This window comes from Elephas maximus, chromosome X (assembly GCF_024166365.1).
Source record: "Elephas maximus indicus isolate mEleMax1 chromosome X, mEleMax1 primary haplotype, whole genome shotgun sequence".
Taxonomy (NCBI): domain Eukaryota; kingdom Metazoa; phylum Chordata; class Mammalia; order Proboscidea; family Elephantidae; genus Elephas; species Elephas maximus.
This window is the reverse complement of record NC_064846.1, coordinates 83,958,977-84,103,155: the sequence shown is the minus strand read 5'-3', so window position 1 is coordinate 84,103,155 and position 144,179 is coordinate 83,958,977.

Below are 144,179 nucleotides of genomic sequence, written 5' to 3'. Positions count from 1 at the left end.
TGTTGTGCTTTGTGTGTGTGTGTGTGGTGCTGATGTTTTCTTTGATCTTATCACTTTCCTATGCTGAGTTCCTTTTGCTTGTGGATTTCCTTTTCTATTGTTATTATAAAAAAAAAAAACATTATAGGTTTTCTGTTTACTGAGTATGTTTTTCTTCATTTATTTTGATGTGTAGGTTTGTTAATTTTCTTTAGAGCTACCTTAAAATTTATCCTTTTCTTTTTCTGTTTGAACCAGTCTTTTATTAGTTGATATCGTCCTGAATTCCTCTCCATTTGAAAGTCCTATAACTACACCATTTAGTCCCCCTTTTATTGTTTTGGAAACCCTGGTGGCATAGTAGTTAAGAACTGGAACTGCTAACTGAAAGGTCGGCAGTTTGAATTCACCAGGTGCTCTTTGGAAACTCTGTAGGGCAGTTTTACTCTTTTTTATAGCAACACTATGAGTTGGAATTGATTTGATGGCAACAATTTTTTTGTTTGTTTGTTTTAATGTTGTCGTCATTTACAGATTGACATATCTGTTTCCTTGTTTTAAGTCTTTTAGCTTAGTTTTATTATTGAAAGTTGTTTACCTAGGTTGGTGTCTGACTGATGCTGTTCTGTATCTTAGACTCAAGTTGCTGTCTGATGTTGTTGTTTCCATAACTAAAGGACCCCTTTTAAAATTGTTTTTCATTTTGGTTTGGTTTTTACAAATTCCTTTAGTTTCTGTTTATATGGAAATGTCCTAATTTCACCATTGCATTTGAAGGAGAATTTTGCAGGATATATTATTCTTGGATAACTTTTTTTTTTCTTTCAAGGCTTTATATGTCATCGCATTGTCTTCTTCCTGCATGGTTTCTACCAAACAATCAGAGCTTAGCATTATTTCTTCCTCTTTGTAAGTGATTTTTCATTTTTCTCAAGCTGCTGTCAGGATTCTTTCTTTGTCTTTAGTTTTGGCAAGTATGATTATCGTATGTCTTGGTGACTTTCTTTTGGGGTTTATCCTTTATGGGTTTCATTGCACTTCCTGCATGATCAGCTTTTCTTCTTTCCTGATATTTGGAAAGTTTTCTGCCAGCAAATTTTAACAGGTGTTGTATGTGGCTAAGTGTAAAGCAGAAAGAAAAAGAAAAAAATAATAAAATAAATGGCACTGTGTGGCTGGTGGGTGGGGGTGACAGGAGGGTGGCATGGCAGGAGTTGGGATGATGTGGAGTATTGGGCTAGGTGGGAGGGAGAAAGGATAATAAAAAAGGAAAAAAAGAGAAAAAAATGGCAACACAGAGGGAGCTGGGTCAGCAAACCCAGGTTGGGAGCAGACTGGTGATTCTCTACCTGTGATAGTCCTGCCCATTAACATAACTGCCGCTAATTCTAGCTATTAACATCATAGAGGTAGAATTTATAACACCTAGGAAAACAAAATCAGGTGGACAATCACACAATACTGGGAATCATGTACTAGCCAAATTGACACACATATTTTGGGGGGACACAATTCAATCCATAACAGGTATCTAGTTGCTGTTTTTGTTTGATTTGTAATTGTTTATTTTGACATTTGTTGTTATGTTATTTTTCTGAATTCTGTTTTCCTTGATTTTGACTGTTTTTGTTGGTTTTTCCGTTTTTCATAATTTCTTCTATATATTCCTGTGTTTTGTCTGTGTTTTCCTTGATACCTTTCCTAATCTCTTGGAGAGTCCTAAATATTTGTCTTTTGGAATCCATATCAGGTAGTTCCTCTGCCTTTTTTTCCGACCAGAAGGTCATCTGATTCTTTATTTTGGTCACTTACTGGAGCCATCTTGTCCTGTTTTTTTATATGTTTTGATTTTCTCTGCTGTCTATGGTACGCTAAGTATTGTTTTCGTTATTTATTGAGTGCATGTTCAATTGTTTCATCTTTTTTTTGTTTGTTTGTTTTGATACGTCAGGGAGGATGAGCCAGATATGCTTTGCTGCTTCCTCATGTGGGCACTATAGCTCTCACCACCCTGTCTGGGTGGGCAGGGCAGCAGCAGGCAGGGTGAGCCCACTTCTCTGTACTCCCTGGTGCTCTGTCTCCTGTTGGGACCTCCATGAATTTGCCTTCCTGTACTCCCTGTCTAGGGTCTTTGCTGGATGTGTTCAAACATAGTCGCTATATGCCATTTTAACTGGCAGGGGACCTCCACTCCATATCTCTCCTTTTTTTTTTTATTCTGTCAGTTTCTTCTTATATTGAACGTTTGACCTAGTTCCTTATCCTTCCATTTGATGCTTAGGCTTCCAGGATTGATGTTTGTATCTTTTTTACTTAGTCTTTTGGGTCTGCATGGTGGTTTTATTCTTCAGTACCATGTTGGCTCCACCTACCAGAGGCCCCCTTCTGAGGGTCACTCTTCCATTGAAGATTTTAGGTTCATTGAAGGCAGTAAAGTGATGTTAAACTGTTTTTCTAATTCACCACAGCAACTAGAACAATACTAACTTATTGCTCTTGAGTCAATTCTGACTCATAATGACCCTAACCAAATCAAAACCAAACCCATTGCCATCAAGTCCATTCCAACCCATAATGACCCTATAGGACAGAGTAAAATTGCCCCGTAAGTTTCAAAGGCTGTTCATCTTTACAGAAGCAGACTGCCATGTCTTTCTCCCACAGAGCTCCTGATGGGTTTGAACAGCCAACCTTTTGGTTAGAAGCTGAGCACTTTAACCACGGTGCCACCAGGTCTCCTCGTAGTGACCCTGGTAAGTGTTAGTTAATAGTTCTTCATGGATGCTGTAGAATTGAAATTCATTTGCAGTATATAATTAACTCTGTATTAAATGCCTACACCATGCCAAATATTATGGTTACAGAAATGAATAACAGGATTGTTGAGATTCTAGATTTCACAATCTAGTAGGAAAAACAGTCTTAAAACAACACGATGAATCCTGATAAAGACATGTATAAAATGCTGCAGGAGGCCTGTCAGTGGAGGAACGTGTTGGGGAGTTAGGGAAACCTTCCCAGAAATAATAAAGAGACATTTGAAAAATTAGTACAAATTCCAGAAGATGCAGAAAAGGAGATGGACATCCTTAATGGAGAGGAAGAGCATAGACATATGAAAGTGTCATGAAACAAATGGTATTTACTGCAATAATTTGATCAGAAGTAATACGACACAACTAGATTGTACCTGCAGGAATAGAGATTAGTAGGAGTAGAGAAGCTAAGCAATGACCAAAATCTAGAGGGTCTTATATCCCAGGCTAAAGTATTTGGGATTTTATTTTGTAAAAGCTCGATGCCGTGAATTGAGTCGTGTCTCCCAAAATTATGTGTCAACTTGGTTAGGCCATGATTCCTGCTATTCTGTGATTGTCCACCATTTTGTCATCTGATGTGATTTTCCTATCTGTTGTAAATTCTGCTTCTATGATGTTAATGAGGGGGGATGGGCGGCAGTTGTGTTAGTGAGGCAGGACTTAATCTACAAGATTGGATTGTGTCTTCAGACAATTTTCTTCTGAGATATAAAAGAGACATGGGGACTTCATACCACCAAGAAAGCAGTGCCTGGAGCAGAGCGCGTCCTTTGGATCTAGGGTCCCTGCGTGGAGAAGCTCCTACTCTGGGGGAAGATTGAGGAGACAGCCGACAAGGAGAGAAAGCCTACCCCTGGATTTCTAGCCTACTAAACTGTGAGAAAATAAATTTCTCTTCGTTAAAGCCATCCGCTTGTGGTATTTCTGTTATAGCACCATTTTTTAGGTACTGGGGATCCATACTATGATTGTGGGCAGGTATAAAATAATTTTAACAACAGTCCTGTTGACCAGAGACTGTCCTGGTTTTAGCACGGAATGTCTCATGTCCTGGCAGATCTCTCAGTCCCAGGAAAATGGGGACAGTTGGTAACCCATTATGAGAGTACCAAAGTTGTATTTTAGAAAGATAGTTTACTACAGCATTAAAGATAGCCTGGGTATGGAGGAGTGAAAAAGAGACTAGAGGCAAGATTAATACAGATACAACTGCATTTTTATTGTGGTAAAATTTTATATAGTAAAACATTTTCTATATCAATGTGTATTACATATGCAACTCAGTGACATTAATTGCATTCTTCATGTTGTGTAACCATCACCACTATTTGTTTCCAATTTTTTCCATCATCCTTACCAGGAACTCAGTCCCTCTTAAGCAATGACTCCCGCTTCCCCCTTCCTTCCAAGTTTAGTAACCGCCAGTAAACTTTGGTGTCTATACATTTGCCTATTCTAGATATTTCAAATAAGTTGGATTATACATAATTGACTTTTTAGGCCAACTTGTTTCACTCAACATAATGTTTTCAAGGTCCAACTATGTTGGAGCATGTATCAAGACTTAGTTTCTCTTTATGGCTGTGTAATATTTCATTGTATGTATGTATCACAATATATTTAGCCATTCATCTGTTGATGAGCATTTAGGTTGTTTCCGTCTTTTGCCTATTGTGAATAGTGCTGCAATGAACACTGGTATACAAATATCTGTGTTCCTGCTTTCAATTCTTCTAGGTATATAACTAGGAGTGGAATTACTGGGTTAAATGGTAATTGTATGTTTAACTTTCTGAGGAACTGCCAACCTGTTTTCCACAGAGGTTGCACCATTTTACAATTAGGCTAGCAATGGATGAAGGCTCCAATTTCTCCAAATTGTTGCCAATGCTTGTTTTCCATGTTTTTTTTTTTTTTTTTTTTTAACATAACCATCCTAGTGAAGGTGAAATGGTATTTCATTGTGGTTTTGGTTTACAATTTCCTAATTAATAATGACGTTGACTATTTTTCCATGTGCTTGTTGGACATTTGTATATCTTCTTTGAAGAAAAGTCTATTTAAGTCATTTACATATTTTCTTGATTGAGTTGTCTTTTTGCTGCTAAGTTCCAGGGGTACTTTATATATTCTGGTTATTAAACCCTTATCTGATATGTGGTTCACCAAAATTTTCTCCCAACTCGTAGGTTGTTTCTTCATTTTGTTGATAATATCATTTGACATGCAAAAGTGTTTAATTTTGATGCAGTCAAATTTATCTATTTTGATGTTTTATTTAATTTCTACATATTTTTCAGTTTTCCTACTCTTATTAACTTCTAGTTTCATTTTCTCGTGGACTGAGAAGATTCTTCGTATGACTTTAAACTTACTGAGTCTTACTTTGTGACCTAACATATGATCTATCCAGAGAAAGATCCATGTGCACTGGAGAAGAATGTATATTGTGCTGTTATTGGGTAAAAAACGCAGAACCAAAAAAACCAACCAAAAGGTGTTCTATATATGTCTTTTAGATCTAGTTGGTTTATGAAGTTGTTCAAATCCTCTATTTTTAATTGACCTTCTTTCTAGATTGTCTATCCATTATTGAAAGTGATGCATTGAAGTTTCCAACTATTATTGTAGAACTATCTGTTTCTCTCTTCAATTGTGTCAGTGTTTGCTTTATATATTTTGGGACTCTGGTATTAGGTGCATATATATTTCAATTCTTATATCTTCTTGATGAATTGGCCCTCTTATCATTATGCAATGTCTTTTTTGTCTCTTAGACAGATTTTGACTTAAAGTCTAGCTTGTCACATACCAATATAATGTCTCCAGCTTTCTTGGTTACTTTTACATGGAATATTTTTTCCATCCTTTCACTTTTGACCCATTTGTGTCTTTAGGCAAAAAATGTGCCTCTTCTAGATGACATATAGTTGGATCATGTTCTTTTTATCCATTCTGTTACTCTCTGTTTTTCAATTAGAGCATTTTATTCATTTATATTCATGGTAATTACCCATTAGGAAGGACTTCTGCCATATTTAAAACTTTTGTGTATGTGTCTTATGCCTTCTTTTTTTCTCATTTCCCCTTATACTTTCAACATTAGTGTTTTGTTGATTTTTTAAAACCATTTTGATTCCTTTCTTTCTGTATATACTTTTTAGATATTTTCTTTGTGGATATCATGAGGAATATATTTTATACTTACTTTATAACAACCTAGTTTAAATTGATACCAACTTAGCTTCAGTAACACAAAAAAAGCTTTATCCCTATACGGCTCCTTCTCCCCTTCAGTTTGTGCTGTTTTCATCAGCAATTACATCTTTATATTTATAAATTTATACTTATATTTGGAACCCTGGTGGCATAGTGGTTAAGAGCTCAGCTGCTAACCAAAAAGTCATCAGTTCAAATCCACCAACCCTTCCTTGTAAACCCTATAGGCAGTTTTACTCTGTCCTATAGGGTCTCTATAAGGCGGAACACACTTGAAGGCACCTAACAACAACGACATACTTACATTTATGCATTTATCATTGTAAAGCATGTAAGACATAACATCTAGAAGTACCAACTAAAATTATCATAAAAACCCAAACCAAACCAAACCCATTGCTGTCGAGTTGATTCCAACTCATAGCGACCCTATAGGACAGAGTAGAACTGCCCCATAGAGTTTCCAAGGAGAGCCTGGTGGATTTGAACCGCCAACCTTTTCAGGCTAGCAGCCATAGCACTTAACCACTATGCCACATAAAGCTGGCCTTATATTTGCCTGTAAAATTACTTTTAAGGGCGATAATTTTTTTTTTTTTTTTTTTTTTACCGTAAGGCTTCAAATCACTAGCGTCATTTCTTTTTCAGCTGAAGGGTTCCCTTTAGCATTTATTGTAGGGAAGGTCTAGTGATAATGAACTCCCTTAGCTTTTGTTTCTCTTGGAATTGTTTTAATTCCACCCTCATCTTGAAGGACAGTTGTACCAGACACAGTATTCATTGACAGTTATTTTCTTCCAGGATTTTAAACATGTCATCTTGCTGCCTTCTGCCTCCAAAGTTTGTGAAGAAATTGGCACTTAACCTTATTGGGACTCCTTTGTATTTGGCAATTTGCTTTCCTTTCACTGCTTTCAGGTCCTCTGTTTTTAATTTTGGGAGCTTGATTATAATGTGTTTCAGTGTGAGTCTCTTTGATTTTATCCTACTTTGAGTTCATTGAGCTTTTTGGAATTGTAGATTCATATTGTCAGCTTTGGAAAGTTTCCTGGCATTATTTCCTCAAATATTCTCTTTGTTCTTTTTCTTTCTCTTGTCCTTCTGGTGTTCCCATAATGTGTATGTTAGTTTGCTTGATAGTGTCCCACATTTCCATTATTCTATGCTCTTGATTCTTCTCTCTTGTTGCTCTTCAGCTTCCATTATTTCAATTACCTTATCCTCTGGTTTGCTGAATCTTTCTCCTGCCAGCTCAAATATGCTGTTGGGTTCTTCCAATGAGTTCTTAATTTCAATTACGGTATATTTTAGTTACAGTATTTCTGCTTGTTTTCTTTTTAAGTTGTCTATCTCTTTATTCATATTCTTGTTCATGCGTTCTTTTCCTGATTGCCTTTTAGTTTTTGAGAATATTTAATATTTTTTTATTATATTATTTTAATCTCTTCATTATCCAGGCTTCCAGAAAGACAATTTCTCTTCCTTTGTTTTGTTATTTTGAATGGCCATCATTTTCAGTTTCCTTGTTTGCCTTGTGGTTTTTTTTTTTAAGGTAGAATATTAGAATATGTGTTAGCTTTCTCAGTTTCACTGCATACATAGTGCTTTGTTATTGTCATTGTGTATTAATGAGTTAATTCTAACTGATAGTGACCCTACATGATAGAGTAGAACTGCCCTATAAGGTTTCCTAGGTTGTGAATCTTTTTTGTAGCGTATTGCCAGGCCTTTTATGCCACAGATATGCTGGTGGGTTCAAACTGCTGACTTTTGGTTAGCAACTGAGTGCTTAACCATTGTACCACCAAGGCTTCTTCACAGTGCTCTAGAAAGGGCTGAATTCTGCAAGAAACTCTTAGATAGGCATAACCTTCAGTCTTTGCTCACTGCTCCCTCCTATGCTCTGTGAAAGCTACTATTTAACCCATATCTAATTTTCAGTCCTTTAGGGAGTTCCCAGGCTAATGCAAACAGACACACTAATCAATCTTCAGCCTTTGTTCACAGCTCCCTGTACTTCTCTGTGACCTCAAATTCAGTACAGACCAAAGTTTTAGTCCTTCCAGCACTTGTAAGACCTAACAGAAAAGACACCTTATTAGTTTGATCACAGGGAGGAACAGCCTTCTATCTTTGTTCAACACTCCCTAACTCTGGGAGAACTCTGATTTAGGGGCTACACTGAGGTTTCAGTCCCTTAGACCACTCTCAGTCTTGTCAGAATATATTTTCTGAACAGTCTGTCAGCAAGGTAGTCCTATTTATTTGGAGCCAGAGATCAGGGTAAAACAAAAATAAGGTAGACATTCTTGTTCCAAAAGAGGTAAATTAGAGGGAAAAAGGGGTCACAGGTACCAAGAAAATTCAAAGTCCAGCAGAGAAAATTGTATTAGCTCTTAGACTAGAAAATAATCCTCTGTTTTCTGGGCATATCTGTCAATGGCTCTGCCCTCCAGACTCTAGATATTGGCTATGCTTTCTGAATTCTGGGTGGAGGTCCCTCAGCCCTGGGCATCATCCCTGCTTACCTGAGCCAGTTGCATAGCAACCCTGCTCCTTTGGCTTTGGGTGGTCTCATTCTCCTACTCCACTTGAGTGGTGACCCCGTGCCCTCAGCCCCAGCTGGCTCTGTTTTCCTGGCCCACAGACATTTCAGCCCTGTCCTCTCATCATTGGGCAGTGTCTTAGTTATCTAGAGCTGCTATAACAGAAATACCACAAATGGATATCTTTAACAAAGAGAAATTTATTTTCTCACAATCTAGTAAGCTAGAAGTTCAAATTCATGGCATTAGCTCCAGTGGAAGGCATTCTCTCTCTGTCAGTTCTGGAGGAAAGTCCTTCTCATCAATCTTCCCCTGAACTAGGAGCTTCTCAGTGCAGAAACCTCGAATCCAAAGGATGTGCTCTGCTACCGGTGCTGCTTTCTTGGTGGTATGAGGTTCCCCTGTCTCTCTGCTCACTTCTCTCCATTATATCTCAACATAGATTGCCTCAAGACAAAATCCAATCTTGTAGATTGAGCCCTGCCTCACTAACACAACTGCTGCCCATCCTCCCTCATTAACATCACACAGGTAGGATTTACAACACATAGGAAAATCACTTCAGATGAAAAAATGGTGGACAATCACATGATACTGGGAATCATACCTTAGCCAAATTGGTACACGCATTTTGAGGGCCACAGTTAAATCCATGTCAGGCAGTAACTCCATTCTTCTGGAACCTTGGGCATGGAAACCCTGTCCCCTCCATTTGGGCAGCAGCCCCATTCTCCTGGTCCAAGAGTATGGTAGCTCCACCCCCTCAACTTTGGGTGATGGCACCATTCTCTTGGCCCACATGAAAGGCAGCCTCATCCTCTGAAACTAAGGGGGTGGAGACTGAACTCTGAAATCTTGGAGACAGTCGTTCCATCCTTTGAAACAGGAATCTGTGGACTCACTCTCTGAAACCTAGTAGCTGGTGGTTCCACCCTTCGAAACTGAGGCAGCCCCATCCCTTGAGCTCTTTTGACAGTTCTGTTGATTTCTGAACTGCTCCCAGGATGGTATATTTCTTTCTTTTTATGTTTAATAATATTTTATTGTGTTTTCAGTGAAAGTTTACACAGCAGTTTAGGTTCCCATTCAACAACTTCTACACAAGATTTTTAGCGATATTGGTTACTGTTATGGATTGAATTATGTCCTCCAAGAATATGTGTCAACTTAGGCTATGATTCCCAGTATTGTGTGGTTGTCCTCCATTTTGTGATTGATGCGATTTCCCTATGTGTTGTAAACCCTAATATCTGGCTGTGGCTAATGAGGCAAGACTGGGCTATGTTAAAGATGATTAGGGTGGGATGAAACACCCTTACTCAGGTCACATCCCTGATCCAAAGTAAGGAACTTTTCCTGGGGAGTGGCCTGCATCACCTTTTATCTTATAAGAGATGAATGGAAAGATAAGTGAGCAGAAAGTTGGGGACCTCATACTACCAAGAAAGCAGTGCTGGGAGCAGAACGCATTCTTTAGACCCAGGGTTCCTGCATGGAGAAGCTCCTAGTCCAGGGAAAGATTGATGAGAAGGAGCTTCCTCCAGAGCGAACAGAGCCAGAAAGCCTTCCCCTGGAGCTGACACCCTGTATTTGGACTTCTAACCTACTAGACTGTAAGAAAATACATTTCTCCTTGTTAATGCCATTCACTTGTGGTGTTTCTGTTATAGCAGCACTAGATAACTAAGAGAGATATATTCTTCACAATGTGTGAACATTCTCATTATTTCCGTTCTAGTTGTTCCATTTGGTGCATTCCTTTTCTTGGAGGATAGCAGATACATGCAACTATGTAGCTCCATTTGCTGATTTCCTGGCTGTGGAATTTCAAGAGGTAGACAGCTTTCTTATGTTAATCCCTTCTCTGTCCCTTTCAGTCTAAGCAGACAAAATTTCTGCTGCAGTCATTGATTAGATCCATCAGTCACAGGCTTAATCTGTTTACCAAAGATTGTGTATCCAAGCCCTTGGTGAAAGTTCTAAGGCATGTTTCTATAGTTTGTGCCACAGAGTTTTCTGTATCTTTAAGTCCTGGTTTCATTTTGCACAGTTCATTTTTAAGTCTATCTCTTTCCTCTTGCATTTTACTATAAGCAGCAAGGAAAAACAATGTGGCCCCTTTAAGATCTTAGTAATCTCCTCAGTCAAACATCCAATTTCATCATTTACAAGTTCTACCTTCCACAAAGCATTCAAACATAATTCTGCCAAGTTCTTTATCATATATAAAAAGGATTACCCTTACTCCAGTGTCCAATAACATGTCCAAGATTTCCTTTTAATGTTTCAGTAGAAGCACATTGCGTATTCACATTTCTGGCAACACTCTGCTTATCATGATAGAAGCTTTCTTCACAGATCATAATTCTTTCTGAGCCCTCATCAAAATCATCCTCAATGTCCATAATTCTACCAACAATCTCTTCAAGGCAATCTAGGCTTCTACTATGAAACACATCAAAATTCCTCCAGCCTTCATCCACTACCCAATTCCAAAAACACTTTCACATTTTTGGTATTTGTTAAAGTAGCACCCCCGGTTCTTGGTACAAATTAGTTTCCTATTGCAGCTGTAACAGAAATACCACAAGTCGGTGGCTTTTAAGACCAGAAATTTATTTTCTCACAATTCAGGAGGATAGAAGTCTGAATTCAGAGCACCGGCTCTAGGGGAAGGCTCTCTCTCTGTTGGCTCTTGGAGAAGGTCCTTGTCTCTTTCAGCTTCTATAGTTCCAGTGTTCCTTGGTTTCTTAGCAATCTTTGGATGGCATCTATCTTTCCCCATTTGTGCTCACATTTCTCAGTGTCTATGATGGTCTTTATATCACTCAGAAATGATTAGGTTGAGGACACACCCTACACTGATGTGGCCTCAAGACAGAAAAGAAACCCTTATTTCCTAATAAGATTTCATTCACAAGTATAAGGGTCAGGACTCCAACATTTATTTTGGGAGGACATCAATTTTATCCACTATACTTATGTGTATATGTGTATTTGAACAAACTTATGCAAAACCCTTTTGCATTTGAGTCTTTTCCAACTCATAGCCACTCTCTATAGGACAAAGTAGAACAGTCCCATAGAGTTTCCAGGACTGTAATCCTTTTAGAAGTAGACTGCCATGTCTTTCTCCCATGGAGTAGCTGATGGGTTGGACCACTGACCTTTCTGTTAACAACCAAGCGCTTAACCATTGTGCCACCAGGGATCCTGAATAAACTTATAAGGAAGAGTATTTCATAAATAGGGGAAGACAATTCAGTGTGTTTGCATGTAATATTTCATATGAAAAGGCTTTTGCTGGGCTTGATTTTTCACTTTCAGCTGGGATACTTTTTTTTTAAATAAAGTCAGAGTATGTGTAACGATAGAAAAACTAATGTATTTTAAAGTTAAAGGGAAAAAGTTGAGACAGAGTAAGCTGTAATTTGGGAATGTGGTTTAGTTGTTTTTGCAAGGAAGAAAAATTATCCAGCAGCTTCATTTGACAGTGTAGCCTTTATAAGGTCCGTGGAGAGTTAAGCATATTAGCTACAGTTTACAAGAAGACTGAAGGAGTCTTTCATATGCCCCACATATTTTTAGTGATTTTTTAAAACTATAATGTAATTCATGCACATGATTAAAAAATCATACTGTTAAGAGTGGCGTATAAATAAAAGTAAAATTCACCTCTAACACAGTCCTACACTCCAGGGAAAGCCACTATAGCTTTCCTTAATTTTTGCTTTCTCCATACAAGCATATCTATGCATATCCTTTTATATACGGGGAATTCTATTATACACACTATTCTGCATATGGGAGCTTCTTCTAGCATTCTAGTTAAAACCAGAGCCCGTTTGACATTTGTCCCACATGTATTAAGTTTCACAGACTGAATATTTAACAAGCTTAGACTATGAATAGACAGGGTCACCAAATCAGTTATTTTGCACTTGAAATTGCTGTTTTCCTTCTTCTAACCTTACTGCCTGATCCCTAAGCAGTCAATTGAACCAGCTGCACAATCAATCCACATTAGCCAAAAAGACATTTAAAAATTATTTTGGCTTCCTTTTAGTCTGGCATTTTTTATTACATAACAATGATCACAATCACAGCATTAATTCTTTAGCAGATATTTATGAAGTACCTACTATGTGCCAGGTACTGTCTTAGATGCTGAAGAAAACATAATAATCATAATGATAATATAAGACATAAATAATTATTTTTACCATCATTTCCATTATTATTGTCACATGAATATTTTTAGGCTTCATTTCCATTCTAAATAACAAAATTTTCTTTTTTGGCATAAGAATTCAGTTTAAATTCATATTTCTTTAGAGTCTACATTTCCTCTGAGATCTAATGTCTTTTCCATATTATTATCAACTGACAGTTTCGTAAAGAGGATTTATGCCACATTGCAACCAGCAGAAATCATAACTCACAACACAATCATGCCACAATCAATCAAGAGAGTAAAGATTATATCAGTTGACATTGTAAGTAACCGTATTTCATCTGTGACTGTTGTTTTATTGAATCGTTGTCAAGTAACAGCCCTGGTAATTGTCATTATCATATGCCATGCTCTAAATCTACCCCTATCTAACCCCCCAAAAAAAACCCTATCTATTACTTTTAAATTTTATTAAAATGACATCTGTATTTAAAAACCATTTGGTAAAGACTTCATAACATTTTTGCCTAAGGAGAATAACAAGTGTAAATATATCCAAGTGTTTTCTGTTTGAATGTTTGGATTTTTTTAATGAAATATCACTATTCTTAATCCTACCCATTTAATTGAGTAGCCCAGAGAAGAGAGGCAAGGACTGAGGGAAGAAGAGAGAGGGAAAGGAAGAGAAATATAGGGTGAGAGAGAAAGAGAGCACCAATTCTGATTATGTGAATAATAGGTAGTATCCACACAAACTAGCTAGAAATTGTATCAGGTTTAAAAATACAACTTGATCACCAATTCATTCATTCAATAGACATTTGTCAAGCATCTAATGTGTGCTAGTTTTCAGGGATATAGAAATAAATCTCTCACTAAAAACACAGAAGTATGTTAATGCTATAGTGATAAAACAATAGCCACAATGACCTTGCTTCTATGGTAGTGAGGTCACAGTATTAGCTGCCATAAAAGAGTGTTATTGGTAACATAGGAAGAATATCACTGCCTTAACTGTGAAATGCAAATTATACTAAAGTAGAATATTATCATGTTTTCTATAAAAAGAAATGCCATTCATATATGGCAGCATGAAATGCTTTGTTACTGCATGCTTAAAATGTTGTCATCCTCCTTTAAAATCATTTAGTGAAGAACAGATACATAAGCAAAGTTATAATGTATTTAGCATTAATTATGTGGCACAATCACAATGGAATACTGACAGAATTGTCACTTGTCCCTGTCAGTGTTGCTGAGTGGTGTGTAGCTCCACAAACTGACATGACATGTTATGCAATATCACAGCATCATGAGGCTGGTAGGCTTTGGCAGATAGGTTGCCACAGTAGGCTGCTGAAATCTTATCAATCTGAAGATATTACATAAACAATGTTATTGTGGAATCATTTAGCATATGTTTGGGTTTAGAAGAAGGTGAGATTAACTGCAAGCCATCAGTTCAACAATCTGAGCATGCAACCACTGCACAGATGGAGCAAAGGGCATTTTCCCTGCCAACCCAGTGTTGTAAGCACAGTTGATAAAGATGCCTTGGAAAGCCGGAATGCAAGATAGTTTATATGTTACAGGGAACAGTGCCACAATGATAGCTGGTTTGTTGACTTTTAAAGAACAAGAGTTCCACTAAACTATTAACAGTGTAAGTATACTCTTTATAGCAACATATATAGAGAATTAAGGATGAACTTCTGTAATTTGGACAATATCACAGCTAGTCTGAATATTCTGCATAGTGTACCTGGGGAATATTTAGAAAAAAAAAGTGAGTTAATTCTTTAAAATATGTTTTCTACATAATAACTAATCCTAGGTCAAGTGACTCTTTATAAATGCTTGGACAGCACCTAAAGGTTTTAATAAATGGAAAAGATCGAGACACATAACGTCATTGATGTCCAGGAGATTAAATGGCTTTCTCAAAGTCACACTATTATTTTTAGTAGCTATTCCAGGCTAGAATTCAGCCTTCTTGACTCCTAGGCCAGTTTAATTGTTACCACCTATTACTGAATTGGGAGCTCTAGTGGCGCAGTGGTTAAGAGATTAAGCTGCTGACCAAAAGGTTGGCCGTTCAAACCCTCCATCCACTCCTTGGAAACCTTATGGGGCAGTTCTACTCTGCCCTACAGGGTTGCTATGAGTCGGAATCAACTCAATGGCAACAAACTTTTTTGGTTTTGTTAATACCGAATTGAAGTTTTGAGCAAAGAGATCACAACAAATATATTTTCATATTCTCTACCTGTTAGAATTCACCACCTATCTGTCTATCTGTCACACTGTGGTGGTTTGAGTGTTACTGTGATGCTATAAGCAATGCCGCTGGTATTTCAATAACACCAGAGTCACCCATGGTGTACAGGTTTGAGCTGAGCTTCCAGACTTAGGGTAGGAAGAAAGGGCCAGCAATCTACTAACGAAAATTAACCAGTGAAAACCTTATGGATCACAAGGGAACATTGTCTGACTCACTTGATTTGAACATATCATCAGGGATCAATTGCTAAAGGAAAACATTATGTTTGGTGAAGTAGAGGGTCAATGAGGATGAAGGAAACCCTCAGTGAGATGGATTGGCACAGTAGCCACAACGATGAACTAGAACATGCTGGCAATCTTGAGGATGATGCAGGATTGGGTAGCATTTGATTCTGTTGTACATGGGGTTGCCATGAGTCAGAGTTGGCTCAGCATACGATATCTATCTATCTATTTGTAAGTAAAAGACTACCCAACTGAACAACGAATAAACAATAGAGGGATGTAATCTTACATAACAAGAAGTGTAGAGGAAAGTAGTTCTATATTGATTAATTCAAGAGGTCAACTGTATCAGGGTTTTTATTCCTTTTCTGCGATTATCTTAACTTTCTCCTCAAGGGAAAAAGCTAGTTGCTTTAGTAGGAAATATTATGTCCTCTTATAATAATGCCAAAAAGTAAGAAGAAGCAACGCTATATTTTGGCTCTACTTTAAAATCAAAGAAAATTTCCCAGAGCAACTCTAACAGATACCTCTTTATGTCTCACATGCCCATAAACTAATCATTGGCCATGGCTTAGACTAATAAAATATATTCCCTATGGAGATCCTCATGATGCACAAATGACCCAGTACCTGAAAGAAATTTGGTTTCTCTTAACAAAGAAAATAAGATATGAGAGTGATAAATGTGTATTGGGTAGATAACCAAAGGCGTCAAAACTTTGCCACAGGACTAAGTAAGCTTTTTTTCCCCACTCGGTGAAGTCAATTTTGGATGCAGAGATTTTGGCAACTTGTCAAAATTGATAAAAATTGGGAGGCAGTGAAGAGGTTTTTAATATGGCCCAAGCTAGTGGCAGAAGATCCCTCTCTCTCTTGCTTCACTTTGGCATTATTAAATATGTTTCTCTCCTGTGTTGACATACACCACATATTTTCCCTTCTATACTTTGAGAAAACAAAACCAAACAAGACAACACACAGTCTATAAAAGTTAAAACTTATATCCAATCTCTACCTTTTATGGCTCGTTTATCCAGTTCATCATAAGGCTATTTACCCTCTTACTATGCCTATTCCCCAACATCAATCATTTATGTTTAAATTGGACTTTTTCCTTAGAAAATTACATGTATATATGCACTCGGTGCTTCTGTTTATGTTCTTAAACTGCTTATTTAAATAGTGCTCTCCCCACAATATTGACTAAGTAAGCTAAATTGCCTATTGCCCATTTGGACTTCAACTGCATTCTTTTGATAACTTGAAACACTCATACTCTGTCTTTCCAAACCCATACCGTTTGCTTATTATCGATTTTTAGGTTAAAAAAAAAAGACAAGTTTTTAAAAAATATAATTCTGAATAACAGGCTCCAGTTGAGGTCTCTGTGCTAAATACTCATGGATTTTGAGAACAGAAAATTATTTCATTTTTGAGAGCATCACATAATGTGGTGCCCTTAGAGAACATAATTGTAATATTTTTTTTTTATTATAGGCTATCCTATGTTGATTTTTTTGGCTTCTCAAAACATTTGAATGAAGTATTCGGTAGTCTTCTAAATTAATAGAACTTTGAAAAATCAGTGCATTATTGCTTGTCGACCTACATTTCCTATAAGGCAACTGAGAATGTGAAGAAGGAAAATTCTTACTTCATAACTACTGCCTCAACTGTCCTCCTCAACGAACACATAACGACTTGCAAAGTGAACGCAAGAGTAAGCATTCTGAATCCCAAATTATAGATAAAGTGAGATATTTGTGCATCTTAAAAAAATGCACACACAATACTGGATATACTCTTGGAAATATCTGTTCCATTAAGTAAAACCTAGCCGATTCAATCAGATTTTTTTTACTTCCCCATCACATCCTGCTCTCACCCCCATCCCAGTGAATTGGTTATTGGTTTTGGTGTTGTGCGGATGCAACTTTTAAGAATATAAGATCTTTCCCCAATGTATTTGGATAACAAACAGTACAAAAACCAAACCCGTTGCCGTCGAATCGATTCTGACTTATAGGGCACCGTAGGACAGAACAGAACTGCCCCCATAAGGTTTCCAAGGAGTGGCTGGTGGATTCGAGCTGCTGACCTTTTGTTTAACAGCCCTAGCTCTTAAACAGTGCTCCACAGGGCTCAACCAACAGTAAGAGAAGAAAAATAGAAATTTGTATCTTATATTTATTTAAATTTATGATCAAGGTTAACACTTAATAGTGCAACTGTTACAGAACTGCTTCAATTACAACTTTTTACCAAACATCCAAAATTGTCTACCTTTATGGTGGTGATTAGGCAAAAACCCAGAAATACTCTTTAATTGAGCTACCCACCAGAAGTGTGTGAAATTCAATTCTAAACATCTGAATATCTTTAGGCTGCCATACAAGTTAGTGTGGTGCACAGGGAAAAGGAAATGCTGGAAGTCAGTCAAATCTGGATTCCACACATAGTCCCACCACTTACTAGTTGTCTTAGTTATCTAGTGCTGCTATAACAGAAATAACACAAGTGGATGGCTTTATCAAACAGAAGTTTATTCTCTCACAGCCTAAGAGGCAAAAGTCCAAACCCAGGGTGCCAGCTCCATGGGAAGGCTTTCTCTCTCTGTAGGCTCTGGAGGAAGGTCCTTGTCATTAATCTTCCTCTGGCCTGGGAGCTTCTCAGCACAAGAACCTTAGGTCCAAAGGTTGTGCTCTGCTCCTGGCACTGCCTTCTTGGTGGTATGAGGCCCCCATGTCTCTCTGCTTGCTTCTCTGTTTTATATTACCAAAAAGAGATTCTCCTTAGACCAAACCTAATCTTGTAGATTGAGTCCTGCCTTATTAACAAAACTGCCACTAATTCCACCTCATTAACATCATAGAGGTAGGACTTACAACATGTAGGAAAATCACATCAGATGACAAAATGGTGGATACTCACATGATACCAGGAATCATGGTCTAGCCAAATTGGTACACATATATTTCGGGGACACAATTCAATCGAAGACCCTAGCTTTGCAACATTTAGCTATTATTTAAAATTAGATTTCATCATCTGTAATGTAAGGATGATGACACCTCTTAACGTTGTTGTTGTTAGGTGCCGTTGAGTCGGTTCCAACTCACAACGACCCTATGCACAACAGAAAGAAACACTGCCCAGCCCTGCACCATCCTTACAATCATTGTTATGCTTGAGCTCATTGTTGCAGCCACTGTGTCTGTCCACCTCGTTGAGGGTCTTCCTCTTTTCCACTGACCCTGTACTCTGCCAAGTATGATGTCCTTCTCCGGGGACTGATCCCTCCTGACAACATGTCCAAAGTATGTAAGACGCAGTCTCGCCATCCTTGCCTCTAAGGAGCATTCTGGCTGCACTTCTTCCAAGACAGATTTGTTTGTTCTTTTGGCAGTCCATGGTATATTCAATATTCTTCACCAACACCACAATTCAAAGGCATCAACTCTTCTTCGGTCTTCCTTATTTGTTGTCCAGCTTTCACATGCATATAATGTGATCGAAAATACCATGGCTTGGATCAGGCCCACCTTAGTCTTCAAGGTGACATCTTTGCTCTTCAACACTTTGAAGAGGTCCTTTGCAGCAGATTTGCCCAATGCAAGGAGTCTCTTGATTTCTTGCCTGCTTTTTTACTTCTATGGCTGTTGAGTGTGGAACCAAGTAAAACGAAATCCTTGACAACTGCAATCTTTTCTCCATTTATTATTATGTTGCTCATTGGTCCAGTTGTGAGGATTTTTGTTTTCTTTATGTTGAGGTGTAATCCATACTGAAGGCTGTGGTCTTTGATCTTCATTAGTAAGTGCTTCAAGTCCTCTTCACTTTCAGCAAGCAAGGTTGTGCCATCTGCATAACGCAGGTTGTTAATAAGTCTTCCTCCAATCCTGATGCTCCATTCTTCTTCATATAGTCCAGCTTCTCAGATTATTTGTTCAGCACACAGATTAAATAGGTATGGTGAAAGAATACAACCCTGATGCACTCCTTTCCTGACTTGAAACCAATCAGTATCCCCTTGTTCTGTCTGAACAACTGCCTCTTGATCTATGTAAAGGTTCCTCATGAGCACAATTAAGTGTTCTGGAATTCCCATTCTTTGCAGTGTTATCCATAGTTGGTTATGATCCACACAGTCGAATGCCTTTGCATAGTCAATAAAACACAGGTAAACATCCTTCTGGTATTCTCTGCTTTCAGCCAGGATCCATCTGACATCAGCAATGATATCCCTGGTTCCACATCCTCTTCTGAAACTGGCCTGAATTTCTGCAGCCACTTTTGAATGATTTTCAGCAAAATTTTGCTTGTGTGTGATATTAATGATATTGTTCTATAATTTCCACATTCAGTTGGATCACCTTTCTTGGGAATAGATATAAATATGGATCTCTTCCTGTCAGTTGGCCAGGAAGCTGTCTTCCATATTTCTTGGCATAGATGAGTGAGCACCTCCAGTGTTGCATCTGTTTGTTGAAACATCTCAATTGATGTTCCATCAATTCCTGGAATCTTGTTTTTTTGCCAATGCCTTCAGAACAGCTTGGACTTCTTCCTTCAGTACCATCAGTTCCTGATCATATGCCACCTCTTGAAATGGTTGAATAGCGACTAATTCTTTCTGGTATAATGACTCTGTATTCCTTCCATCTTCTTTTGATGCTTCCTGCGTCATTTAATATTTTTCCCATGGAATCCTTCACTATTGCAACTCGAGGCTTGAATTTTTTCTTCAGTTCTTTCAGCTTGAGAAACGCCAAGCGTGTTCTTTCCTTTTGGTTTTCCGTCTCCAGCTCTTTGCACATGTCATTATAATACTTTACTTTGTCTTCTCGAGAGGCCCTTTGAAATCTTCTCTTCAGTTCTTTTACTTCATCAATTCTTCCTTTCTCTTTAGCTGCTTGACGCTCAAGGGCAAGTTTCAGAGTCTCCTCTGACATCCATCTTGGTCTTTTCTTTCTTTTCAGTGACCTCTTGCTTTCTTCATGGATGATGTCCTTGATGTCATTCCACAACTCGTCTGGTCTTCGGTCACTAGTGTTCAATGCATCAAATCTATTCTTGAGGTGGTCTCTAAATTCAGGCGGGATATACTCAAGGTCATATTTTGGCTCTCATGGACTTGCTCTAATTTTCTTCAGTTTCAGCTTGAACTTGCATACGAGCAATTGATGGTCTGTTCCACTGTCGGCCCCTGGCCTTGTTCTGACTGATGATATTGAGCTTTTCCATTGTTTCTTTCCATAGGTGTAGCCAATTATATCAGACAATGTTTCGCTGCTATTCATAAGGTTTTCACTGGCTAATTTTTAAAATTTTTTTTCAGAAGTAGACTGCTGGGTCCTTCTTCCTAGTCTGTCTTAATCTGGAAGCTCAGCTGAAACCTTTCATCCATGGATGACCCTACTGGTATCTTAATACCGGCGGCATAGCTTCCAGCATCACAGCAACACACAAGCCCCCACAGTACCACAAACTGAAAGACACATGGGGGACCTCTTAATAAACTCTCAAAATAATTAGGGCAGTCCATTGAGATAGTTTGTATGTAAGTGATTTGTGAACTGTAATGCATTTATGATAATTCAAGTCATCAAACTGAAATTGCTATGAATTACCTTTGTGAAATTGGACATATTGTTCAATAATGTCTCAGCTTATTCTTCTGTGTATAGTAACTTACTTTTGCAAGCATCTCTCCAGTTCGTATGGTAGTTTTATGACTGAATAAGATAATAGATGTGAGAGTAATTTAAAAAGCAAATAGGGATTTAGAAAGCACTTTTGTGTTATTAGAATAGTGAGATAATAAAAGACAAAGGAAGCAATATTTTTTTGTTTGAGTAACCTGAAGATAAACAGTATAGATATATTCTTTAAAGCATGAATACAAACACAGACATAAAGAGAAAGCAGAATATAGGGACATAGGACACACTAGATTTTTTTTTCCTCAAAGTAAGATATTCCTGAGCTTTAACACTAGTGAATGACTTTGGGCAGATTGTTTAATATCTGAACCTCAATATCCTTATCTACAGAACGATTATACAATAAACCCTGCCCTGTCAATTTTTTTTTGTCAATGTCAGTGGATTAAAGTGAGGCTAGAGACAATGAAATAAAAATGAATAGTAAACTATAAATCCTGTACCATTTATAATTTTAAGATAATGGCATATCTTATATGCATGCTCATGTACATGGAAACCAATACAAATATAAAAATAGCCTAGCACATTTATTTATGTAGAATAAAATTTATCACAACTAATTGTTTTCTTTGTGTTAATGGTTGGAGGAGGACTGAGGGAGAGCAAGATACAGACAAATGGTTAATTTCACATAACATACACATAAAAATTATGTCCAATCTCACACATTAAATAACTCTTGAGCATTTTGAGGGCAATAGAATTTCTGTTAGAATAGAATATAGAGTTCCTTCCAAGTAGATCTTTTTATATACGTCTAACTCTGTAGACATTGTACTAGTCTCAGTAGACATTGTGTTATACAAATTCGTAGTTTGCCTGTTTTCATTGAGAGACGGTACTGTTTATTTGATTTAGAAATTGCGTATTTAACTTGACTGTTACTTCTATTTTGTATCTTTTTATTGTATTTTAGATGAAGGTTTACAGAAAAAACTAGTTTCTCATTGAAGAGTTAGCACATATATTTTTTTATGACATTGGTTAACAACCCCATGACATGTCAACACTCTCTCTTCTCAACCTTGAGCTCCCTATTACCAGGTTTCCTGTCCCCTCCTGCTTTGACCTTGGGCTGTTGTGCCCCATTAGTCTCATTTTTTTTAATAGGCGTGTCTAATCTTTGGCAGAAGGGTGAACCTCGGGAGTGATTTCATTACTGAGCTGAAAGGGTGTCCAGGGGCCATACTCTCAGGGTTTCTCCAGTCTTTGTCAGGCCAGTAAGTATGGTCTTTTTTCGTAAGTTAGAATTTTCTTCTACATTTTTCTCCAGCTCTGTCTGGGACCCTCTATTGTGATCCCTGTCAGAGCAGTCAGTGTTGGTAGCCAGGCAACATATAGTTGTATTGGGCTCAGTCTGGTGAAAGCTGTGGTAGATGTGGTCCATTAGTCCTTTGGACTAATCTTTTCCTTGCATGTTTTCTTCATACTTCCTAGGTCTCGAAGGGGTGAGACCAGTGGAGTATCCTAGATGGCAGCTCACAGGTTTTTAATACCCCAGACACTACTCACCAAAGTAAAATGCAGAACATTTTCTTTATAAATTATGTTATGTCAATTGAGCTAGATGTTCACCGAGACCATGGTCCCCACAGCCCTCAGCCCAGCAGTTCAATCCCTTCGGGGGTTTGGATGTGTCTATGGACTTTCCATGACCTCACCTAGTACAAGTTGTGCTGGGTTCCCCAGTATTGTGTATGGTGTTATGCTTCACCAAACTTACCACTTATCTATTTTCTATTTAGTGTATTTCCATCTTAACCCCTCCTCTCTGTTGTAACCATCAAAAATTGTTTCTTTTTGTGTGTAAACTTTTTCAGGAGTTTTTACAGTTGTGTTCTCATACAATATTTCTCCTTTTGTGATTGATTTATTTCATTCAGCATAATGCCTTCCAGATTCATCCATGTTATGTGATGCTTCACAGATTCATCATTGTTCTTTGTCTTTGCTTAGTCCTCCATTGTATGTATGTACCATAGATTGTTTATCCATTCATCTGTTGAAGGACATCTGAGTTGCTTCCATGTTTTTACTCTTGTGAACAATGCTGCAATGAACATGGATGTGCATATGTCTATTCATGTGATGGCTCTTATTTCTCTAGGATGTATTCCTAGGAGTGGGATTGCTGGATCACATGGTATTTCTATTTCTAGCTTTCTAAGGAAGCTCCGTATCATTTTCCAAAATGGTTGTATCATTTTGCATTCACACCAGCAGTGCATAAGAGTTTCCCTTTCCCCACAGTCTCTCCAACACTTGTTTCCTTTTTTTTTTTTTTTGATTCATGCCATTAATGCATTGTCATTTTGATTGGCACTTCTCTAATGTCTGGTGATTATGAGCATTTCCTCATGTGTCTGTTGGCAGCTTTAGTATCTTCTTTGGTGAAGTGTCTGTTCATTTCCTTTGCCCATTTTTTAATTGGATTATTTGTCTTTTTGTTGTAGAGGTGTTGGATTTTCCTGTAGATTTTAGAGATTAGAACGTTGTTGTATTTGTAACAGCCAAATTTTTTCCCCAGTCTATAGGTTCTCTTTTTACTCTTTTGGTGAAGTCTTTTGATGAACCTAAGTGTTTAATTTTTAGAAGATCCCAGTTATCTAGCTTATTTTCTGAACTTCGTGTGTTGGTTATGGTTTGTATCCCGTTAATGCCTTATATTAGCGCCTCTAGCATTGATCCTATTTCTTCTTCTATGATCTTCATAGTTTTAGACTTTAGGTCTTTGATCCATTTTGAATTGGTTTTTGTGTATGGTGTGATGTATGGGTACTGTTTCTTTTTTTTTTTTTTTGCACATGGACATCCAGTTTTGCTAGTCCCATTTGTTAAAAAGGCTGTCTTTCCCACTTTTGATGGACTTTGGGCCCTTGTCAGAGATCAGGTGATCCTAGGAGGATGGATTTACATATGGTTTCTCAATTCTGTTCCATTGGTCAATGTATCTGTCATTGTACTAGTACCAGTACCAGGCTGTTTTGAATACTGTAGATGTATAGTAGGTTCTGAGGTCAGGTAGTGTGAGTCCTCCTACTTTATTCTTCTTCTTCAATAGTGCTTCACTTATCCAGGGCTTTTTCCCTTTCCATATAAATTTAATGATTAGTTTTTACATCTCTTTAAAGAATGCTTTTGGTATTTGAATCGGGATTGCATTGTATTTGTAAATTGCTTTGGGTAGAATTGTCATTTTCACAATGTTGGCTCTGCAGAAGCGTGGTATATTTTTTCCATTTATGTAGATCTCTTTTGGTTTCTTGCAGTAGTGTTTTGTAGTTTTCTTTGCATAGGCCTTTTACATCCCTGGTTAGATTTATTCCTAAGAATTTTTTTAAGGGAAATTATAAATGGTATTGTTTTCCTGATTTTTTCATCATTCTCTTTATTGGAATATAGGAATTCAACTCATTTTTTATGTTTATCTTGTATCCTGCTATTCTGCTGAATCTTTCTATTGGTTTCAGTAGTTTTCTCATGAGTCTTATGAGTTTTCTAGATATAGTGTCATATCATCTGCAAATACAGACAGTTTAAATTCTTCATTACCAATCTGGATGGCCTTTATCTCTTTTTCTGGCCTTATTAGTCAAGCTAGAACTCCCAAGACAATGTTAAATAGGAGTGGTGATAAACAGCATCCTTTTCTTGTTCCTGTTCTCAAGGGGAATGTTTTCTGCCTCTCTGTGTTAAGAACGATGTTGGCTGTTTGTTTTGTATAAATTCCCTTTAGTATATTGAGAAATTTCCCTTCTATACCTAATTTATTGAGAGTTTTTAACAGGAATGTTTGTTGGACTTCATCAAATGCTTTTTCTGTATCAATTGAGATGATCACGTGATCCTTTCCTTTCATTTATGTGGCGGATTACATTGATTTGTTTTCTAATGTTGAACCATCTTTGCATACCTGGTACTAATCCTACCTGGTCCTGGTGTATTTTTTTTAATGATGCTGAATTTTATTGGCTAGAATTTTTGCATCTATATTCATGAGAGATATTGTTCTGTAATTTTCTTTTCGTGTGGTGTCTCTGCCTGGTTTTGGTATCAGGGTTATGCTGGCTTCATAGAACGAATTCAGAAGCACTACTTCCTTTTCTATGTTTTAAAATAGTTTGAGTAGTGCTATTGTAAGTTCTCTGACTGGTAGAATTTGCCAGTGAAGCCATCTGGGCCAGGGCTTTTTTTTTTTGTTGGGAGTTTTTCTTTTCTTTTTTTTTTTTTTACCTTTTCAATTTCTTCTCTTGTTATGGATTTGTTCAGATTTTCTACACCATTTTGTGTTAGTTTCGGTAGGTAGTGTTTCTAGAAATTTTCCATTTCCTCTTGATTTTCAAATTTGTTGGAGTATAGTTTTCTATAATACTCTATTATGATCCTTTTATTTCAGTTGTGTTTGTTGTAATGTCCCCGATTTCGTTTCTTATTTCTCTTATTTGCATTCTCTCCTGTTTTTCTTCTGTGAATTTGACCAGTGGTTTGTTGATTTTGTTGATCCTATCAAAGAACCAACTTTTGGTTTTGTTGATTCTTTTGTTTTTCTATTTAATTTATTTCTGCTCTGATCTTTATTATTTCCTTTCTTCTGGTGGCTATGGACTTTTTTTCCTGTTCTCTATTTGTTCGAGTTGTGTAGATAATTCTTTGATTTCATCCCTTTCTTCATTTTTTATGTGTGCACCTATTGCTATAAATTCATCTCTGAGGGCTGCCTTTGGGGTGTCCCAAAGGTTTTGGTATGATGTGTTTTCATTCTCATTTTGTTCTAGGAATTTTTTAATTCCATCTCTGATTTCTTCTATTATCCAGTGGTTTTTCTTTTTTTTCCCTTGCTCTTCCTGTTGTTAATTTCTACCTTGATGGCATTGTGGTCAGAGAAGATACTTTGTATTATCTCAATGTCTTGGATTTTGTTGAGGTTTGCTCTGTGGCCTAAGATGTAGTCTATTCCGGCAAACGTTCCACGTGAATTGGAAAACAATGCATATTTTGTAGCTGTTGGGTGGCATGTTCTATATATGTCTATGAGGTCAGGTTGGCTGATTGTGCCCTTTAGCTCTTCTGCATCTTTGTTGAATTTCTTTCTAGATGTTCTGTCCATTACCGAGACTGGTGTGTTGAAGTCTCCTACTATTATTGCAGAACTGTCAGTTTCTCTTTTCAGTGCTGTTAGAGTTTGTTTTATGTATTTTGGACCCTGTTATTGGGTGTGTAGATGTTTATTATGCTTATGTCTTCATGATGGATAATCCTTTTAATGATTATATAGTGCCCTTCTTTGTTTTTTATGCTGGATTTTGTTTTAAATTTTATTTTATCTGAGATTAGTGTTGCCACTTCTGCTCTTTTTTGGTAGCTGTTTGCTTGATATATTTTTTTCCATCCTTTGATTTTTAATAAATTTACATCTTTGTTTCTAAGGTGTGTCTGTTGTAGTCAGCATATTCTTAGATCCTGGATTTTTTAAATCCATTCTATCACTCTCTGTCACTTTATGGGTGCATTTAGGCCAATTGCATTCAATGTAATTATTGACAGGTGTGAGTTTATTGCTATCATTTTCTAGTGCTTTTTCTTTGTAGTGCTGATGTTTTCTTTCTTCCTCTTATTCTCCTGTGCTGAATTCCTTTTGTTTGTGGATTTTTTTTCATTTCATTTGTTTTAGTAGATTTTGTTTTATTGAGACTTTACATTTTTCTTCTTTATTTTGGTGAGTAGGTTTGTTAACTTCTTTGTGGTTACCTTGAAATTTACTTTCATCTTCCTAGGTTTGAACCAGTCTATTATTACTTGGTATCATCTTGCCTTTCTCTCCATTAGAAAGTTCTATACCTACACCATTTATTCACTCTTTTATTGTTCTGACTTTGTTGTCATTTACAGATTAAGCTCTCTGGTTCCTTGTTGTAAATCTTTTGGTTTTGAATAGTACTTAAGAGTTCATTTCCTAGGTTGGTATTTGGCTGGCACGATTTTGCATACTAGATACAGGCTGTCATCTGATGTTGTTTGTTCTCAAACCAAGGGACTCCTTTTAATAATTCTTGCAAGTTTTGTTTGTTTTTACATAGTCCCTTAATTTCTGTTTGTCTGGAAGTGTCTTAATTTCACCATTGTATTTGAACTAGAGTTTTACAGTATATATTATTCTTGGTTGGCAACTTTTTTCTTTAAAGGTTTTATTTATGTCATACCATTGACTTCTTGCATGCATGGTTTCTGCCAAGTAATCAGAGCATAGTCTTGTTGTTTCCCCTCCATATGTGACTTTTTGTTTTTATTGAGGTGCTTTCAGCATTCTTTCTTTGTCCTTGGTCTCAGTGAGTGCTTATGATATGCCTTGGTGATTTTCCTTCTGTGTCTTTCCTACATGGGGTTCGTTGAGCTTCTTGGGTGGTTAGTTTTTCATCTTTCATGATACTGAGGAAGTTTTCTGTCAGCAATACTTCAATGATCCTCTCTGTGTTTTCCGTTTTCTCCTCCTGTTCTGGAAATCCATTCACTGACATATTTTTGCTTTTGATTGTATCACATATTATTCTCAGGTTCTCTTCCTTTTTCTTCATTCTTTTTTCTGATTTTTCATCAAATAAATTTGTGTCCGAGTGTTTGTCTTCAATTTCACTTATCCTGTCTTTCACTGTTTGTTTGAAACCTGCTCCTCGACCTTTCTATGACACTGTCCATTTCTGAAATTTTGTTTATCTTTTGGATTTCTAATTGTTGTTTTTGTATGATTTCTTGTTATGAATTTATTTTGGCATTTTGTTCCTGTATTATTTTTTCTGAATCCTTCCTTTTTTTCCTCTATTTTCCATGAATTTTTTGGCCTTTTGCATGAATTTGTCTATTTTTCCTCATTTTTGTCTGCTTTTTGCTTCAACTCTTGGATAGCTCTGAATATTAGAGATTTGAATTCCCAATCAGGTAGTTCTAGTGCCTTTTCTTCTACTGGAAAGTCATCTGGTGTTTTATTTTGGATGTCTATTGGAACCATACTGCCCTTTTTTTTTTTTAATATGTTTTGATATTGTCTGCTGTCTTTGTGACATCAGTAATTATTTTCCTTGTTTATTGATTGTAGATTTGTTTCATCCTACTTTTTTTGTTTTATTTGGTTATGTGTGAGCAGGTGGGCTGTGCATTCTTTGTAGTTTGCTCATCTGTGGGTATGATGCTTTTCACCTCCTTGTGCAATGGGCAGGGCCAGTCACTCAGCTATTGCATAGCAGGGCAGGTCCAGCAGGTGCTCTGTCTCCCTGCTGGGAGCTTCTTGAAGCTGTTTTCTCATACTCCCTATCTGTCAAACTTCTATGTGGGCTGGTCTAATCCAAGCATCATGGACTCTGTTCTCTCCAGCCAGCAGAGATATCACAGCCAGCTAGGAAGTGGCGGAGGACAAGCAGTAGGGGGGAGAAGAATGAGGGGATGGGAAAGTGTATGTCACTGGTTACCAGGTGTTCTGTCTCTTGCTGAGAGCTCCGTGAACATACTTTCCCATACTCCATGTCTGCCGATCTCCCATAGGATTCCAACATGGCAAATCCATGCTTTGTTACATGATAGGGGACTTCTGAATGTACCTCTACTAGCTCTCTGTTCTCTGTCAGTTTCTTATTTCATTCAGTGCATGGCTGAGTTCTTTAACTTTTCTTTTGGCCCTTAGGGTTCCCAGATTGATGTTTGTACCTGTTTTACTTAGTTTTTTAGGTCTTTGCTGTGGAGGGATGGTGTGGTGTTTCTATCTACAGTGCCTCCTTGGATCCACCTCCAAACTTGACTATTACTTTTATGAAATGAATATAACTATGGAAATTTTTTTCAGAAGTTATTGCTCAAATACCATGAGAGAGATAAGGAACACGCAATTTCGAGCAGATACACAAAATGTATTTCCTGAGTATCAACCATCCTGTTGTTGTTGTTGTCAGTTGCTGTCGAGTCAGTTCTGACTCATAGAGACCCTATGTAAAGCAGAACAGAACAGTACCCTGCCCTGCGCCATCCTCAAAATCATTGTCATGCTTGAGCCCATTGTTGTAGCCACTGTGTCAATCCATCTCGTTGAGGGTCTTCCTCTCCTTCACTTACCCTCTACCAAGCATGATGTCCTTCTCCAGGGACTGCTCTCTTCTTATAACATGTCCAATGTATGTAAGAAGAAGTCTCAATATAGCCAGAATGCTCATTAGAAACAAGGATGGTGATGCTTCATCTCACATACTTGTATATGTCAACCTTGTTTCTAATGAGCATTCTGGCTGTACTTCTTCCAAGACAGATTTATTCATTCTTTTGGCAGTCCATGGCATATTCAATATACTTTGCCAACACCATAATTCAATGGCATCAATTCTTTGGTCTTCTTTGTTCGTTGCATAGCTTTCACATGCATATGAGAGAACTGAAAACAGCATGGCTTGGATCAGGGGCACTTTAGTCCTTAAAGTGACATCTTTGATTTTTAACACTTTAAAAAGATCTTTTGCAGCAGATTTGCCTAATGCAATGAGTGATTCATTTGATTTCTTGACTGCTGCTTCCCTGGGCATTGATTGTGGATCCAAGGAAAATGAAATCCTTGACAATTTCACTATTTGTTCCTTTTATCATGGTGTTGCTTATTGGTCCTATTGTGAAGATGTTTGTTTTCTTCAGGTTGAGATGTAATCCATACTGAAGGCAATGGTCTTTGATCTTTATCAGTAAGTGCTTCAAGCCTTCACATTCAGCAAGCAAGGCTGTGCATTTGCATATCTCAGGTTGATAAAGTGTTTTCTTCCAATCCTGATTCTCTGTTCTTCTTCATATACTCCAGCTTTCCAAATTATTTCCTCAGCATACAGACTGAATAAGTACGGTGAAATGATACATTCCCGGTGAACACCTTTCTTGACCTTAAACCACCCCAAAACCCATTGCCATTGTGTTGATTCCGACTCATAACGACCCCATAGGACAGAGTAGAGCTGCCCCATAGGGTTTCCAAGGAGCACCTGTGGATCTGAACTGCCAGCATTTTGGTTAGCAGCTGAACTCTTAACAACTATGCCACCAGGGTTTCCCTGGGGGGAGAGGTTAAACCACCCAGTAACCCCTTATTGTGTTCAAAGGACTCCCTATTGGTCTAAGTACAGTTTTCTCATGAGAACAATGAAGTTTTCGGGAATTCCCATCCTTCACAATATTGTCCATACTTTGTTATGATCCACACAGTCAAATGTCACTGCATCATCGATAATCATATATAAACATCTTTCTGGTATTCTCTGCTTTCAGACATGATCCATCTTGACATCAGCAGTAATATTCCTTGTTCCACATCCTCTTCTGAATCTGGCTTGAATTTCCGGCAGTTCTCTGTCAGTGTCCTGCTGCAAATACTTTTGAACAATCTTCAGCAAAATTTTACTGGTGTGTGATAGTAATGACATTGTTTGATAATTTCCTCATTATGTTTGATCACCTTTCTTTGGAATGGGTACAGATGTGGATATCTTCCAGTTGGTTGGCCAGGCAGCTGTCTTCCAAAGTTCTTGGCATAGACCAGTGAGCACTTCCAGTGCTGCATCCATTTGTTGAAACATCTTAGTTGGGATTCCGTCAATACCTGGAGCCTTGTGTTTTTTTTTTTGCCAATGCCTTCAGTGAAGCTTGGAACTCTTCCTTCTGTACCATCAGATCTTGATAATATGGTACCTCCGGAAATGTCTGAATGTTGACCAATTCTTTTTGGTACAGTGACTGTATTTCTTCCATCTTCTTTTGATGCTTCCTGTGTTGTTCATTATTTTGTCCACAGAATCCTTCAATATTGCAACTTGAGGCTTGGGTTTTTTCTTCAGCTCTTTCAGCTTGAGAAATGCCATGTGTTCTTCCCTTTTGGTTTTCTATCTCCATGTTTTTGCACATTTCATTATAATACTTTAATTTGTCTTCTTGAGCCACCCTTTGAAATCTTCTGTTCAGCTCTTTTACTTCATGATTTCTTCCTTTCCCTTTAGCTACTCTACATTCAAATGCAACTTTCAGATTTTCTTCTGATATCCACTTTGGTCTTTTCTTTCTATCCTGTCCTTGTAATAACTTCTTGCTTTCTTCATGTATGATGTCTTTGATATCATTATACATGCTGTCTGGTCTTCCATCAGGTGGGATATACTCAAGGTGGTACTTTGGCTCTTGTGGAATTGTTCTAATTTTCTTCGACTTCGACTTGAACTTGCATATGAGTGATTGATGATCTGTTCCACAGTCAGCACCTGGCCTTTTCCTAACTGATAATATTGAAGTTTTCTATCATCGCTTTCCACAGATATAGCAGATTTCATTCCTATGTATTCCATCTGACTAGGTCCACATATATAGTCTCCATTTATGTTGTTTAAAAAAGTTATTTCCAATGAAGAAATCATTGGTTTTGCAAAATTCTATCATGCAATCTCTGGCATCATTTCTATCACCAAGGCCATGTTTTCCAGCTACAAATCCTTCCTCTTAGTTTCCACCTTTGGCATTCTAATTGCCAGTAATTATCAATGTATCTTGATTGCATGTTTCATCAATTTCAGACGGCAGAAGTTGGTAAAAATCTTCAATTTCTTCATCTTTGGCCTTAGTGGTTGGTGTGTAAATTTGAATAATAGTCATATTAACTGGCCTTCCTTGTAGATGTATGGATATTATCCTATCACTGTCAGGGTTGCACTTAAGGATATATCTTGAAATGTTCTTTTCGATGATGAATTTGATGTCATTCCTGTTCAGTTTGTCATTCCCAGCATAGTAGAACATACGATTTTTTGATTCAAAATGGCCAATACCAGTCCATTTCAGCTCATTAATGCCTAGGATATTGATGTTTATGTGTTCCATTTCATTTTTGAAAACTTCCAATTTTCCTAAATTCATCCTTCATACATTTCACGTTCCAATTATTTACAGATGTTTGCAGCTGTTTCTTCTCGATTTGAGTTATACTGCATCAGCAAATGAAGGTCCTGAAATCTTGACTCTATCCAAGTCATTAAGGTCAACGCTACTTTGTGGATGCAGCTCTTCTCCAGTTGTATTTTGAGTGTCTTCCAATCTGAGTGGCTCATTTTCCAGCACTATATCAGACAATATTCCTCTGCTATTCATAAGGTTTTCACAGGTCATTTTGTTTAGAAGTAGACTGTCAGGCCCTTCTTCCTAGTGTGTCTTGGTTTTCACAGGTCATTTTTTTTAGAAGTAGACTGCCAGGCCCTTCTTCCTAGTGTGTCTTAGTCTGAAAGCTCCTTTGAAACCTCTCCACCAAGGGTGACACTGCTGATATTTGAAATACAGATGGCAAAGCTTCCAGTATCACAGCAACACGCAAGCCACCACAGTATGACAAACTGACAGGTAGTGGATCAACCATGTGGTCCCTATAAAATTATGATTCAGCACTTAACTACTCTGTTAACAAATACCATATCTGTAGTATTGGGAAGCATCTCATTAGTAGACAGGGATGGGTTTTTCATGTGCAAACTAGGAAGGGCAATGGATTTTTTACTGAATTTAGACTATGTGCCATCTTCACCACCACTCAAATGGTTTCATAACCTATTCAAGGTTATTAGAAACTTGCAGAGTTAGCTTTTAAACACATATCTGTCTTACACTGAAGACTGTGCTCATTTCATTACAAAGAGCCATGACAGAAGAAGATTAAAGAAAACAAGAAGTAACTTCAGATTTTATTTACAAAATGTAAAAGCTTGGAAGTGGTCATTCTCATACTAGAAATGAGAAAAAGATGGATAAACTGAAAAACAAAGTCTTTTCTTGGACCCACCAGAGGACTGAAGTTGCAGGGCAAACCACCATGCTGAAATCTAGAAAGACAGATATATCCAGAAAAGTACTTCAAAAGAGACCTGTGTAACTGGAGTAAAAACCACTGAAGCCATACAATGATATAAATTCTGAAATGATAATTTTGTTAAATTTCTTGGGCTTGAGTGTGGACTAGCATCAGAGTGAAAAATTCTTAGAGGTCTCAAGTCTTAGGGGGACTCCATGCTTTCATGGGTTTTGCCTCTACAAACTGCCTCAAGATCTCAGTTGAGAATATGAGAAAGATTCCTTCAGGCTCTGGCATGGGGGATGGGATAGTAACCATTATGAAATATACCTTATCCCAAGCACTTTTCTGAAATCTTATCCCAACTAGAGCAAGAGAGTTACTCCCCTTTGCAACTGCCTGCAGCATTCCAGTTTCCCACTTAAGTGGGAAAATGTCATCAATATGAGTCAGGGATTCATGGAAATACATTGGGAAAGCATCAGCCTGGGAAGAGAGTGGAGGGGAGGGGGCAGCAGGAAAATGCAATACTACTGGAGAAACACTCACGGTGGTCTCAGCCCTGAAGCAAAGCCCCACTAAAACACTGAAATTAATTTAAAATTTTAGAATACTTTTCCTCTGCAATGTGTTACTACCACATCAACAAGGCTTTAATATAATAATAGTGAATTTTAGATGAATGAAATGCAAGATACAGACATTGAGAAGAAACAATTAGGGAAGCATGAAATCAAGAGAGGAGACAAAAAAAAAAGACACAAGAAAAATTTAAAGCTCTATCATTTATAGCTACAGCAAACATTAAACAAAGTTCAAATCCCAGCCAAATTAAGATAAATCCTCACCCTATAGGCCTATTTACCTTAGTTTCTATTACTTGATACACCATGTAAAGTTTTCAACAAAAAATTACAAGACATGACAAAAGGCAAGAAAAGAGTTTGAAGAGTTTGAAGAGACAAGCATAAATACGAAGTGCAGATTTTGTAATTAACAAATAGGGAATATAAAATAACTATGATTAATATACTGAGGGCTGTAATAAAATAAGTGGACCATTTTATATGATTATATTGCCATTTCAACTTTCAGCTTTCTTATGTCTGTTGTTTGCATGATATATTTTTTCCCATCATTTTTCTTTAAATCTATTTGTATCTTTGAATCTAGGTTTGTCTCCTGTAGACAGGATATAGCTGAATCTTGTTTTTGTTTGTTTGTTTTTAATACAATTTAACAATACCATCCTTTTGATTAGATTAAGTTTTTCCATATTTAATGTTATTAATTATATGGTTGGTTCTATAACTGCCATAGTGCTTTTTGTATTTTTGTCTCATTTGTTTTTTGTTCTTCTATATCTACTCGACAGCAGTGGTTTTTAGTGAAGTGGATATCTACTTTATGACTGGTAAAGTAGAGGGTCAACAAAAACAAGGGAAGTCCTTAGTAAGGTCCATTGACACAATAGCCAAAACAAAGGACTCAGAAATACTAATGATCCCTAAGATGGCACAGGATAGAGCAATGTTTCATTCCGTTATACATAACGTCAGTAGGAGCTGGAGATTACTTGATGGTACCTGAAAACAACACTTCTCCTTTATTGCCTTCTTTTGTAATCACTGGGTATTTTGTTAGGTAACATTTTAATTCCTTTAATTAATTTAATTATATTTTTAAAAACTATATCTTAGTGTTTGCTCTAGGGCTTAAATATGCATCTTAATGCATCAAAGTCTACTTCTGCTTTACGTTGATTTAGTACCAGTGTAATATAGAAATGTTACACCTATAAAGCTTTGTTCTCTCCCTAGTATGTTTACGCTATTACTGTTTTGCATATTATGTCTATACCTGTTACAAAACCAACATTACATTGGTATAATTTTTACTTTACACAATTTTATGTCTTTGAAGACCCTGAGAGAAGAAAGGAATGTGTGTATATATTTATGGAGTTTGTTGTATTAAATTACTTTTTACTCTTTCTGGTTTTCTTAATTTCTTCCTGAGGATTTGAGTTACCATATGGTGTCATTTCCCTACTCGAATAAATCTTTGGAAACCCTGGTGGAATAGTGGTTAAGTGCTACTGCTGCTAACCCAAGGGTCGGCAGTTTGAATCCACCAGGCGCTCCTTGGAAACTCTATGGGGCAGTTCTACTCTGTCCTATAGGGTTGCTATGAGTCGGAATTGACTCGACTGCACTGGGTTTTTTAATAAATCTTTATTTCCACCTGCATCCTTTGTGGTGTTATTGTCAAATATATTTTATTTCTATACTTACAGCCCCAAATACCATATATTCCACTAATAATAAAAGCAAGTCAGGATAATAAATAACTTATTTTAAAATATCCAGAAATTGGCTAGAACTATGAATCCCTAACTAATTAGCTTCTTATTTTCTAATTTACCACTATTTATAAATTCATATTTCAAATGCAAGACACACCTTTGAGGATAATCTAAACTGCAACAATACTAGTAACATTGGGTATTTGGAATTTGGGAATTTGGGGTGAGCTGGTGTCACAAACTTTAAAGACAGTACAACACTATCTATTGTATTTCATCAATAAAATAATTCTTGCCAATTATTCACGCTAATTCATTTTATTTTCACTTTGTACAATGCATGAAACAAGTTAAGTGTGAATCATTTTGATGTTTAACACATTTGATCATTTCTTAATATTTTAATTGAATCCATTTTACTGGTAGATATATATGAAATGACTAAATTGTCACTAATATAGATTGATATGCATGAGGAATAAAGAAAAGCAAAATAATCTTTCCTGCATATATCACAAAAGTTTCATAAACAAAAAAAGATGAATAAGAAGGAATATAAGTCAAAATGTTTATCACACAATATAAATTTCTCTCAATTTTGTCTGTGTTTTCATGTCAGTATATATGAACTTATATATAATATACTTTCCAGTCTTGGATATTGGATTAAACATTTTTTTTAAATTGTGCTTTAGGTGAAAGGTTACATCTCAAGTTAATTTCTCACTCAAAAATTTATACACATGAAGCTCTGCGATATTAGTTACAATCCCTACAATATGACAGCACACTCCACCCTCTATACCAGCTCCCCGTGTCCATTCCACCAGTTCCTGTCCCTTTCTGCCTTCTCATTCTGCTTTTGAACAAGAGCTGCCCATATGGTCTCACATATCTGATAGAACCAACAGGCATATTCCTCATGTGTATAATTTTTTGTTTTATTTTCCTGTCTAATCTTTGCCTGAAGAGTGGGCCTGGGGAATGTTTCCAGTTCTGGGTTAATAGGGTGTCTGGGGGCCATAGTTTTGGGGGTCCCTCCAGTTTCTGTCAGATCATTAAATACGGTTTTTTATGTGAATTTGATTTCTGTTCTACATTTTTCTCCTGCTCTGTCCAGAGCTCTCTGTTGTGTTCCCTGTCAGGTTGGTCATTGGTGGTAGCTGGACACCATCTAGTTCTTTGGGTCTTAGGTTGGTGGAGTCTCAGGTTCATTTGGTTCATTAGTCCTTTGGGCTAATATTTTCTTTGTATCTTTGGTTTTCTTCATGCCCTTTTGCTCCAAGAGGGATGGGACCAATTGATATATCTCAGATGGCCACTCCCAATCTTATAAGTTCCCAGATGCCACTCACCAAAGTGAGATGTAGACCATTTTCTTAATAAACTCTGTTATGCCAATTGACCGAGATGTCCCCAGAAACTATGGTCCCAAGGCCCCAGCCCCAGCCCCAGCCCCAGCTACTCTGTCCCTCAAGGGGTTTGGATATGTTCAGGAAACTTCTTTGCTTTTGCTTTGGTCCAGTTAAGCAGACTTCCCCGTATTGTGTATTATCCTTCCCTTCACCAAAGTTCATCCTTGTCTACTATCTAGGTAGTGAATTCTCCTTCCTCTCCCTCCCCACTCTCGTAACCATCAAAGAATGTTTTTTTCCTCTGTGTAAACCTTTTCTTGAGTTCTTATAATAGTGGTCTCATACAATATTTGTCCTGTTGAGACTGACTTATTTCACCCTCCAGATTTATCCATGTTGTGAGATGCTTTACAGCTTCATCATTGTTCTTTAACATTGCATAGTATTCCATTGTGAGTGTACCATAGTTTATCCATTTGTCTGTTGATGGCATTCAGGTTGTTTCCATCTTTTTGCTATTGTGAATAGTGCTGGAATGAACATGGGTATGCATGTATCTGTTCATGTGATGACTCTTATTTCTCAGGGTATATTCCTAGGAGTAGGATTGCTGGATCATATGGTATTTCTATTTCTAGCTTTTTAAGGAAGCATCATATCCTTTTCCAAAGTGGTAGTGCCATTTTGCATTCCCACCGTCAGCGCATAAGAGTATCAAACTCTCCACAAACTGTCCAACATTTGTTATTTTTGCATTAGTGCCAGCCTTGTTGGAATGAGGTGGTATCTCATTGTAGTTTTGATTTGCATTTCTCTAATGGCTAATGATGGTATTTCCTCATATGTCTGTTAGGTGCCTGAATGCCTTCTTTGGTGAAGTGTCTGTTCATATCCTTTGCCCATTTGTTAATTAAATTATTTGTCTTTTTCTTGTTGAGGTGTTGCAGTATCTTGTAGATTTTAGAGATTGGGCCCTTATTGGATATATTGTAGCCAAAAATTCTTTTCCCAGTTTGTAGGTTCTTTTTTTACTCCTTTGGTGAAGTCTTTCGACGAGCCTAAGTGTTTGATTTTTAGGAGCTTCCAGTTATCTAGTTTCTTTTCTGGAGTTTGTGGATTGTTAATTGTAGTTTGTATACTATTGTGTATATTAGGGCACCTAGATTGTCCCTATTTTTTCTTCCATAATGTTTATCATTTTTGGGTTTATATTCAGCTCCATGATTCTTTTTGAGTTGGTTTTTGTATACGGCATGAGGTATGGATCCTGTTTCATTTTTTTTTATAGATGGATATCCAGTTATGCCAGCACCATTTGTTAAAGGGACTGTCTTTTCTCTATTTAACAGAGTTTGGCCTTTGTCAGGTATCAGCTGCTCATATGTGGATGGATTTATGTCTGGATCCTCAATTGTGTTCCATTGGTCAATGTATCTGTTGTTGTACCAATACCAGGCTGTTTTGACTACTGTGGCCATGTAATAGGTTCTAAGATGACATAGTGTGAGACCTCCCACTTTGTTCTTCTTCTTCAGTAATTCTTTACTTATCCGGGACCTCTTCTCTTTCCATATAAAGTTGATGATTTGTTTCTCCATCTCATTAAAAAATGCTGTTGAAATTTGGATCAGGATTTCATTATCTGTAGATAATTTTGTGTACAATTGACATTTTCACAATGTTGAGTCTTCCCATCCATGAGCATGGTATGTTTTTCCACTTATGTACATCTCTTTTGGTGTCTCGCAGTAGTGTTTTTTAATTTGCGTTGTATAGGTCTTTGACATCTCTAGTTAGATTTATTCCTGAGTACTTTATCTTCTTGGAGGCTATTGTAACTCATATTGATTTGGCAATTTCCTTTTTGAAATTTCTCACAAAAAAAGTCCAACCAATTTTTTAATGTTTATCTTGTAACCTGATATATCGCTGAGATCTTCCATTAGCTTCAGTAGTTTTTTGTGGGTTCTTTGGGGTTTTCTGTGTATAAGATCACAGCATCTGTGAATAGGGATACTTTCACCTCTTCTTTACCAATTTGAAAGCCTGTGAATTTTTTCTTGCTTTATTGCTCTGGTTAGAACCTCTAGCACAGTGTTGAATAAGAGTGATGATAAAGAGCATCCTTGTCTGGTTCCTGTTCTCAAGGGGAATGCTTTCAGTCTCTATCCATTTAGAATGATTTTGGTTGTTGGCTTTGTATAAATATTTATTATGTTGAGGAATCTCCCTTCAGTTCCTATTTTGCTGAGAGTTTTTATCAAGCGTGGGTGTCAGGCTGTGTGAAATGCCTTTTCTGCATACATTGATAAGATCATGTGGTTCTTATCTTTTGTTTAATTTATGTGATGGATTACATTGATTTTCTAATGTTGAACCATGCCTGCACACCTGGTATGAACTCCACTTGGTCATAATGTGTTATTTTTTTTAATATGTTGTTGAATTCTATTGGCTACTGTTCTGTTGAGGATTTTTGAGACTATGTTCATGAGGGATAACCCAAAAAACCCAGGATATTGGTGTGTGATTTTCTCTTTTGTGGTACCTTTGACTGGCTTTGGTATCAGTATTGTGCTAGCTGCATAGAATGAGTTCAGGAGTATTCCTTCTTTTTCTATGCTCTGAAATACCTTTAGTAGTACTGGCGTTAACTCTTCTCTGAAAGTTTGGTGGAGTTCTCCAGTGAGGTCACCTGAGCCAGGGTTTTTTTTTTTTATTGGTGTTTTTTTTTAATTACCTCTTCAATCTCTTGTTATGTGTTTAGTTTATCTACCTTAGTTTGTGTTACTTTAGGTAGGTAGTGTATTTCTAGAAATTTGTCCATTTCCTCTAGGTTTTCAAATTGTTGAAGTACAATTTTTCATAGTATTCTGTTATCATTCTTTTTATTTCATTTGTGTCTGTTATGGTATTGCCCATCATATTTCTTATTCTGATAATTTGCTTCCTCTCCTATTTTTCCTTTGTCAGTTTGGCCAATGGTTTGTTGATTTTGTTGACCTTTTCAAATAACCAACTTTTAGTCTTGTTGACCCTTTCAATTTTTCTTCTTTTCCCTATTTCAGTTATTTCTGCTCTAAGCCTTATTATTTCTTTTCTTCTGGTGCTGAACTCTTCTTTTGCTGGGTTAATGTTTTGATTTTGGCCCTTTCTTCTTTTTGGATAAATGTATTTATTGCTATAAATTGACCTCTAAGCATTACTTTTGCTGTGTCCTAAAGGTTCTGGTAAGACGTGTTTTCATTCATTTTGGTTCCTATGAATTTCTTTATTCCATCATTAATTTCTTCTATAACCCAGTAGTTTTTAAACAATGTTTTGTTCAGTGTCCATGTATTTGATTTATTTTTTTCCTTGCTGTTTCTGTTATTGATTTCCACACTGATGGCATTATGGTCAGAAAAGATGCTTGGCAATATTTCGATGTTTTGGGTTCTGTTAAGGCTTGCTTTGTGGCCTAAAATGTGGTTTATTATGGAGAATGTTCTATTCATGTTGGAAAAGAATATTTTACTGCAGTTGGGTGAAGTGTTCTTTATGTGTCTACGAGGTCACGTTGATTAATTGTGGCATTTAGATCTTCTGTATCTTTATAGACTTTCTTTCTAGATGTTCTGTCCTTCAAAAGCAGTGTGTGAGGTCTTCTACTATTATAATGGAGCTGTCTATTTCTCTTTTCAATGCAGTTAGAGTTTGTTTTATGTATTTTGGAGCCCTGTCGTTGGTGTCTTTATGTTTATCATGGTTATATCCTCCTGGTGTTTTGACACTTTAAGCATTGTTTAGTGTCCTTCCTTATCCTTTACAGTGGATTTTGCTTTACAATCTGTTTTGTCAGAGGTTAATATTGGTGCTCTTGCTCTTTTTTGGTTTTTGTATGCTTGATATATTTTTCTCCAACTTTTGAGTTTAGTTTGTCTCTTTGTTTCTAAGATGTGTCTCTTGGAGGCAGCATATAGATAGATTTTCTTTTTATCCATTCTGACACTCTCTGCCTCTTTATTGGTGCACTTTGGCCATTTACATTGAGTGTAATTATTGACAGGTATGAGTTTTTTTTATGAGTTTACTGCTGTCATTTTGAAGTATTTTGTGTGTGTGTGTGTTGTTGAGTTTCTTTGTTCCACTTAATTTTCTGATTCTTTTTTCTCTATGTATTTTCTTTTCATTCCTTTAACTATTGATGATTTTCTGTTTCCTAAATCTTTATGTTTTTCTTCTTTTTTATTTTGATAGATAGGTTTGTTAGCTTCATTTGTGGTTAACTTGTAATTTACCTTTATTTTTCTAAGTGTGAACCGATCTTTTATTTCTTGATATTGCCCTTACTTCCTTTCCATATGGAAGTTCTATGACTACACTGTTTATTCTGTCTTTTTTGTTTTAACATTGTCATCGTTTACATATTGACATCTCTGTTTCCCTATTTTCAGTCTTTTAGCTTTTATTTGTTTTTTTGAATTCCCTATCTGGGTTGATAACAGGTTGATGGGTCCTGTGTTCTAGTCTTGGATTGTTGTCTGATGTTGATTCTCTAACCAGGGACTCCCTTTAATATTTCTTGTAATTTTGATTTAGTGTTCACAAATTCTCTTCACTTCCATTTATCTGAAAATGACCTAATTTCTCCATCGTATTTGAGAGACAGTTTTGCTAGATATATAATTCTTGGCTGGCATTTTTTTTTTTCTTCAAGGCTTTATGCATGTTGTCCCATTGCCTTCTTGCCTGACTGGTTTCTGCTGAGTTGTCAGAGCTTAGTCTTATTGGTTCTCCTTCGTAGGTGACTTTTTGTTTATCCCTAGCCAGTCTCAAGATTCTATCTTTGTCTTTGGTTTTGTTAAGTTTGATTATGATAGGTCTTGGTGACTTTCTTTTGTGGTCTACCCTCTATGGGGTTTGTTGAGCTTCTTGGATCGATATCTTCTCGTCTTTCATGATATCAGAGATATTTTCTGCCAGCAAATCTTCAACAATTTTCTCTCATCCCCCCTGTTCCGGTACTCTGATCACTCATAGGTTTTTCCTCTTGGTAGTGTCCCACATGATTCTTAGGCTTTCTCCATTTTTTTTAATCCTTTTTTTTCTGATTTTTCTTCAAGTAAATTTGTTCCAAGGAATTTATCTTCAATCTTACTAATTCTGACTTCCATTGTCTCAGTTCTGCTCCAATGACCTTGTAATGGGTAGTCTAAATCTGAAATTTTATTGTGTTAATCTTTTGGATTTCTAGTTGTTATCTCTGTGTGGTTTCTGTAAGCCTGTTAATTTTTTCGTTTTGTTCTTGTATTGTTTTCCTAAATTCCTCTATTGCTTTGTCTGCGTATTCCTTAGCTGGGTGTGAGCTTTGCTTGATCTCCTTCCTGATCTCTTGGAGAGCTCTGTATATTAGTCTTTGAATTCTTTCTCAGGTGCTCCATTACCTTATCTTATTCTGGAAGGTTTCCTGGATCTTTATTTTGGTCACTTGCTGGAGCCATCTTGACCTGCTTCTTTACTGATTTGATATTGACTGTTGTCTCTGAGGCATCAATAAGTTATTTATTTATTGTATGCTTGTTTACTGTGTCCTAACTTTGTGTTTTGTTCTGTTTTGATATGCCCAAGTAGGCTGGGTGTGTGAGCTACTTTGGTTGTTGGCATCTTTGAAGCTCTCACATCTTGTCTTCCGGTGGTCAGAGCAGCTACTAGATATGTGAGCCCAGGAGTCTGTTCACTTTCCTTGTGCAGGTATGCCACAGGTGTCCAAGTTGTAGGTCACCAAGTGTGTGGTGTAGAAAACCAATAACCAAACCTGCTGCCATCGAGTTGATTCTGACTCATAGTGACCGTACAGGACAGAGTAGAACTGCCCCCATAGAGTTTTCGAGGAGCACCTGGTGGATTCAAACTGCCGACCTTTTGGCTAGCAGCCATAGCACTTAACCACTACGCCACCAAGCTTTCCATGTGGTGCAAACTCGTTTACAATTCCAGATGGGCAGAGCTGTGTAGGGGTGGCCAGAGCAGGCATAGGTATCTGGCTGCAGTAGGGGGCTGTGTATGGAGAAAAGCAGGGGTCTGAAAGCTGCTCCGGGGCACCTGGGTGCAGGGCATGCTCCTGTCCCCTAGGGCACAGAGTGGGGGGTATCCAGCCAGTCCTTGGGTACCCGGTGTTATTGGCTGGAAGGACTGGTAGACCACTTATTCTCAGACCCCTGTCGTGGGTGGCTAGATGGAGTAGGTGGTACCGCTAGCCCTCAGGCCCCCGTTGTGTGTGGTTGAGACTTCTGTTTAGGGGGCATGGTGGTGTCAAAAGTCACAAATCTGCAACACCCCTTTGGCTGCTACAGTTGAAAATGGGCTTCAGGTGTATGCCCTGCTCTTATATGTGAATGAGAGTGTGTGTTGTTGAATCAGTCCACACAGGTCTGGACAAGGGTGAAGGGCACTGCAAGTCCTTTGACCCCTTAGTCAGTGGCTGGGCAAAGTGGCCATGAGACTGGTGTGGGAGCAGAAACTGCTAAGATCCGGGGTGGGGGAGTGTAACATTTTTTAGTACTGCAAGGCTGGTGTCAGAGTGGGATGGGAGGTGGGTGAGGGGAAGGATGCAGTTCTCTGCTGTGAAACTCTGGGAGGGTAAGGGGTTATTTTGTCCTGATGCAGTAGGTTAGAAGCTTGCACTTAACTTTCTCAGGTCTGGTGATGCTCCTACCTGGCTCCAGAGGTGTTTGCAGGCTCAATCCTGCCCAGCCACACCTGACATGGTGAGGCTGGTCCTGGAACACTGCTGCTCACCTCAGCCTGCATGCACCATGCTGACCCAGCCAGTAGGGCACTGACAACCTTGCAACTGGCACTTCTCTGCTTCTTTTGAGTTGTCTCTCCTTGCCCCTGCTGCTCAGTCTGACTCCTTAGCTTTGTCTTTGATGATCAGGGCTCCTAGAATGTCATATATAATTGATTCACTTGTTTTTTTGAGTCTTTGTTTTGTTGTAAGAGGGATGACAGGAAGTGTTTGACTGTTCCACCATCTTGGTCCCATCTCTGGCTTCATTTTTTTAAATATTTTTATTGTGCTTTAAGCGAAAGCTTACATATCAAGTCAGTCTCTCATACAAAAATTTATATACACCTTACTACATACCCCTAGTTCCTCTCCCCCTAATGAGATAGCATACTCCTTTGCTCCACTCTCTCTTTTCATGTCCATTCTGCCAGCTTCTGACCCCCTCTGCCCTCTCATTTCCCTTCCAGACAGGAGCTGCCCACATAGTCTCATGTGTCTACTTAATCCAAGAAGCTCACTCTTCACCAGTATCATTTTCTACCCCATATTCCAGTCCAATTCCTATCTAAAGAGTTGGCTTTGGAAATGTTTCCTGTCTTGGGCTAACAAAAGGTCTGGGGACCATGATTTTGGGGTCTCTCTAGTCTCAGTCAGACCATTAAGTATGGTTTTTTATGAGAATTTGGGATCGGCATCCCACTGCTCTGTTGCTCTCTCAGGGGTTCTCTGTTATTTTCACTGTCAGGGCAGTCATCGGTTGTAGCCGGGCACCATCTAGTTCTTGTAGTCTCTGGTTTGTGTGGTCCTTTCTGTCTCTTGGGCTCATAATTACCTTTTATCATTGGTGTTCTTCATTTTCCTTTGCTCCAGGTGGGTGGAGACAAGTTGACCCATCTTAGATGTCCGCTTGCTAGCATTTAAGACCCCAGACGCCACTGTCCAAAGTGGGATGCAGAATGTTTTCTTAATAGATTTTATTATGCCAATTGACGTAGATGTCCTCTGAAACCATGATCCCCAAACCCCCGCCCCTGCTACGCTGGCCTTCGAAGACTTCAGTTATTCAGAAAACTTCTTTGCTTTTGGTTTAGTCCAGTTGTGCTGACTTCTCTTGCATTGTGCGTTGTCTTTCCCTTCATCTAATATAGTTCTTATCTACTATCTAATTAGTGAAACCCCCTCTCTCTCCCTCCCTCCCCGCTCTCATAATCATCAATGAATATTTTCTTCTGTGTTTAAACTATTTCTCAAGTTCTAATAATAACGGTCTCATACAATATTTGTCCTTTTGCAACTGACTAATTTCACTCAGCATAATGCCTTTCTGATTCCTCTATCTTATAAAATGCTTCACAGATTCATCATTGTTCTTTATTAACTCATAGTATTCCATTGTATGAATATACCACAATTTATTCATTCATCTGTTGATGGGCACCTTGGTTACTTCCAACTTTTTGCTATTGTAAACAGTGCTGCAATGAACATGGGTGTGCATATATCTGTTCGTGTAAAGCCTCTTAATTCTCTAGGATATATTCCAAGGAGTGGGATTACTGGATCGTATGGTAGCTCTATTTCTAGTTTCCAACGTGGTTGTACCATTTTACATTCCTACCGGCTGTGTATAAGTGTTCTAATCTCTCCATAACCTCTCCAGCATTTATTATTTTGTGTTTTTTGAATTAATGCAGGCCTTGTTGGAATGAAATGGAATCTCATTTAGTTTTGATTCGCATTTCCCTAACCTCGAGCATTTCCTCATGTATCTGTTAGCTACCCGAATGTCTTCTTTCATGAAATGTCTGTTCATATCCTTTGCCCATTTTTTTAAATTGGGTTATTTGTCTTTTTATAGTTGAGTTTTTGCAGTATCATGTAGATTTTAGAGATCAGACACCTAACAGAAATATCATAGCTAAAAACTTTTTTCCCAGTCTGTAGGTAATCTTTTTACTCTTTTGGTGAAGTCTTTGGATGAGCATAGGTGTTTGATTTTTAGAAGCTCCCATTTATCTAGTTTTTCTTCTGCATTATTAGTAATGTTTTGTATACTGTTATGCCATGTATTAGGGCTCTTAGTGTTGCCTCTATTTTTTCTTCCATAATCTTTATCGTTTTAGATTTCATATTTAGGTCTTTGATCCATTTTTAGTTAGTTTTTGTGCATGGTGTGGGGCATGTGTCTTGTTTCTTTTTTTTGCAGATGGTTATCCAGTTATGCTAGCATCATTTGTTAAAAAAGACTGTCTTTTCCCCATTTAACTGACTTTAGACCTTTGTCAAATATCAGCTGCTCGTTCTGGCTTCACTTTTATTTTAAAAGAGTGGGACCAGGGCGAGGGTCCCCACATGTGGGCCAGGGCTTATATAGTTGGAACTTTCCACCTTTACCAAAGGAGGGAGCAGCTGTGCTTTCTATCAGGTTGCCTGAGGCCACAGTGTCTCCCCAAAAAGCGAAGGTGCAAGATAGCACACCATGTGCTTTGCTGTGCTACTCTCAAGTCATGGCCGGCAGCCCCAGCTTTCCCCAACCCTGCTGCCTGGTCTTCTGGTGCTGTGCCCTGGACAGCCAACCGCAGAAGCTTGAATTGGGGCCGTATATGCTCTCTCAGCTGGCGCAGTTCTTGAACCTTGCTCGTGGGCACCCTCTTAAAAGCTGAGAGCCCATGTCATGGTGTGCACTCCCTCGTGGGTGCCTCTAGGTTTGGATTTACTAGTATTTTTAATATCCTTTTCATTATTTGTCTAAAGCCTTTTATATATTCCTATAGAGAGACCTTATACATTTAAAAGATATTCTGTTCAAACGGTTTTCCAAAGACTCTCTCCATTTTGTTTTACTTGAATGTTAATATATGACGTGCTGCATTAGAACTGTATATAAATCAAACCACTTACTTATTAAAGAGTATATAAATATAAGAGGTTTCCATTTTGTGGAAACATCTTGTTTAACTTTAACTCTGAATATACAAGTTTCACAAAGATCAAATCAGCAGAAAACATGTGATTCTTTAAAAAAATATCATTATAATGTATTAATAATCTTACACTATTTAAATGAAATCACTTTTGAGAACAAAAATAGGAAAACTTGTTTATAATAATAACACAATTTTTATTAACTCATATTAACTGAATTTTTAAGACATCGTATCCAGTGGGATAATGGTGGAGGGAGTTTTAAAAAAATCTCATAAACTACTAATTGGAGTGAAAATTGGTACATATTTTCTAGAAATTAATTTTGCATTATGTGACAAGGGACTTAAAAATATTTCAGGAATTTCACTTTAAGAATATACTCTAAGGAAATTATCAGAGTTGTACATAAAGATTTATATATAATGATAACTATTACATTATCATTTACAATTGTAAAACACCTGGCTGGAAACAGAACAAAAGTTTTAAATTAGGAAAATTTTTAAAGTAAATTATAGTACAGTTGCTTGATAGAACACCAAGTAGTCATCATATATATGTATTAAATGGACCCTGGTGGTGTAGTGGTGAAGCATTTGGCTGCTAACCAAAAGATCAGCAGTTCTAATCCACCAGCTGCTCCTTGGAAACCATATGGGGGAGTTCTACTCTGTCCTATAGGGTCACTTTGAGTCAGAATTGACTTCATGGCAATGAGTAATGGGTAATATATTAAATATATATATATTAAATTCTTATGATAAAATATTTTTTATGATAAAATATTAGGTAAAAAATCAGGATCAAATCATACATATATAAAGTGAGAAGCCAAATCACACACACACACACACACACACACACACACAATTGACCAGAAAGATCTAAAATTAAATGTTTTTAAAATATCTCTGTATGGTAGGAGCAGGGGTGGTTTTTATTTTCTTTTTTATGATTTTTTATATTTTTCAAATTTCATCCAACAAATAAAAATTATCTTTAACACCAGACAAAATACATTTCTCATGGCATGACTTTTTACCAGTTGCATGGCTACTACTTATTCTCATGACAATGTGGCATTTGATTATATTACTTAAAACCACAATATTTGTATAATATGGAATTTTTATTCAACAGAATATGTGTGTTTTCTAATACAATGAGTTTGATATGAGCAGAAACCTCCCCACAAATGCATGTTCATGAGGATGCCATTTATTGGAAACAATATCTACTTTGAATAAAGCTCTTCATTTTTTGAACTCTTGTTAATGCCACAAGGCTTGAAAAAGTGTTTAAACCACCTACAGATTGGGAAAAAATTTTACGGAAACTGTATATCAGATAAGGACTTAATATCAAAAATGTATATAAACACTCTACCCCTTGAAAACAAAAAGACAACCCAATCAAAAAATGGGCAAAGGCACTTTCATGAGTGGAGTCTGGGTCTTCAGTGCTAGCAAGTGGCCATCTAAGATGCATCAACAGGTCTCAACCCAGCTGGAGCAAAGGAGAATGAAGAACACCAAAGACACAAGGTAAATATGAGCCCAAGAGACAGAAAGGACCACATAAACCAAAGACTCCATCAGCCTGAGACTGGAAGAACTAGATGGTGCCCGGCTATTACCAATGACTGCCCTGAAAGGAAACACAACAGAGAATCCCTGATGGAGCAGGAGAACAGTGGGATGCAGACTTCAAATTCTCATAAAAAGACCAGATTAATGGTCTGAGACTGGAGGGACCCTGGAGGTCATGGCCCCCAGGCCCTCTGTTACCCCAAGACTGGAACCATTCCTGAAGCCAGCTCTTCAGACAAGGATAGGACTGGACTTGTTGTTGTTGTTGTTAGGTGCCGTCGAGTCGGTTCTGACTCATAACGACCCTATGCACAACAGAAAGAAACACTGCCCAGCCCTGCACCATCCTTACAACCCTTGTTATGCTTGAGCTCATTGTTGCAACCACTGCATCAATCCAACTTGTTCAGGGTCTTCCTCTTTTCCGCTGACCCTGTACTCTGCCAAGCATGATGTTCTTCTCCAGGGACTCTTCCCTCCTGACAACATGTCCAAAGTATGTAAGACGCAGTCTTGCCATCCTTGCCTCCAAGGAGCATTCTGGCCGCACATCTTCCAAGGCAGATTTGTTCATTCTTTTGGCAGTCCATGGTATATTCAATATTCTTCTCCAACACCACAATTCAAAAGCGTAGATTCTTCATTTTCCTTATTCGTTGTCCAGCTTTCACTTGCATATGATGTGATCGAAAATACCATGGCTTGGATCAGGCCCACCTTAGTCTTCAGGGTGACGTCTTTGCTCTTCAACACTTTGAAGAGGTCCTTTGAAGCAGATTTGCCCAATGCAACGCGTCTTTTGATTTCTTGACTGCTGCTTCCATGGCTGTTGATTGTGGATCCAAGAAAAATGAAATCCTTGATAACTTCAGTCTTTTCTCCGTTTATCATGATGTTGCTCATTGGTCCAGTTGTGAGGATTTTTGTTTTCTTTATACTGAGGTGTAATCCATACTGAAGGCTGTGGTCTTTGATTTCATTACTAAGTACTTCAAGTTCTCTTCACTTTCAACAAACAAGGTTGTGTCACCTGCATAATGCGGGTTGTTAATGAGTCTTCCTCTAATCCTGATGCACTGTTGTTCTTCATATAGTCCAGCTTCTCTGATTATTTGTCCAGCATACAGATTAAACAGGTATGGTGAAAGAATACAACCCTGACACACACCTTTCCTGACTTTAAACCAATCAGAATCCCCTTGTTCTGTTCGAACAACTGCCTCTTTTTTTCTAAATAATTTTTCTTGTGCTTTAAGTGAAAGTTTACAAATCAAGTCAGTCTCTCACCCAAAAACCCTTATACATCTTGCTACACACTTCCAATTACTCTCCCCCTAATGAGACAGTCTGCTCTCTCCCTCCACTCTGTCTTTTCGTGTCTTTTTCGCCAGCTTCTAAACCCCTCCACCCTCTCATCTCTTCAGGCAGGAGAAGCCAACATAGTCTCAAGGGTCCACCTGATCCAGGAAGCTCACTCGTCACCAGCATCCCTCTCCAACCCATTGTCCAGTACAATCCATGTCTAAAGAGTTGGCTTCGGAATGGTTCCTGTCCTGGGGCAACAGGACTGGGGGCCATGACCACCAGGGTCCTTCCAGTCTCAGTCAGACCATTAAGTCTGGTCTTATGAGAATTTGGAGTCTGCATCCCACTGCTGTCCTGCTCCCTCAGGTGTTCTCTGTTGTGTTCCCTGTCAGGGCAGTCATCGGTTGTAGCCAGGCACCATCTAGTTTTTCTGGTCTCAGGATGATGTAGTTGCTGGTTCATGTGGCCCTTTCTGTCTCTTGGGCTCGTAATCACCTTGTGTCCTTGGTATTCTTCATTCTTCTTTTATCCAGGTGGGTTGAGACCAATTGGTGCATCTTAGATGGCTGCTTGCTAGCGTTTAAGACCCCAGATGCCACTCTTCAAAGGGGATGCAGAATGTTTTCTTAATAGATTTTATTATGCCAATTGACTTAGATGTCCCCTGAAACCGTGGTCCCCAGACCCCTGCCCCTGTTACGCTGGCTTTCGAAACATTCAGTTTATTCAGGAAACTTCTTTGTTTTTGGTTTAGTCCAATTGTGCTGACCTCACCTGTACTGTGTGCTGTCTTTCCCTTCACCTAAAGTAGTTCTTTTTTTTTTTTTAGTTTTATCTAATTAGCGAATACCCCTCTCCCACCCCCCTCCCTCCCCCATCTCGTAACCGCAAAAGAATGTTTTCTTCTCAGTTTAAACTATTTTTCAAGTTCTCATAACAGTGGCCTTATACAATATTTGTCCTTTGGCAACTGACTAATTTCACTCAGCATAATGCCTTCCAGGTTCCTCCATGTTCTGAAATGTTTCACAGATTCCTTACTGTTCTTTATCGATGTGTAGTATTCCACTGAGTGGATATACCATAATTTATTTATGCATTCATCCGTTGATGGGCACTTGGATGCTTCCATGTTTTTGCTATTGTAAACAGTGCTGCAATAAACATGGGTGTGCATATATCTGTTCGTGTAAAGGCTATTATTTCTCTAGGATATATTCCAAGGAGTGGGGTTGCTGGATCGTATGGTAATTCTATTTCTAACTTTTTAAGGAAGCGCCAAATCTATTTCCAAAGTGGTTGTACCATTTAACATTCCCACCAGCAGTGTAGAATTGTTCCAATCTCTCCACAGCCTCCACAACATTTCTTATTTTGTGTTTCTTGGATTAATGTCAGCCTTGTTGGAGTGAGATGAAATCTCATTGTAGTTTTGATCTGCATTTCTGTAATGGCTAATGATCGTGAACATTTCCTCATATATCTATTAGCTACCTTAATGTCTTCTTTAGTGAAGAGTCTATTCATATCTTTTGCCCATTTTTTAACTGGGTTATTTGTCTTTTTGCAGTTGAGTTTTTGCAGTATCATGTAGATTTTAGAGATCAGGCCCTGATTGGAAGTGTCATAGCTAAAAACTTTTTCCCAGTCTGTAGGTAGTCTTTTTACTCTTTTGATGAAGTCTTTGGATGAGCATAGGTGTTTGATTTTTAGGAGCTCCCAGTTATCTAGTTTTTCTTCTGCATTCTTAATAATTATTTGTATAATATCGCTTTAGTCGGAATTGACTCGAGGGCACTGGGTACATGGGTATGCTGTTTATGCCATGTATTAAGGCTCCTATCATTATCCCTATTCTTTCCTCCATGATCTTTATCATTTTAGATTTTATATTTAGTTCTTCTATCCATTTTGAGTTAGTTTTTGTGCATGGAGTGAGATATGGGTCTTATTTCATTTTTTTGCAGATGGATATCCAGTTATGCCACCACCATTTGTTAAAAAGTCTGTCTTTTCCCCATTTAACTGTTTTAGACCCAAAATCCAGTGCCGTCGAGTCGATTTCGACCCATAGTGACCCTATAGGACAGAGTAGAACTGCCACATAGAGTTTTCTTTTGTCAAATATCAACTGCTCATATGTGAACGGATTTATGTCTGGATTCTCAATTCTGTTCCATTGGTCCATGTATCTGTTGTTGTACCAGTACCAGGCTGTTTTGACTACTGTGGCGGTATAATAGGTTCTAAAATCAGGTAAAGTAAGGCCTCCCACTTTGTTCTTTTTCAGTAATGCCTTATTTATCCGGGGCTTCTTTCTCTTCCATATGTAATTGGTGATTTGTTTCTCCATCTCGTTGAAGAATGTCATTGGGATTTGCATCGGAATTGCATTAAATGTAAAGATCACTTTTGGTAGAATAAACATTTTTATAATGTTAAGTCTTCCTATCCACGAGCAAGGTATGTTCTTCCACTTATGTAAGTCTCTTTTGTTTTCTTGCAGAAGTGTACTGTAGTTTTCTTTGTACAAGTCTTTTACATCTCTGGTAGGATAAAGTATTTTATCTTCTTGGGGGGTACTGTAAATGGCGTTGATTTGGTGATTTCTTCTTCGATAGAACAACTGCCTCTTGATCTATGTAAAGGTTCCTCATGAGCATAATTAAGTGTTCTGGAATTCCCATTCTTCACAGTGTTATCCATAGTTTGTTACGATCCACACAGTCGAATGCCTTTGCATAGTCAATAAAACACAGGTAAACATCCTTCTGGTATTCTCTGCTTTCAGCCAGGATCCATCTGACATCAGCAATGATATCCCTGGTTCCACATCCTCTTCTTAAACCGGCCTGAATTTCTGGCAGTTCCCTGTCCTGTCGATGTACTCCCACGACCATTTTTGAATGATCTTCAGCAAAATTTTGCTTGTGTGTGATATTAATGATATTGTTCTATAATTTCCACATTCGGTTGGATCACCTTTCTTGGGAATAGGCATAAATATGGATCTCTTCCAATCAGTTGGCCAGGAAGCTGTCTTCTATATTTCTTGACATAGACGAGTGAGCACTTCCAGCGCTGCATCTGTTTGTTGAAACATCTCAATTGATATTCCATCAATTCCTGGAGCCTTGTTTTTCGCCAATACCTTCAGAGCAGCTTGGACTTCTTCCTCCAGTACCATCGGTTCCTGATCATATGCCACCTCTTGAAATGGTTGAATAGTGACTAATTCTTTTTGGTATAATGACTCTGTGTATTCCTTCCACCTTCTTTTGATGCTTCCTTTGTAGTTTAATATTTTCCCCATGGAATCTTTCACTATTGCAACTCGAGGTTTGAATTTTTTCTTCAGTTCTTTCAGAAATGAAGAAATGCCAAGCGTGTTCTTCCCTTTTGGTTTTCCATCTCCAGCTCTTTGCACATGTCATTATAATACCTTACTTTGTCTTCTCGAGAAGCCCTTTGAAATCTTCTCTTCAGCTCTTTTACTTCATCAATTCTTCCTTTCACTTTAGCTGCTCGACACTCAAGAGCAAGTTTCAGAGTCTCCTCTGACATCCATCTTGGTCTTTTCTTTCTTTCCTGTCTTTTAAGTGACGTCTTGCTTTCTTCATGGATGATGTCCTTGACGTCATTCCACTACTCGTCTGGTCTGCGGTCACTAGTGTTCAATGCGTCAAATCTGTTCTTGAGATGGTCTCTAAATTCAGGTGGGATATACTCAAGGTCATATTTTGTCTCTCGTGGATTTGCTCTGATTTTCTTCAGTTTCAGCTTGATCTTGCAGATGAGCAATTGATGGTCTATTCCACAGTCGGCCCCTGGCCTTGTTCTGACTGATGATATTGAGCTTTTCCATCATCTCTTTCCACAGATGCAGTCAATTTGATTTCTGTGTGTTCCATCCGGCGAGGTCGATGTGTATAGGTGCCGTTTATGTTGGTGAAAGAAGGTATTTGCAATGAAGTTTTTGGTCTTGCAAAATTCTATCATTTGATCTCCAGCATTTTTTCTATCACCAAGGCCATAGTTTCCAACTACTGATCCTTCTTCTTTGTTTCCAACTTTTGCATTCCAGTTGCCAGTAATTATCAATGCATCTTGATTGCATGTTCAGTCAATTTCAGACTGCGGCAGCTTATAAAAATCTTCTGTTTCTTCATCTTTGGCCCTAGTGTTTGGTGCGTAAAATTGAGTAATAGTCTTATTAACTGGTCTTCCTTGTAGGCGTATGGATATTATCCTATCACTGACAGCGTTGTACTTCAGGATAGATCTGGAAACGTCCTTTTTGACGATGAATGCAACACCATTCCTCTTTGGGTTGTCATTCCCAGCATAGTAGACTATATGTTTGCCCGATTCAAAAGGGCCAATAACAGTCCACTAATACCAGCTCACTAATGCTTAGGATATTGATGTTTATGCGTTCCATTTCATTTTTGATGATTTCCAATTTTCCTAGATTCATACTTCGTACATTCCAGGTTCTGATTATCAATGGATGTTTGCAGCTGTTTCTTCTCATTTTTTTAAGTAGTGCCACATCAGCAAATGAAGGTCCTAAAAGCTTTACTCCATCCACATCATTAAAGTCACCTCTTCCCCAGTCATCTTTTGAGTGCCTTCCAACGGGGGGGGGGGGCGCTCATCTTCCAGCACTATATCAGACAGTGTTCCGCTGCTATTCATAAGGTTTTCACTGGCTAATGCTTTTCAGAAATAGACTGCCAGGTCCTTCTTCCTAGTTTGTCTTAGTCTGGAAGCTCAGCTGATACCTGTCCTCCATGTGTGACCCTGCTGGTGTCTGAATACCAGTGGCATAGCTTCCAGCATCACAGCAACACACAAGCCCCCACAGTACTACAAACTGACCGACACGTGAAGGAGGTCTGGACTATAAGACAGAAAATGATACTGGTGAGGATTGAGCTTCTTGGCTCAAGTAGACACATGAGACTATGTGAGCAGCTCCTGTCTGGAGGTGAGATAAGAAGGCAGAGGGGGACAGGAGGTGGTTGAATGAACACAGGGGATACAGGATGGAGAGGAGTGTGCTGTCACATTGGGGGAGAGCAGCTAGAGGTACACAGGGAGGTGTGTATAATTTTTTGTATGAAATACTGACTTGATTTGTAAACTTTCACTTAAAGCACAATAAATTTCAAAAAATGGGCAAAGGACTTGAACAGACAGTTTATCAAAGAGGATATTCAAATGGCTAATGATCACATGAAAAATGCTCAACATCATTAGCCATTCCCAAAAACTAAACTCACTGCTGTCGAGTTGATTCTGACTCTGAGCCACCCTATAGTACAGAGTAGAAATGCCCCATATGGTTTCTAAGCCTATAAATCTTTATGGAACCAGGCTGCCACATCTTTCTCCCACTGAGTGGCTGATGGGTTTGAACCACTAACCTTTCAGTTAGCAATCGAACTGCTTAATGACCGTGCCACCAGGGCTCCTTCATCCACCTTTAACCCATAACTGATTGCCCTCCTGTCTATTCCAACTCATAACAACCTTATAGTACAGAATAGAACTGCCCCCTAGCGTTTCCAAGGAGTAGCTGGTGGATTCGAACTGCCCACATTTTGTTTAGCAGCCAAGCTCTAACCATTGCACCACCAGGGCTCCATTAGCCCATACGCCAAAAAACTAAAACCATTGCCCTAGAGCCGATTCAAACTCACAGCAACCCTCTAGGACAGAGTAGAACTGCCCTGTAAGATTTCCAAGGGCCACCTGGTAGATTTGAACTACTGACCTTCTGTTTAGCAGCCATAGCTCTTAACCACTTCTCCACCAGCATTTCCTCTATTAGCCCATAGGGAGATGCAAATCAAATCCACAAGGAGGTACCACCCCACCCATCTTGGAATGGCAATCATAAATAAATAAATATAAAGTGACAAGTGTTGGCAAGGTTGTGGAGAAACCGATAGGAATATAAAATGGTATAGCCATTGTAGAAAACAGTTTGGCAGTTCCTCAAAAAGTTGAACATGGAATTGCCATATAACCTGCAAACCCCATCTTAGATATACACCCACAAGATGTGAAGCCAGGAACACAAACAGAAACCTGTACACCAATTTTCATTGCAGCACTTTCCATGATAGCCAAAAGGTGGAAATAACTGAAATGCCCAGCAAACAGAAAAATGGATGAATAAAATGTGGTATATACATACATACATACAAACCCTTACAACTGGACCAATAAGCAACATCATGGTAAAAATATTGAAGTTGTCAAGGATTTCATTTTACTTGGATCCACAATCAAAGCCCACGAAAGCAGCCGTCAAGAAATCAAAGGACACATTGCATTGGGCAAATCTGCTGCAAAAGCCCTCTTTAAAGTGTTAAAAAGCAAAGATGTCACCTTGAAGAAAAGGGTGCTCCTGACCCAAGCCATGGTATTTTCAATCGCTTTTTTTCATATTTACGTGAAAGCTTTGCAATGAATAAGGAAGACTGAAGAAGACCCCTTTGAATTATGGTATTGGGAAAGAATATTGAATATACCATGGACTTCCAGAAGAAGGAACAAATCTGTCTTGGAATGAGTACATCCAGAATATCTCTTTGAAGGGAGGATGGCAAGACTTCATCTTACATACTTTGGGCATGTTATCAGGAGGGACCAGTCCCTGGAGAAGGACATCTTGCTTGGTAAAGTAAAGGGTCAGTAAAAAAGAGGAAGACCCTCAATGAGATGGATTGATACAGTGGCTGCAACAATGGACTCAAGCATAGCAATGATTGTAAGGATGGCGCAGGACCAGGCAGTGTTTCATTCTCTTGTACGTAGGGTCACTGTGAGTTGGAACTGACTCTACGGCACCTAACAACAATGCCAACATATATATGGGATGGAATATTATGCAGCCATAAGGAGAAATTAGTTTCTGAGGCATGCCACAACGTGGATGAATCTTAAAAACGTTATGCTAGGTGAAACAAGCCAGACAAAAGAAGAGAAATACTGTATGGATTCGCTTATATGAAATAAGCAAATACATAGAAACCAAAGATTATTATGGTTACCAGGGTGGGAGGAAGGGGGAGAAGGGGAATTTTTGTTTGTAGGGCATTTAGTTCATATTAATGGTGGTGGAATATTTTGGAAAAAGTTAGGGATAATGGTGGCACAACTCGAAAAATGTAATCAATGCCATTGATTTTAAATTTGAAAGTTGTGCCGGTGAATGTTTCAGTGTGAATGTTTTCACCACAATTAAAAAATAATAAGTGCTTTTACAAAAAAAAAAAAAACACAAAAACTCATTGTCATCGAGTTGACTGCAACTCATGGTGACATCATGTGTTACAGAATAGAACTACTATATAGGGTTTTCTTGGCTGTAATCTTTAAGGAAGTAGATTGCCAGGTCTTTCTCCTGTGGAGCTGCTGGGTGTGTTTGAACCTCCAATCTTTCAGGTATTAGTTCAGTGCAAACTATTTGTGCCACCCAGGGTCCTAAAAGTGTTTTAAGTATTGTATATTCAAGAAAAAGTTTGAAAAACTTTGATTATGCCACCTTGGTGTTATCTCTATTTCCTCAACTGGTTTCTTGGGCAATATTTTTTTTATAAGCCTGGCATGCTATCTGTCAATTATGTAATAAGGGTGATATCTGAATTGTCTGAGACGTAGGCTTAAAATTTCAGCAGTACCTAGCAAATGAAAAGAATTGTGATCTTTGAGGCATGGAAAATTACTTTTATTACATATATAAAATGGAGAGAAGGGGAAATGACGCATATGAAATGACATCAGAGGTCACTGAGCTTGTTGATAGGTTTACTGTAACAGTTCATTTACCAGGGTTGCATGCCGTAGCCAAAACATGGAGAATTTTAGAAACAGAGACATGTGGGCTTAAATTTTGGCTCTACTGTAAACTCTGGACAAGTCACTTAATTTTTCCTTATCTGTGATGTGGGGGTAAGAATATCTACCTCATTTAGTTTCATGAAGATCAATTTTTTTTTATTAAAAGCGTAGCACATAGCAAATGACAGTTATTAATATTAGTACAAGATTCTTCTGTCAGGCAAGTGGTTTGCCAGGTTGCATTTAGTAGAGTAGTATATTCTGATTTTAAATTTCATAAACATATTCTGAATCAGTTTTTGTATGTGTCTAATGTTTGCTAATATGATTTTTCTTCTGACATCTGCACATAATTATACTGTAAAATGCACTTATCACATCACAGATGGAAATAGTGCCACTTATATTGGATATCTCAGATTCACCAATTTGTAAAAATTCAGGAAATCCAAAGAGTATCCGCAAATCATAAAATGGCTGCTGAGATAAGAATTTGCAGTTGTATCTGTGATTTAGCAGAAATTGATGAAAAACTCTGTTTTTAAACAGCTTTCAATTGTCCACACCTTGACAAGTTTTAAGAGTGTAAGTTAATTTTTCTAATACCACGAGTATCTTTGTGCACAAAATTAACTCAAAATTTACTTGGTCTAGAAAGGAATATATAACTAATTTAACTCTATTGCTAGCAATGACCATTAACATGGAGTGTAGGATGCCGGGGGAAGGTGGCTGCCATTGCAAACGTGGAGGAAATGCAAATCCGAATTATACTTGGTGGCAAAACACATTCAGCCTGTGCTTGGAGCATAAGACTGCTGTCATGCCTTCAAAAGCTCAACCTACTACAATTTTCAGAGACCTACATTGCAGATGTTTCAGGCAGAATTTGTCCCACAGTGTTTGGATTAGCAGTAAATCTACTAATTCAACCAAATATCCAAAGGGCTATTGTTAGATTTAAAAAAAAAAAAAATTTAGGGGGTCATAAATTTACACTACTCTTTCATCATTCTGGGCCCCAGATGGTCTTAAATGGGTATAAGATATAATGAGACCTAGGAAGACATTATTATATTCTTAAGTCAAAATTCACAGCCAAATCTCTTTTTTCGGATTCAAAGGGATGGTTTCCTTGAAGTGCTAATACCCCCTGTTGATTGACTCTGCAGACTGTTTTTGTGGTTCACAGTATTTATTTTAGACATAACTAGTATTATTACTGATGGCCAAAAGTTTGCAACAAAGATATTCATTCATATGGCAATGTACCTCAGCTATTGCAACAAAGATAATGTCCACTTTTCCTTCAGTATATTTTTAAAGCTTAAAAAAGAGTATTATTTTAGCAATGGAAAGACCGAACATGAACTTTATCGTAATGACTATTGAGTGTTGTCCTTGAACTGAGAGTTTTCATAAATGGCTCTTTTGAAACCGGAAAGTTATAAAAAGCAAAATAAAGTTTGAAATGTGTGCTTTTTTAAAACGCCTTCCACCAGCTCTGGCTGAGAGTACAGGTGGCCAAGCACAAGAGTTCCTGCCAATTTCTAAAGTTACACTTTTATCCACTAAACAAGCATCCTGATCCGGGTTACTAAACAGGGCACTCAACAGGAGCCCGTAAGTGTGCATATTAAATATCACTTATGCCTCTGCCTGGGCCATCCACTTTAGGGAAGGCTTAATCTCAGGCTGTTTCACCCTTTTCCTGTACTCCCTGGCTTTGGGTAATGAACTTTCCCCAGGGACCTTTTTCATAAAGGATCTTCATGTAGAACAGTTGATGCACATGCTTCTATTTTAAAAACCACATGTTCAGCACATTTTGCTTTTGTGAAATGGAATATGGTTTAAGTTTGTTTCAGTGAAAAAGAGGGTTTGGCTGGAAAGACTTATGTCAAAGTGCAAAAGGTTTTATACACAATGAAGGTTTTTCCTTCTTCTTCCTCTTACGGCCTGAAGAGGAGACCATAATGAAACTTACCCTTTTTGCCACAACAGCAGTTTCTTTTTTACATATGGATGAATGTACAAGGAAGCTTGTTATAAAAACGCCATCTTTTTATTTATTTTGGATTCAGCTGGTTTATTATGGGTCACATCATGAAGAGCTACTTCTGCATCTACTCTGAAACTTAATATGCATTCACAGTAAACAGTCCTCAATGTCAGTGTTTAATGGATTGTATTAAAGGCCCATTCTTGGAGTAACCATGCTAGCACATCAGCATGACGCCCAAGGAATTCTACTTTTTAATAAAAAAAAAATGCCCTCTACTAAATCAATATTCATATTCTTACAAATATGAAAAATCTCTGACCTAGACAAGGAATGGTAAAAATTTAGATGTGATAGTTTATTTCTAAATACAATTATTAAATCAAAGACAGTAACAGTACAAAAATAGAAGCCTTGTTTCTGATATTACTTTGTAATGTTTATGTCACTCAATACCAGCTTAAAGGTAAAAATGATTGAGGTTTTTAATTTTTTGTATTTTTTTATTTTTGTTGCTAACGTAATCTGGGCATATATTCTTTTTCTTTTTTTTTCTTGGTTGTAATCTTTATTTATTTATTTTTTGTGTGTGCTTTAGATGAAGGTTTACAGAGCATGTTAGTTTCTTTTTAAACAATTAATACACATATTGTTTTGTGACATTGGTTGCCAACTCCAAGACATGTCAACACTCTCCCCTTCCGGATCTTGGGTTCCCCATTATCAGCTTTCCTGTCCTCTGCTGCCTTCTCATATTTGCACCTGGGATGGTGTGCCTATTTAGTCTCATTTTGTTTTATGAGCCTGTCTAATCTTTGGCTGAAAGATGAACCTCAGAAGTTACTTCAATACTGAGTTAAAAGGGTGTCCAGGGGCCATACTCTCAGGGTTTCTCCATACTCTATCAGATCATTAAGTCTGGTATTTTTTTGCAAGTTAGAATTTTGTTCTACATTTATCTCCAGCTCTATCCAGGACCCTCTATTGTGATCACTGTCAGAGCAGTCAGTGCTGGTAGCTGGGCTCAGTCTGGTGAAGGCTGTGGTAGTTGTAGTCCATTAGTCTTCTGGATTAATCCTTCCCTTGTGACTTTAGTTTTCTTTTTTCTCCCTTGCTCCAGATGGGGTGAGACCAGTGAAGTATCTTAGATGGCCTCTCATAAGTTTTTAAGGACCCAGACACTACTCACCAAAGTAGGATGTAGAAAATTTTCTTTAAAAACTATGTTATGCCAATTGAGCTGGATGTTCCCTGAGACCAGAGTCCCCAGCCCTCAGCCCAGTAATTTGGTCTCTCCAGGAATTTGGATGTGTCTATGAAGCCTCCAACCTTGCTTTGGTCAAGTTGTGCTTGCTTCCGCCTTATTGGGTACTGTTTTACCCTTCACCAAATTTACCACTTATCTATTTTCTAGTTAGTAATTCTCACTCCCCACCACTTCCCTCCCTCATAATCATCAAATAATATTTCTTTTTTTTAAAATTGTACTTTAGATAAAGGTTTACAGAACAAACTAGTTTCTCATCAAACAGTTAGTACACACATTGCTCTATGACATTGGTTAACAAACCAATGACATGTCAACACTCCCCCTTCTCAACACTGGGTTCCCTACTTCCAGCTTTCCTGTTCCCTCCTGCCTTCCAGTCCCTGCCCCAGGGCTGGTGTGCCCCTTTAGTCTTCTTTTGTTCCATGGGCCTGTTCAGTTTTTGGCTGAAGGGTGAACCTCAGGAGTGACCTCATTACTGAGCTGGGTTTCTCCAGTCTCTGTCAGGCCAGCAAGTTTGGTCTTTCTTTTTGAGTTAGAATTTTGTTCTACATTTTTCTCCACCTCTGCCCAGGACCCACTATTGTGATCCCTGTCAGAGCAGTCAGTGGTGGAAGCCGGGCACCATCTCGTTGTATTGGACTCAGTCTGGTGGAGGCAGTGGTAGATGTGCTTCATTAGTCTTTTGGACTAATCTTTCCTTGTATCTTTATTTTTCTTCATTCTTTCTTGTTCCCGAAGGGATGAGACCAGTGGAGTATGGCTGCTCACAGGCTTTTAAGACCTCATACGCTACTCACCAAAGTAGAATGTATAACATATTCTTTATAAACTCTGTTATGCCAATTGAGCTAGATATTCCCCAAGATCATGGTCCCCACAGCCCTCAGCCCAGCAATGCGGTCCCTCAGGGAGTTCGGATGTGTCTATGGAGCTACCATGACCTTGCCTTGTACAGGTTATGCTGGATTCCCCAGTATTTTATACTGTCTTACCCTTCTCCAAAATTTCCACTTATCTATTGTCTATTGTTTTCCCATCCCCGCCCCTCCCCTCCGTTGTAACCATCAAAGATTGTTTCTTTTTGTATGTAAACCTTTTCAGGAGTTTTTATAATACTGGACTCATACAATATTTGTCCTTTTGTGATTGACTTATTTCACTCAGCATAATGCCCTCCAGATTCGTCCACGTTGTTAGATGTTTTGGGGATTCATCATTGCTCTTTATCGTTGCCTGGTATTCCATTATGTGTACATACCATAGTTTGTTTATCCATCCATCTGTTGATGGGCACTTAGGTTGTTTCTACCTTTTTGCTACTGTGAATATTGTTGCAATGAACATGGGTGTGCATATGTCTATTGGTGTGACAGTGCTTATTTCACTAGGATATGTTCCTAAGAGTGAGATTTCTGGATTGTATAATATTTCTATCTTTTTCAAGAACCACCATATCATTTTCCAAAATGGTTGTACCATTTTACATTTCCACCAGCAGTGCGTAAGAGTTCCAATCGCCCTGCAGTCACTCCAACATTTGTTATTTTGTTGTTTTGATTTGTACCAGTAATGTCGGGGTGAGATGGTATCTCATTGTAGTTTCGATTTGCATTTCCCTAATGGCTAGTGATCAAAAGCATTTCCTCATGTGTCTGTTAGCCACCTGATTCTTTTTCGGTGAGGTGTCTATTCATATCTTCTGCTCATTTTTTAACTGAATTATTTGTCTTTTTGTTGTAGAGGTGTTGGATTTTCCTATAAATTATAGAAATTAGATCTTTGTCAGATTTGTTATAACCAAAAATTTTTTCCCAGCCCGTAGCTTCTTTTTTGACACTTTGGTGAACTCTTTCGATGAGCATAAGTGTTTAATTTTTAGAAAGTTCCAGTTATCTAGCTTATCTTCTGTTTGTTGTTAGTTACGGTTTGTGTTCTGTTTATGCCATGTATTAGGGCCTCTAGCACTGACCCTATTTTTTCTTCTACAATCTTTATAGTTTTTGGTTTTATATTTAGATCTCTGATCCATTTTGAGTTAGTTTTTGTGTATGATGTGAGGTATGAGTCCTGCCTCATTTTTTTTTTTGCAAATGGACATACAGTTTTGCCAGCACTTTGTTAAAAAGACTGCCTTTTCCTCATTTCACAGGTTTTGGGCCTTTGTTGAAGACCAGATGACCATAGGTGGATGGGTTTACATCTGGGTTCTCAATTCTGTTCCCTTGGTCAATGTGTCTGTCGTCGTACCAGTACCAGGCTGTTTTGACTACCATATCTGTATAGTAGGTTCTGAGTTTAGGTAGTGTGAGTACTCCTACTTTTTTCTTCTTCATTAGTGTTTTACTTATCCATGGTCTCTTCTCTTTCCATACAAAGTTAATGATTAGTTTTTAAGAATGCTGTTGGGTTTGGATTGAAATTGCATCGTATTCGTAGATTGCTTTGGGTAGAACTGACATTTTCATAATGTTGAGTCTACCTATCCATAAGCATGGCATGTTTTTTGATTTATGTAGGTCTGTTTTGGTTTCTTGCAGTAGTGTTCTGTAGTTTTCTTTGCACAGGTCTTTTACTTTTCCTGGTTAGATTTTTTCCTAAGTATATTTTTTTTTAGGGGCTATTATAAATTGTATTGCTTTCCTGATTTCCTTTTCATAGTTCTCTTTACTGGTGTATAAGAATCAAACTGATTTTTTGTATGTTTATCTTTTATCCTCCTATTTTGCTGAATCTTCCTATTAGTTCCAGTAGTTTTCTTGTGGAGTCTTTTAGGTTTTCTATGTACAGTATCATATCATCCACGAATAGGGACAGTTTTACTTCTTCCTTACCAATTTGGATGCCCTTTCTTTCTTTCTTTTTTTTTTTTTTTGCCTTATTGGTCTAGCTGGGACTTCCAGCACAACGTGAAATAGGAGTGGTGATAAAGGCAATCATTGTCTTGTTCCTGTTCTCAAGCAGAATGTTTTCAGCCTCTTTCCATTAAGAATTATGTTGGCTGTTGGATTTGTACAGGTGTACTTTATTATATTGAGGAGTTTCCCTTCTGTCCCTATTTTATTAAGAGTTTTTATCAAAAATGGGCATTGGGCCTTTTTGAATGCCTTTTCTGTGTTGATAGAGATAATCATGTGATTCTCTTTGTTTTATTTGTGTGGTGGATTACGTTGATTGATTTTCTAACATTGAACCATCCTTGCATAACTGGTATGAATCCCACTTGGTCAGAATTTATTAGTGTTTGTTATGATGCTGAATTTTATTGGCTAGAATTTGGCTGATAATGTTTACATCTATATTCATGAGAGATATTGGGCTGTAATTTTCTTTTTTTGTGGTGTCTTCAGCTGGTCTTGGTATTGGGGTTATGCTTGCTTCATGGAGTGAATTTGGAAGTATCCCTTCCTTTTCTATGTTCTGGAATAGTTTAAGTAGTACTGCTGTACACCCTTCTCTGAATGCCAGGTAAAATTCCCCAGTGAAGCCATTTGGACCAGGGCTTTTTTGTTGTTTTTGTTGGGGGTTTTTATTACCTTTTCAATCTCTTGTTATGTGTCTGTTGAGATTTTTGACTTCAGTTTGTGTTAGTTTAGGTAGCTAGTGTCTTTAGGAATTTGTGCATTCCTCTAGGTTTTCAAATTTTTTGGAGTATAGTTTTTCATAGTGTTCTGCTATGATCCTTTTTATTTCAGTTGGGTCTCTTGTAATGTCCTCCAGTTCGTTTTTCATTTGAGTTATTTGCATCGTCTCCTGTTTTTCTTTTCTCAGTTTGGCCAATGGTTTGTCAATCTTATTGATTCTTCTGGTTGTGTTGATTTTTCATATTGTTTTTCTATTCTCTACTTCATTTATTTCTGCTTCGATCTTTATTATTTCCTTTCTTCTGGTGGCTGTGGGCTTCTTTCGCTGTTTTCTTTCTTTTTTTCCGAGTTGTGTAGATAATGTTTTGATTTTGTCCCTTTCTTCTTTCTTGATGTGTGCGTCTATCATAAATTGACCTCTGAGCACTGCCTTTGCTGTGTCCCAAAGGTTTTGGTATGGTGTGTTTTCATTCTTCTTTGATTCTAGGATTTTTTTTTATTCCATCTTCAATTTCTTCTAATACCCAGTGGTTTTTAAGCAAGGTGCTATTTGGTTTCCATGTATTATTTTTCCTCTCTCTTCCTGTTATTAATGTCTACTTTTGGACATAGTGATCAGAGAAGATGCTTCGTATTATGTCAATGTTTGGATTTTGTTGAGAGCTGCTTTGTGGCCTAAGATGTGGTCTATCCTGGAGAAATTTCCATGTGTGTTGGAAAAGAATGTGTGTTTTTCTGCTATTGGGTGGAGTGTTCTACATATATGTCTAAAGGTCAAGTTGGTTGATTGTGGCCTTTAGATCTTGAGATTCTTTGCTGAGTTTCTTTCTACATGTTCTGTCCTTTACCAAGAGTCGTATGTTGAAGTCTTCTACTATTACTGTGGAACTGTCAATTTCTCTTTTCAGTGCAGTTAAAGTTTGTTTTATGTATTTTGGAGCCCTGTCACTGGGTGTGTACATATTTATTATGGGTATGTCCTCATGGTGGATTGTTCCTTTAATCCTTACGTAATGTCCTTCCTTGTCTTTTATAGTCGATTTTGTCTTAAAGTCTATTTATCTGAGATTAGTATTGGCACTCCTGCTCTTTTTCGGTTGCTGTTTCCTTGCTATATATTTTTTCCATTCTTTGATTTTTAATATATTTATGTCTTGTAGATAGCATATTGATGAATTCTGTTTTTTATCCATTCTGTCACTTCCTGTTTATGGGTGTATTTAAGACATTTATGTGTAGTGTGATTATTGAGAGGTGTGAGTTTATTGCTATTATTTTGTGCTTTTTTTGTGGTGCTGACACTTTCTTTGTTCCTTTTAGTCCCCTGTGCAGCTTTCCTTTTATTTGTGGATTTTTTTTTGTTCCTTTTGATTTCGTAGATTTTGTGTATACTCTTTTCTTTTCTTCTTTGTTTTGATGAGTAAGTTTGTTAACTTTCTTTGTGGTTGGTTGCCTTGAAATTTACCCTCGTTTTCCTAAGTTTAAACCAGTCTTTTATTACTTGATATTGCCTTGACTTCCTCTCCATTTGAATGTCCTGTAACTACACTGTTTATTCCGTCTTTTATTTTTCTGACAGTCTTGTCATTTACACATTGACCTCTCTGGTTCCCTGTTGTAGATCATTTAGTTTTGTTTTATCCTTGAGAGTTCATTATCTAGGTTGGTATCTGGCTGATGCTGTCTTGTGTCCTAGATGCAGGTTGTTGTCTAATGTTGTTGGCTCTCTAACAGAAGTACTCCCTTTAATAATTCATGAAAATTTGGTTTGATTTTTACATATTCCCGTAATTTCTGTTTATCTGGAAATGTCCTAATTTTGCCATCATATTTGAGTGAAAGTTTTGCAGGATATATTATTCTTGGTTGGAGTTTTTTTTCTTTCAAGGTTTTATATATGTCGTACCATTTCCTTCTTGCCTGCATGGTTTCGGCTGAGTAATCAGAGTTTAGTCTTATCACTTCCCCTCTGTATGTGACTTTTTATTTTTCTCCAGCTTCTCTCAGGATTCTTTCTTTGTTTTTGGTTTTAGTGAATATGATTATGACATGTCTTGGTGGTTTTCTTTTGGGGTCTATCCTATATGGAGTCTGCTGAGCTTCTTGGATAGTCAGCTTTTCATCTTTCATGATATTAGGGAAGTTCTCTGTCAGCAATTCTTAAATGATCCTGTGTTTTCTATTTTCTCACCCTGTTCTGGAACTCAAATCACATGCAAATTTTTGCTTTCGATATATCCCACATTGTTCTCAGATTTCTTTGTTTTTCTTCATTCTTTTCTCTGATTTTTCTTCAAAGTGGTATCCAAGGCTTTGTCTTCAGTTTTACTGATCCTATCTTCAATTGTTTCAAATTTACTCCTAAAACCTTCTATTCCACCATCCATTTCTGAAATCCTGTTGTTTTTCCAATTTCTAATTGTTGTTTTTGTAAGATTTCTAGTTATTTATTTTTGGTATTTTGTTCCTGTATTATTTTCTGAATTCTTCCTTTTCTTTTCTTTCTTTTCCATGATTTTGTCTATTTTTTCCTTATTTTTGTCTGTGTTTTCTTTCATCTCTTGGAGAACCCCGAATATTAGAGTTTTGAATTTCCTGTCATGTAGTTCCAGTGACTTTTCTTATACCAGAAGGTCTTCTGATGTTTTGTTTTGTACTCTTTATTGAGCCATCCTGTTCTGTTTTTAATATGTTTTGATATTGTCTGCTGTCTTCAGGACTTTCAGGAATTATTTTCTTCTTTGGTTGATTGTAGATTTGTTTGTTTCTTCCTGCTTTTTTTTAATGGCTGGGCAGGTGGACTGGGTGGCTTTGTTGCTTGCTTGTTTGTGGGCATGATATTTCACACCACTTTGCCCAGGTGGGCAGGGGTGGTTGCTCATCTATGGTGCAGCAGGGCAGTCCAGTGGAGGGACAAGAACAAGGGTGGGCCATTTGCGGCCCATACTAGGGCTCACAGGGCAGTGCCAAGGGACAGCGTAGGGTAGGTTCCGGTGGTCCACTTCTGTGCCACTCAGGGGTGCAGTGCTTGGCAGAGAGTGCAGATGGGCAGGAGGAACAGAGAGGAGGCCTTGTATGGAGCTATTTGGGTGAGCGAATGGAGAAAAAGAAGAAATAAAAAATAGAACATAAAAATGAAAGAAAACAGTAAAAAATAAAATAAAAAGACAGGAGAAAGAGATAAGAAACCAGGAAAAAATGGCACTGAGGAAGCCTGATGGTGTGGTGATGCAGACTGAGGAAGCCATGTGCTGGTGGCTCTCTAGCTGGGTGGTGTGGCACAGCCTGATAAAAAGAGGCAAAGATGGCACACACAGCTAGGTGGTTGGGAGAAAGGAAAGGAAGGAAGACTGAGTGAGATAAGAAACCAAAAACAAAACAAAAAAATAAAAATGGCACTGAAGGTGCCTGCTGATGGGGTGGTTTGGACTCAGGGAAACCATGTGCTCATGGCCCTATAGTCAGGCAGTGTGTCACAGCCAATCAAGTAGTGGCAGAGAGAGCACACGGTGCTAGCTAGGCAGGAGAAAGGAAAGGAAGGAAGTGAAAGAGAAGAAACAAAAAAGAATCCCCAAAACAACAACAACAACAAAAATGGCACTTAAGGAGTCAGCTGGTGGGAGTGGGGTGAATCCAGGTGGCAAGGAGCTGCTGTCTCTTCAGCCAAGCAACTGTGGCTTGTTGGAAAGTGGTGGAGTCTACATAGAGGGATGGGTAGTGGATAATTGTGTATCCCTGGTTACCAGTTGCTCTATCTCCTGTTGGGAAGTTGACTTCCCGTACTCCCTGTCCACCATTCTCGGTGGCTGTGGTCCAAGATCGCAAGTTCATGCCACGTTAGCTAGTAGGGGACATCTGCTTCATAGCTCTCCTCATTCTCTGTTCTCTGTCCATTTCTTATTCCATTCAGTGTTTGATTGAGCTCTTTATCCCTTCATTTGATGCTTAGGGTTCCAGGATTGACATTTGTATCCCTTTTACTTAGTTTTTTGGGTCTTTGCTGTAGAGGGATGGCGTGGTGCTTCTGTCTATAGTGCTATGTTGGCTCTGCACCCTGGAAGCTAACTTTTTAAAGAGGAAACAGTTTTCAGTCTTTAGATTCAAGAATCCAAATAGTCTTCATTCAAAAATATACTTCATCTGCACCATTTGGGAGCAAATGGAAAATTACTTCCTTTGTAAACACTTTTACTAGGATCCTGGGGCACTACACTTTTCCTAATTTCCTCCTACCTCATTGGTTACTCTTTATTTAGTATTCTTAGTTGATTCATCCTCCCCTCCCTGACATTTAAATGTTGAAGTGTTTCAAGGATTAGTCATTGAACCTCTTTTCTATTTATGCTCGCTCCTTAAATGATTCCATCCAGTTCCACGGCTTTAAATTCAACTTATACGTTGGTGACTCCAAAAGTTATATCTTCTGCCCCAACTCATTCCTGATCTTCAAACTCGTATTTTTAACTCCTTTTTTCGGATTTCCACCTGGATACCTAATAGCCATTTGAAACGTACCATGTCCAAAAGTAAATTCTTGGTTCCAACCTCCTTCCACGTAAAGTCTTCCCTATCTCAGTAATATCATAATCTATCTAAAGCCTAGGTCCATAACTTAATGAGGCTCTGTGATTTTTCTGTCTTTCATACACTGTATCTAGTCTATTGGTGAATTATGTTGGTTCTATTTTCAAAATATAGGTAGAATTTGATTATTTCTTACCACTTTTTTTAATTAAATTTTATTGAGCTTCAAGTGAACGTTTACAAATCAAGTCAGTCTGTCACATATAAGTCAATATACATCTTACTCCTTACTCCCACTTGCTGTCCCCCTAAAGAGTAAGCCCTTCCAGTCTCTCCTTTCGTGAAAACTTTGGCAGCCGCCAACTCTCTCTATCCTCCCATCCCCCCTCCAGACAGGAGATGCCAACACAGTCTCAAGTGTCCACCTGATATTATTAGCTCACTCTTCATCACCATCTCTCTCCCACCCACTGTCCAGTCCCTTTAATATCCGATGAATTGTGTTCAGGGCTGGTTCCCATCCTGTGCCAACAGAAGGTTTGGGGACCATGACCGCCGGGATTCCTCCAGTCACATCCAGACCATTAAGTATGGCCTTTTTATGAGAATTTGGGGTCTGCATCCCACTTATCTCCTGCTCCCTCAGGGGTTCTCTATTCTGCTCCCTGTGAGGGCAGTCTTCGATTGTGGCCGGGCACCAACTAGTTCTTCTGTTCTCAGGATAATGTAGGTCTCTGGTTCATGTGGCACTCTCTGTCTCTTGGGCTCTTAGTTGTCGTGTGACCTTGGTGTTCTTCATTCTCCTTTGATCCAGGTGGGTTGAGACCAGTTGATGCATCTTAGATGGCCGCTTGTTAGCTTCTAAGACCCCAGACGCCACATTTCAAAGTGGGATGCAGAATGTTTTCATAATAGAATTATTTTGCCAATTGACTTAGAAGTCCCCTTAAACCATGGTTCCCAAACCCCCGCCCTTGCTCCGCTGAACTTTGAAGTATTCATTTTATCCCGGAAGTTTCTTTGCTTTTGGTCCAGTCCAGTCGAGCTGACCTTCCATGTATTGAGTGTTGTCCTTCCCTTCACGTAAAGCAGTTCTTTTCAGCTAATTAATCAGTAAAAAAAAAACCCTCTCCCTCCCTCCCTCCCCCCTCGTAACCACAAAAGTATGTGTTCTTCTCAGTTTATACTATTTCTCAAGATCTTATAATAGTGGTCTTATACAATATTTGTCCTTTTGCCTCTGACTGATTTCGCTCAGCATAATGCCTTCCAGGTTGCTCCATGTTATGAAATGTTTGACAGATTCGTCACTGTTCTTTATCGATGTGTAGTATTCCATTGTGTGAATATACCACAATTTATTTACCCATTCATCCGTAGATGGACACCTTGGTTGCTTCCACCTTTTTGCTGTTGTAAACAGAGCTGCAATAAACATGGGTGTGCATATATCTGTTTGTGTGAAGGCTCTTTTTTCTCTAGGGTATATTCCGAGGAGTGGGATTTCTGGGTTGTATGGTAGTTCTATTTCTAACTGTTTAAGAAAACGCCAGATAGATTTCCAAAGTGGTTGTACCATTTGACATTCCCACCAGCAGTGTATAAGAGTTCCAATCTCTCCGCAGCCTCTCCAACATTTATTATTTTGTGTTTTTTGGATTAATGCCAGCATTTTTTTTTTGTTGGAGTGAGATGGAATCTCATCGTGGTTTTAATTTGCATTTCTCTAATGGCTAGTGATCGAGAGCATTTTCTCATGTATCTGTTAGCTGCCTGAATATCTTCTTTAGTGAAGTGTGTGTTCATATCCTTTGCCCACTTCTTGATTGGGTTGTTTGTCTTTTTGTGGTTGAGTTTTGACAGAATCATGTAGATTTTAGAGATCAGGTGCTGGTCGGAGATGTCATAGCTGAAAATTCTTTCCCAGTCTGTAGGTGGTCTTTTTACTCTTTTGGTGAAGTCTTTAGATGAGCATAGGTGTTAGATTTTTAGGCGCTCTCAGTTATCTGGTTTCTCTTCGTCATTTTTGGTAATGTTTTGTATTTTGTTTATGCCTTGTATTAGGGCTCCTAGGGTTGTCCCTATTTTTTCTTCCGTGATCTTTATCATTTTAGTCTTTATGTTTAGGTCTCTGATCCACTTGGAGTTAGTTTTTGTGCATGGTGTGAGGTATGGGTCCTGTTTCATTTTTTTTCAAATGGATATCCAGTTATGCCAGCACCATTTGTTAAAAAGACTATCTTTTCCCCAATTAACTGACACTGGGCCTTTGTCAAATATCAGCTGGTCACACGTGGATGGATTTATATCTGGGTTCTCAATTCTGTTCCATTGGTCTATGTGCCTGTTTTTGTACCAGTACCAGGCTGTTTTGACTATGGTGGCTGTATAATAGCTTCTGAAATCAGGTAGAGTGATGCCTCCCACTTTCTTCTTTTTCAGTAATGCTTTGCTTATCTGAGGCTTCTTTCCCTTCCATATGAAGTTGGTGATTTGTTTCTCTATCACCTTAAAAAATGACACTGCAATTTGGATCGGAAGTGCATTGTATGTATAGATGGCTTTTGGTAGAATAGACATTTTTACTATGTTAAGTCTTCCTATCCATGAGCAAGGTATGTTTTTCCACTTAAGTATGTCTTTTTGAATTTCTTGTAGTAGAGCTTTGTAGTTTTCTTTGTATAGGTCTTTTACATCCTTGGTAAGATTTATTCCTTAGTATTTTATCTTCTTGGGGGCTACTGTGAATGGTATTGATTTGGTTATTTCCTCTTCGGTGTTCTTTTTGTTGATGTAGAGGAATCCAAGTGATTTTTGTATGTTTATTTTATAAGCTGAGACTCTGCCAAACTCTTCTATTAGTTTCAGTAGTTTTCTGGAGGATTCCTTAGGGTTTTCTGTGTGCAAGATCATGTCATCTGCAAATAGAGATAATTTGACTTCCTCCTTGCCAATCCGGATGCCTTTTATTTCTTTGTCTAGCCTAATTGCCCTGGCTAGGACTTCTAGCACGATGTTGAATAAGAGCGGTGAAAAAGGACATCCTTGTCTGGTTCCCGTTCTCAAGGGAAATGCTTTCAGGCTCTCTCCATTTAGAGTGATGTTGGTTGTTGGCTTTGCATAGATGCCCTTTATTATGTTGAGGAATTTTCCTTCAATTCCTATTTTGGTGAGAGTTTTTATCATGAATGGGTTTTGGACTTTGTCAAATGCCTTTTCTGCATCAATTGATAAGATCATGTGGTTTTTGTCTTTTGTTTTATTTATGTGGTGGATTACATTAATGGTTTTTCTAATATTAAACCAGCCTTGCACACCTGGTATAAATCCCACTTGATCGTGGTGAATTATTTTTTGATATGTTGTTGAATTCTATTGGCTAGAATTTTGTTGAGGATTTTTGCATCTATGTTCATGAGGGATATAGGTCTGTAATTTTCTTTTTTTGTAATGTGTTTACCTGGTTTTGGTATCTGGGATATGGCGGCTTCATAGAATGAGTTGGGTAGCATTGCGTCATTTCCTATGCTTTGAAATACCTTTAGTAGTAGTGGTGTTAACTTTTCTCTGAGAGTTTGGAAGAACTCTGCAGTGAAGCCGTCCGGGCCAGGGCATTTTTTTGTTGGGAGTTTTTTGATTACCGTTACAATCTCTTTTTTTATTATGGGTCAATTTAGTTGTTCTATATCTGAATGTGTTAGTTTAGGTAGGTAGTGTTTTTCTAGGAATTCATCCATTTCTTCTAGGTTTTCAAATTTGTTAGAGTACAATTTTTCATAATAATCTGATATGATTCTTTTAATTTCAGTTGGGTCTGTTGTGATGTGGCCCTTCTCGTTTCTTATTCGGGTTATTTGTTTCCTTTCCTGTATTTCTTTAGTCAATCTAGCCAATGGTTTATCAATTTTGTTAATTTTTTCAAAGAACCAGCTTTTGGCTTTGTTAATTCTTTCAATAGTTTTTCTGTTCTCTAATGCATTTAGTTCAGCTCTAATTTTTATTATTTGTTTTCTTCTGGTGCCTGATGGATTCTTTTGTTGCTCACTTTCTATTTGTTCAAGTTGTAGGGACAGTTCTCTGATTTTGGCTCTTTCTTCTTTTTGTATGTGTCCATTTATCGATATAAATTGGCCTCTGAGCACTGCTTTTGCTGTGTTCCAGAGGTTTTGATAGGAAGTATTTTAATTCTCTTTGCTTTCTATGAATTTCCTTATTCCCTCCTTGATGTCTTCTATAACCCAGTCTTTTTTTTTCAGGAGGGTATTGTTCAGTTTCTAAGAATTTGATTTCTTTTCCCTAGTTTTTCTGTTATTGATTTCTAGTTTTATTGCCTTGTGGCCTGAGAAGATGCTTTCTTATATTTCGATGTTTTGGATTCTGGAAAGGTTTGTTTTATGACCTAATATGTGGTCTATTGTAGGGAATGTTCCATGTGCGCTAGAAAAAAAAGTATACTTTGTAGCAGTTGGGTGGAGAGTTCTGTATAAGTCAATGAGGTCAAGCTGGTTGATTGTTGTAATTAGGTCTTCCATGTCTCTATTGAGCTTCTTACTGGATGTCCTGTCCTTCTCCGAAAGTGGTGTGTTGAAGTCTCCTACTATAATTGTGGAGGTGTCTATCTCACTTTTCAATTCTGTTAAAATTTGATTTATGTATCTTGCAGCCCTGTCACTGGGTGCATAAATATTTAATATGGTTATGTCTTCCTGATCAATTGTCCCTTTTATGATTATATAGTGTCCTTCTTTATCCTTTGTGGTGGATTTAAGTCTAAAGCCTATTTTGTCAGAAATTAATATTGCTACTCCTCTTCTTTTTTGCTTATTGTTTGCTTGATATATTTTTTTCCATCCTTTGAGTTTTAGTTTGTTTGTGTCTCTAAGTCTAAGGTGTGTCTCTTGTAGGCAGCATATAGACGGATCGTGTTTCTTTAACCCGTCCGAGACTCTCTGTCTCTTTATTGGTGCATTTAGTCCATTTACATTCAGCGTAATTATAGATAAATAAGTGTTTAGTGTTGTCATTTTGATGTCTTTTTATGTGTGTTGTTGACGATTTCATTTTTCCACATACTTTTTTGTGCTGAGACGTTTTTCTTAGTAAATTGTGAGATCCTCATTTTCGTAGTGTTTGACTTTATGTTTGTTGAGTCGTTACGTTTTTCTTGGCTTTTATCTTGAGTTATGGAGTTGTTATACCTCTTTGTGGTTACCTTATTATTTACCTCTATTTTTCTAAGTAAAAACCTAACTTGTATTGTTCTATATCGCCTTGTATCACTCTCCATATGGCAGTTCTATGTCACCTGTATTTAGTCCCTCTTTTTCATTATTGTGATCTTTTACATATTGACTTCCGTGATTCCCTGTTATGAGCATTTTTTTTAATTAATATTAATTTGTTTTTGTGATTTCCCTATTTGAGTTGATATCAGGATGTTCTGTTTTGTGACCTTGTGTTGTGCTGGTATCTGATGTTATTGGTTTTCTGAGCAAACAATATCCTTTAGTATTTCTTGTAGCTTTGGTTTGGTTTTTGCAAATTCTCTAAGCTTGTGTTTATCTGTAAATATCTTAATTTCGCCTTCATATTTCAGAGAGAGTTTTGCTGGATATATGATCTTTGGCTGGCAGTTTTTCTCCTTCAGTGCTCTGTATATGTCGTCCCATTGCCTTCTTGCCTGCATGGTTTCTGCTGAGTAGTCTGAACTTATTCTTATTGATTCTCCCTTGAAGGAGACCTTTCTTTTATCCCTGGCTGCTTTTAAAATTTTCTCTTTATCTTTGGTTTTGGTGAGTTTGATGATAATATGTCTTGGTGTTTTTCTTTTTGGATCAATCTTAAATGGGGTTCGATGAGCATCTTGGATAGATATCCTTTCGTCTTTCATGATGTCAGGGAAGTTTTCTGTCAGGAGTTCTTCAACTATTTTCTCTGTGTTTTCTGTCCTCCCTACCTGTTCTGGGACTCCAATCACACACAAGTTATTCTTCTTGATAGAGTCCCACATGATTCTTAAGGTTTCTTCAATTTTTAATTCTTTTATCTGATTTTTTTTTCAGCCATGTTGTTGTTAATTCCCTGGTCCTCCAGATTTCCCAGTCTGCATTCTAACTGCTCGAGTCTGCTCCTCTGACTTCCTATTGTGTTGTCTAATTTTGTAATTTTATTGTTAATCTTTTGGATTTCTACATGTTGTCTCTCTATGGATTCTTGCAACTTATTAATTTTTCCACTATGTTCTTGAATAATCTTTTTGAGTTCTTCAACTGTTTTATCAGTGTGTTCCTTGGCTTTTTCTGAAGTTTGCCTTATTTAGTTTCTGATGTCTTGAAGCATTCTGTAAATTAGTTTTTTTATATTCTGCATCTAATAATTCCAGAACTCTATCTTCATTTGGGAAAGATTTTGATTCTTTTGTTTGGGGGGCTGGAGAAGCTGTCATGGTCTGCTGCTTTATGTGGTTTGATATCGACTGCTGTCTTCGAGCCATCACTGGGAAACTAGTTTTTCCAGAAAATCCGCTAAAAAAAATGCAGTCAGATCCCTATCAGAAGAGCCTTTGGATTATAATCGCCACCTTGTTCCCTGTAAGGATGAAAGTCCAAGATTTGGATCATATATGCCTGGCTGTAGCTGGTTCTGTGTTTTTAGTCCAATTAGGGATGGATTTTTGGTCCCTGGGTTTTTTGTGTTTCCTTCTCTCAGGCAGGAAGAGTGGGTTAGGAAAAGACCAAAAGAAAAAATAAAAAAGGTGGGGGGGGGGAAGCAAAGCCGCCGTGGAGCCGGAGCCATTCTCCCTCTGGCTCAGGAAATTCCAATGTTAATGAAGCCACCTGGGAAGGGTGGGTGAGGTATCAGAGAGATAAGTGAGTAGCACCTCAGAATATAGCCAGAGTTGCTTGTCTTGCTTGGAATGACTATTTTATCTGAGATTTCTGAGGGGCATGTCGCCTATGTTTGCTGGCTGTGTGGAGATTGCCCCCTGGGGTCTGGCCCACTGAAGCCGTGGTCAGATCCTCCGCTGCCAGACCAACGCCCAGCGTCAAGGCTTCCCTGCTGGGATGGTGCTCTCCCCACTCCAAAATCAGTCGCTGCCTCCTGGGGACTTCTCGTCCCGCCAGCCGCGTGGCCATGCCGCCCCCACGACCCGGCTGTGCCCCCTCCCGGTGTTAGTTCAGGGGAGTTGAGCAGCTCTCTGTGCTTGTGCCGTGACAGCGCCCAGTCAAATGCCCGGCAGCAAGATTCCCCGGCTGGGACTCTGCCCTCCCGGCTCCAAAATTGGTCGCTGCCTCCCGGGGAGTTCTCGTCCAGCCCTTCGCGTCATTGCGCCACTCCCGCAGACCGGCTGGGCCTGCTCCCGGGGTTAGTTCAGGGGAGTGGAGCAGCTCTCTGTGCTTGCGCCATGACAGAGCCCAGTCAAAAGCCCGGTGGCAAGATTTCTCAGCTGGGACGCTGTTCTCCCAGCTCCAAGACAGTCACTGCCTCCCGGGGACTTCTCCCACCAGCTGCGTGGCCACACCACCCGCGCGGACCAGCTGGGCCCCCTCCCGCGGTGAATTCCGGGGGGGTAAGGCTGCGCCCCTTGTTTGCACCGTCAGCTCCCCTGGGCCCTGCCCTAAATCGGGCACCAAAGGTTACCTGACTGGGACGCTGGCTCCAGGCTCCGAAAACAATCGCTGCTTCCCCGTATTTGTTCGTTTTCCGTCTCTAAATCTGTGTTTGTTGTTCAGGGTTCGTAGATTGTTATGTGTGTGATCGATTCACTTGTTTTTCCGAGTCTTTGTTGCAAGAGGGATCCGAGGTAGAGTCTACCTAGTCCGCCATCTTGGCCCCGCCTCTTACTGCTTTTAATACCACTACCCTGAGTCAAACCAACAAAATATCTTGTCTAAACTATTGTAGTAGCTTCTTAAATGGTCTTTTTGCAAGTTATTTCACGTACTTGGTTAAAACCCTCCAGGATCCCCCATCACACTTAGAATGGTAAACACAATCCATACCGTAAGTAGCCTTACGTCATCTGGACTGTAGCTACTTTAAAGTGCACATTTTTCTAGAAATATTGTGATAAAAAAAACCGTGTTAACTTTGTATAACCCAGCACTTCCAACATTTATTTGGCAAGAAAACTACCTTTCACACCACAAGAATACTTATTAATTTACCATAGAACTACTGTTGTGTGGAAGACAGATTTGAAAACACTTGGTTAGATCTTTATGTAGTACTTGAATTTAAAACATGCTATATAATTTTTTTTTTTATATTTCCCAAGGGTGAGTTGGCTCTTATGATTATAATTTTCTACTCTTTGGTTGCTGTATCATTTTAAAAGAACATGCCTGAAGTAGCAGAATTCAACAACAACCTGAAAATTGTTGACTCTTACAAATAACTTTCTGGGAACAAGTTAGAAATGCATTCTCAGCAGGGTTTCAAACTGGAACAAGTCAATTCAAAGCCCAGGTGTGAGCCCCTTATTGCAGCCACTGTGTCAGTCCATCTTGTTGAGGGTCTCTGTTTATCTGACCCTAAAATTTGACAAGCCTGATGTCCTTCTCCACGAACTGGTCCCTCCTGCTGACATGTCCAAAGTACATGTAATGAAGAAGTTTGTTCACCTCCTCACTTCCAAGAAGCATTCTGTACGTACATTTTTCAAGATATATTTGTTCGTTCTTATGTCAGTCCATGATATATTCAGCATTCCTCACCAAAATTATTGTTCAGACAAATCAATTCTTCTTCAGTCTTCTTTGTTCATTGTCCAGCTTCCAAATTCATGCAAGGTGATTGAAAATATAATGCTTTTCTTTGTTTTTTAACACTTTAAAGAGGTCTTTTGCAGCATATTTGCCAATACATCATTTGGTTTCTTGACTGCTGCTTCCATGAGCATTGATTTTGGATCCAAGAAAAATGAAATCCTTGATAACTTCAATATTTTCTCTGCTTATCATTATGTTGCTTATGGGTCCAATTGTGAGGATTTTTGTTTACTTTATGTTGAAATGTAAATATTTGCCAATACAATACATCATTTGGTTTCTTGACTGCTGCTTCCATGAGCATTGGTTTTGGATCCAAGTAAAATGAAATCCTTGATAACTTCAATATTTTCTTTGCTTATCATTATGTTGCTTATGGGTCCAATTGTGAGGATTTTTGTTTACTTTATGTTGAAATGTAATCCATACTGAAGGATGTAGTCTTTGAACTTCATCAGAAAGTGCTTCAAGTCCTCTTCACTTTCAGCAAGCAAGTTTGTATCATCTGCATATTGCAGGTTGTTAATGAGTCATCCGCCAATCCTGATGCCATGTTTTTCTTCAGATAGTCCATCTTCTGGGATTTTTATCTCAGCATACAGATGGAATAAAAATGGTGAAAGGAGAAACCCTGATGCACACCTTTCCTGATTTAAAACACAAAGCATCCTCTTCTTCTGTTCAAACAACTGCCTCTTGTTCTACATACAGGTTCTCTGTGAGCACAATTAAGTATTCTGGAATTCCCATTCTTGGCAATGTTATCCATTATTTGCTATGATCCACACACTCAGATGACTTTGGACAGTCAATAAAACACAGGTAATCACCCTTCTGGTGTTCTCTACTTTCATCCATGATCCATCTGACATCAGCAATGATATCCCTCATTCTATCCCCTCTTCTGAATCTGCTTGAATTTCAGGCAGTTACCTTTCAATGTACTGCTGCAATAGTTTTTGAGTTATCTTTAGCAAAATTTTACTTGCCTGTGATATTAATGATAATTCTTAATAATTTCCACATTCCATGGGATCACCTTTCTTTGCAAAGGGCATAAATATGGATCTCTTCCAATTCGTTGGCCAGGTATGCCAAATTTTTTGGCATAGAAGAGTGTGTGCTTCCAGCATTGCATCCATTTGTTGAAATATCTCAACTGGTATTCTGTCAATTCCTGAAAACTTGTTTTTTGTGAATGCCTCAAGTACAGCTTGTACTTCTTCATTCAATATCATTGGTTCTTCATCATATGCTACCTCCTGAAACGGATGAACATCAACCAATTATTTTTGGTACAATGACTGTATTCCTTCCATCTTCTTTTGATGCTTCCTGTGTCATTCAATATTTTGCCCCTAGAATCCTTCACTATTGCAACTCAAGGCTTAAATATTTACTTCAGTTCTTTCAGTGTGAGATGCAGGTGTGTTCTTCCCTTTTGGTTTTCTATCTCCAAGTCTTTGCACATTTCATTATAATATTTTATTTTGTCTTCTCAAGCTACCCTTTGAAATCTTTTGTTCAGCTCTTTTACTTCATCATTTCTTTCTTTTCCTGTAGCTACTCTACATTCAAGAGCAACTTTCAGCATCACTTATAAGATCCATTTTGGTTTTTTCTTTCTTTCCTGTCTAATGACCTCTTGCTTTCTTCATGTATGATATCCTTGATGTCATTCCACAGTTCATCTTGTCTTCAGTCATTAGTGTTCAATGCATGAAATCTATTCTTGTCATGGTCTCTGACTTTAGGTGAGATTTACTCAAGGTCCTACTTTGGCTCTCATGGATATGTTCTTATTTTCTTCAACTTCAGCTTGAATTTGCATACGGCCTTGTTCTGACTGATGATATTGAGCTTTTCCATCATCTCTTTCTACAGATGTAGTCAATTTGATTCCTGTGTATTCTATCTGGTGAGTTCCCTGTGTATAGTTGCCATTTATGTTGTTGAAAAAAGGCATTTGCAATGAAGAAGTCGTTGGTCTTGCAAAATTCTATCATGCAGTCTCTGACATCATTTTGATCACTAAGGCCAATTTTTCAACTACCAATCCTTCTTTGTTTCCAACTTTTGCATTCTAATCACCAGTAATTATTAATGAATCTTGATTTCATGTTTGATCAATTTCAGACTGCAGAGCTTTGTAAAAATCTTCAGTTTCTTCCTCTTCGGCCTTAGCGATTGGTGTGTAAATTTGAATAATAGTCATATTAACTGGACTTCCTTATAGGCATTTGATATTATCCTATCACTGACAACATAGATCTTGAACTGTTCTTTTTCATGATGAACATGACACCATTGCTCTTCAATTTGTCATTCCCAGCATAGCAGATCATGTGATTGTCTGATTCAAAATGGCCAGTACCAGTCCATTTCAGCTCACTAATGCCTAGGACATCAATCTTCATACATCCCATTTCATTTTTTATGATTTCTAATTTTCTTAGATTCATACTTCAAACATTGCATGTTCCAATTATTAATGGATGTTTCCAGCTGTTTCTTCTCATTTTGAGTTGTGCCACATCAACAGATGAAGGTCCCAAAAGCTTGACTCCATCCACATCATTAAGATGACTCTATTTTTTTTTTTATTTTGAGGAGGCAGCTCTTTCTCAGTCTATTTTGAGTGCTTTCCAAACTAAAGGGCTCATCATCTGGCACTATATCATACAATGTTCCACTACGCTTCATAAGGTTTTCACTGGTTAATTTTTTCAGAAGTAGATGGCTGGGTTCTTCTTCCTAGCATGTCTTAGTCTTGAAACTCTGCTGAAACCTGTCCACCAAGAGTGACCCTGATGGTATTTGAAATATCAGGGCATAGCTTCCAGGATCACAGCAACATGAAAGCCACCACAGTATGACAAACTGACAGACACATAAAATAGAGTCTGTCTTAATGATGTGGATGGAGTTAAGCTTTTGGGACCTTCATTTGGTGATGACGCACAACTGAAAATTAGAAGAAAAAGTTGAAAACTTCCATTAGTAATTGGAAAATGGAATATACGAAGCATATTGACATAGCTTCAATCAAACTATCAAATAACTCAAACAATTTAATAAGCAGACTTTTCTTCTTCAATGGCTAGACCAGTTGTTTGACTGTATTGATAAAACTGACCTGACGTTTTGGAAGCATGTATCATAAATTGACCAAATCTCTGTGACAGATTTATATGAAAGTTTCCAAGTAGCTTAAAAAGAAGTAAATAACTTTTTCTGCCATAGAAGTCAATCTATATGAGTGGTATTAATTTTTGTCCGAATATCTGAAGGGATATGATTTCCTTAATATTAAAGAGCATAACAAGAGTATATGTTGAATAATTGAAGACAATAGAAATAGTTTTGTTGTCCCAGAGGAATTTATTTTTAATTAATATATGTAGGAGAAAATCTTTATGACTTTTGTTTAGGCAACGATTTTTAGACACAACTTCAAAAAGCAGACTTCATGAAAGAAAAAAATTGTAAATTGAACCTTATAAAAATAAAAAATATTCTGGAAAATATATTCTGAATAAAGAGACAAGTCACAAACTGGGAAAATATTAGCAAATACATATCTGATAAAATACCTACATTCCAAATATATAAATAACACTAAAAAGTCAATAATAAGAAAACAGTCAACCTAATTTGAAAAAAAAGGAAGACACAGATAATTTACTGCAGACGATATACGGATCTTATGATTTGTATATTATTTGTATAATCACAATTAAAAAAAAGGTGCTCAAAATCGTTAGTTGCTAGGCAAATGCAAGTTACTATGGCAACAAGATACCACTACACACCTAATAAAAAAAAAATAGAATGGCTAAAATCAAAACAAATGTCAATACCAAGTGCTAGAGAGGATGCAGAGCAACTGGAACTCTCATCCATTGCTGAAGGGAATGCAAAATATTACAAAGCAGTTTAGAAGGGTCTTATAACTGTGTATTTCATTATACACTTGCCATATGACCAAACAATTTTATCCCTAGATAATTTACCGAGATGAGTTGGAAAATGTTGAATATTTATAGCAGTTCTATTCATAATTGCTAGAAAATGGAAATATTAAATAAAATATTCAATTGGTAAATGGAAAAACAAATTGCAGTTCATCTATACATTTTCTTCCTTTGGAATACTACTGAACAACAAATAAATGAACTGTTAATGCACAAAATAGCGTGAATAAATCTCAAATGCATTACACTGAGTGAACAAAGTTATACACAAAACACTATATACTGTATGATTCATTTGATATTCTGGTCTGGCAAAATTATAGCAATGGAGAGTAGATGAATTCTTGCCAGGGACTGGAGAGTAAAGAGGGTTGACTATAAAGAGGCAATATGTGGAATTTTTTGTGGTTGTGGCAATTTTCGTGGTTGTGGCAATTTTCTATTTCTTGATTGTGTTGGCAGTTAAACAAGTGTATTCATTTGACAGAACCTTAGAACTATACACCAAAAAGGGTGAATTTTATTCCATGTAATTTAAACCTCATTTAAAAAATACATAATGCTACTTTTTAAAATATATTTTATCACAATTTTTAAAAAAGTAATATCCAAAAAGAGTCAAAACAATACTGAAAAAGATAGAGATAGCTTGTACTGTTAGATAATGAAATGCCCTATAAGGCTTAATTCTCTTTGGGCCAGCAGTTCCTCTTGTAGGTATATAGCCTATGCTACTTCTGGTTTATAGATTTGTAAGTTTATAATCAAAGTATAAAACCATAGACTCAATGAATATACACCAAGTTGATTATTATGACTTCCTTGAAAGAGTGAGGGGAATGGGATTAACAGTGAGAAAAAGGAGAGATTCAAAATTATTTGTAAGGTTCCCTTGTGGGCTTGTTTTCAATATATCTGAAGTATAAATGAAAAATGTGATATCTGAGCAGTGGTTACATTGGATGATAACTGTTCTGTGAATATTGCTGCCTATTTTAAATTTGTCAAGGTAATGAAAAAGTAAGTCCATTCATTTCCAAAATAGCAAAAAAAAATCTGTATAGGTATTCACCAAAAATAAACAAACAAAGCTAAAAGCACATGAATAACATAGGAATGAAAAATGTAGACTTTCAGAGGTAAATTATTCCCAAATATTTTTTTGTTGTTGTTGGTTTTGGCTTTGTGAATAGTTGATGATATAGTAGCTGTGAGGTACAGTTGGGAACCAACATGTGCGTTCTAATTCTTATTTTTCTACCATGTATCCTTAGGAAAAAAATCATGTAACCTCTGTGTTCCTCAATTTCTTCTCATATGTACAGTGGGGATAACAACTACTTCTCCACTTACCTTATTGGATTCCTTTGAGAGTTAAATAAGTTAATGGATGTGAAAGTGTTTAGAAAGAATAAAGATCAAAATATTATAAAAGGCATATTTTTTAATAAAGTATTTGGCCCTTGATAAGTGTGTCATAAATGTTGAATGAATAGTGATATCACCCTAATTGGCTATTTTTCTTCAATAAATCCAATTGTTTTCATTAAGGTTTCATTTCCTTATGCTGTATAGTGTAGCCATCAACAATCACTGAATGTTAACTCGATGCCAGGAAATTAACTAAGTGCTGGAGATGTATAGCTAAATTAGATACACAACCTACTACCAAAGAACTCAAAGTTTATTTAAGAAAGAAGGGATCATAAAAATAAAAACAGTATTTGTTGAGCACTTTTCTCTGGAAGGCATTGTTTTAAAAATTCATGTTCACCAATTCATTTAATCCTCTCAGTAATTATTGCTATTTTCATTCCCATTTTTTAATATATTTTATATATTTATATATACACAAAACTAAAACAGAAGTTAGTTATCTGGCAAAGATTTTAAGTTAGAAATGTTGGAACCAGAAATCGAACTCAAATGTTCTGCCTCCAATGTTATGGCCTTTACTGCCTCTACACAGTCCACCAAATTTATTCCTAAAATCAAATAATTTAGACCTTTTCTGAACTGAGGCTGGAGAAAATTCCACAGAAGAAATAAAACTTAAACTAAACTATGAGAACCAGACAAGCATTAGTTGAGTAGACAAGAAGGGAGAAGATAACCTGGGGCCAGGAAAAGTTAACTGGGTATGGTTCTGATGAGTAAGTACCTTATAAGGCCTAGATTGTACTCTAAACCAATGTAACTGCCTTTAAAAGCTATACTAACTTCCTACGTTACAGGAGGTGGTATAATATAAGAGAGTAGACTTGATGTCAGAAACACTCTCATTTGAGTTTGCAATGGCCACTGAAAAGTAATTAAACCTGCAGAAAATATCTTCACCTCTTTACATCTGTGTTTATTCTTCCATACAATAAGGATAGGTATATCACTTGCATAGTAGCCTTAAGAAAGATAATTAAACGTAAATGACTTTTGTGCCTGGCACAAAAAAAGCTCAATAAATATCAATAATTATGATGTTTATGTAGTTTTTTTTACTAAACATTTGTGTCATCTAACAATCTTTCTCAAACTTCCAAACCTTCCTTCATCTAAATTTGGTGGTTCCAAGGAACATTCTTTGTCATATTTAGAAAACATACATCCCTGGATAACTCTTTACCTCGTCAAACCAACAATTTGTTAAAAGGTAGTTACCAGTCCAAATTCAGTAGTAGTGGTTAAAACTGCCCCAGATACTGAAATCTAACACTCTGGGGAAAAGTAGGAACAATTCAGGGTCCCTTCTCCCTCACAACTACTCTTTGGCATTTTGTTGGTTTTTGTCTATGTCTTTTGGCATAGGAGATTAAGCAGCATTATGGAAATACAGACTACTTTTAGCTATACAATATCCTGTGAATGTCTTGGAACCTTTTATTACCATGTGTAAATGTTAAAATGCCATATAAATTGTTTTGTTTTATATCTAGGTTTTAAATTTGTTAAACATTTCTCAATATTATTGAAAACATGTATTAGAATAATCCATCTACCTAGAACAACTAGAGAACTTAGCTAATTTTTTAAAAATAAAGCTGAAGGGGAAGAAGCCAAGATGGTGGAATAATCCAGTGCTTCGTGTCATCCCTCTTACAACAAAGACCCAAAAAAACAAGTGAATCAGATGTATACGACAATCTAAGAGCCCTAATCGTCAAAGACAAAACTGAAGAATTGGACTGAGGGGGAGCTAAAAGGAGAGACAATTCAAAAACAGTGGAAATGGGGAATAGTGGATGACAGGTTTTCTGCTAGCTGATTCTGCACAGCATACACCGGCTGAGGCAATCAGAAACACCCAAGCTGAAATTCACCCCATCTTCTGCAGGCAAGCAGCAGTGAATCTGCACACACCTCCAGAACAAAACAGGAGTGACCTGCAAAAGTTAAGTGTGAGCTCCTAACCCACCATGTGTACTTCCCCACCAGAGTTCCATGGCTGAGGAGCACTCTCTTCCCCTCAGCCACCCTCTCTCTACTCCAACACCTGGCATTCAATGATGACACAGACCCTACGCCAGAAACTCATGGCTCTTTTGCCTAGCCTACAAGAGGTACATGGACTGGTGGGGCCCTTCGCTCCTGCCTTTTACCCTTCCAAAGAGCCTCGTAGGCCAATCCAAGCACCACATGCCCTCAGTAGGATAACACGGGCTGGACATCCACCTGAATCTCATTTTCTCCTACAGCAACCAAGTAAGAACTGCAGATTTGTGACATTTGACACTGCCCTTCCTGAGAAGGGGCCTCACCAGCCCATACTGGGGGCCTGACTGCTAGCAGTACCACTCATTCCATCTAGCCACCAATGACAAGGGCCTGAGAAATAATAGTGCCTTCCAATCTCTCCAGCCAAAAGCACTGCCAAAAGACAGGCTGCATTACCCCTCTTCACTACATGCTCTAGCAGACAACCCCCTTCCTTCCCCTCCACAGTGCCCCAATAGCAACCAGATACCTGTGCCTGCTCTGAACACCCGAACACAGCCCTGTCCACCTAGGACTGTAAGTGAGAGTCCCTGCACCACACACTTGTTACCAGTGACCCAGGCACCTGCAACCTGAGCAACCGTGCCCCTAAAAGAACAATCTACAGGCTCCTGGGATCACATACTAAGTAGTTGCTCCAACCACTTGAAGACAGGAAGTAAGCACTTCAACAACATCAATGGTTAGAATAGCACACATGCCCAGCCTACTTGGCATATCAAAACAAAAACACAGCATGCAGTAAAACATATATATAATAAACAAATAAATATAACTTATTGATGTCTCAGAGACAGGAGTCAATATCAAATCACAAAAAGAAGCAGGACAAGATTGCTCCAGCAAGTGACAAAAATAAAGAGCTAGAAAACTTTGGAACTACCTGGCAAAGAATTCAAAAGACTAATATACAGAACTTTCCAAGAGATCAGGAAGGAAATAAGGCAAAACACAGAACAAACCAAGGAACAAATAGACAAAAGAATAGAAGAATTCAGGAAAACAATACAAGAACAAAAAGACAGAATAAACAGGCTGCTAGAAACCATACAGAGATAGCAACTAGAAATCAAAAAAAAAAAAAGCAATAAAATTGCAGAATTTTAAACCTCAACAGAAGTTCATAGGAACAGAACTGAGACAATGGAAGTCAGAATTAGTGAGATTGAAGATAAATCTCTTGACATCAACTTATTTGAAGAAAAAGAGAAAGAAGAACAAAAAAAATGAAGAAAGCCTCAGAATTATGTTGTACACTATCAAAAGGAAAAACCTACAAATGATCTTCATATCAGAATGGGGGAGGGGATGGCAGTGGAAAACACAGAGAGAATTGCTGAAGATTTGCTGGCAGAAAACGTCCTTAATATCATGAAAGATAAAAAGATACCTATACAAGAAGCTCAATGAACCTGATACAGGATAGGCCCCTAATGAAGTTACCAAGGCATGTCATAATCAAACTTGCCAAAACCAAAGACAAAGAAAGAATCCTGATAGCAGCTAGGGATAAACGAAAAGTTACCTACAAAGGAGAACCAATAATACTAAGCTACGATACTCAGCAGAAACCAGGCAGGCAAGAAGTCAAAGGAATGACAAATATTATACATTGAAGGAAGAAAATTGCCAGCCAAGAATTATATATCCAGCAAAATTGCTTCTCAAATATATGGTGAAATTAGACCATTTCCAGACAAACAGAAATTAGGGGAAAATGTAAAAACCAGAAAAAATTTACAAGAAATATTATAGGGAGTCCTCTGATTAGAGAACCAACAACAAAGGACAACAATCCAAGGCTAGGACACAGGACAGATCAACCAGATATAAACCCAGATAGGAATTCACAGAAATAAATCAAAGCTAAAAGAATGAAAACAGAGGTCGAAAAATGTAGATCTGTAAATGATGACAATGTCAGAACAAAAAATAGTGCAGTCATAGAACTTTCATACAGAGAGGAAGCAATATCAAAAAATAAAAGACTGGCTTAAACTTAGAAAAACAAAGGTAAATTTCAGGGTAACCAAAAAGGAAGCCTACAAACCTACCCATCAAAATAAAAACAAAGAAAAATATAAACACTCAGGAAATAAAAATAATGAAAGGGTTGAAAAAGAAATCCATAAAAAGATCTCAACACAGAAAATGAAATGGAACAAAGAAACTGTCAACACCACAAAAACACACTCACATATATATATAGATATCGATATATATCTATATATATTTTTATGGATATATATGTATATACATATATCAAAATGACAGCAAGGAAACTCATACCTTCCAAAAATTACACTGAATATCCTAAATGCACCATTAAAGAGACAGAGTGGCAGAATAGATAAAAATCACGGTCTGTCTGTGTACTGTCTACAGAAGGCACACCTTAGACACAAAGGCAAAAACAAAATAAAACTCAAAGGATGGAAAAATATATTAAGCAAAAAAGAGTAGGAGTGGCAATATTAATCTCTGATCAAATAGACTTGAAAGCCAAATCACCATAAATGATAAGGAAGGGCACTATATAATGACTAAAGAGTCAATACACCAAGAGGATATAACCATAAGAAATGCATAAGCACACAATGACAGGGCCCCAAAATACATAAAACAAACCAACAGCATTGAAAAGAAGAACAGGCAGTTCCACAATAATAGTAGACTTCAACATACCACTTTCAGAGAAGGACAGAACATCTAGAAAGAAACTCATTAAAGATACAAAAGATCCAAATGCCACAATCAACCAATTCGACCTCATAGACATATACAGAACATTCCACCCAACGGCAGCAAAGTACTCATCCTTTTCTAACACACTTGGACCATTCTTCAGAATAGAGCACATTTTAGGCCACGAAGCAAGCCTTAAAAATTTCAAAACATCAAAATAATACAAGTCATGTTCTCTAGTAATAATGCCATAAAAGTAAAAATCAGTAACAGAAATGGAAAGGAAAAAAAATCAAATACATGGAATTTGAAGAACGCCTTGCTTAAAAACTACTGGGTAACAGACCAAATCAGGGATGGGGAAAAAAAAAATCATCGAATCAAATAAAAATGAAAACACATCTTATTAAAACCATTGGGACATAGCAAAAGCAGTGCTTAGACGTCAATTTATAGCAATAAACACACACATCAAAAAGGAAAGATCAAAATCAAAACATTAACCCTCCAACTTGAACAAAAAGAGAGCCACAAAAGGAGCACTGAGGCATCAGAAGAAAAAAAATAATAAAGATTAGAGCAGAAATAAATGAAATAGAGAACAGAAAAACAATTGAAAGAATCAAAAAGACCAAAAGTTGGTTCTTTGTAAAGATCGACAAAATTAACAAATCACTGGCCAAACTGACAAAAGAAAAACAGGAGAGGAAGCAAATAACCTGAATAAGAAATGAGATGGTTGATATCACAACAGACCCAACTGAAATAAAAAGGATCATAACAGAATACTAAGAAAATTATACTCCAACAAATTTGAAAACCCAGAGGAAATGGACAAATTTCTAGAAACATGCTACCTCCCTAAATGAATACAAACTGAGGTAGAAAAGCTAAGCAGACCCATAGCAAAAGAAGAAATTAAAGAGGCAATTAAAAAAAAAAAAAAACTAACAACAAATACAAGCCCTGATCCTAACACCTTCACTGGAGAATTCTACCAAACTTTCAGAGAAGAGTTAATGCCAATACTACTCAAGCTATGACAGAGCATGGAAAAGGAAGGAGTACTCCCAAACTCATTCTACGAAGCCATCATAAACCTGACATCAAAGCCAGGCAAAGGCACCAAAAAAAGAAAAGAAAAGAAAAAAAAAAAGACCAATATCCCTCATGAACATAGATGCAAAAATTCTCAACAAAATTCTAGCCAATAGACTTTAAAAGCATATCAAAAAAAAAATAATAATACAGCATGACCAAGTGGGATTCATGCAGGCATGGTTCAGCATTAGAAAATCAATCAACGTAACCCACCACATAAATTAAACAAGGAAAAGAACCACATATTATCAGTCAACACAGAAAAAGCATTTAATAAAGCCCAACAGCCATTTCTGATAAAAATCCTCAGCACAATAGGAATAGAAAGGAAATTCCTCAACATAATAAAGGGCATTTATACAAAGCCAACAGCCAACATCACTTTAAATGGAGAGAGACTGAAAGCATTCCCCTTGAGAACAGGAACTAGACAACGATGCCCTGTATTACCAATCTTACGCAACACTATGCTGGAAGTCCTAGCCAGAGCAATAAGGCAAGAAAAAGAAAAAAAGAGCATCCAAATTGGTAAACCTATTGCTGTTGAGTCGACTCCAACTTTTAAAGACACAGTAGGACAGAGTAGAGCTGCCCCTTAGGGTTTCCAAGAAGCAGCTCATAGATTTGAACTTCCGACCTTTTGGTTAGCAGCCGAGCTCTTAACCACTAGGCCACCAGGTTGATAAAGAAGCGGTAAAACTATCCCTAGTCATAGACAGTATGATTTTATACAGAGAAAACCCCCAAAATTCCAAAAAAAGCTACCAGAACTAAAAGATGATTTCAGCAAAGTAGCAGGATACAAGATTAACATATAAAAAGTCATTTGGAATCCTCTACACCAACAAAGAGAATTTCAAAAAGAAAACCACCAAATCAATATCATTTATAATAGCCCCCAAGAAGATAAAGTACTTAGAAATAAATCTAACCAGGAACATACAAGACCTATACAAAGAAAACTATAAAACACTACTGCAAGAAAACAAGAGTGGAAAGAAGCATAAGTGCAAAAAACATAAATGGGAAAACATGCCATGCTCATGAATAGGAAGACTCAACATTGTGAAAATGTCAGTTCTACCCAAAGCAATCTACAGATACAAAGCTATTCTGATTCAAATCCCAACAGCATTCTTTAACGAGATGGAGAAACAAATCACCTACTTTACATGGAAAGGGAAGAGGCCCCAGATAAGTAAAGTATTACTAAAGAAGAAGAACGAAGTGGCAGGCCTCATACTATGTGATTTTAGAACCTATTTTTTTTTTTTTATTATACAGCCATGGTAGTCAAAACAGCCTGGTACTGGTACAACAACAGGCTCAGAGACCAATGGAACAGAATTGAGAACCCACACTAAATCCATACATTTATGAACAACTGATATTTGACAAAGGCCCAAAGTTGTTAAGTGGGGGAAAAGACAGTGTCTTTGACAAATGGTGCTGGTATAACAGGATACCAGTCTGTAAAAAAATGAAACGAGATCCATACCTCACACTATACACAAAAACTAAAAATGCATCAAAGACCTAAATATAAAATCGAAAAAGATAAAGACCATGGAAGAAAAAATATGGACACCAGGGGCCCTAGTATATGGCATGAATAGGAAGTAAATCATAACTAACAATGTACAAACAGCAGAAGAAAAACTAGATACCTGGGAGTTCCTAAAAATTAAAACCTTATGCTCATCAAAAGGCTTCACCAAAAGAGTAAAAAAAAAAAGAACCTACAGACTGGGAAAAGATTTTGGCTATCCAAGAAAAGTCTAAATTCTAAAATTTACAAAATACTGCAACACCTCAACAACAAAAAGACAAGTAATCCGATTAAAAAAATGGACAAAAGACATTAACAGACACTTCACCAAAGAAGACTTTAAGGTGGCTAACAGACACTTGATGAAATGCTCACGATCACTAGCCATTAGAGAAATGCAAATCAAAACTACAATGAGATACAATTTCACTCTGTTAATACTGACACTAACCAAAAAACAACAAATGTTGGAGACGTTGCAGGGAGATTAGAACTCTTATGAACTGCTGGTGGGAATGTAAAATGGTACAACCACTTAGGAAAACAATAGGTCACTACCTTAAAAAGCTAGAAGTAGAAATACCATATGATCCAGCAATTGCACTCCTAGGAATACACTCTAGAGAAATAACAGCTGTCACACGAATAGACATATTGATTGCAGCACTATTCACAATAGCAAAAAGATGGAGACAGCCTAAATGTCCATCAAGCAACACATGGATTAACAAATTATGGTACATACACACATTGGAACACTATGTAACGATAAAGAACAATGACGAATCTGGGAAACATCTCACAACATGGATGAATTTGGAGGGCATTATGCTGAGTGAGAAAACACTGGTGGCGTAGTGCTTAAGTGCTAACCAAAAGGTTGGCAGTCTGAATCCAGAAGGTGGTCCTTGGAAACTCTATGAGGCACTTCTACTATGTCCTATAGGGCCGCAATTAGTCGAAATCAAGTGGATGGCAACGGGGTTATGCTTAGTCAAATAACTCAGCCACAAAGGACAAATATTGTTTGAGACCGCTATTACAAGAACTCAAGAAAAGTTAACACACAGAAAAAAGCAATCTTTGATGGTTACAAGGGCAGGGAGGGAGGGGGAAGAGAAATCACTAACTAGATAGTAGACAAGTGTCAACTTTGGTGAAGGGAAAGACAACACACAATATAGGAGAAGTCAGAACAAATGGATGAAAGCAAAAGCATAGAAGTTTCCCAGACATATCCAAACACTTTGATGCAAAAACACTAAATAGACAATAGAAAAGTGGTAACTCTGGTGAAGGATAAAATAGTACACAGTACTGGAGAAGCAAGTGCAACTTGTCATGGAAGCTCCATAGACACATCCAAACTCCCTGAGGGACCGAATTACTGGGCTGAGGGCTTTGGGGACCATGATCTTGGGGAACATCTAGCTCAATCGGCATAGCATAGTTTGTAAATAAAATCTTCTATATTCTACTTTGGTGAGTAGCGTCTGGGGTCTTAAAAGCTTATGAGAGGCCATATAAGATACTCCAGTAGTCTCACCCCATCTGATGCAAGGGAGAATGAAGATAACCAAAGACACAAGGGAAAGATTATTCCAAAGGACTAATGGACCACAACTACCACAGCCTCCACCAGAGTGAGCCCAGCACAACTAGATGGTGTCTGGCTACCACCACCAACTGCTCTGACAGGGATCACAATAGAGGGTCCTGGACAGAGCTTGAGAAAAATGTAGAACAAAATTCTAACTCACAAAAAAGACCATACTTACTGTCCTGACAGAGACTGAAGAAACCCCGTGAGTATGGCCCCAGACACCGTCTTAGCTCAGCAATGAAGCCACTCCTGAGGTTCACCCTTTAGCCAAAGATTAGACAGGCCCATAAAAAAAAAAAAAAAAAAAAAACAAGACTAAAGGGGCACACCAGCCCAGGGGCAAGGACCAGAAAGCAAGAGAGGACAGGAAAGCTGGTAACAGGGAACCCAAGGTTGAGAAGCGGAGAGTGTTGACATGTTGTGGGGTTGGTAATCAATGTCATAAAACAATATGTATACTAATTGTTTAATGCGAATTTGTTCTGTACACCTTCATCTAAAGAAAAAAAAACACTTTGAGAAACCAAGAATCTGGGGCTGGGGCCTGGGTGTTGACAGACTATAGTCTCAGGGGACATCTAGGACAATCATCACAACATAGTTCATGAAGAAAATATTCTACATCTCACTTTAGTGAGTAGCATCTGGCATTTTAAAAACTTAGGAGGTGCCATCTGAGATACATCTATTGGCCCCATCCTGTCTGGAGCAAAGGAGAACTAAGAAAACCAAAGACAGAAGGCAAATATTAGCCCAAAGGACTGAAGGACCACATTACCCAGAGACTCACCAGCCTGAGACCAGAAGAACTAGATAGTGCCCAGCTACCAACAACAACTGCTCTGACAGGCATCACAGCAAAGAGTCCTGGACACAGCAGGATAAAAATGTAGAACAGAGGGGTTCAAGACAGCAGAGTAGTCAGACACTTCCAGTGATCCCTCTTACAACAAAGACTAAAAATAAACAACTGAAACGATTATATATATGACAAGCTAGGAGCCCTGAGCATCAAATGCAAAGTTAGAAAACAGACTGAGCTGCAGGGGGAGGGAGAGATGGCTCAGAATCGGAGAGGAGTTGCCAGAATTGAACCACCAGGAACCCTTAGACACCATTCCCAGGAGCCACTGTGGCAGGCTGGTGGTAGCGTTTGGCCACAGCTTCCTCAGGGAGAAACAGCCAGTTGCACAGTCTACTCACACCTCCGGAACCAGAGAAGAACAGTGCTCTTGGCAAAAGCTAAGTACTTGCGTATATTTTAGAGTCCCCCGCCCCCAAGCCAGCTTCAGTGGCTGTCGACATCTCTGGGCCTGACATAGGTCCTGCTGAGCACTCTGAGCCATTCTTCCGGCCTTGGAGAAAAAAATGAATTCACAATTAGGGGAAAAGATAATCCACCCGCTCCACTAAACTGGGCAGCTCAGGAAAAAAGAGGTTCCTGTCAAGGCATAAACGGTCTGTGGTCTTTGAATACCTTTCCTTCCTGCATGGAACTGTGTGGGCCTATTTCAGGATAATAGGCCCTTGTAGGCAGACAGCAACTGTTTCAGCTATGCAGGGGAAGGTAGGTGTTTGATGTTTGACACCGCTTTGCCTATTAAACAGGGTCCTCACCTACCCATATCAGGGGCCTAAGGACTGGTGGCTCCACTCAGGTTGCCCAGCCACCAGTGAGAGGGGTCCAAGGATAACTGGTACCTCCCAGTCCTTACAACCAAAAGCATTGGGTGCCCACAGTCCATTTGCAGAACCCACCTGCCTGTGAGCTCTAGGGAACAGGGATGCAGTTTACTCACAGACACTTGGGGGATGGTTGTCAGCACACCACCTTGTTGAGAGTGTGACCACCTGCTACACCCAGATACCTATACCTACACCAATCAATCCTGCCCCTCTAAGACTGTAGGATAAAGCCTGTACCACACACTTGATGACCAACTACCTAGACACCTGAGCTGAACCCATACAAGAAAAGTGCATGGACTCCTAGGCTCATATACCTGATAACAGCTCTAGCCACCTGGTGACAAGACGTTAGAGCTTCAAAGGCAAAAATAATCAAGCTAGATCACTCAAGCAACCTATTTGGGCATATCAAAACAGAACAAAGCAAGAAGTTAGGGTACAGTAAGCAAACATAAAATAATACAATAACTTATAGATGGCTCAGAGACACAATTCAATATCAAATCACATAAAGAAGCAGACCATGATGTCTTCAAGAAGCTCTAAAAACAAAGAATCAAGGGATCTTCTGGATGAATGTGCCTGTGTTGAATTACCAGATGGAGAATACAAAAGATTAATATACAAAATTCTTCAAGACATCAGGAACGAGATCCAGAAGGAGATAAGGCAATAGGCAGAACAAGCCAGGGACCCAGGGAAGACAGGGAAAAACCAGTTGAAGAAATTAAAAATGTTATTCAAGAACATAATGAAAAATTAATAAGCTGCAAGAATCCATACAGAAACAGCAATCAGAAATTCAGAAGATTAAAAATAAAATTACAGAATTAGACAACTCAGTAGAAAGTCAGAGGAGCAGAATTGTGGAAGTGGAAGCCAGAATAAGTGAGATTGAATATAAAACACTTGGCGCCAATATGTTGTTGTTAGGTGCTGTCGAGTCAGTTCCGACTCATAGGGACCCAATGCACAGCAGAACGAAACACTGCCCGGTCCTGCGCCACCGTTACAATCGTTGTTATGCTTGAGCTCATTGTTGCAGCCACTGTGTCAATCCACCTCGTTGAGGGTCTTCCTCTTTTCCACTGACCCTGTGTTCTGCCAAGAATGATGTCCTTCTCCAGGGACTGATCCCTCCTGACAACATGTCCAAAGTATGTAAGATGCAGTCTGGCCATCCTTGCTTCTAAGGAGCATTCTGGCTGCACTTCTTCCAAAACAGATTTGTTCCTTCTTTTGGCAGTCCATGGTATGTTCAATATTCTTCACCAACACCACAATTCAAAGGCGTCAACTCTTCTTCGGTCTTCCTTATTCATTGTCTAGCTTTCACATGCATATGATGTGATTGAAAATACCATGGCTTGGATCAGGCGCACCTTGGTCTTCAGGGTGACATCTTTGCTCTTCAACACTTTGAAGAGGTCTTTTTTTTGCAGCAGATTTACCCAATACAATGCATCTTTTGATTTCTTGACTGCTGCTTCCATGGCTGTTGATTGTGAATCCAAGTAAAATGAAATCCTTGACAACTTCAATCTTTTCTCCGTTTATCATGATGTTGCTCATTGGTCTAGTTGTGAGGATTTTTGTTTTCTTTATGTTGAGGTGTAATCCATACTGAAGGCTGTGGTCTTTAATATTCATTAGTAAGTGCTTCAAGTCCTCTTCACTTTCAGCAAGGAAGGTTGTGTCATCTCCATAACACAGGTTGTTAATGAGTCTTCCTCCAATCCTGATGCCCCGTTCTTCTTCATATAGTCCAGCTTCTCTAATTATTTGTTCAGCATACAGATTAAATAGGTATGGTGAAAGAATACACACTGACGCACACCTTTCCTGACTTTCAACCAATCAGTATTTTCTTGTTCTGTCTGAACAACTGCCTCTAGATCTATGTAAAGGTTCCTCATGAGCACAATTAAGTGTTCTGCAATTCCTATTCTTCACAATGTTATCCATAGTTTGTTATGATCCACACAGTCAAATGCCTTTGCATAGTCAATAAAACACAGGTAAACATCCTTCTGGTATTCTCTGCTTTCAGCCAGGATCCATCTGACATCAGCAATGATATCCCTGGTTCCACATCCTCTTCCGAAACTGGCCTGAATTTCTGGCAATTCCCTGTTGACATACTGCTGCAGCCATTTTTGAATGATCTTCAGCAAAATTTTGCTTGTGTGTGATACTAATGATATTTTTCTACAATTTCCACATTCGGTTGGATCACGTTTCTTGGGAATAGGCATAAATATGGATCTCTTCCAGTCAGTTGGCCAGGAAGCTGTTTTCCACATTTCTTGGCATGGATGAGTGAGCACCTCCGGTGCTACATCTTTTTGTTGAAACATTTCAATTGATATTCCATCAATTCCTGGAGCCTTGTTTTTCTCCAATGCCTTCAGAGCAGATTGGACTTCTTCCTTCAGAACCATTGGTTCCTGAGCATATGCCATCTCTTGAAATGATTGAATATTGACTAATTCTTTCTGGTATAATGACTCTGTGTATTCCTTCCATCTTCTTTTGATGCTTCCTGTGTCATTTAATATTTTCCCCATAGAATTCTTCACTATTGCAACTCGAGGCTTGAATTTTTTCTTCAGTTCTTTCAGCTTGAGAAACTCCAAGCGTGTTCTTCCCTTTTGGTTTTCCATCTCCAGCTCTTTGCACATGTCCTTATAATACTTTACTTTGTCTTCTCAAGAGGCCCTTTGAAATCTTCTGTTCAGTTATTTTACTTCATCAATTCTTCCTTTTGCTTTAGCTGCTGGATGCTCAAGAGCAAGTTTCAGAGTCTCCTCTGACATCCATCTCGGTCTTTTCTTTCTTTCCAGTCTTTTCAGTGACCTCTTCCTTTCTTCATGGATGATGTCCTTGATGTCATTCCACAACTTGTCTGGTCTGCGGTTACTAGTGTTAAATGCGTCAAATCTATTCTTCAGTTGGTCTCTAAATTCAGGTGGGATATACTCAAGGTCATAATTTGGCTCTCGTGGACTTATTCTGCTTTCTTCAGTTTCAGCTTGAACTTGCATATGAGCAATTCATGGTCGGTTCCGCAGTCAAGCCCTGGCCTTGTTCTGACTGATGATATTGAGCTTTTCCATCATCTCTTTCCACAGATGTAGTCAATTTGATTTCTGTGTGTTCCATCTGGCGAGGTCCATGTGTATAGTCGCCATTTATGTTGGTGAAAGAAGATATTTGGAATGAAGAAGCCGTTGGTCTTACAAAATTCTACCATTCAATCTCCGGAATTATTTCTATCACCAAGGCCATATTTTCCAACTACTGATCCTTCTTCTTTGCTTCCAACTTTCACATTCCAATCGCCAGTAATTATCAATGTATCTTGACTGCATGATCGATCAATTTCAGACTGCAGCAGCTGAGAAAAATCTTCTATTTCTTCACCTTTGGCCCTAGTGGTTGGTGTGTAAATTTGAATAATAGTCTTATTAACTGGTCTTCCTTGTAGGCGTATGGATATTATCCTATCACTGACAGCATTGTACTTCAGGATAGATCTGGAAACATTCCTTTTGACGATGAATGCAACACCATTCCTCTCTGAATTGTCATTCCTAGCATAGTAGACTATATGATTATCTGGTTCAAAATGACCAATACCAGTCCTTTCAGCTCACTAATGCCTAGAATATCGATGTTTATGTGTTCCATTTCATTTTTGACGATTTCCAATTTTCCTAGATTCATACTTCGTACATTCCAGGTTCTGATTATTAATGGATGCTTGCAGCTGTTTCTTCTCATTTTGAGTCATGCCACATCAGCAAATGAAGGTCCTGAAAGCTTTACTCCATCCACGTCATTAAGGTCGACTGTACTTTGAGGAGGCAGCTCTTCCCCAGTCATCTTTTGAGTACCTTCCAACCTGGGGGGCTCAGCTTCCAGCACTATATCAGACAATATTTCACTGCTATTCATAAGGTTTTCACTGGCTAATGCTTTTCAGAAACAGACTGCCAGGTCCTTCTTCCTAGTCTGTCTTAGTCTGGAAGCTCAGCTAAAACCTGTTCTCCACAGGTGACCCTGCTGGTATCTGAATACCAGTGGCATAGCTTCCAGCATCACAGCAACACAGTACGAGAACCTGACGGACACGTTGGGGGGGCACCAATATATTTGAGGAAAAATCAGATAAAAGAATTAAAAAAATGAAGAAACCCTGAGAATTGCATGGGCCTCTATCAAGAGAAATAACATACGAGTGATTGAAGTACCAGAACAAGGAGGGATAACGGAAAATACAGAGAGAATTGTTGAAGATTTGTTGGCAGAAAACTTCTGTGATATTGTGAAAGATGACAAGATATCTATCCAAGATGCTCATCAAACTCCACATAAGGTAGATTTCAAAAGAAAGTCACGAAGACATATTATAATCAAACTTGCCAAAACCAGACAATTTTTAAGAGCTGCTAGGGATAAATGAAAAGTAACCTACAAAGGAGAGTCAATAAGAATATGCTCCTACTACTCGGCAGAAATCATGCAGGCAAGAAGGCAATGGGATGACTTATATAATGTATTGGAAGAAAAAAAATTGTCAGCCAACAATCATATATCCAGGAAAACCGTCTCTCAAATACAAAGACGAAATTAGGACATTTTCAAATAAAGACAAGCTTAGGGAATTTGTAAAATGAAACCAAAACTATAAGAAATACTAAAGGGATTTCTCTGGTTAGAAAAACAATAATATCAGATATCAACCCAAGACTAGAACAGTGGACAGAGCAATCAGATGTCAACCCAAATAAGGAAATCACAAAAATAAATCAAGATTAAAAAAAAAAAACACTCAAAACAGGGAAACAGTGATGTCATTATATAAAAAGGACAACATTAAAAAAATAAAGAGGGAATAAGAAATGTAGTCATAGATCTTTCATATGAAGAAGACAAGGCAATACAAAAAAATAAAAGTTAGATTTAAACTTAGAAAAACAGCGGTAACTATTAAGGCAACCACAAAGGAGAGTAACAATTCTACTTATCAAAATAAAACACAAGGAAAATATAAAGACTCAGCAGAAACAAAACAAACAAGAATGAATAAGAGGAAAAGACAATAAAGATAAACTACTCACAGAAAAAATTATGTGGGAAAAAGAAATTGTCAACAACACACAAAAAAAGACATCAAAATGACAGCACTAAACTCATAAAAAATACCCATCCATAATTACGCTGAAAGTAAATGGACTAAATGCACCAATAAAGAGACAGAGAGTGGCAGAATGGTTAAAAAGAAATGATCCTTCTATATGCTGCCTACAAATGACACACCTTAGACTTAAAGACACAAACAAAGTAAAACTTAAAGGATGGAAAAATATATATCAAGCAACCAATCCAAAAAGAGCAGGAGTGGAAATATTAGTTTCTGACAAAATAGACCTTAAAGTTAAATCTATCAGAAAGGATAAGGAAGGACACTATATAATGATTAAAGGGACAATATACCAGGAGGATATAACCATATTCAATATTTATGCACCCAATGATAGGGCTGCAAGATACATAAAACAAACTCTAACGGCATTGAAAAGTGAGGTAGATGACTCCACAATCATAGTATGAGACTTGAACACGTCACTTTTTGTGAAGGAATGAACAACCAGAAAGAAGGTCAGTAAAGACATGAAAGATCTAAATGCCACAATCAAAAAACTTGACCTCGGACATACAAAAACATTCAACCCAACAGCAGCAAAGTATACTTTCTTTTTTAGTGCACATGGAACATTCTCTAGAATAGCCCACATATTAGGTCCTAAAGCAAGCCTTAACAGAATTCAAAACATCAGAATAATACAAAGCATCTTCTCTGACCATAAGGCCACAAAAGTAGAAATCAATAACAGAAGAAGCAGGGAAAAGAAATCAAACATTGGAAAACTGAACTATATCCTGCTCAAAAATGACTAGGTTACAGAAGACATTAAGGATGAAAAAATGAAATTCATAGAATCCAATGAATATGAAAATACTTTGTATCAGAACCTTTGAGTCATAGCAAAAGCAGTGCTCAGAGGTCAATTTATATCCATAAATGCACACATACGAAAAGAAGAAAGGGCCAAAATCAAAGAATTACCCCTATAACAAATAGAAAGAGCAACAAAGGAAAATCTCAGGCACCAGAAGACAGCAAATAATAAAAATTAGAACAGAATTAAACGAAATAGAAACAGAAAAACATCTGAAAAGTTAACAAGACCAAAACCTGGTTCTTTGAAAAATTAAGAAAATTGACAAACCATTGGTCACACTGACAAAAGAAAAACAGGAAAGGCAGCAAATAACCCAAAGAAGAAATGAGATGGGCTATATCACAAGAGACCCAACTGAAATTAACAGAATCATACCATATTACTACAAAAAAACTGTACTCTAACAAATTTTGAAACCTAGAAGAATTGTATGAATTTCTAAAAACACACTACCTACTTAAACTAACACAACCAGAGGTAGAACAACTAAATAATCCCATTACAAAAGAAGAAACTGAAAAGTTTATTTAAAAAAACTTCCAACAAGTAAAAGCCCTCGCCCAGACGACTTGACTGCAGAGTTCAACCAAACTTTCAGAGAACAGTTAACACCACTACTACTAAAGGTATTTCAGAGGGTAGAAAAGAACAGAATACTCTCAAACTCAATCTATGAAGCCAGCATATCCCTGATACCAAAACCAGGTAAGAAACCACAAAAAAAGAAAATTACAAACCTAAATACCTCATGAGCCTAGATACAAAAAACTTCAACAAAATTCTACTCAACAGAATTCAACAACATACAGAAAAAATAATTCGCCATTTTTTTTATGCAGGGGTGGTTCAACATGAGACAATTAATGTAATCCATCATATAAATAAAACAAAAGACAAGAACCACATGATCTTATCAATTGATACAGAAAAGACATTTGACAAAGTCCAACTCCCATTCATGATAAAAACTCTCAGGAAAATAGGAAGAGAAGGAAAATTCCTCAAGCCAACATCATCCTAAATGGAGAGAGTCTGAAAGCATTCCTGTTGAGATCGGGAACCAGACAAGGATGCCCTTTATCACCACTCTTATTCAACATTGTGCTGCAGTTACTAACCAGAGCAATTAGGCTAGGTAAAGAAGTAAAACGCAACCAAATTGGTAAGGAAGAAGTAAAAGTATCTCTATTTGCAGATGACATGATCTTATACACAGAAAACTCTCAAGAATCCACAAGAAAACTACTGAAACTAATAGAAGAGTTCAGCAGAGTGTCAGGATACAAGATAAACACACAAAAATCAGTTGGATTCCTCTACACCAACAAAAAGAACATCGAAGAGGAAATCACCAAATCAATACCATTTACAGTAGCCCCCAGGAAGATAAAATACTTAGGAATAAATCTTACCAGAGACATGAAAGACCTATACAAAGAAAACTATAAGACACTACTACAAGAAACCAAAAGAGACCTACATAAGTGGAAAAACATACCTTACTTATGGATAGAAAGACTTAACATTGTAAAAATATCTATTCTACCAAAAGCCATCTATAGATACAATGCAATTCTGATCCAAATTCCAATGACATTTTTTAATGAGATGGAGAAACAAATCACCAACTTCATATGGAAGGGAAAGAGTCCCTGGATAAGTAAAGCATTACTGAAAAAGAACAAAGTTGGAGGTCTCACTCTACCTGACATTACAACCTATTATACCATCACAGTAGTCAAAACAGCCTGGTACTTGTACAATAATGGATAGATACATAGACCAATGGAACAGAATTGATTATGTAGACATAAATCCATTCACATATGAGCAGTTAATACTTGACAAAGGCCCAAAGTCAGTTAAATGGGGAAAAAAACAGTCTCGCATAACTGGATATCCATCTGCAAAAAAAAAAAAAAAAAAGAAACAAGACCCGTACTTCACACCATATAGAAAAATGAACTCAAAATGGATCAAAGATCTAAATATAAAATCTAAAATGATAAAGTTCATGGAAGAAAAAATAGAGACAACGCTAGGAGCCCTAATACATGGCATAAACAGTATACAAAACATTACTAACAATGCACAAACACCAGAAGAGAAACTAGAAAACTGGGAGCTCCTAAAAATCAAACACCTATGCTCATCCAGACTTCAAAAAAGTGTAAAATGATTACCTACAGATTGGGAAAAAGGTTTTTACTGTGACATTTCCAATTGACATCTGATCTCTAAAATCTACGTGACACTGAAAAAACTGAACAACAAAAAGACAAATAACCCAATTAAAAAATGGGCAAAGTATATGAACAGGCACTTCACTAAAGAAGACATTTAGGCAGCTAACAGATACATGAGTAATGGTCACGATCATTAGCTATTAGAGAAATGCAAATCAAAACTACAATGAGATTCCCTCTCACTCCAACAAGATTGGCATTAATCAAAAAAACACAAAATAATAAATGTTGGAGAGGTTGTGGAGAGACTGAGACACTTATATACTGCTACTGGGAATGTAAAATGGTACAACCACTTTGGAAATCGATTTGGTGCTTCCTTAAAAAGCTAGAAATAGAACTACCATGTGATCCAGCAATCCCACTCCTTGGAATATAGCCTAGAGAAATAAGAGTCTTTACAGGAACAGATATATGCACACCCATGTTTATTGCAGCACTGTTTACAATAGTGAAAAGTTGGAAGCAACCAAGGTTCCCATCAATGGATGAATGGATAAATAAATTATGGTATATTCACACAACGGAATACTACCCATCGATAAAGAACAATGATGAATCCATGAAACATTTCATAACATGGAGGAATCTGGAAGGCATTATTCTTAGTGAAATTAGTCAGTTGCAAAAGGACAAATATTGTATCAGCCTACTATTACAAGAACTTGAGAAATAGTTTAAACAGAGAAGAAAATATTCTTTGATGATTATGAGAGGAGGGAGGGAGGGAGAGGTGTATTTACTAATTAGACAGTAGACAAGAACTGTTTTAGGTGAGGGGAAAGACAACACATAATACAGGAGAAGTCAGCACAATTGGACTAAACTAAAAGCATAGAAGTTTCCTCAATAAACTGAAGGCTTCAAAACGCAGCTTAGCAGGGGCCAGAGGACCATGGTTTCGGGGGACATCTTGGTCTATTCCTTGGGATAGAAAATGATACTCCTTAGGAGTGAGCTTCTTGGATCAAGTAGACACATGAGACACATTTCCTGTCTGGATTGGAGATGAGAGATAATAAAACCTATTAACATTGTTTATCCCACTTTGGAGAGTGGTGTCTGAGGTCTTAAATGCTAGCAAGCATCCATCTAAGATGCATCAACTGGTTTCAATCCATCTGGAGCAAAGGAGAATTAAAAACACCAAAGATACAAGTAATTATGAGCCCAAGAAACAAAAATGGCCACATAAAGCAGAGACTCCATCAGCCTGAGACCAGAAGAACTAGACGGTTCCCAGCCATAATTGATGACTGCCCTGACAGGGAGCACAACAGAGAACCCCTGAGGGAACAGGAGAGCAGTGGGATGCAGACCTCAAATTCTGGTAAAAAGACCAGACTTAATGGTATGACTGAGACTAGAAGAACCCCAGAGGTCATGGTCCCCAGAACTTCCAAGACAGGAACCATTCCCAGAGCCAACTCTTCAGACAGGGATTGGACTGTGGTATAAAAATCATACTGATGAAGAGTGAGGTTCTTGGATCAAGTAGACACATGAGACTATGTGGGCAGCTTCTGTCTGGGTGGAAGATGAGAGGGCAGAGGGGGTCCGAAGCTGGCTGAATGGACACAAAAATAGAGGGTAGAAAGAAGGAGTTCGCTGTCTCATTAGGGAGAGGGCAATTAGGAGTATATAGCAAGGTGAATATAAATTTTTGTATGAAAGACTGACTTGATTTGTAAACTTTCACTTAAAGTATAATAATTTTTTTTTAAATATAGAACAGAATTCAAATTCACACACACAAAACAGACTACTAGTCTGACACAGATTGGAGGAAATCCTGAAACTGTGGCCCCCAGACACTCTGGTTACCCAGAACTGAAACCATTTCTGAAGCCCACTTTTCAGGTAAAGATTAGACAGGCCTATAAAGCAAAAAAAATAGCATGCGTGGGAAAGGTGCTTCTTAATTCAATCAAATATACAAGACTGAAAGGGCAACTCCTGTCCAAAAGCAAGATAAGAAGACAGGAAAGGACAGGAACTGGACGAAATGGGTATAGGGAAACTGGGGTGGAAAGGGGGAGCATGTTGTATTATGGGTATTGCAACCAATGTTGCAAAACAATATGTGTATAAATTTTTGAATAAGAAATTAACTTGAGCTGTAAACTTTCACCTAAAGCACATTAAAAAAATATATTTTTTAAATAAATAAAACCAGCTGTTCAAAATCATCAGAGTAAATACGGCAGCCATAACTTGAAAGGCGACGACCCCAGGGACAAGAGTAAAACATTGAATTGAGCCCATAATGCTCTGTCACTTTTCCCTTTAGGGTATTTGCTAATTTCAAGATAGCACAGAATAGATGCTAAGTAGATAGCTACAGCTCAAATCTTTTGACAGTTTAACAGACACTGGAAGACGAAAATGTTTAGGGCAACCAAGGAACCCAAAACTTGAAGTGCGAGATCTTAGCAATATTAAGAACTCATTATAAGGACTTAACAGCATAGTAGACAAAGCATAAGATAAGATTCATGAACCAGAAGATAGGCCATTAGAAAACATTTTGACACTGAAAACAAAGAGAAAAAATAGGTGGGAAATACCGAGTGTTAGAGACAAATGGGAATTGGTACTTAAAAAGGTCTGACAAACATGTAATTGGAACCCAAGAAGAATAGAAAGAATGGGGTTAGGAAAGCACCTGAAGTATATTTCTAGATAAATATATAGGCAAGACCTTAGTTGAACCATGAATTGTGTTCTCTAAGAAGGTGTCCTGATCTCTGGCTCTGATGTGAATAGGATAGGTTTTCCTGGTGGAATGTTCAGTGTGCCTGTTCTGATAAGTCCAAGGGATGCGTGAAGGACTGAAGTGTCAGTCTGGCCTGACTCAGAGTCCTCACAGAGCATGAAAGGAAGCTGTGAGCAAAAGATAAAAGCCATACCCATCTAAGAGTTTCTAGTAGGATTTAATTACTTAAAAAGCACCGTGTTTACTAAGAAATTGAGAGAGTTAGCATATTATAATATTTTTATAATTTATTTTATTTTTGTCATTGCTGAGAAAATACACAGCAGGACATATACCAATTTAACAATTTCTACATGTACAATTCAGTGACATTGATTACATTCTTTGAGTTGTGCAACTATTCTCACTCTCTTTTTCCAAATAGTTCTTCCCCCATTAACATAAATTCACTGCCCCCGAAGTTTCCTATGTAATCTTTTGAGTTGTTGTTGTCAATTTGATACCATATAGATAATTCATATAGTAATATTTTAAGGTCCCAGTGTCAACAAAAAAATCACAAGGCAAAAAAAGAAACTAGAAATGATGGCTCATTCAAAAGGACAAGATGATGGCAGAGAAATCACCTCTATAAAAGCCTAGAAAATGGACATATTAGACTACTATAACAACAGTAGTAAACATGCTCAAAGAACAAAAGGAAAACACAGAAAAAGAACTAAAAGAAATCAGGAAAACAATATATAAGATGAGAATATCAATAAAACGGGGAACACCATAAAAACATTCAAATAGAAACAGAGATGCTGAAAAATGCAATAACTAAAATGAAAAATTTGTGTAGAAGAACTCAACAGTATATTTGTGCTGACAGATAAGAAAATCAACAAAGTAGAAGTAGGGAGTAAAACAATAGAGATTATTGAAGCGGATGAACAACAACAACAAAAAAAAAAACACTATGAAGACATAGGGATCCTAGGAGAGTAGAGAGAGAAATAGGTGGAAAAAAATATATGAATAACGGCCGAAAACATTCCAGATTTGCTGAAGGACATAAATCTACAAATCCAAGAAGCTCAACAAATTCCAAATAGAATAAACTCAAAGTGATCCACATAAAAAAAAAAAAATTTTTTTTTTTGCACATTAAAATCAAGCTAATAAAAACCGAAGATAATTAGAGAATCTGGAAAGAAGCAGGAGAGAAGCAAAATATCACAAAGAATCCACAATGAGATAAAGTGCCTATTAATTTTCAGAAAACTTGCAGGCCCGAAGGCAGTGGACTGGCATATTTGAAGTGCTGAAAGAAAGTTTTGTCAGCCAAGAATTCTATATCCATCAAAACTCTCTTTCAAGAACAAGAGTGGAATTAAGACATTCCAGATAAAAGCTGAGGGAGTTTACTACCAGTTGGTCAAAACTAAAGAAAACCATTGCCTTCGAGTTGATTCAGACTCAGTGACACTAAAGGACAGAGTTGAGCAGCCCTATAGGGTTTCCAAGGATTCGAAAAGCTGACCTTTTGGTTAGCAGCCTAGCTCTTAACCACTGCTCCACCAGGGCTCCACCAGTAGATCTGCATTACATAAACAATGAAGGGATCCTTCAGATGAAAAGGAATAGACACTAGGCAGTCATTCAAAGCTGTATACAGTAAAACCTGTGAAAAGAACCTGTGTAAGGCAGAAATCTCTCACAAAAGGACAATTTGAAAATTTTCCACTAAAATTATTGATAGGAAAGTGGTAAAACTACACCCTGTCAAAGGTGGAAAACTTTGCAAGACCTGGAAAAACAGGCTGTCACAGCTTCCACCGTCTGCATATATATGTATGTGCATATACGTATATACAGTTATGCGTCGTTTAACGTCCATGATATCTTCTGTGAAATAACATGTTATGTGATTTGGCTGTTGTGCAAACACTGTGCCACATCAGTCCTCTGAAAGTTGCTGCCCCACTTCCCAGGGGCCCATGATACATCTGGGTGTGGAGATCCCCAGGGCCCAGGGGAGCTTGGTGTGGTCAGCGCAAGTTATTCTCAAACACTCTGACTTTCCAAATGGACCAGGAAAGTTTCCTTTTGTGTTGTGTTTGGTTCCATTCTCCAATACATGTCCTGTTTTCTGATCAGGATTTCTGAACTCTATTATAACTTTATGGGACCGCAGATGTATATGTGGTCTGATATTCCCCAGACATTATGTGGTCCATGATTGTATATATACAGTTGTAATACTAGTTGTTATGTCTTACATGCTTTATAATGACAAATTCATAAAAAATGTGTATACATTATGTTATTGAGTGCATAAGTTATAAAAATGTAATTGGTATTAGAAACAACATAAACGGAGTGGGAGAAGGAACAGTCTAAGAATATATTAAAGTTAGCTAGTTATCAATTTAAATCAGGATTTCAAGATGTTGAATGTAATCCCAATGGTAACCACCAACAAAATATCTAAAAAATATACACAAAATGGAAGGACGAGGCAATCAAAATGGTTTGCAAACACATACACACACACAAACAAAAACAACTAAACAAAAATAACTTCAATATTGGAGGATATAAGGAACAAAAGTATAAGATACACAAAAATAAACAGCAAAATGGCAGAAGTGAATCATCCCTAATCAGTAATTGCTAGGAATGTAAATGGCTTAGACTATCCAAACAAAAGGCAGAGGGTGGTAAAAGGGGTTAAAAAAAAAAAAAAACTATCCATCTGTATGCTGTCTCAAAGAGACATCTCTTAGGCACAAAAACACAAACAAATTGAAAAAATATTTCATGAAAATATCACTCAAAAGAGACTGTGAATGGCTAAATTTATATCAGACATGATAAAATTTAATTAAAATCTGTTATAAGAGACAAAGGAGCTTGTCATATAACAATAAAATTGTCAGTTCATCAAAGAAGATATAACAATTATATATGTACATAATATCAGAGCCCCAAAATATATGAAACACACACTGACAGAACTGAAGGGAGTAATTGTTCTAAAATTATGGTAAGATACTACAATACATGACTTTCTATAATGCACAGAATGTCTAGAAAGCAGATCAATAAGAAAATCAAGGACTTGAACAGCAATAAAAACTAGATATTTAACAGACATACATAGAAAACTCTGCCCAACAACAGCAGACTACACATTGTATTCCAGTACACATGGATCATTCTCCAGGATATGCTAAGTCACAAAGCGAGAATCAAAAAATTTAAAAGAATTTAAGTCATACAAAGTTTATTCTTCAACAATAAGGAAATGAAGCTAGAAATAAATATGGAAGGAAAACTGAGAAATACACAAATATATAGAAATCAAACAATGTACAATTAAATAACCAAAGGACCAAGGAATAAACCAAGAGAGAAATCAGAAAATAGCTAGAACTGAATGAAAATAAAAACATACCAAAACTTATGGGAAGCAGTGAAGGTAATGCTCAGAGGGAAATGTATAGCAGTAAACTCTTACATTAAAGAAAGAAAAAACATCAAATCGATAAACTAACTTTACAACTTGAGAAACTAGAAATGAAGAACAAACTAAGGGAAAAAAAAAGGTACAAGAAGGAAAGACATTACAAAGATCTGACCAGAAAAATAAAATAAGGAGTAGAAAAACAATTGAGAGGCTCAACAAAAGTAAAAGGTAGACAAAATTAACAAATATTTAGCTGGATTGAAGAAGAAAAAAAGATGGACATATCTAAAATTGAAAAAGAAAGAGGGCATATTACAATTGACCCTATCAAAAAAAAAAAGTATCAGAAAAGAATACTATGAACAACTGCATGCCAACAAATTAGATAAATTTGATGGAGTGAACAAATTCCTAAAAACACATAAACTACCTAAATTGATTCAAGACAAAATAGAAAATCTCAACAGACCCATAACAGATGAAAACTGAATCATTAATCAAAAACCTCCCAATGAAAAAAAAGTGCTGGAATAGATTACTTCATTGGGGAATTCTACCAAACATTTAAAGAAGTAATTCAAATCTTTCTTAAACTTTTCCAAAAAATAGAAGGCGGAACACTTCCTAACTCATCCATCAGGCTAATATTACACTGATCCAAAGTCAGACAAAGGCACCATAAGAAAACTACAGACTGATATCCTTTGTGAATAGACATTACATTACCCATTGCAGTCGAGTCCATTTTGACTCATAGCGACCCTACAGAACAAAGAACTGACCCATAGAGTTTCCAAGGAGTGCCTGGTGGATTCGAACTGCCAACATTTTGGTTAGCAGCCATATCTCTTAACCACTGGGGTTTCCTTTTGAATATAGATGAAAAATTCTCAACAAAATGTAAAGAAAATCCAAAGCATATTAAAATAATTACACATCACAACCAAGTGCAATTTATTCCAGGAATGCAAGGGATTCAATACTAGCAAATAAATCAATGTAATACGCCACATTAATAGAACAAAGGAAAAGAAGTACATGATAATCTCAGTCAACACAGAGAAGTTTTTTTGACAAAATTCAACACCCTTTCTTGACAAAAACCCTCACCAAGCTAGGAATAGAGTGGAACTTTCTCAGTCTGATAAAGGACATTTATAAAAAGCCCACAACTAGCATTACATGCAATGAACAAAGACTGAGAGCTATTCCCTGAAGATCAGGAACAAGATGAGAATGCTCACTCTCCCCCTTGCTATTTCACATTGTACTGGAAGTTTTAGCCAGAGCAATTAGGCAAGAAAAAGAAATAAAAGGTATCCAAATTGGAAAGAAAGAAGTAAAACAGTCCTTTTTGAAGATAGCATATTTAGAAGACCCCAAAGAATACACAAGAAAGCTGCTACAGTTAGTAAATGAATTTAGGAAAGTGGCAGAAGAGAAGGTAAAGAAACAAAAAGCACTCCAGTTTTTATATGTTATCAAAGAACAATCTGAAAGGAAATTAAGAAAACAACTTCATTTACAACAGCATATAAAACAATAAAACACCTAGGAATAAATTTAAACAGGGAGATGAAAGACTTGTACACCAAAAAAAAAAATAAAATAAACATTAATGAAAGAAGTTAAAGAAGAGTTAAATAAATGGAAGGACATCCATGCTTAGGGATTGGAAAATATGATATTGTTAAGATGTCAAGACTATCTAAAGCAATCTATAGATTCAACCCATCAAAATTCCAATGTTTATCTTTGCATGAATGGAAAAAACAATCCTCAAATGTATATAGAACTGCAAGGAATGGTGAATAGTCATAACAAACTTGGAAAAGAAGAACAAATTAGGAGGACTCACACTTCCCTATCTCGAAAGATATTATAAAGCTACATAGACTGTTACTGGACATAGACTGTTACTGGTATAGTTATAGTCATACAGACCAATAGAATATAATTGGCAGTCTAGATATGAACCCATACATCTATGGTCAACTGATCTTCAGCAAGACTGCTAAATCCGTCCGACACGGAAATAATAGCCTCTTCAATAGGTAGTGCTGGCACAACTGGATCTCCACAAACAAAAGAATAAACCTGAACCCATACCTGATGCCATAAGAAAAAAAAGCTAACTCAAAATGGATCAAAGGGCTAAATTTAATAACTGAAATCATAAAACTCTTAGAACAAAACATAGTGGTAATGTTTCAGGACCTAGCTTATAACAATGGAATTTAGAAATAACACTTAAAACATGAGCAACAAAAAACAAAAATAAATAAATATTGTTGGTAGGTGCCTTTGAGTCAGTTCTGACTCACAGTGACCCCATGTACAAAAAAACAAAACACTGCTTGGCCCTGCTCCATCCACACAATCACTTTTATGCTTGAGCTCATTGTTGCAGCCACTGTGTCATTCCATCACTTTGAAGGTCTTCCTCTTTTTTGTTGACCCTCTATTTTACCGAGCATGATGTCCTTCTCCAGGGACTGGTCCCTCCTGATAATATGTACAAAGTATGTGAGACAAAGGCTCGCCATCTCGCCACAGATTTGTATGTTCTTTTGGCAGTCCCTGGTATACTCAATATTCTTCACCAACACCATAATTCAAAGGCATCAATTCTTCAGCCTTTCTTCCTAATAGTCTAACTTTCACATGCATATGAGGCAACTGAAAACACCATGGCTTGGGGCAAGCACACGTTGGTCCTTAAAGTGACATTTTTGCTTTTCAACACTTCAAGAGGTCTTTTGAAACAGATTTGCCCAATGAAATGCATTGATTGTGGATCCAAGTAAAATGAAACCCTTGATAACTTCACTTTTCCCCGTCCATCATGATGTCTCTTATTAGTCCAGTTGTGATGATTTTTGTTTTCTTTATGTTGAGGTGTAATCCATGCTGAAGGCTTTAGTCCTTGATCTTCATCAGTAAGTGCTTCAAGCCCTCTTTGCTTTCAGCAAGCAAGGCCGTGTCATCTGCATAATAAAGGTTGTTAATGAGTCTAGCTCCAATCCTGATGCCATTCTTCTTCATATAGTCCAGGTTCTCAGAATATTTGCTCAGCACACAAATTGAATAAGTACGGTGAAAGAATACAACCCTTACACATTCCTATCCTGACTTTAAACTATGCAGTATTCCCTTGTTCTGTCCAAATGACTGCCTCTTAGTCTATGTACAGTTTCCTCACGAGCACAGTTAAGTATTTTGGAATTCCCATTCTTCAAAATATTGTCTGTAATTTTTTATGATCCACACAGTCGAATGCATTTGCACAGTCAATGAAACACAAGTGAACATCTTTCTGGTATTCTCTGTTTTCAGTCAGGATCCATCTGACATCAGCAATGATATCCCTCCTTCCATGTCCTCTTCCGAATTCAGCTTGAATTTCTGGCAGTTCTCTGTCAATGTACTGCTGCAACCACTTTTGAATAATCTTTAGCAAAATTTTACTTGCTTTTGACATTAATTATATTGTTCAATAATTTCACATTCTATTGGATCGCCTTTCTTTGGAATAGGCATAAATATGGATCTCTTCCAGTTGGTTGCCAGGTAGCTGTCTTCCAAATTTCTTGGCACAGGTGAGTGAGTGTTTACAATGCTGCATCTGTTTGTTCAAACATCTCAATTGATATTTTCTCAGCTCCTGGAGCCTTGTTTTTTGCCAATTTCTTCAGTGCAGGTTGGGCCTCTTGCTTCAGTACCATTGATTCTTGATCATATGCTACCTCCTGAAATGATCGAAGGTTGAGCAATTCGTTTTGGTACAGTGACTCTGTGTATTCCTTCCAACTTCTTTTGGTGCTTCCTGCGTCATTCAATATTTTGCCCATAGAATCCTTCAGCGTTGCTACTTGAGGCTTGAATTTTTTCTACAGTTCTTTCAGCTTGAGAAACGCTGAGCATGTTCTTCCCTTTTGGTCTCCTAGATCCGGGTCTTTGCACATGTCCTTATAATACTTTCCTTTGTCTTCTTGAGGTACCCTTTGAAATCTTCTGTTCAGCTCTTTTACTTCATCATTTCTTCCTTTTGCTTTAGCTACTTCCCATTCAAGGGCAACTTTCAGAGTCCCTTCGGACATCCATTTTGGTCTTTTCTTTCTTTCCTGTCTTTTAATGACTTCTTGCTTTCTTTATGTATGCTGTCCTTGATGTCATTCCTTGATTCATCTGGTCTTCAGCCGTTGCATTTGGTTCAACGCATCAAATCTATTCTTGAGATGGTCTCTAAATTCAGGTGGAATATACTCAAGGTTGTACGTTGGCTTTTGTGGACTTGCTCTAATTTTGTTTAGCTTCAACTTGAACTAGCATATGAGCAATTGATGATCTGTTCCACAGTCATCCCGTGGCCTTGTTCTGACTGATGATATTGAGCTTTTCCATCATCTCTTTCTATAGATGTAGTCAATTTGACTCCTGTGTATTCCATTTTGCAAGGTCCACGTGTATAGTTGCCATTTATGTTGTTGAGAAAAGGTACTTGCAATGAAGAAGTTGTTGGTCTTGCAAAATTCTACCATGTAGTCACCAGTGTCATTTCTAACACCAAGGCCATATTTTCCAACTACCAACCCTTCTTCTTTGTTTTCAATTTTCACATTCCAATCTCCAGTAATTATCAAGCCATCTTGATTGCATGTTTGATCAATTTCAAACAGCAGAAGTTGCTAAAAACCTTCCAATTTTTCATCTTTGGCCTTATTGGTTGGTGCATAAATTTGAATAATAGCCATATTAACTGGTGTTCCTTGCAGACGTATGAATAGTATCCTATCTGACAGTGTTGTACTTTAGGATATTATCTTGAAATGTTCTTTTTGATGATGAATGCAAATTCATTCCTCTTCAATTTGTCATTTCTGTCATAGTAGACCATATGATTATCTGATTCAAAATGGCCAATATTCATTTCAGCTCACTAATGCCTATTATATATATCTTTATACATTCCTTTTCATTTATGACAATTTCCAATTTTTCTAGATTCATAATTCATATGGTATCTCATATAATTAAAAACATTTTTCATTGAAGTACTTTGTCAAAAAAGTGAAGAGACAAACTATAAATTGGAAAGAATATTTAAGGAAACATATCTGATAAGGGTTTAATATCCAGAGTGTATGTGTGTATGTATATTTTTTTTTTTTTTTTTTTTATATGCTACAACTTAAAAACAAAAAGACAACTTAATCAAAAAATGGAGAAAGGACTTCAGCAGACATTAGAACATAGAAGAAATAAAATGTCCAATAAACATATGAAAAGATGATCAACATCACTACAAAAAAAAAAGTTGCCTTGGAGTTGATTCCTATTCATGCCAACTCCATGTGTGTCAGAGGAGAACTGTGTTCCATTGGATTTTAAGTGACTGATTTTTTTTAAAAAATAGATAGCTAAGCCTTTCTTCTGAGGTGCCTCTGGGTAGACTCAAACCTCCAACTTTCAGTTAGCAGCCAAGCATATTAACTGTTTGCATCACCCAAAGCCACAATGAGCTATATCTTCAAGCCCAAAAAGATGTCCATGATTTAAAAAATAAAAAACAAGAAGTGCTGGTGAGGATGTAGAGAAATTGGAACTCTCATGGACTGCTGGTGGGATTGTAATATTGCACAGCCACTGTGGAAAACAATCCGATGATTCTTCAAAAAGTTAAACATGGAATTACCATAAAACCAAACCCAGTGCCATCAAGTCGATTCCGACTCATAGTGGCCTTATAGGACAGAGTAGAACTACCCCACAGAGTTCCCAAGGAGCACCTAGTGGACTCAAACTGCCGACCCTTTGGTTAGGAGCTGTAGCACTTTAACCACTACGCCACCAGGGTCTCCGGAATTACCACATGATCTAGCAATTCCACCTCTAGGTAGATATAGGTCCAAAAGAATTGAAAACAAAGACTCAAACAGATACCTGTACGCCAATGATCATCAGCAGTATTCACAACAGCCCAAAAGTGGAAGCAACCCAAGTGTCACCAAAGATGAATGGATAAACAAAATGTGGTGTATACATACAGAGAAACATTACTCAGTCATAAAAAGAATAAAGTCCTGACACATACCACAATATGAATGAACCTTGGAAACATCATGCTGAGTGAAATAAGTTTGGCAGAAAATGACAAATATTGTATGGTCCACACACATGAAATATCTGGAATAGGCAGGTATATACAGGCCAAAATTCATTAGTGGTTACCAGGGGCAGGAGGGAGGGAGGTGGGAAGGTAGACTCAATTGTTAGGGGAAACTGAGGTTCTGTTAAGGGTGATGGAAAAAAATTGAAATAGATAATGGTGATGGTAGCACAACATGATGAACAAATTGTAAGTCTGAAGAATGTTGAAATGTCAAATATTTTATTACATATATATTTACCACACCAAAAAAATTAAGTAACCTAGAAAAAAAATCCCTAGACCAAATGTCTTCAGGGGGGAATTCTACCAAACATTTATAGAAATGACACGAATCCATCTTAAACTCTTCCAAAATATAGAAGAGGAATGAATACTTAATTTGTTCTCTAAGGCTAGAATTACCCTGAAACCAAAGACCCCACGAGAAAAACTACAGACCTATATCTCATATTACTAGAGGTGTAAAAATCCTCAACAAGCTGAATTAACAGCATAATAAAAGGGTTATAAACCATGATCGTGTGGGGTTTACACCAGGAATGAAAGGATGGTTCAACATAAAAAAAAATCAATATAATAATAAAAAATATATATATAATAATACATCACATTAATGGAGCAAAGGAAAATAACCACATAATCATCTCAATCAACACCAGGAAGACATTTGGAAAAATTCCAGCATCCTTTCACAGTAAGAAAACACTCAAAAAACTGATTAAAAGTGAAATGTCTCAATCTAATAAAGGGCATTTATGAAAAACACACATCTAACATTTTTACAACAACATACTCAATGGAGAAAAATTGAGAGCTTTCTCTTAAGATCAGGAAAACGGCCATCACTGCTATTCAATATTGTATTGGAAGTCCTGGCAAGAGTAATTAACCCTTTGCCCTTGGGTCAATTCTGATTCCTAGTGACCCTATAAGACAGAGTAGAACTGCCCCATGGGGTTTCCAAGGAGCAGCTGGTGGATTTGAACTGCTGACCTTTTGGCCACCAAGGCTCCAGAAAGAGTAATTAGGCAAGAAAAATAAATTGTTGTTTTTGCTGTTAGATGCCTTCCAATTGGTTCTGACTCATAGTGGTCCTATGTACAATAAAAGGGAACATTGCCAGATCCTGTGCCATCCTCACAATCACTGTGATGTTTGAGCACATTGTTGCAGCTACTGTGTCAATCCAGCTCTCCAAGAGGCTTCCTATTTTTCACTAACCCTCTGCCTTAAAAAGTATGATGTCCTTCTCCAGGGACCGGTCTCTTCTAATAACACATCCAAAGTACGTGAGACAAAGTTTCACCATTCTGGCTTCTAAGGAGCTTTCCTTCTGTACTTCTTCCAGGACAGACTTGTTCGATCTGGCAGTCTAGGGTATATTCAATATTTTTGTCCAACACCGTGATTCAAAGGCATCAATTATTCTTTTGTCTTCCTTGTTCATTGTCCAGCTTTCACTTGCATGTGAGGCGATTAGAAATAGCATGACTAGGATCCGGCACACCTTAGTCCTCAATGAAACACCTTTACTTTCAACACTTTAAAGAGGTCTTTTGCAGTAGATTTGTCCAATGCAATAAGTCATTTGATTTATTGAATGCTGCTTCCATGGGCATTGATTGTGAATTCAAGTAAAATGAAATCCTTGACAGCTTCAATCTTTTCTCCATTTATCATGATGTTGCTTTTTGGTCCACTTGTGAAGATTTTTGTTTTCTTTATGTTGAGGTGTAATCCATACTAAAGGCTGTGGTCTTTGATCTTTATCAGTAAGTGCTTCAAGTCCTCTTCACTTTCAGGAGGCAAGGTTGTGTCATCTGCATATTGCAGGTCGTTAATGAGTCTTCTTCCAACCCTGATGCTGCATTCTTCTTCATATAGTCTAGCTTCTCAGATTATTTGCTCAGGATACAGATTGAATAAGTATGGTGAAAGGATACAACCCTGACACATGCCTTTCCTGATTTTAAACCTCGCAGTACTTCCTCATTCTGTCGGAACAACTACCTCTTGGTCTATGTACAGTTTCCACATGAGCACAATTAAGTGTTCTGGGATTCCCATTCTTCTCAAGGTTATCCATAATTCGTTATGATCCACACAGTCTAATACCTTAGTATAGTCAATAAAACACAGGCAAACATCTTTCTGGTATTCTTGCTTTCAGCCAATGTTCATCTGACATGAGCACTGATATGCCTCATTCCATGTCCTCTTTTGAACCTGGCTTGAATTTCTGGCAGCTCTCTGTAGATGTAGTGCTTTGACAGTTTTTGAATCATATTCAGCAAAATTTTACTTGCATTTGAAATTAATGATATTGTTTGATAATTTCCACATTCTCTTGGATGACCTTTCTTTGGAATGGGTGCAAATGTGGATCTATTCCAGTTGGTTGGCCAGGTAGCTGTCTTACAAATTTTTAGCATAAATGAGTGAGCATCTCCAGTGCTGCAAATCTGGAAGGAAGAAGTAAAACTTCGTTTTCACAGATAGCATGATCCAAAATATAGAAGACCACAAAGAATCCACAAGATAGCTACAAGAGCTAATATATTCAGCATAGAGGCAGGGTACAAGATCAAAACATAAAAATCTATTGAGTGTCTATACACCAGAAATCATAGGTCTGAAAAGGAAATTAATAAAGCAATCCCATTTGCAATAGTGTTATACACTGAATTGTTTTCCCCCAAAATGTTTTGTCAATCCTAACTTCTATAATTGTCTCCACCATCCTTGCTTCTAAGGAACATTCTGGCTGTACTTCCAAGGCAGACTTGTGCACTCTTCTGGCAGCCCATGGTATATTCAATATTGTTCATCAGTACCATTATTCAAAGGCACAAATTCTTCTTCAGTCTTCCTTTTTGAATGCCTAGCTTTGGTATGCATGTGAGGTGATTGAAAATACCATGGCTTGGGTCAGGCGCACCTTAGTCCTCAAAGTAACATCTTTGCTGTTCAATACTTCGAAGAGTTCTTTTTGCAGCAGATTTACCCAATATAATGTGTCTTTGATTTCTTGACTGCTGCTTCCATAGGCATTGATTGTAGATCCAAGTAAAATGAAATCCTTGACAGCTTCAATATTTTCTCCAATTATCACGATGTTGCTTATTGGTCCAGTGGTGAGGACTTTGTTTCCTATATGTTGAGGTGTGATCCATACTCAAGGCCACAATCTTCGATCTTCATCAGTAAGTGCTTCAAGTTCTCTTTGCTTTCAGCAAGCAAGGTTGTGTCACCTGCAGATCACAGGCTGTTAATGAGTCTTCCTCCAATTCTGATACCATATTTTTCTTCACATAGTTCAGCTTCTCTGATTATTTGCTGAACATACAAATTGAATAAATATGGTGAAAGGATACAACCTTGATGCACACCTTCCTGATTTTAAACTACACAATATCCCCTTGTTCCATTTGTACAGCTGCCTCTTTGTCTGTGTACAGATTCTGCATAAGCACAATGAACTGTTCTGAGATTCCCATTCTCAGTGTTATCCATAATTTGCTATGATCCACACTGTCCAATGTCTTTGCATAGTCAATAAAACACAGGTAAACACTTTTCTGGTGTGCTCTGCTTTTAGCCAAGAACCATCTGACATCAGCAATGATATCTCTTGTTCTACATCCTCTTCTGAACCTGGCTTGAATTTCTGGCAGCTGCCTGTCAATGTATGGCTTCAAATGTTTTTTAATTATCTTTATCAAAATTTTACCTGTGTGTGTTAATAATGATAACATTCGATAATTTCTGCATTCAGTTGGATCACCTTTTTTTGGAATGGGCACAAATATAGATCTGTTCCAGTCAGTTGGCCTGGTAGCTGTCTTCCAAATTTCTTGGCATAGAAGATTGAGCACTTCCAATGTTGCATTCATTTACTGAAACACTTCAACTGGTATTCTGTCAATTCCTGGAGACTTGTTTTTCACCAGTGTCTTCAGTGCAGTTTGGGTATCTTTAATACAATTGGTCCCTGATCATAGGCTACCTTTTGAAATGGTTAAACATTGACCAATTCTTTTGGTACAATGACTCTGTGTATTCCTTCCATTTTCTTTTGATGCTCCCTGGGTCATTCAATATGTTGCCCATAAAATTCTTCAATATTACAACTCAAGGCTTGACACTTTTCTTCAGTTCTTTCAGCTTGAGAAATGCTGAACGTGTTCCTCTCTTTTGGTTTTCCCACACCAGGTCTTTGCACATTTTGTTATTATGTTTTACTTTGTCTTCTTGAGCCACTCTTTGACATTTTCTAGTCAGCTCTTTTACTTCATTATTTCTTCTGTTCTTTTCAGCTACTCTACGTTCAAGGGCAATTTTCAGAGCCTCTGTTGACTTCCATTTTGTTCTTTTCTCTCTTTCCTGTCTAATCCCTACAATAGGCAAATGTATAAGGCCAAAATTTGTTAGTGGTTACTGGGGGTGCGTGGGAGGGGGAGGTGGGAATTATTGCTTAGGGGGCACTAAGTTACTGTTAATGATGATGAAAATTTTTGAAAATGTTTTGTGATGGTTGTACAACATGGAATATAATTAATGTTGCTGTATTTTACACTTGAAGATGGTTGAAATGGCAAACATCTTGTCATATGTATATATATGTACATATATATATTAGCACAATAAAAAGTTAATCTTTGTTTTTAAAAAAGACACAAGAAAATATAGAGGCTGGTTACCAGACAATTGCAATAATCCAAATAAGAGGTGATAGACAAAAGACTAGGATAGTAGCAGTGTAGTTGGAAAGAAGGTAGAGTTAACAATTGTGTCTTGAAGATACAGCCAACAGTATTTGTTAAAGTATTGCGAATGTGATGTGTGTGAGAGAATCTTCCACAATAACTCCAAGGCTTTTAGGCCTAAGCAACTGAAGAAATGTTAGGCCATTTATTGAGATAGATTTGACTGAGGAATCAACAAATTTTGTTTTGGATGTGCTAAGTTTGAGATGCCGATGAACATTGAAATGTAGATGTTGATTAATCAGTTGGATGCATGAGTCTAGAATTCAGGGGAGGAAGGTCTGTGCTGGAAATTTTCCACATTTAGATGATATTAAAACCTTTGTTATAAATACCAAGTGAGTGACTACATACAGAAAAGAGGCCAGAGCAGTAAACTTTAGGGTACTATAACTTTCAGAAGTCAAGGGAATGGGAAGGATCTAGCAATAGAGACTGTAAAGGAGTAGCTGGTGAAGTACAGAAGGGCAAAGAGAGAGGTTACCCAGAGATCAAGTAAAGAAAGTGTTTCAAGAAGGAGAGAGAAATCAAATGGTTCAAGTATTGCTGATAGGTCAAGCAAGATGAAGACTAAAAATTGACTATTGGATTTGACCATGAGTGTAATCAGTGATCTTGATAAAAGGAGTTTGGGTAGAGTGGAAGATGTAAAAGCCTGACTGGAGATACGAAGTTAGAAAGTCATGTACATGCATGATGTCTACATACATGAATAAAATATGCACACACACACACACAAAAGGTGAAGCAAAGATATTTTAAGACACCACAAGGAATGCAAAAGAAAGTTTAGGAAAATAATCTTAGGTAGAAACATGGAAAAGCAGGAAGAATTGAAAAGTATAAATAAGTGGTGAAATATAATAAATACTGACTTTATAAAATTAATAATAATGTTTTATGGGGTTTAAGTATGTATAGAATACATATATGTATATACACATACACACACACACATGTATATTATATATGTGAGCAAACAAAAAAGAAACAAAACCCCTTGTCATCAAGTTGATTTCAATTCATAGTGACCCTATAGAACAGAGTAGAACTGCCCCATATGGTTTCCAAGGAGTGGCTGGTAGATTCAAACTGCCAACCTTTTGGTTATCAGCTGAGCCCTTAGCTACTGTGCCACTAGGGCTCCATATATACAGTGAGGTTTAAATATACACATATATGTACAGCAACACCTGTGAGAGCTGGAACTTGACTGGACTGCCTTGTTTTTCCAGGTCTCATAAGTTTTCCACTTTTGACAGGATGAAGTCTTTCCACTTTTCTATCACTAGTTTTAGTGGAAAATATTTAAATTTTCCTTCTCTGACAGGTTTCTGCCTTGCACAGTTTCCAACTTGCGCAGGTTTTGCTATCTAAATTAAAATTCATGATAACAAAAGCTCAAAGGGTAGGACGGGTAAATGGAGTTAAAATTATATGAGTTCCTTGCATTATCTGGCAATGGGTAAATGTACTAATTTACATTAGTCTGTGTTAAGTCAAGAATGCATATTGTAATCTCTAGTGTAACCTGTAAAAGAATAATCAAAGAAGGTATAACTAACAAGATAATAGAGGGAAAATGTGAAATAATAAATTTGATTAATCCAAATGAAGAAAGTAGAAAACAAGGTAGAAAGAACAAATAGGACAGAGAACAAACAGTAAATTAGAGATTTAAATAAAATTATTTCAAATTATATTAAATATCAAGATGAAATATCCCATTTAAAAGACTGGATAATACATATGTATCAGGCTCAATGAAAAATACAAACACAAAATAAAATTCAACTTTCACACACATATGAGGTGATTGAAAATACCATGGCTTGGGTCTTTAATCCTCAAAGTAACATCTGCTTTTTTAACACTTTAAAGAGGTCTTTTGAAGGAGATTTGCCCGATGCACTGCATTGTTCGATTTCTTGACTGCTGCTTACATGGGCATTGATTGTGGAACCAAGTAAAATGAAATCCTTGACAACTTCAATATTTTCTCCGTTTATCATGATGCTGCTTTTTGGTCCAGTTGTGAGGATTTTTTTTTCTTTATGTTGAGGTGTTTCAAGTTGCATATCGAAGGTTGTTAATTATTCTTCCTTCAATCCTGGTGCCACATTTTTCTTCAGGTAGTCCAGCTTCTGGGATTATTTGCTCAGCATACAGATTGAATAAGTTGGTGAAATAATACAACCATGGTGTACATCTTCCCTGATTTTAATCCTCACAGTATACCCCCTTGTTCTGTTCAAACAACAGCCTTTTGGTGTATGTGCATACAGGTTCTGCATGAGCACAATTAAGTGTTCTGGAATTCCTAATCTTTGCAATGTTACCCATAATTTGTTATGATCCACACAGTCAATGCCTTTGCATAGTCAATAAAACACAGGTAAGCATCTTTCTGGTATTCTCTGCTTTCAGCCAAGATCCATGTGACATCAACAGTGATATCTCATTCCAAGTCCCCTTCTGAATCCGGCTTGGACTTCTGGAAGTTCCCTGTCAATGCACTGCTGCAACCTTTTTTTGAATATACCTCAATAAGTTAGTAAAAGAAGAGTAAATTAGACCTTAATAAAATAGAATAAAGTAGATAACAAAAATAGCAGAAGGAAATGAAATAGAAAACAAATGCACATCATAAAAATCAACATAGCTCCAAAATTCATCCTTTCAAAATAATAACAAAACTGATGGAGTCCCTGGGTAGTGCAAATGATTAAGACATTTGGCTGCTAACTGAAAGATTGGAGGTTCATGTTCACCTAGACGCTCCTCAGAAGAAAAGCCTGGTGATCTACTTCAGAGAAATTAGCCATTGAAAACCCTCTGGAGCACAGTTCTACTCGGGCACACATGGAGGTGTCATAAGTAGACACTGACTCCACAACTACAATTCGTAATAACACTGATAAACCCCTACCAAAGCTGATCAGGTTGAATAGAAATAATAATAGCATAATAATAATAGCAACAAGAACAATAACAGTGATAATAATAATAGTACCTAACACATAAAACATTTAATTTGTGCCAGGTTCTGTATAGTAAGCCAGTTGCATGCATTATCTCAAGGGTTCTCAACACTGGCTCTTCATTAGACTCATGTGGAGAGCTTTTATAAAGTGATGTCCAGGCCCCATAAAGACTAATTAAATCAGAATTTCTGTGGGTGGATACCAGTCATCGACATTTTTTAAAATGTCCCCAGGTGACCTTAATATTCAGCCTAGATATATATTACACTATATCATTCAATTATCATGGGAAATCTATGAGGTATTATTAATACCTTCATTTTTTAAAAGATAAAACTGAGGTAAAAAGACACTAAATAACTTGTTTAGGGTCACACAGCTAGATAAACTAACATGTTAGCCAATTATTTATTCTAATAATTAAAGGAAATGCTGCAGTCTCTCCACACTCTAACAGCCACTCTGTTATGGGATAGTAGCTATGCGCCTCTCTACCCTTGAGTCACAACTGAGTTCCCTAAGCAATGCCTAAAGCTTCTCTAGTTTATGACAAAGGCCAGAAATTTAGTGAAATCAAGCCATACCAAGCACTTAACCCACCCTTCATCAATCTCACTTCAGCAAGCATTTATTGCTAGAATACAAAGTCCTACCAGTTCAATAAAACTTTCCAGATGAGGACTTAGTACAGAACTTAGCTGTACTGTACAGTGTGAGGACTTCTATGATATGAGTTCCTTGACAACAGAACCTACATCTTATTTGTTTCAGTATCCCCAGAAGTTCCCATATAGTAGGTGTTCAATACATGATGAATGAATGGATATATAAATGAGAAGGAAGTTGCTCCTATAAATTATCAGTGACATCATTCTACAGACTCCCAACATTCTTCCCTCTTCACCCTTGATAAAAGACATGTAATTCAGCCCCATGACTCCTCTTAAACTCAGATTGCCAAGGTATATGTTGTTGAAGGGCAAAGCTGTCCTCCTTGTTATCAATCTCAAAAATTAGAAATTCTCCCCAAACATCCTCAGTAGGTTGCTAGTTTCGTACAATGGCTAACATTTATTTGATACTATGTGCCAGGTGGAGCCCTGGTGGTGCTTTAGTTAAGACCTCGGCTGCTAACCAAAACGTTGGCAGTTTGAATCCACTAGCCACTGCTTGGAAATTACTTGATGGCAATGGGTTTGGTTTTGATAATTGCCAGGTAACTTCATTTCAAGTCAGCCTCAAAACAACCCAATAATGTAGAAATTATCACTATCCATATTTTATAAGAAAACTGAGAATCTGAGATGAGAAATGATTTGTCTAAGGATACCTAAGGTAAAACAAGATTCAACCTCAGGTCGGCATGACTATAAATCATAACCATTATACTACATTGCTTCTCAAATACGGATAATAATAGCTAAATCTAACATTTCATGAGATGAGCTCTTTTTTGCCAGGGAGTATAAGATTTTGGAGCCCTAGTGGCACAGTGGTTCAGAGCTTGGCTGCTAACCAAAAGGTCCGCTGTTTGAATCTACCAGCCACTCCTTGGAAACCCTATGGGGCAGTTCTACTCTGTCCTATAGGGTTGCTATGAGTTGGAATAGGCTCGAAGGCAACAGGCTTTTATGACAAGTTTTACATACATGATCTCATTCACTTTTCACAAAAACTATGAGAGAGGAAAGTAACAGTCTTACCCTGTTTTTACTGTTGAGAAAAGCTTGACTTTTACAGTGACTAAATGACCTATGCAAATCCACCAAGAAAAGTTCTGCATCCTCCTCTGATATCACTCTCATCCTTTTTCACTAACCTCAAGTCACAGTAATCTTCTTTCTGCTCCACCACACAAACAAGTTATTTTTCAAATCAGGACTTTGCACACAGTTTTCCTATGCCTACAATGTTTCCCCTGTCTACTCTGCTTTGATTGCTTTTACTCGTTTTTCACATTTCAGTATAAGTATTTTCTCAGGGAGGTCTTTCCTTTCTTTACTCAACCCCAACCCTAAGCTCTTAGTCATCAGGACTGCTCTACTTTCTCAAAAACACTTGTACTTTTCCTTCAAAAGTCTTAAGAAGATTTGAAAATTGCTAATTTACACTAAGTGAGTGACTAATATTTGTCTCTTCTATTGGATTGTAAGTTCTATGAGGCTGGGTACCAGATGTTTCAGTTATCGTGCTCTGTCTAAAAAAAAAAAATAACTAGCGCCCAGTATATAGAAGGTATCAAAAAAATATATGTTGAAAGAATAAATGAAGCCAGGCCTGGAATCCTAGATGCCTGAGTCCTAGACATGCCTTCCCCATTCACTGTTTAACTAAAACCTTTTGGTAATTATTTATTTTCTCAACCTGTGATTACCTCTCAAAACCCTGGTTCTCATAAACTTATTTTTATGTTAGGCAAAATAAATTTATTTGCATTTTTCCTAGATATTCCATTTTCAAACAGCAAGGCAAGCCCTTTCATTCTCCCTTAGCAGGATTTGGTCGGGGAAAATTATGTTTTTCATATCTGTATCCTTTGTGGGTTTGTGGTCTTTGATAGTTTCCCTTATCAGTCCTCATCTTTCCAGACTGAAGAATCCTGATCTTTTTAATTTCTCTTTTCCTCTTAAGGCAAACTCTCAACTTCCATGTTTCTTTGATCCTTTTATAATGACATTTTATTTTTGGATGGCCTCTATAAATGTTCCAAATAACTATATTAACACTTTAATGGATGGTATAGCCAGTAGAATTTTTAGGCAGTAGGGAAGAAGAAAAACAAGACAGAAAACAAACAAAAAGCACCATAACCAGAAAATAAATGTTGATTTTGGGAATATGTATAGCCTTGGCTAGAGTTTCTTTCTGAGTGATACTAGGTCAGCTATCCAAAATCTCAAATAAGTTTGCTTTTTCCCCAACTGTTAGACTTCATGTCTCTAATTCATTGTTTTCACGATTTCATATAGTTTGGAGTTTATCAATAAATTTACTTCCAAAATTTTCTTGTGATATTCATATTTCACTAATTTATAAAGAATTTTAAGCATTATCTACTAAGAACAAGAAGATGCAGGTAGTCACATTCTAAAAAAGAAAAGGTCAGTTTAGCCAGAATCACTGTTTCCTGGTGTTTCAAAGGAAATGTTGAAGTCAAGATGACATTGACAAATTGCCACTATTTATTTAAATGGTGTAATGCAATCTACCAGTAGTTCTACAATCTGAGTGTTTGAAGCAGTTGACCTGACCAACTAATGTAAACAAATTAGCCTCCTGGGTACTATCTGTATTCTACAGGCAATTAAATATCATAATCTAGCATTATTTGATACATAAACTCAACTATCTAAAACATTTTGTAGAATGGGAGTGTTAAAATTACAACATACATCTTTGTTAAGCTTGATGGCAATCATTTCTATAAACTGCATGTTCAAAATATATTTAAAGTTCAAAGGAGAAAAAAAAGTGTAAGCAGCATAATGACTCACCCAGATGCTACTCGAAGTCCTTTTCAAAGAGTTTTCTGTTGAGACTCAGATCTGAGTCCTTGTTCTTCATTATGCTATTTTTTCCCTCTCCCTACTTACTACCTTATAAATTAAGTATATTTAGTTCTAAGAAGAAAATCAGTAAGCTCAAAAGGAGCCCTGGATGACAATCATCCTTTAAGTGTTAAGGATTGTCTAAAACTGGGACAGAGGTCATTTCTGTATAGAACACTAAGGTGACCAAAATCAATCTATGTGTTTTTTTTGTCTTTTCTTAATGTCAGAAGGCCAATTACCAGGCAGTAACTTTGGTCACTGGAGGGCCTGTTCTATTCAACAGTCAACCCTAGATTTTATCTAATAAAAACTGGATAGCTTTCCACAACTAGATATCTAATAAATAATTTTTGCATGGTCATTCCATTCAAAAATGTCTTATGTTCTCTGAATTCCTATTCCAGCCATTATCTGGGCCCTTTTTATTTATTTATTTTTGACACTTACCATATTATAGTTATTTTGTTTTACTTGTGAACCAGACTAAACCCATTGCTGTGGAGTCAATTCTGATTCACAGCAACCCTGTACCCAAAGAGATTTCAAAATCCTAAAGGGAAGAGAACATGTATTATATAGCTGTCTATTCCCTGCAGTACCCAACATGGTATGGAGTCACAGTTATTTTTTAAGCAAGCTAGTTTCATATGGGTAAATTGTGTAGCTTATTGAGAATGGTTTGCTGGTTGATAACAATAGTAGTTTCCATTGATTACGTGTCTTTTATAAACATATTAGGTACCAAAGGTTGCTCATTGATCAACCTACAAATGGTTGATCCCAAATTATAATGATAACACAGCCTGAGAATCAATTTTTCAAGGACCCGAGTTTCAAAATACCTTGTAAAGCCATGGTACATCAATGGAATATGCATTTAGCAAAGCTGTTATCGCTTCTGAAGGGGCAGTTTAAGAAGAAAGTGCTTGTTTAGTTTATTACTTCTGCAAATCCAACACTGTGCATATTTTTTTTTCTTGACAGTGCTTTTTTTTTTTTGCAGAATATGAGATTATTGATAAATGGAAAGATTCTTTATTTCCTTGAATAGAAAGTGTTATACCTTGGTATTGTTCAGTGAGATTGAATGCAGTATGACTTTGTCCTTTTCTGTCCTCCATAATTATTCAAATCTGCTATAACCTGAAATTCTCTTCAACATATTTATTAAATATGTATTATGTACAAATAGAAGGAGCCCTTGTGGGATGGTGGTTAAAGTACTCGGCTGCCAACCCAAAGGTCTGAGTTAGAACCAACCAATTGCTCTACAGAAGAAAGATGTTGCAGTCTGTTTCCCTAAAGATTACAGCCTTGGAAACCCTTTAGGGCAATTCTACTCTGTACTTTTTTCCTCCATCTACCACCACAATTGTATTGGGATGATAGATGGAGGAAAAGTTCTCAATCTTTTCCCAGCGAGAACTTACAAGCAAGTGAGAGATGGAAATGTATATACAACTATGTATATATACAGCTTTAATGCGTGGTTACATTAAAATAATAAATAGCTATAATGTTTATTAGTAATTACTCATGGCTCAATATGTACCAACCATATTGTTAGAATTTTTCTTTGCGTTTTCTCATTTTATCCTCATGGCTAGCATATCAGTCGTGATCTATCTTTATCCCCATTTTATGTAAAATAAACTGAGGCATAGAAAAGTTAATTTCGTACTGTGTGTATAAAAGAGAAGGAGAGATTAACAATGACTCACGTATCTGAAAAAAAATTTTTGGTCAGTTATGGGTTTTGAGAGGAGTTTTAAAGAAACAATTGAATTTTTCCACAAGATAATATTGTGAGGATGAGCATTCAAAGAAAACAGTTTGAATAAAGCTCCTAAAAAAAAAAAAAGCCATGAGAGTATATTATTTGTAGAAGGACAAATGGAAGTAGAGTATAGTGGCTAAGAGTGTGGGCTCTCAATTCAGAGCACCTGGATTTAAAATGAATAAATCCTGGTGCCACAATGGTTAAGTTCTCAACTGCTAACCGAAAGGCCGGTGGTTCTAATCCACCAGCTGCTCCGCAGGAGAAAGATGTGGCAATCTGCTTCCATAAAGATTCACGGTCTTGGAAACACTGTGGAGCAGTTCTACTCTGTCCTACAGGGTTGCTCTGAGTCGGAATCGACTCTGTGGCAGTGGGTTTTTGGTTCGGATTTAAAATTCAGACCTGCCACTAACTGTGTAATATTGGGCAAATTACATACATTTCTTGTGCTTAAGTTGACGCACCTGTAAAATGGAGCCAATAATTGTACTTTACATATATGGTGTAGTGGTTAAGTGCTATGGCTGCTAACCAAAAGGCTAACAGTTCTAATCCACCAGGCACTCCTTGGAAACTCTATGGGGCAGTTCTACTCTGTCCTATAGGATCGCTATGAGTTTGAATCAACTGGATGGCAATGGGTATGGGCTTTTATATATGCTCTTTGTGAGGATTAAATGAGATAATTCATATAAAGTTAGGATAGGACCTGAAACAAAATAAGTGATTAATACAAAGTTTTATTGTCACTAGTATTGCATAGCCTACAGGGGCTGGCATAATTATGTAGCACAGTAGTAGTAAACCTCAAGAGCATTTGAACTCCATGCAGCACCTGGCACAGAGCTGGCACAGCCCACATAGAACTCTTCTCCCTCTGAACTCCTATTACTTTATTTTCCACACCAGGTATCTAATAAATGATTTTTTTCATGGTCACTCCATTCAAAAATGTCTTATTTTCAATGAATTCTTATTCCAGCCTGTATCTGAGCCATTTATTATTATTATTTTTTTGATGCTTACCGTGTTATAGTTACTTTGTTTTACACGTAAACCAAACTAAACCTGTTGCTATCGAGTCAGTTCTGATTCATAGTGACCATATACCCAAAGAGGTTTCCAAATCCTGCAGGGCAGAGAACATGTATTATGTAGCTATTTATTCCCTTCACTACCCAACATGGTATGGAGCCACAGTTATTTTGTAAGCAAGCTAGTTTCACACAGGCAGATTGTGTAGTTTATTGAGAATAGTTTGTTGGTTGATAACAATAGTAGTTTCCATTGATTACCTGTCTTTTATAAACATGTTAGGCACTATCCTTTATGCACGTTACCACTAATTTTCACAAGAATTCTGCCAAATCTCAATCATAAAGATGTAGATGAGGGGAATAAATGAATGATTTGAATAAACTTTAGAAATGAAAAAGATGACATTAACGTAGTCAGGAGAATTTTCTGAAAAAATTCTATGTCCATACTTTGAAAGATCAGGAAAGTGAGACCTTATTGACGTAGTTTTAATTGCTGCTTTGTCAACTGAGTGAATAATGACTAGTAATAATAACAATAATAACTAAAACCAATCAAGATAGTATTGTACACCAGACACTGTACTAAGTAATTCACATGCCATATCAGTTAGCTTTTGCTGCATAGCAAAATATCTCAAAGCACAGAGACGTAAGACAACAACAAACTCTTAGTTGGCTAACATTTCTAGAGTTTGGATGGATAATTATTCTAGCCTAGCTCAGCTTAGCTTGTTTCTGATGAGAATTCTTAAAAATTTATAGTAGGGGCAGAGCCAAGATGGAGGAATAGACAGATGCTTCCAGCGAGCCCTCTTACAAAAAGGACCTGAAAAAATAAGAGAAACGAGTACATTTATGACAATCTAGGAGCCCTGAACATCAATGGCAAGCTTAGAAAATGAACTCAGGAACAAGAGGAAGAAGAGACAGTTCAGAAGTGGAGAGGAGTTACCAGATTTAAATTGCGTGGAGCCCTTAGGCACCATTCCCAGGAGCAGAGGCAGTGGGCTGCTACTAGCAGTTTCCTCAGGGAGAAGCAGCCAGCCATACAGCCTACTCACACCTTCAGAAGGAGAGAACAGTGCTTTTGGCAAAAGCTAAGTACTTGTGCATATTTTACTGCGCACCCCTGCTCCCAAGTCAGCTTCAGAGGCTGATTTCCCTGGGCCTCGAATAGACCCTGGTGAGCACCTAGAGCCATCCTCCCGGCCTTGGGGAAGGAAAAAATTTGCAACTGGGGGGAAAAGATAATTTGCTAGCTCCATTAACCAGGGGAACTCAGGACAGAAGCAGCTCCTGCCCAGGCATAAACCGTCCGTGAACCTTGAGCACCTTTCCCTTCTGCATGGACCCGTGTAGGCCTATTTTGGCAGAATAGGCCCTTGTTGGCAAACTCCAACCATTTCAGCTGTGCAGTGGAGAGGTGGGGGTTTGATGTTTCACATTGCTTTGCATATTAAAAAATGTCCTCACCTACCCACATCAGGGACCTAAAGACTGGTAGCTCCACTCAGGTCACCCAGCCACCCATGACAGGGTTCCAAAGATAACTGGTACCTCCCAGTCCTTACAACCAAAAACGTTGGGTTGCCATGGTCCCTCTGCAGAACCCACCCACCAGCATGCTCTAAGGAACAAAGATGCGTTTTCCTCAGATCCGTCTATATGCTGCCTACAAGAGACACACCTTAGACTTAGAGACAAAAAAACACACTAAAACTCAAAGGATGGAAAAAATATATCAAGCAGACAACAATCAAAAAGAGCAGGAGTGGCAATATTAATTCCTGACAAAATAGACTTTAAAGTTAAATCCATCATAAAGGATAAGGAAGGACACTATATAATGATAAAAGGGACAATACACCAAGAAGATATAACCATATTAAATATTTATGCACCCAATGACAGGGCGACAAGATACACAAAATCTATCAGCATTGAAAAGTGAGATAGACAGCTCCACAATAATACTAGGAGATTTCAACACACCACTTTCGGTGAAGGACAGGACATCCAGAAAGAAGCTCAATAAAGACATGCAAGATCTAAATGCCACAATCAACCAACTTGACCTCGTAGGCATGTACAAAACACTCCACCCGACAGCAACCAAGTATACTTTCTTTTCTAGTGCACATGGAACATTCTCTAGAATAGATCACATATTAGGTCATAAAGCAAGCCTTAGCAGAATTCAAAACATTGAAATATTACAAAGCATCTTCTCTGACTATAAGGCTATAAAAGTGGAAATCAGTAACAGGGAAAAGAAATCAAACACTTAGAAACTGAACAATACCCTGCTTAAAAAAGACTGGATTATAGAGGACAGTAAGGATGGAATAAAGAAATTCAGAGAATCCAATGAGAATGAAAACACTTCCTATTAGAACCGTTGGGACACAGCAAAAGCAGTGCTCAGAGGCCAATTTGTATCAGTAAATGCACACATCCTAAAGGAAGAAAGGGCCAAAATCAAAGAATTATCCCTACAACTTGAACAAATAGAAAGAGAGCAACAAAAGAAACCCACAGGCACCAGAAGAAAACAAATAATAAAAATTAGAGCTGATCTAAATGAAATAGAAAACAGAAAAACAATTGAAAGAATCAAAAAGACCAAATCTGTTTTTTTGAAAAAAAAGACAAAATTCATAAACCAGTGGCCAAACTGACAAAAGAAAAACAGGAGAGGAAGCAAATAACCTGAATAAGAAATGAGATGGGCAATATTACAACAGACCCAACTGAAAATAAAAGAACCATATCAGATTACTACGAAAACTATACTCAAACAAATATGAAAACCTAGAAGAAATGGATGAATTCCTAGAAACACACTACCTACCTAGACTAACACAAACAGAGGTAGAACAACTAAATAGGCCTATAACAAAAGAAGAGATTGAAAAGGTAATCAAAAAATTCCCAGCAAAAAAAAAGCTGATCTGGATGACTTCTTTGCAGAGTTCCACCAAACTTTCAGAGAAGAGTTAACACCACTACTACTAAAGGTATTTCAGAGCATAGAAAAGGACTGAATATGGGCGGGGCCAAGAAAGCGGACTACGTAGACGCTACCTCGGATCCCTCTTGCAACAAAGACTCGGAAAAACAAGTGAATCGATCACATACATAACAATCTACGAACCCTGATCAACAAACACAGATTTAGAGATGGAGAACGAACAAATACGGGGAAGCAGCGGCTGTTTTCAGAGCCTGGAGCCAGCGTCCCAGTCAGGTAATCTTGGTGCCGGGCTTTTGACTGGGGACTGTCATGGCGCAAGCACGGGGCGCAGCTCTACTTCCCTGAACTAACCCCGGGAGGGGGCCCAGCCGGTCCGCGGAGGCAGCATGGCGACGAGGCTGGCGGGACGAGAAGTCCCCTGGAGGCAGCGATGGATTTTGGAGCCGGGAGCTCAGCGTCCCAGCAGGGGAACCTTGACGCTGGGCTTTGGATTGGCAGCAGAGGATCTGACTATGGCTTCAGCGGGCCAGACCCCCAGGGGCAATCTCCACACAGCCAGCACACATAGGCGACACGCCCCTCGGGAATCTCAGATAAAATAGTCATTCCAAGCAAGACAAGCAACTCTGGCTATATTCCGAGGTGCTACTCTCCTATCTCTCTGATCCCTTCCCCACCCTCCCCAGGCGGCTTCATTAACATTGGAATTTCCTGAGCCAGAGGGAGAAGGGCTCCGGCTCCATGGCGGCTTTGCTTTGCCCCCTTTTTATTTTTTTTTCTTTTGGTCTTTTCCTAACCCACTCTTCCGGCGTGAGAGAAGGAAACACAAAAAACCCAGGGACCAAAAATCCATCCCTAATTGGACTAAAAACACAGAACCAGCTACAGCCAGGCATATATGATCCAAATCTCAGACTTTCATCCTTACAGGGAACAAGTTGGCGGTTATAATCCAAAGGCAGTTCTGATAGGGATCTGAATGCATTTTTTTTCAGCAGAATTTCTGGAAAAACAAGTTTCCCAGTGATGGCTCGGAGACAGCAGTCGATATCAAACCACATAAAGAAGCAGACCAGACAGCTTCTCCAACCCCCCAAACAAAAGAATCAAAATCTTTCCCAAATGAAGATACAATCCTGGAATTATCAGGTACAGAATATAAAAAACTAATTTACAGAATGCTTCAAGACATCAGGGATGACCTCAGAAATGAAATAAGGCAAACTGCAGAAAAAGCCAAGGAACACACTGATAAAACTGTTGAAGAACTCAAAAAGATTATTCAAGAATATAGTGGAAAAATTAATAAGTTGCAAGAATCCATAGAGAGACAACATGTAGAAATCCAAAAGATTAACAATAAAATTACAGAATTAGACAACGCAATAGGAAGTCAGAGGAGCAGACTTGAGCAATTAGAATGCAGAGTGGGAAATCTGGAGGACCAGGGAATTAACACCAACATAGCTGAAAAAAAAATCAGATAAAAGAATTAAAAAAAATGAAGAAACCCTAAGAATCATGTGGGACTCTATCAAGAAGGATAACTTGCGTGTGATTGGAGTCCCAGAACAGGGAGGGAGGACAGAAAACACAGAGAAAATAGTTGAAGAGCTCCTGACAGAAAACTTCCCTGACATCATGAAAGACAAAAGGATATCTGTTCAAGATGCTCATCGAAGCCCATTTAAGATTGATCCAAAAAGGAAAAACACCAAGACATATTATCATCAAACTTGCCAAAAACCAAAGATAAACAGAAAATTTTTAAAAGCAGCCAGGGAGAAAAGAAAGGTCTCCTTCAAGGGAGGATCAATAAGAATAAGTTCAGACTACTCAGCAGAAACCATGCAGGCAAGAAGGCAATGGGATGACATATACAGAGAATTGAAGGAGAAAAACTGCCAGCCAAGGATCATATATCCAGCAAAACTCTCTCTGAAATATGAAGGCGAAATTAAGATATTTACAGATAAACACAAGCCTAGAGAATTTGCAAAAACCAAACCAAAGCTACAAGAAATACTAAAGGATATTGTTTTGTCAGAAAACCAATAATATCAGATACCAGCACAACACAAGATCACAAAAGAGAACATCCGGATATCAACTTAAATAGGGAAATCACAAAAACAAATTAAGATTAATTAAAAAAAATGCTCATAACAGGGAATCACAGAAGTCAATATGTAAAAGATCACATTAATCAAAAAGAGGGACTAAATACAGGTGGCATAGAACTGCCATATGGAGAGTGATACAAGGCGATATAGGACAACACAAGTTAGGTTTTTACTTAGAAAAATAGGGGTAAATATTTAGGTAACCACAAAGAGGTATAACAACTCCGTAACTCAAGATAAAAGCCAAGAAAAACGTAACGACTCAACAAACATAAAGTCAAACACTACGAAAATGAGGATCTCACAATTTACTAAGAAAAACGTCTCAGCACAAAAAAGTATGTGGAAAAATGAAATTGTCAACAACACACATAAAAAGGCATCAAAATGACAACACTAAACACTTATTTATCTATAATTACGCTGAATGTAAATGCACTAAATGCACCAATAAAGAGACAGAGAGTCTTTGGACTGGATAAAGAAACACGATCCGTCTATATGCTGCCTACAAGAGACACACCTTAGACTTAGAGACACAAACAAACTAAAACTCAAAGGATGGAAAAAAATATATCAAGCAAACAATAAGCAAAAAAGAAGAGGAGTAGCAATATTAATTTCTGACAAAATAGACTTTAGACTTAAATCCGCCACAAAGGATAAAGAAGCACACTATATAATGATAAAAGGGACAATTGATCAGGAAGACATAACCATATTAAATATTTATGCACCCAATGACAGGGCTGCAAGATACATAAATCAAATTTTAACAGAACTGAAAAGTGAGATAGACACCTCCACAATTATAGTAGGAGACTTCAACACACCACTTTCGGAGAAGGACAGGACATCCAGTAAGAAGCTCAATAGAGACACGGAAGACCTAATTACAACAATCAACCAGTTTGACCTCACTGACTTATACAGAACTCTCCACCTAACTGCTGCAAAATATACTTTTTTTTTCTAGCGCACATGGAACATTCTCTAGAATACACCACATATTAGGTCATAAAACAAACCTTTGCAGAATCCAAAACATCGAAATATTACAAAGCATCTTCTCAGACCACAAGGCAATAAAACTAGAGATCAATAACAGAAAAACTAGGGAAAAGAAATCAAATACTTGGAAACTGAACAATACCCTCCTGAAAAAAGACTGGGTTATAGAAGACATTAAGGAGGGAATAAGGAAATTCATAGAATGCAACGAGAATGAAAATACTTCCTATCAAAACCTCTGGGACACAGCAAAAAAGCAGTGCTCAGAGGTCAATTTATATCGATAAATGCACATATACAAAAAGAAGAAAGAGCCAAAATCAGAGAACTGTCCCTACAACTTGAACAAATAGAAACTGAGCAACAAAAGAATCCATCAGGCACCAGAAGAAAACAAATAATAAAAATTAGAGCTGAACTAAATGAATTAGAGAACAGAAAAACAGTTGAAAGAATTAACAAAGCCAAAAGCTGGTTCTTTGAAAAAATTAACAAAATTGATAAACCATTGGCTAGATTGACTAAAGAAATACAGGAAAGGAAAAAAAAAACCTGAATAAGAAACGCGAAGGGCGACATCACAACAGACCCAACTGAAATTAAAAGAATCATATCAGATTATTACGAAAAATTGTACTCTAACAAATTTGCAAACCTAGAAGAAATGGATGAATTCCTGGAAAAACACTACCTACCTAAACTACCTAAACTAACACATTCAGAAGTAGAACAACTAAATAGACCCATAAAAAAAAAAAAGAGAGGTTGAAACGGTAATCCAAAAACTCCCAACAAAAAAAAGCCCTGGCCCGGACGGCTTCACTGCAGAGTTCTACCAAACTTTCAGAGAAGAGTTAACAACACTACTACTAAAGGTATTTCAAAGCATAGGAAATGACGGAATACTACCCAATTAATTCTATGAAGCCACCATCTCCCTGATACCAAAACCAGGTAAAGACATGACAAAAAAAGAAAATTACAGACCTATATCCCTCATGAACATAGATGCAAAAATCCTCAACAAAATTCTAGCCAATAGAGTTCAACAACATATCAAAAAAATAATTCACCACGATCAAGTGGGATTTATACCAGTTTATGCAAGGCGGGTTTAATATTAGAAAAACCATTAATGTAATCCACCACATAAATAAAACAAAAGACAAAAACCACATGATCTTGTCAATTGAGGCAGAAAAGGCATTTGACAAAGTCCAACACCCTTTTATGATAAAAACTCTCACCAAAATAGGAATTGAAGGAAAATTCCTCAACATAACAAAAGGGCATCTATGCAATGCCAACAGCCAATATCACTCTAAATGGAGAGAACCTGAAAGCATTTCCCTTGAGAACGGGAACCAGACAAGGATGCCCTTTATCACCGCTCTTATTCAACATCGTGCTACAAGTCCTAGCCAGAGCAATTAGGCTAGACAAAGAAATAAAGGGTATCTGGATTGGCAAGGAGGAAGTAAAATTATCTCTATTTGCAGATGACACGATCTTATACAGAGAAAACCCTAAGAAATCCTCCAGAAAACTATTGAAACTAATAGAAGAGTTTGGCAGAGTCTCAGGTTATGAGATAAACATACAAAAATCACTTGGATTCCTCTACATCAACAAAAAGAATATCGAAGAGGAAATAACCAAATCAATACCATTCACAGTAGCCCCCAAGAAGATAAAATACTAAGGAATAAATCTTACCAAGGATGTAAAAGACCTATACAAAGAAAACTACAAAGCTCTACTACAAGAAATTCAAAAAGACATACTTAAGTGGAAAAACATACCTTGCTCATGGATAGGAAGACTTAACATAGTAAAAATGTCTATTCTACCAAAAGCCATCTATACATACAATGCACTTCCGATCCAAATTGCAGTGTCATTTTTTAAGGTGATAGAGAAACAAATCACCAACTTCATATGGAAGGGAAAGAAGCCTCAGATAAGCAAAGCATTACTGAAAAAGAAGAAGAAAGTGGGAGGCATCACTCTACCTGATTTCAGAACCTATTATACAGCCACAGTAGTCAAAACAGCCTGGTATTGGTACAACAACAGGCACATAGACCAGTGGAACAGAATTGAGAACCCAGATATAAATCCATCCACATATGAGCAGCTGATATATGACAAAGGCCCAGTGTCAGTTAATTGGGGAAAAGACAGTCTTTTTAACAAATGGTGCTGGCGTAACTGGATATCCATTTGCAAAAAAATGAAACAGGACCCATACCTCACATCAAGCACAAAAACTAACTCCAAGTGGATCAAAGACCTAAACATAAAGACTAAAACGAGAAAGATCATGGAAGAAAAAATAGGGACAACCTTAGGAGCCCTAATACAAGGCATAAACAGAATACAAAACATTGCCAAAAATGACGAAGAGAAACCGGATAACTGGGAGCTCCTAAAAATCAAACACCGATGCTCATCTAAAGACTCCACCAAAAGAGTGAAAAGACCACCTAGGACTGGGAAAGAATTTTCAGCTATGACATCTCTGACCAGCGCCTGATCTCTAAAATCTATATGATTCTGTCAAAACTCAACCACAAAAAGACAAACAACCCAATCAAGAAGTGGGCAAAGGATATGAACACACACTTCACTAAAGAAGATATTCAGGCAGCTAACAGATACATGAGAAAATGCTCTCGATCACTAGCCATTAGAGAAATGCAAATTAAAACCACTCTGAGATTCCATCTCACTCCAACAAGGCTGGCATTAATCCAAAAAACACAAAATAATAAATGTTGGAGAGGCTGCAGAGAGATTGGAACTCTTATACATTGCTGGTGGGAATGTAAAATGGTACAACCACTTTGGAAATCTATCTGGCGTTATCTTAAACAGTTAGAAATAGAACTACCATACAATCCAGAAATCCCACTCCTCGGAATATACCCTGGAGAAATAAGACCCTTCACACAAACAGATATATGCACACCCATGTTTATTGCAGCTCTGTTTACAATAGCAAAAAGCTGGAAGCAACCAAGGTGTCCATCAACGGATGAATGGGTAAATAAATTGTGGTATATTCACACAATGGAATACCACGCATCGATAAAGAACAGTGACGAATCTGTGAAACATTTCATAACATGGAGGAACCTGGAAGGCATTATGCTGAGTGAAATTAGTCAGAGGCAAAAGGACAAATATTGTATAAGACCACTATTATAAGATCTTCAGAAATAGTATAAACTGAGAAGAACACATACTTTTGTGGTTTCGAGCGGGGGAGGGAGGGAGGGTGGGAGAGGGTTTTTTACTGATTAATTAGTAGATAAGAACTGCTTTAGGTGAAGGGAAGGACAATACTCAGTACATGGAAGGTCAGCTCAATTGGACTGGACCAAAAGCAAAGAAGTTTCCGGGATAAAATGAATGCTTCAAAGGTCAGCGGAGCAAGGGCGGGGGTTTGGGGACCATGGTTTAAGGGGACTTCTAAGTCAATTGGCAAAATAATTCTATTATGAAAACATTCTGCATCCCACTTTGAAATGTGGCATCTGGGGTCTTAAATACTAACAAGCGGCCATCTAAGATGCATCAATTGGTCTCAACCCACCTGGAGCAAAGGAGAATGAAGAACACCAAGGTCCCACGATAACTAAGAGCCCAAGAGACAGAAAGGGCCACATGAACCAGAGACCTACATCATCCTGCGACCAGAAGAACTAGTTGGTGCCCAGCCACAATCGATGACTGCCCTGACAGGGAGCACAACAGAGAACCCCTGAGGGAGCAGGAGATCAGTGCAATGCAGACCCCAAATTCTCATAAAAAAGACCAGACTTAATGGTCTGACTGAGACTAGAGGAATCCCAGTGGTCATGGTCCCCAAACCTTCTGTTGGCACAGGACAGGAACCATCCCGGAAGACAACTCATCAGACATGAAAGGGACTGGACAGGGGGTAGGAGAGAGATGCTGATGAAGAGTGAGCTAATTATATCAGGTGGACACTTGAGACTGTGTTGGCATCTCCTGTATGGAGGGGGGATGGGAGGATAGAGAGAGTTGGAAGCTGGCAAAATTGTCACGAAAGGAGAGTCTGGAAGGGCTGACTCATTAGGGGGAGAGCAAGTGGGAGTAAGGAGTAAGATGTATATAAACTTTTATGTGACAGTCTGCTTGATTTGTAAATGTTCACTTGAAGCTCAATAAAAGTTAAAAAAAAAAGACTGAATACTACCAAACACATTCTACGAAGCCACCATATCCCTGATACCAAAACCAGGTAAAGAAAAACACCACAAGAAAAGAAAATTATAGACCTATATCCCTCAGGAATGTACATGCAAAAATCCTCAACAAAATTCTAGCCAAAAGAATTCAACAGCATATCAAAGAAATAATTCACCATGACCAAGTGGGATTTATACCAGGTATGCAGGATGGTTCAACATTAGAAAAACAGTTAATGTAATCCAACACATAAATAAAACAAAAGACCAGAATCACAAAATTTTATCAATTGATGCAGAAAAGGTATTTGACAAAGTTCAACACTCATTCATGATAAAAACTCTCAGCAAAACAGGAATAGATGGAAAATTCCTCAACATAATAAAGGGCATTTATACAAAGCCAACAGCCAACATCACCCTAAATGGAGAGAGCCTGAAAGCATTCCCATTGAGTTCGGGAACCAGACAAGGATGCCCTTTATCACCACTCTTATTCAACATTGTGCTGGAACTCCTAGCCAGAGCAATTAGTCTAGATAAAGAAATAAAGGGCATCCAGATTGGCAAGGAAGAAGTAAAAGTATATCCGTTTGCAGATGACATGATCTTATACACAAAAAACCCTAAGGAATCCTCCTGAAAACTACGGAAACTAATAGAAGAGTTCAGCAGAGTATCGGGATACAAGATAAACATACAAAAATCAGTTGGATTCCTCTACACCAACAAAAAGAACATCGAAGAGGAAATCACCAAATCAATGCCATTTACAGCCCCCAAGAAGATAAAATACTTAGGAATAAATCTTATCAGAGATGAAAAAGACTTATACAAAGAAAACTACGGTACACTTCAGCAAGAAACCAAAAGAGACTTACATAAGTGAAAGAACATAACTTGTTCGTGGATAGGAAGACTTAATATTATGAAAATACCTATTCTACCAAAAGCGATCTATACATTTAATGTAATTCCGTTCCAAATCCCAACGATATTCTTTAATGAGATGGAGAAACAAATCACCAGTTTCATCTGGAAGGGAAAGAAGCCCCGGATTAGTAAGGCATTACTGAAAAGGAAGAACAAAGTGTGAGGCCTTACTTTACCTGATTTTAGAACCTATTATACCCCCACTGTAGTCAAAACAGCCTGGTACTGGTACAAAAACAGATACGTGGACCAATGGAACAGAATTGAGAATCCAGACAGAAATCCATTCACACATGAGCAGTTGATATTTCACAAAGGCCCCAAAACAGGTAAATGGGGGAAAAGACAGTCTTTTAAACAAACGGTGCTGCCATAACTGGATATCCATCTGCATAAAAATGAAACAAGACCCATACCTCACTCCATGCAAAAAAAAAAAAAAAACTAACTCAGAATAGATCAAAGACCTAAATATAAAATCTAAAAAGATAATGATTATGGAAGAAAAAATAGAGACAACGTTAGGAGCCCTAATACATGGCATAAAGTGTATACAAAACATTATAAAGAATGTAGAAGAAAAACTAGATATCTGGGAGCTCCTAAAAATCAAATACCTGTGCTCATCAAAAGACTTCACCAAAAGAGTATAAAGACTATCTACAGACTGGGAAAAAGTTTTTAGCTATGACATTTCTGATCAGCGCCTAATATCGAAAATCTACATGATACTGCAAAAACTCAACTGCAGAAAGACAAATAACCCAATTAAAAATGGGCAAACATCGATGAACCTGGAAGGCATTATGCTAAGTGAAATTAGTCAGTTGCAAAAGGACAAATATTGTATAAGACCACTATTATAAGAACTTGAGAAATAGTTTAAACTGAGAAGAAAATATTCTTTCGTGGTTATGAGAGGAGGGAGAGAAGGAGGGTAGGAGAGGGGTATTCACTAATTAGATAGTAGATAAGAACTATTTTAGGTGAAGGGAAAGACAGCACACAATACAGGGGAGGTCAGCACAATTGGACTAAACCAAAAGCAAAGAAATTTTCTGAATAAACTGAATGCTTCAAAGGCCAGCATAGTACAGACAGGGGTCTGGGGACCATGGTTTCAGGGGACATCTAAGTCAATTGGCATAATAAAATCTCTTAAGAAAACATTCTGCATCCCACTTTGAAGAGTGGCATCTGGGGTCTTAAATACTAGCAAGCAGCCATCTAAGATGCATCAATTGGTCTCAACCCACCTAGATCAAAGGAGAATGAAGAACACCAAGGACACAAGGTGATTACGAGCCCAAGAGACAGAAAGGGCCACATGAACCAGTGAGTACATCAGCCTGAGACCAGAAGAACTAAATAGTGCCCGGCTACCACTGATGACTGCACTGATAGGGAACACAACAGAGAACCCCTGAGGGAGCAGGTGAGAAGTGGGATGCAGACCCCAATTCTCATAGGACCAGACTTAATGGCCTGACTGATACTAGAAGGACCCCACTGGTCATGGCCCCCAGACCTTCTGTTGCCCCAGGACAGGAACCATTCCCAAAGTCAACTCTTCAGACATGGATTGGACTGGACAATGGGTTGGAGAGGGATGCTGGTGAGGAGTGAGCTTCTTGGGTCAGGTGGACACTTGAGACTGTGTTGGCATCTCCGGCCTGGAGGGGAGATGAAAGGGTGAAAGGGGTTAGAAGCTGGCAAAATGGACACAAAAAGAGAGAGTGTAGGGAGAGAGTGGTCTGTCTCATTAAGGGGAGAGTACTTGGGAGTTTGTAGCAAGGTGAACATGGATTTGTGTGTGAGAGACTGGCTTGATTTGTAAACTTTCACTTAAAGCACAATAAAATTTTTTTTTAAAAAAAGGATAAGGAAGGACATGACATAATGATTAAAGGGACAATATACCAAGATGATATAACCATATGAAGTATTTATGCAGCCAATGACAGGGTTGCAAGATACAAGAATCAAACTCTATCAGCATTGAAAAGTGAGATAAACAGCTCCACAATAATAGGAAGATACTTCAACACACCACTTTTGGTGAAGGATAGGGCATTCAGAAAGAAGCTCAATAAAGACAAGGAAGATCTAAATGCCACAATAAATAAACTTGACCTCATAGACATACAGGACACTCCACCCAACAGCAGCCAAGTATACTTTCTTTTCTAGTGCACATGGAACATTCTCTAAAATAGACCATATAGTAGGTCATAACACAAGCATTAGCAGAACCCAAAACATTGAAATAATACAAAGCACCTTCTCTGACCATAAGGCCATAAAAGTGGAAATCAATAACAGAAAAAGCCGTGAAAAGAAATCAAACACATGGAAACTGAACAATACCCTGCTCAAAAAAGGACTAGATTATAAAAGACATTAAGGATGAAATAAAGAAATTCATAGATTTGAATAAGAATGAAAACACTTTCTATCACAACCTTTGGGACACAGCAAAAGCAGTTCTCTGAAGTCAATTTATGTCAATAAATTCACACATACAAAAAGAAGAAAGGGCTGAAATCAAAGAATTATCCCTACAACTTGAACAAATAGAAAAAGAGCAACAAAAGAAACTCTCAGGCACCAGAAGAAAACAAATAATAAAAATTAGAACATAACTAAATGAAATAGAAAATAGAAAAAGACATGAAAGAATTAACAGACCAAAAGCTGGTTCTTTGAAAAAAACAAGAAAATTGGCCAAAATGACAAAAGAAAAACAGGAGAGGAAGCAAATAACCCAAATAAGGAAAGAGATGGGCGATATTATAACAGACCCAACAGATATTAAAAGAATCATATGAGATCACTATAAAAAATTGTACTCTAACAAATTTGAAAACCTAAAAGAAATGGATGAATTCCTAGAAACACAGTACCTACCTAAACTAACACAAACAGAGGTGGAATAACTAAATAGATCCATAAAAAAAGAGAGATTGAATAGGTAATCAAAAAACTCCCCGACCAAAAATATCCTGGCCTGGACTGCTACACTACAGAGTTCTACCAACCTTTCGAAGAAGAGTTAACACTGCTACTACTAAAAGGCATTTCAGAACATAGAAAAGGACAGAATACCCCCAAACTCACTCTGTGAAGCCAGCATATCCCTGATAACAAAACCAGGTAAAGACACCACAGAAAAAGAAAATTACAGACCTATATCCCTCGTGAATGTACATGCAAAAATCCTCAACAAAATTCTAGCCAATAGAATTCAACAGCATATCAAAAAAATAATTCACCATGGCCTAGTGGGATTCATACCAGGTATGCCGGGATGGTTCAACATTAGAAAAACAATCAATGTAACTCATCATATAAATAAAACAAAAGACAAGAATCACACGATTTTATCATTTGATGCAGAAAAGGCATTTGACAAAGTTCAACACTCATTCATGATAAAAACTCTCAGCAAAACAGGAATAGATGGAAAATTCCTCAACATAATAAAGGGAATTTATGCACAGCCAATAGCCAATATCATGCAAAATAGAGAGAGCCTGAAAGCATTCCCCTTCAGTTCAGGAACCAGACAAGGATGCCTTTTATCACCACTCTTATTCAGCATTGTGCTGGAGGAACTAGCCAGAGCAATTAGGCTAGATGAAGACATAAAGTGCTTCCACATTAGCAAGGAAGAAGTAAAAGTGTTTCTAAGACATGATCTTATACACAGAAAACCCTATGGAATCCCCAAGAAAACTACTGAAACCAATAGTTCAGCAGAGTATCGGGATACTAGATAAACATTCAAAAATCAGTCGGATTCCTCTACACCAGCAAAAAGGGCATCGAAGAGGAAACCACAAAATCAATACCATTTACAAAAGCCCCCCAAAAGAGAAAATACTTAGGAATAAATCTTACCAGAGATGTAAAAGACTTATACAAAGAAAACTACAAAACACTTCTGCAAGAAACTAGAAGAGACCTACATAAGTGGAAAAACATACCTTGCTCATGGATAGGAAGACTTAACATAAAAAAAATGCCTATTCTACCAAAAGCTGTCCATAGATTTAATGCAATTCTGATCCATATCCCAAAGACATTCTTTAATGAGATGGAGAAACAAATCACCAACTTCATATGGAAGGGAAAGAGGCCACGGATAAGTAAAGCATTACTGAAAAAGAACAAAGTGGGAGCCCACACACTACCTGATTTTAGAACATATTTTACTGCCACATTAGTCAAAACAGCCTGGTACTGGAAAGGACAGAACATCTAGAAGAAACTCAACAAAGACACAGAAGAGCTAAAGAGCACAATTAGCCAACTTGACCTCATATAGAACACTCTGCCCAACAGCTGCAAAGCTACGTAGACCAATGGAACAGAATTGAGAACCCAGATATAAATCCATCCACATATGAGCAGTTGATATTTGACAAAGGCCCCAGTGCAGTTAAATGGGTAAAAGACAGTGTTTTTAACAAATGGTGCTGACATAATTGGATATCCATCTACTAAAAAATAAAACAAGACCCATATCTCACTCCATGCACAAAAACTAACCCAAAATGGATCAAAGACCTAAATATGAAATTTAAAATAATAAAGATCATGGAAGAAAAAATAGGGACAACATTAGGAGCCCTAATACATGGTATAAACATTATACAAAACATTACCAACAATGTAGAAGAAAAACTAGATAACTGGGAGCTCCTAAAAATCAAACACCTATGCTCATCCAAAGACGTCACCAGAAGAGTAAAAAGATTGCCTATAAACTGGGGAAAAGTTTTTAGCTATGACATTTCCAGTAAGTGCCTGATCTCTAAAGTCTATATGATACTGCAAAAACTCAACTGCAAAAAGACAAACATCCCGATTAAAAAATGGGCAAAAGATATGAACAGATACTTCCCTAAAGAAGACATTCTGGTAGCTAAGAGGTACGAGAGCAAATGCTCTCAATCTTTAGCAATTAGAGAAATGTGATTGAAAAGTACAATGAGATTCCACCTCACTCCAGCAAGGCTGGC